This window comes from Manis javanica, chromosome 6 (assembly GCF_040802235.1).
Source record: "Manis javanica isolate MJ-LG chromosome 6, MJ_LKY, whole genome shotgun sequence".
Taxonomy (NCBI): domain Eukaryota; kingdom Metazoa; phylum Chordata; class Mammalia; order Pholidota; family Manidae; genus Manis; species Manis javanica.
The window spans coordinates 97639664-97782473 of record NC_133161.1 but is presented as its reverse complement, the minus strand read 5'-3'; the positions used below and the strand labels follow the sequence as shown (position 1 = coordinate 97782473).

The following is a 142810-nucleotide window of genomic DNA, read 5'->3' as shown; positions in this document are numbered from 1 at the left end:
TATATAAAGAATTCACATGCCTCAACACCCAAAAAGCAAAATAACCCAACTAAAAAATGGGCAGAAGATATGAAGAGACAAATCTCCAAAGAAGAAGTTCAGATGGCCAATAGACACATGAAAAGATGCTCCACATCACTAACTACCAGAAAAATGCAAATAAAAAGCACAATGAGATAATCACCTCACACCAGTTAGGATGGCCATCATAGAAAAGCCTAGGAGCAACAAATGCTGGTGAGGATGTGGAGAAAGGGGAACCCTCCTACACTGCTGGAGGGAATGTAAAATAGTTCAACCGTTGTGGAAAGCAGTATGGAGGTTCATCAGAATGCTCAAAATAGAAATACCATTTGACCCAGGAATTCCACTTCTAGGAATTTACCCCAAGAATGCAGCACTCCAGTTTGAAAAAGACATATGCACCCCTATGTTTATCGCAGCACTATTTACAATAGCCAAGAAATGGAAGCAACCTAAGTCTCCATCAGTAGATGAATGGATAAAGAAGATGTGGTACATATACACAATGGAATATTATTCAACCATAAGAAGAAAACAAATCCTACCTTTTGCAACAACATGAATGGAGCTAGAGGGTATTATGCTCAGTGAAATAAGCCAGGTGGAGAAAGACAAGTACCAAATGATTTCACTAATCTGTGGAGTATAACAACAAAGCAAAAACTGAAAGAGCAAAACAGCAGTGGGCTCACAGAACCCATGAATGGACTAACAGTTACCAAAGGGAAAGGGACTGGGGAGGATGGGTGGGAAGGGAGGGATAGGGGATTAAGCATACATAATATAGGAGGGGCACGGGGAAGGCAGTATATCAGAGAGAAGACAAGTAGTGACTCTGCAACATCTTACTATGCTGATGGACAGTGACTGTAATGGTGTATGTGGTGGGGACTTGATAATAGGGGGAATGTAGTAACCACAGTGTTGTTCATGTGAAACCTGAGCATAAGATTGTATATCAATGATACCTTAATTTTTTAAAAAAGGAAAAAAAAAATCAAATCATCTGAAATAAAAACATACTTTAAAAAAGAAGTATAGATGAGATAAACCTATATCCAAAGTGAAGCAATGAATGATGAATTTTCAATATATATTATTGCCAGAATTCTAGTTTTCAGGTTGGATGGTGAGGCCCTAGATCCTTATTTCATTTTTACACATATAAAAAATAATAAGAGAGTGCCAACGTAGCCCAACAAACCAGGCATTGTGATGAATTCTTGAAACTAATTGGAGCTGGTTCCGAAGAGAACAGAGACAGAGGAGCAGTTGGGGGCAGTGAGCACAGGCTACTCCTTCCAGGTAACCCTCTGTCCTTGCATTCCCAAGTCTGCTCCCCTGACCGCAGCTTCTGCAGCCTCCGTGTTCAAGCCAACTCCTACAGAGCCTCTCTTTCTTCCCCTTGAACCCTGCATCTCCACAACCCTTCATCCTACAGCTGGACTCTGACAATGTGTTGCCCACCAGAGCACTGCTTAAACAGCTTTATCAAGATATGATTCTATGCCACAGGATTTATGTGTTGTACATGCACCATCCAGTGGCTTTTAGTGTGATCACCGATCATGTGTAACCATGGTCAGTATGGAGCATGTTCGTCACTTTAGTAAGAAGCCCTGACCCCTTTAGCTCCCATCCATCAACCCCTCCCCTACCCTAAGCAACCCCATCTACCCCATCTTTCTGCCTCTATCACCCTCCCTATTTCAAACTTTAATATGAATGGAGTCATACAATGTGTGGTCATTTATGACCAGCTTCTTTCCCTGAGCATCCTGTTTTCAAGGTTTATCCATGTTCTAGCATGTATCAGTACTTCATTCCTTTTTATGGCCAAATAGCATTTCATTGCATGGCTATGCCCTACTCTGTTTATCCATTCATCCATTGATGAGCATTTGGATTATGTCTACCTTTTAGCTATTATACACAATGCTTCTATGAACATTTGTGTACAACTGTGTGGACATGTATTTTCATTTTTCTTAGGTACATACCTAGAAGTGGAATTCCTGGGTCATATGGTAAATCTATGTTTACTCATTTGAGGAACTGCTGGACTGTTTTCCAAAGTGGCTGCACCAGTTTACTTCCCCACCAGCATCATGTGGGCGGTTCTGATTTCCCTACATCCTCACCAGCATTTGTTACCTGATGTGATTATAGCCGTCCTCTTGGGTGCCAAGTGGAGTCTCACTGGGGTCTTGATTGCATTTCCCTTACGGCTAATGGTGTCAAGCATCTCTTCATGTGCTTACTGATCATTGTGTATCTTCTTTTTAACTGAGTTGTTTATCTTTATATTATTGAGTTGTAAGAGTTTCATATATTCTAGATACCAGCTCATTATCAGAATGTAACTTGCAAATATTTTCTCCCACTCTGTGGGTTGTCTTTTCACTTACTTAACAGTGACTTTTGAGGCATGTAAGTTTTTAATTCTGATAAAGTCTGATTTATCTTTTTTAGTTTTGTTGCTTGTGTTTTTGCTGTGATAACTAAGAATCCTTTGTCAAATCTGAGGTCATAAAGATTTACCCCTATATTATATATGAGTTACATATTTTTAGCTCTTACATTTAGGTCTTTGTTTGAATGTGAATTAATTTTTGTATATACCGTGAGGTAGGCGGTCCAACTTGATTCTTTTGCGTGTGACTATCCAGTTGTCCCAGCTATGTGTGTTGAGAAAACAGACCTACATTATCCCCATTAAGTGGTCTTCCCACTTTCACTGAAAATCAGTTGACGCTCAATGTATGGGTTTATTAATGCTTTCTGAGTTCTACTCCATTGATCGATACATTTGCCCTTATTCCAATAACAGGCTATTTGATCACAACAGCTTTGTAGTAAGTTTTTGAAGGGTCCCCACCAGTAAGATGGCAAACTTCCGGCTTCTTTTCGGGGTCCTCGGTTCCCGCCAGTGCCACCTGAAGCCCAATCACCTCTCACCCCCCTCCCAATCCCAGCACCTAGCCAACAGCCAACAGCCCCGTAGAAGTAACACCACAATCACCCTATGCCCCTTCCTATATAACCCAGCACCTTTCCCTAATAAAGCGGAACTCTCCGGTGAATTGCTGCTGTGTGTCGCTCCTTTCCTTTCATTGGTGCCAAAACCCGGGAGACGGGACACCCCAACTGGGCCCCGTCTTCCCCCCAACACCAGCAGCAGCTTGCCCTCGTCCTCTTTTTCCGGCGCTGGCTCCTCACACTCACCACTCCTCTCTGGCCTTTAGGTAAGTTTTCCCCCCGGGGTGGGCCACTCTTCCCCAAGCTATCACAGTGCCATTGACCGTGATTGTCCGGCAAGGCCCTGACGCTCGGGGACGAGGAGGGAACGCTCCCCACCTCAGGCCTTCACGGCTGCGGTGGACCCTCAGGCCCCTCCTCCAAAAGCCATAAACCCCCGCCTCAGCTGAAACTTTTTAAGCAAAATTTCCCCGGGGTGGGCCACTCTTCTCCGAGCTGTCGCAGTGCCATTGACCGTGATCGTCCGGCAAGGCCCTGATGCTCGGGGACGAGGAGGGAACTCTCCCCGCCTCAGGCCTTCATGGCTGCGGCAGACCCTCAGGCCCCTCCCCCCGACAGCCATAAATCCCCGCCTCAGGCATTCACAGCTGCAGCGGACCCTCAGGCCCCTCCTCTGACAGCCATAAATCCCCACCTCAGGCCTTCACAGCTGCAGCAGACTCGCAGGCCCCCCCCCCAACAGCCATAAACGAGGTGACTCCTTTGCGGATGAGAACGCTCCCTTTCCCGCCCCCTCCTCCTTCTGTTCTGTCGGCCGAAACCTGTTTGGTCTGCCGAAAACACCTAGCGCTAGGTACCTCGTGACTCCGGCACTCTGCCTTCTTAGGGAAGTCTGGGTGACGACCCACACTTCCCAAGAAATTCCGACTCGTATACGAGTTTCTGCAGACCACCAAGGATCATCGGGGATGCCCTTTGTCTCCTTGTGGTCTGCCTCCAGTCCAAGGATCTCCGTTTTCTCTTCGCCTGTTTGTTTCCTTCTCTGTCCTTTAGCCATGGGAGCCTCCTCATCCCTCCCTGAAAGTTCACCTCTTGAATGCCTACTTAAGCATCTGGCTACCCTCTCCCTGACGCCTGATATAAAACCAAAACTTCTCTATAAATATTGCTCCCAAGATTGGCCGACATACCCCCTAGACAATAACAACCAATGGCCTGCAGGGGGAACTCTTGATCCTAACATCACTCGCAATCTCTTTAACTACTGCCAGCGCCTGAAAAAATGGAAGGAGATACCCTATATCGAAGCTTTTCGCCTCCTAGCTCAAAATCCCAGCCTCTGCACCACCTGCTCCCCGCCCCAAGTTCTCCTAGCCTGCAAGCCGTCTCCCTCCCCTCCACACACTCCCAGTCCCTCTTCAATTACCTTTGACCCGGCCAACGAGCCTCCGCCATACAGACTTCCCCCTTTGGCCCCTCCCCCTCCTACAACCCCTCCACCCTCCGCCACCGCTGCCGCTTCTTTCCCCGCGGCAGAAGCCTCCCGTCCTCTCCCTTCCCCTTCTTCTCCTACAACAGCCCCTCCCCCTTCCTCTACCACCGCCACCGCTGCCGCTTTCCCCGCGGCAAAAGCTTCCCATCCTCTCCCTTCCCCTTCTTCTCCTACAACAGCCCCTCCCCCTTCCTCTACCGCCGCCACCGCTGCCGCTTTCCCCACGGCAGAAGCCTCCCGTCCTCTCCCTTCCCCTTCTTCTCCTACAACAGCCCCTCCCCCTTCCTCTACCGCCGCCACCGCTGCCGCTTTCCCCACGGCAGAAGCCTCCCATCCTCTCCCTTCCCCCTCCTCCACCATCTCCTCCTGCACCTCACCACCTCCTCCTCCGTCCCCCTCACCTTCCCCCCTCCCACAAATCAAGCCTGAGCCTTTCGGCCCCCCTCTAACTAAGTTCCAAGAGCCTCGTCCGTCTTTGCCCCCGCAGATTTGGTCCCGAGGGCCTCCCAAAATTATCGCCCCGCTCCGGGAAGTAGCAGGATCCGAAGGCATCGTGCGTGTTCATGTCCCTTTCTCCTTAGGAGATTTAGCCCAACTAGAGAAACGCCTAGGTTCCTTTTCCACTGATCCCACGACATACATCAGGGAGTTTCAATGGACCCTCCAGTCTTACAGCCTCACGCATCATGACATTTTCATGCTCCTGGCCAATACTCTCCTCCCTGAAGAGCGTAGACGAGCTTGGGACTTCGCCCAAACGCATGCTACCGAAACCCACAGGACTGACCCCACCTGTCCCCCTGGCCCCATTGCTGTCCCCGAACAAGACCCACACTGGGATTATAACACTGCCCTGGGTCTCCACTCTCGAGATATTTTTGCCTCCTGCTTAATAGCAGGTCTAAAAAAGGCAGCTGGTAAAGTAGTCAATTTTCAAAAGCTCCAAGACATAATTCAAAAGAGAGATGAAACCCCCTCCGAGTTCTTAGATAGACTCACTCAAGCCCTATTACAGTATACCAGCCTGGACCCAGAAACACCTGAAGGAAGACAGGTCCTTATGACATACTTCCTAGCTCAAAGCTACCCCGACATTAAAGCTAAACTCAAAAAGTTAGAACAGGGCCCCGCTACCCCACAGACTGAGATCCTAACAGTGGCCTTTAAAGTCTTCCATAACTGGGAGGAAGAGAAAGAACGCCATAAACAAAAAGCTGATCAGGCCAATTTCCAGATGTTGGCCCAGCTGATAAAACCACAACCTGGGCGCCCCTCTACAGACAAGCCCCCCCCAGGAGCTTGTTTCAAGTGTGGAAAAGAGGGACAATGGTCAAGGGCGTGCCCCTCCCCCAGATCGCCTACCACCCCATGCCCCAGATGCCACAAAAAGGGCCACTAGGGGTCTGATTGCCCAACCACCCGAAGGGGAGGCTGGATGAACAACCCCTATCCTAAGCCCACCATAGTGGGGCTGGCAGAAGAAGATTGATGGGGCCCAGGGGCTTCTCGCCCGACCATTTCCATCACCAAACAGGAGCCCAGGGTTACTTTAACAGTAGACGGTCACCCCATCTCCTTCCTCCTAGATACAGGAGCCACCTTCTCAGTCTTGCGAGAATACCGGGACCCTACCACGCCAGCCATTACTTCTATAGTCGGGGTAGGAGGTAAACAGATTTTCCCATTAAACCTTTACTAGGATGGGACATCCTTTCCCTCCTCCACATTTCCATAACTATATCCACTCCCACAGCCCCCAGTACTCCCTTTCTGATGGCCCTCATAGCCGACAACGCCCCTCTACCCAATGAAAGCTCCGGTTCCGCCCTTATACACCCTGTAAATCCCAAAGTTTGGGACATTACAAGCCCCTCCATGGCCCTATGTCCCCCTGCCTCTATCAAATTACGTGACCCCTCTCAGTATATCTGTCAGGCCCAATACCCCTTAACCACTTCAGCCCTCATAGGCCTCCAACCCATCATTCAAGATCTCTTAAACAAAAACTACCTCAGACCCACTCACTCCCCATTTAATACCCCCATATTAGCTGTTAAAAAAAACAACGGATCTTTCCGCCTTGTCCAAGACCTTCGCCTCATCAACATAGCCTTTGTCCCTATCCATCCCTTAGTTCCAAATCCATACACCCTTTTATCGCAGATCCCTGCTTCCGCATCCCACTTCTCAGTCCTAGATCTCAAGGACGCATTTTTTTCTATCCCTCTAGACCCCTCCTCCCAAGATTTTTTTGCCTTCACCTGGACGGACCCATACACCAGACATTCTGTACAACTTACTTGGACAGTTTTACCACAAGGCTTCCGAGATAGTCCCCACATTTTTGGACAAGTCCTAGCTCAAGACCTCAAACAGTTTCACTATGATCACCCCGAGTCCACTTTATTACAATACGTAGATGATCTTCTGCTCTGCAGTCCCTCGTGGGAACAGTCTCAACTTGACACTGTGTCTCTACTTAACCTTCTAGCTTCCAGAGGTTACCGAGTATCCCCCGTCAAAGCTCAAATCTCTTCCCCTTCTGTCACTTACCTTGGATTCCTTCTGTCTCAACAAAGAAAGTCCATTACCTTAGACAGAAAACGACTCCTCTCTGACCTGCCCATTCCTAAAACTAAGACAGAAATCCTTTCCTTTCTAGGCCTGGCTGGGCATTTTAGAGCGTGGATCCCTAACTTCTCCCTGTTGGCAAGACCCCTATATGACCTCAGCAAGGGCCCCCCTGAAGAACCATTATTATCCTCACCCCAACACTCCTTCATTAAGCTCCGCCAAGCCCTTGTAGAAGCTCCAGCTCTCCATCTCCCTGATCTGTCAAAACCCTTCTCATTATACATTCATGAGAGGTCCAGTCAAGCTCTAGGAGTCCTAGGCCAATATTATGGCCCATCCTTTGCCCCAGTAGCTTATCTCTCCAAGCAATTAGACCCCACAGTTCGGGGATGGGCCCCCTGCCTACGGGCATTAGCCGCTGGACAGCTCTTGCAGAAAGAAGCTCATAAACTAACATTCGGAGCGCCCCTTACCATTCTGTCCCCACATCACCTAAAAGATCTCTTAACCTACAAAAGTTTACAGACTCTCCCTCCCTCCAGACTCCTGACCTTACTGTCCTCTTTCCTCCAAAATCCAAACATTTCTTTCCTCCCCTGCCCGCCCCTGAATCCAGCCACTCTTCTTCCTCTGCCCTACTCTCCTCATACTCCCTCGCATGATTGCCTGGAAGCCCTTCACAACTTCCTTCCGTGCCACTCCACGATCTCCGAAGGAGCCCTCTCACACTCCGACCTCATCTGGTTTACTGATGGGTCCTCCTTTAAACATGAGGGCACCCACTACTCAGGATATGCAGTAGTCTCCCTCGAAGATGTCATTGAGGCACGAGCCCTACCCCCTGGTACAACCAATCAGCAGGCTGAACTCATTGCAGCCACCAGAGCTTGCACTCTGGCCTGGGACATGTCTCTCACATTGTACACTGACTCCAAGTACGTATTCCACATTCTCTTGTCCCACACAGCAGTATGGAAAGAACGAGGCCTCCTCACCACAAAAGGGAATTCCATAACTAATTCAGCCTTAATTACTAAACTTCTAGAGGCTTCACAACTCCCACACCGACTAGGTATAGTCCACTGCAAATCACATCAAAAAGATGACTCCCCCATTGCAAGAGGTAACAACAAAGCCGACAGAGTAGCCCGGTCAGTTGCCCTATCAGAAAACACACCAGACAACAATCCGTCTGCCCTTTCGGTTTTAGCCTTATCACAAGACGCTCTCTGCTCTCAGGACAAAGAGTCTCTCTTCCGCCTCTTACATGACCTGTTCCATCCCAGCCCCCAATCCTTGATCCATTTTTTACAATCTTTTTTTCCTCTCTCTCCTGAAGACAAAACCCTACTTAACCAAATCACCTGCAAGTGCACCATCTGCCAACGCACTAACCCTAATACCCCCCTCAAAGCCCGACCCTTCCCGGCTCATCAAGCAAGGAGTAATGTCCCCGCTGCAGATTGGCAAATAGACTTCACTAACATGTCCCCTGTATGACGTACCAGATACCTACTCATGCTAGTAGATACATTTTCAGGATGGGTCGAAGCTTTCCCCACTACTAACAAACGAGCGTCCGTAGTTGCCTCTATCCTCCTCACCCAGATCTTTCCTAGGTTCGGGATGCCCACTTCCCTCCAATCAGATAACGGCCCTGAGTTCACTGCCCAAATTATCCAGAACCTCTCCAAGTCGCTCTCGCTCGCCTGGCATTTAGATTGTCCTTATCGACCACAAGCTTAAGGAAAAGTAGAAAGAGCCAATAGGACTCTAAAAGACATCCTGACCAAACTATCTCTAGAACTACACCTTGACTGGGTTCGCTTACTTCCCTTAGCTCTACTCCGCATTCAAGCCCTCCCAAAGAAACCTTCCTTCTTGTCGCCCTTTGAGATCATGTACGGCCGCCCGATTCTACCCCCGGGGCTCCCTTCCCACAAAGGACCAATTCCTCCCAATATAGCCCTTCCACTACTCTCTCTCCTCCGCACTGAATTGTGGAAATATCAGGATTGGCTCCTTCCTGATCCATCTGCCTCCCAAAATCTTCCTGTCTTACAGCCCGGCCAACTAGTGTTTTATAAGCCACCAGAGGACCGGCCCTCTCTCACCCCGAAATGGGAAGGTCCACACCCAGTTATTCTCTGCACCCCCTCGGCTGCCAAGCTCTCACTGCCTGATAACTCTGTCACCCCTTGGATTCATATCTCCAGGTTGAAACCAAATACCCAAGACCCACCTTCTCTGGACACCCACAACCCATCAGTCACAATCCAGAGTCCTTCGGATACAGCCCAAGACGCTGTCTACTCTACCATGCCTCATCCCTCTGATCCCTTGAAGCTCCGCATCTCCCATGCACCCCCTTTGCCATCCATACCCGAATCATGACTTTTTCCTCCTTTACTGCTCTCTTGCTTTTTTCCCTCATTCCTATTGTCTTCCCTGCTGCCCCACCCTCCTTTGTATGGTGATTCAAAGTCAGGCAGACTTACACACAGCATCAAACAAAAGTTACTGCCCTCATTGCCACATCAGACTGCCCTCTGAAAGGCTGCTCTGAGCCTTTGTACCTCCACTTTCCTCCCTCCACCGAAGTATTCATTTACAGCTACCTTTATTCTCCCTACCTCTGCTTCCTCTATGACCAAAGACAAGCCTATTGTAGGCGATGGCAAGACATCTACGGGGGATGCCCCTACTGGTCTTGCACCATTCACTACATGGGTGACTTCCAGTACCCACAGTAGTACTCCTCCAACCATTTCATGAAATATCCCAATGGCTCATTCTCCTTATCAATCCCAGATCCCTGGGACTCTCGATGGGCTGCTGGAGTAACAGCCTCAGTTTACTACAAGGGGTCCTCGACCCCCCACGGTACCCTTCATATCTCTCGAAAGTATGTTCCCTCTAGCTCCCAGATCTCTCAAGTTGCATCAGATATCAGACATTCCGAAAAAGTCATTATCCAAACTCTTGATGGCACCTCTTCATCTTCTTATTCCTCCTACTCTTGGTTACAACTCATTCAAGACACCACCATCTTTCTCAACCACACCCTCAACACTGCCAGTTGTTTCTTGTGCGCATCACTACAGCGCCCACTGCTGGCCACTGTGCCCCTCAATATTTCCAACTACTCCTTCCATGCAGAAGGACAACCCCTCCGTCCCCTGGCAGACATACCCCTATGGGAACCAGAATACGCAGATAATCTCACCATCCACCACTGTGTAGGCCCAACTCCACCCCCCTCCAGTGCACTTCACTGCCTCTCTATCTACACCCCTACCTCCGGCTCTAAGACTTTTACACAACCGGGACACTTCTTTTGGTGTAATGGCAGTCTTTTCAACTCACTACCTGTCAACTCCGATACACCCTGCATTCTCGTCACCCTAATCCCACAGCTTACACTTTACAGCATGGCAGAATTCCTTGAGCTCCAACCTCCCTTGCACTCGCACACAAAAAGGGCTGCTTTCCTTCCCATCATGGTCGGTATCTCTTTAATCACCTCAGCCATTGGGGTGGGGTTTTCGGGAGGAGCCTTGGGTCACTCTCTATGGGCAGTTAGAGATCTCGACGCCAAACTTGAGGGAGCCCTGACATCCACTGCCGATTCCCTAGCCTCTCTCTAAAGACAGGTCACTTCGCTAGCTAAAGTCACCCTTCAAAACCGGCAGGCCCTAGATCTGCTTACAGCCGAGAAGGGCGGCACCTGTGTCTTCCTCTGGGAAGAGTGCTGCTATTACATCAACGAATCCGGCATTGTAGAAACTGACATCACCAAACTCACTGACCTTGCCTCCAGTCTCCACTCTGCTTCCAATTCCAACCCATTCTCTTCAATACTAACAAACCCCCTCCTCACCTGGCTCTGGCCCATTGCAGGCCCCATAATAGTCATTCTTCTCGTCTGTCTCTTCTTACCCTGTATAATAAAGTTCATCAAATCCCAAGTCAGAAAAATCTCTAATCAAGCTTTCAACCAGCTTTTACTCAGGAACTACCAGCTTCTGGCCACAGAAGATCCCTCACCCTCACATGACCTCCTCCCCACATGCTGAGATGGACCCCTCTCTCCGCTGGAAACTGTTACTGGAAACAATGGCTGCAGACGCCTGGCTCCTGACACCCATATCCTCTTGGCACCATTGGAATCAACAGGTCCTCAACCTATGGTTACAGGGAACCTTCATTGATTTCCAACCTGAAGAAGTCCACATCTACTCATCCTTACTGTGGGGAGTCCTATCAACCCTTTCCTCCCAATCCTCAAACCCTCACTCCCTTCTCCGCCCCTGTTCAGCAGGAAGCAGTCAGAGAGAAAGCAATGTCCACAAACCCATAGAGGAGAAAGGGGGGAATGAAGGGTCCCCACCAGTAAGATGGCAAACTTCCGGCTTCTTTTCGGGGTCCTCGGTTCCCGCCAGCGCCACCTGAAGCCCAATCACCTCTCGCCCCCCTCCCAATCCCAGCACCTAGCCAACAGCCACCAGACCCGTAGAAGTAACACCACAATCACCCTATGCCCCTTCCTGTATAACCCAGCACCTTTCCCTAATAAAGCGGAACTCTCCGGTGAATTGCTGCTGTGTGTCGCTCCTTTCCTTTCAGTTTTGAAATCAGGAACTGTGAGTCCTTCTACTTTGTTCTTTTTCAGGATTGGATTGGCTATTCCTGGCCCCTTGCAATTCCATATGAATTTACAATCAGCTTGTCTGTTTCTACAAACAAGTCAGCTGAGAGTCTGTAAAAGACTGTGTCTAATCTGTGGGCCAGTTTAGGAAGTACTGCCGTGCTGACCGTGTAAGTCTTCTGATCCATGAACATAATGTTGTCTGATTTTAGATCTCCTTTAATTTCTCTCAGCAATGTTTTGTAGTTTTCAGAGTATTAATTTTGTACTTATTTTGTTGAATGTGTTACTAAGTATTTTAGTGCTGTTACTGTGAGTGAAACTGTTTTCTTGATTTCACTCTTGGATTGTTCATTGCAAGCATAGAGAAATACAACTGATTTCTACATATCAATCTTGTATCCTGTATTATTGATGCACTAATTTGTTACTTGAATGGTCTCATAGTGGATTGACTAGGATTTTCTATATATAAGGTCATGCCATCTACTGCCTTTATCTGAAAGCCTTGTATTGGTTTTCTTGCCTATTTGATAGGTCCTTCAGCACATGCTGAGTAGCAGTAACAGTAGTGGAGCACGCGTGCTTGTCTTGTTTCTGATCTTTGGGGAAAAACATCCACTTACGTATGATGTTAGCCGTGGGGCTTCCTAGATGCTGTTTGTCAACTTGAGGAAATTTCCTTCAATTCTTAGTCTGTTGAGTTTGGGTTTGATTTTTTTTTTTATCTTGAAAGAGTGTTGGATATTACCAAATGTTTTTTTCTGAGTCTGTTGAGACTATCATGTGACTTGGTTTTTTTAGTCTATTTATATGATTTATTATATTCATTGACTTTCAGATGTTAGAACAACCTTGCATGCCTGAGATAAATCCCACTTGATCATGGTGTGTGATTATTTTAATGTGTTGATGGATTCCATTTGCTAGTATTTTGTTGAGGCTTTTGTGTCCGTATTGTTAAGATACTACGATATTGAATGCTGAGCTCACAGGAGGTTTCTGGGAGCTTGGCAGCAGGAAAATAGCAGCCATGGGGCTGGAGGGTGAAGCAGGGAGGCTCAAGACAGTGAACTGGAGCCCCGACTGGGGAGAGGGTGTGGGGCCCCAGCACACTTGGCTAGCAGTGTGAGGCTGGGCTTTTTCCCAGGGCCCAGGTTAGGGGTGTCCAGCAGAGGGAGCTGGAGGCAGTAATAAGCCAGGTGGGGTCCACTGGGATGAGATGCCCACCCAGTGAGAGATGTGGAGGAGCAGTCCACAGAGCAGGCGAGAGTTGGGCAGCACCAGGAAATGGTAGCAGGAAATAGTTTAAGGAAGAAAAGATCCCAGGTGCAGAGAGGGCCCATGTGCTCAGGGTTCAGCCACCCAAATGGAAGGCACCAGCAGCGTGCAGACCTTGAGGAAGGTCTAGCCTGCAGGGGATGGGCCAGGGGAGGCAGGGAGGAGAGGTGGGTGGGTCAAGAGGTATAGCCCCAGGAGGAGGGAGTGGGCTCAGCCTGGGCAAGGGAACCTGCTTTTGCAGGGCAGAGCTGAGGCAGGTGAGGACACAGAGCCTGCAGAGCTGAAGTACCAAAGCTGCACAGGGGAGAGGAAGGGAGGGATGAGGGGCAGGGAGGAGAGAAGGGGGGAGGAGGGAGGAGAGAGGAAGGGAAGGGCAAGATTTCAGAAACAAAAATGTCCACAGGAGTTGCACTGTTTCCACCTGGAATATTTATTCCAATATGTTTACATCGTGCTCTGTGTGTTTGACAATATATCCAATGACTATTTGAACATGTAGCAACACCACAACATTTAGCCCTGATTGCATAATCACCATTTAACTTTCCCTGCAAATTTACACCAAACTCAGGTCTTATGGATGCAGAATGAGTCACCCTTAAGCTCAGTTTAACTGTCCTCCGTTAAGTCACTTGAACACATTCACTGCTACACATTTGATGTTGCATTTTGTAGGTAGGATTTTCCCATATTCTTTAAAAACAGAAGCCAGAACCTTTGATGAGCTAAAATACAAGTATTTACATACAACATGATGAGAAGCATTCCATGATATATAAATTAATATAGCACAAGTTACTGTGTAGAAAAAAAATAAACTTAGAGTGAATAAATAAACTACAGATTTATATGTCAAGTAATATGTGGACTATAAAAAGTAGTTCCTATATATATACATACACATATATATATAAGTGTGTGCTTGTTCTAGAGTATAAATATACTATATACTTAAATAGTTCACTTGAAGGGAGACATCGTAATGCAGCTATTCTCAGTTTTGCAAGTTAAAGTACTGATGACAGTTGGGGTCCCCTCTGATCTCCAAGGATCCTGGAATCTTCTTCCCATTCCAAGGGTAGACGCACCAGCAGAGCCCTGCCTCTCCCTCCAGGGATGTCTCGCACTGCAAAGACAAGATGCAGGTCAAACCAGCCCACTTGAAGCTGGGGGAAGGCAGAGCTCCGTGCAGCCTAGCACCATGCAGAATGCACTGAGAGCCCAGGACAAGGTGCCACCAGCTAGCCATGCCTGTGACCATGAGCAAATCCAGCACCCTCCTGGTTGTCCTCATACAATGGAATCCAAGATAAAGTGTCCAGTACAATAAGGCTGTCATGCAAGTGTTAACAGGTAGCATGTGCACAGCTGTCCATATCATGGCCTGACAGCAAAGTGCAGAGCCCAGAGGGAGCATGTCTGGAGGTGGCCTACACTGCTTGGTACCCTCAGCAAATTCCTCATCTGTTATATAGCACTGCCTAGCCCTCAGTTTCCATCAGTCTTATCCACAGAACCTGTGCTTCACTGAGTCCCAAAAGACTCCTCAAAATTAAGCCTTGGTTTGCTTGATCTCATTTACTAACTACCAAGCCCAAAAGACAGTATGGGGTTTAATTGTAGAGTTTGTTTCCATTTTCAGGGAGAAAAAACATTAAGAGATAGTCAAGTGGATTCTTTCTTTCCTGAGCAGACCTGTCCCTTCATCTTGAGCTATAGATGAGAAACAAGACCCAGAACATGAGGAGCCCGTCCCCTACCTACCCAGGCTTCCTACATGACGGGGTAACACTTGGTCCAAGGCGCCTGGCCAAGCACGGGCATCCAGAGGGGTGGACTGTACTTAATATGATTGGTTATGGGGATGTGTGGTACATATTTGGAACTGGACACCCCATCAAGGGAAGCACAGCTTTGTGGGAACTGGGTTGTGGGCCACAGCAGCTGTCGCCAAGAGGATGCACCTCGAAACACACCTGTTTGCTGTGATAGAATCCATTCTTGTTGCAGTTTGGCAGATAAAATTTATAAAGCTCATCTCCTGCCTTCTGCTGCTCCTTGGCTAATCTGTCCAGCACTTTGTAGAGTTCACGTTGGCAGGGTTCCTGAAAGAGTAAATTTGACATTAGGATACATGACAAGGAAGGTGGATTATCAGCCTAGATGGGCTGACGGAAGAGGCTTTGTGCAGGCTCTGGGGGCCAGCCAGACCTGCCTTCTCTGAGTCCATCCTCCCACCTACAAAAGGAGGGTGGTTAGTCTCTGTCTTGAGTTGTTAAGATAAAGGGTGGCAACTCCATGTCTCCCACTTGGAATTTTCTCTAAACACCTACAGGGAGATGACAGCATCACCAAGGCCATGACTTCTCTCTGACTCCTCCTGCCCCGGCCCGGATAACATTGGCCCCAGCCAGCTGGTTGGAAGGTGAATGGCACAGCTCTCTGAACAGAGAATTTAGCAGCAGAGGTTTCTAGATTTTGCACAGCTTTCCTCTGTCATCTACCAGGTTATTTCACGTGTGCCAAATCCAGTGAGGATTAAGGCATTCATCGTCAGAGTTGAGAGGAGGATGAGTCCGTTTGTCAGCATTTCCAGGTGAAGTTCTCAAAGTGTCTAGAAAATGTCAGACCTGCACTTTGTGTGGGTGCCTATTTGTGGAAGTGAGTTTTTTTCCTACAAACAAGCCCCAGTCACCCAACTTTGATTCTTTGTCGCCCTCAAGTGGCAGAATTACAATCAGAACTGAATTAAGAGATGTCAGGGAGTTAGTGTTCAATGGGGACAGTTTGAGAAGGTAACAGAGTTCTCCAGGTGTACAGTGGGGCTGGTTACAAAGTAACATGAAAGTTCTTCATGCCACCCACCTTCATACTTTAAAATGGTTAAGGAGATCAATTTGATATTATATACATTTTGCCACAATTTGTGAAAGGGGGACATGAGGTCCTTTTGCTCAGCTTTAGATAGAATAACTCAGTGCTCTCAAGATGCTGTCTGGTCTGACCCCCTTAATTTAGAGCAGAGATCAGAGATGTGAAGTAATGTAACTGAAGCTGCACAGCAGGAATTGAGTTCTTTCCATCCAGCGGGTCCTCTGCTCAAAGACTGTTAAAAGTTCCAAAAAGCTACACTGGGAAATCTCTGTTAGGTTCCAGGAAGGAAAGTACTTATTCCCAGGGCTCCAGGGCCAGAGAGAAACCCCCCATGCCCGTGCGGCACTGCAGGTTCCCACCCGTGGCTCCCCGGCCGCCGCAGGGTCTCACCTTCCGCTTCTTGATGCCGGTGATCTCCTGAGCCCTCATGCTCTCGTAGTTACTGACGGCGTTCCAGAGAATGGGCAGGTCCTCTCCTGTCGGGAACATGAGATGGAAGCTGTCCAGGAGCTGTTCCTGGGTTATCTCTGTGCTCTCTGGGGACATGTTCTCCGGGGCCAAGGGACCCTTTGAGTCTGAAAAAAATAGCCACACACCCATGAGCCCTCTCAAAGGTCTGTACTTGCCCCCCAGTCTGCTTCCCTCCCCAGAAATCCTTGCTGGGGCATAACAATGACGTGGCAACCCCGAGTTCTGCTGACTCCCTCTTTAAAGGAGCTTCTGAGAGTTCCCCAGGAAGGATGATAGCCCCAGCAGCAACACAATTCTGTTCTGGAAAAGTAGGAACTTGGGGTCTGGGTGCCCTGGGTTTCTGTTTCTAAAGTAGCAGGACGGTGGCTATATGCACCATCCTGAGGCCTGAGAAGAGCCTGAAAAAGCCATAGCTGCCATTCAATCCCTGACCCCATCCTCAGCTTCCCATCCAAGAAATGGGCATTGTAGTAACTCCCCATGACCAGGTGGCAGGGTCATTTAGAATCAGATCTGCTGTGGCTCTCCCGGCTCTCATGTCCACCCCTTTCTGCTCCAGCCAGCAACTCTGCCTTCCCACAGACTAAATGACTTCTTGGCAAGCCCCAGAAGAGGAGCAGGGGGTGTCACCAGGTATCCTGCAGATAGTCCTAGGGTTTGGACTTGGTGCAGGGGCAGAACAGAGGACTGGCTCTCAGAGGGCCTCGTGAGGGAAACCCATCCCCTTTGAGGACCTCGACCTGACCCCATTTCTCTGAAATGGATCTCCGAAGGCAGAGAACCAGCAGGAAAATCCCGTTCCCTCCTTGGAAGGGCCACACACAGACTCCAGGAGATTCCTATCAGGGCAGAGAATCATGGGATGGCTCCAAGGATCACATTGCACATGCAGACACCCCGATGGGGAAGTACAGGGTGGAGGTAGAGGAGGAGGCTTTCCTCTGCTTCTTACTACAAATGAATCTCTGCTAGACCCAGGAAAGTTCTGGATGCCAAGTTCTTAAGAGGCAGCATACACAGCAAACACTGTTTTTCTAAGGCAATGAATGCATGTGAAGTTTTCAGCCTAAACTCTCGCATTATGTTCTATAAACATCTGAGAAGCACAGAACTGTCTCCACAGGGTGTGTATTACAAAGGGCAATCCAAACACTACCCAGGAAGCCAGCAGCAGGGACTCCCACCCTAGGCCTTCCAGGAAGCTCCAGCACCAGGGCTGCCCACTTCCCAGCAGAAAGAGGGGTTGGGGCCCATCCCCACTAAGGGGTACCTCCATGGCCGCCCTCCTATCTCACTGTCTCGGTGTCTATAGATGGATGGGCTGAGGCTGGGTCTGGGCTCTCTCCCAGATTCTCCCATCAAGGTGCAGATGCCTGTGACCTCTCCTCCCTTGTCCCTCACCTCTCCTGCAGGACAGTGCCCAGATGGGGCACATGGTGGTGTCCTAACACCCTTTTCCTTACAGACTGGCTAGAAGTTCTGTACCTGGGCGGGTTTCCTCCCCACTGGCTGTTGGCTTTGGTCCAGTCCTGCCCTTGTCCACCCCAGCTCCATACATCTGTCCCAGGGGAGGGAGCCTGGAGGGAGCGCAGTGGTACCTGTGTCCTCAGCGCTGGGCGCTGCGTCGGCGTCGGGCGTGCAGGCACCCTGGCCGCGGGTAAGGGCATGCAAGGGCCGCGGCTCGCCGGGTAGCGCGCGGCAGCTGAGCCCGCGAGAGCAGCGCGCAGTGGCCACACCGCATGCGGCACCCAGTGGCAGGGCGCACATCAGGCAGCAGCCGCAGCCGGCGGGCCGGGCAAACTCCGGGCACGAGGAGGGCACCGGCGGGCAGAGTGCAAGCCTCTCGGCGGAGCAGGGCGCACAGTGCCATGGCCGGGGAGCGCCAGCAGCCGCGCCGAGCTGGACGGCCAGCAGGAGCAGGAGCCAGCCGCGGGCAGCGGGGAACTCGGGCATCGTGGAGCCGGGGTGGCAGCAGCGGACTGGGGCTGGTGCTCTCAGAGAGGAGGCGGTGGCGCGGTGGCCTGTGTTCGCAGAGAGTGGCGGTGGCCGGTGCTTTCAGAGCGGAGGCGATGGTGTGGTGGCCGGTGCTCGCTGGCTGCCGGTAGCGCCTTAAGAAGGGCCCTCGCGCACCACTTGAACCAGGGTTAATGATTGGCAGCGCTACGCGCTCACGGCCGCGTGTTCAAAATAAGTTTGTTTTGCTTGTGCGCCCACGGCCCTGCGCAAACCGTGGGTGGAGGGTGGGTAAACGGTCCCTGTTTCCGACTGTGTTTGTCCTGCTGTTATGATTCCGACTTGGAGCCAAAGTGCAATTCGAACCACGAGCGCCCAGCCAGGTGGAGCGTGATGCTCGCTGTTTTATTCAAGGGGCAACCGGGGATAGGAGAGATCAGCTGGGCACGGCCAGTGCAGTGCCAGTTTTCAAATGGGGAAACCAAGGCCCAGGGACAGCAAGGGAGGTCCCAATTAGAAGCCAGGTCTCCTGCCAGCCCTGGTGGATGCCCCAGACTCCCGCAGCCCACCTAACTGTGGGGATCCCAACATTACCTGGAAAGACAAAAGGAAAAGGACAGACCCCCATGGCTGATGCCAGGCTCCCTAATCTCACCGAGACCAGGGACCCACCTTGTTAAGGGAGCTTTGGAAGAGGAGAGGGCCTCAGAGCCCATTAAGAGAGGGGCAGGGGCTGCAGAATTCAGCCCAGACCCCAGGCTTCCTCTGATTTTCTGGCTCAGATCAAATTTTTATCAGGAGTTGATTACCAAGTGTCCTCTTTAATGAAAATTCCTTTCTTGGATATTCTCTTGGGTTGCAGAAAAAAAAGTCACTGTACCTTCAAAGAGTGAGAAATGGGCCCACCAGTCCCCAGGACCTGCACAGAATCTCTCTGGCCCCTAGTCCCTAAAAACTAGGCAGCTGTACACAAGAATGAGGTAGTTCTGTATTTCCTGATAGAGAAAAATCTCCAAGATGAGTAAAGTTATGCAAGATTTCCAAGGGAAGTAAAAATGAGACGGTACAGAATATGCTGTTGGCGTAAAAAAAGAAATATGAATATGTGTCATTGTGACTTTAGGTTTAAAGGGTCTATGGATCAGAGAGATTCTGTGCAGGTCCTGGGGACTAATGGGCCCATTTCTCACTCTTTGAAGGTACAGTGACTGTTTTTTTTTTTTTTTACAATCCAAGATAAGAATGCATCAGAAGGGTATACCCATGCTGTTGGGGTGGGGATGAAATTAGGTTACTAAGTGGGGGTGGTTTTCCCTTCACAATTTTTGCTGGATTTACATGATCCAGTAAATACTACATTATTTAGTATAATCAGGTACTTTCATTATCTATCTCAAGAAAACTGAATTACAATTTTATTAGCACCTCTCTCAGCCATTTCCCTGTGGCCTGGGGCAAGTTCCCTGGCTTCCTCCTACCTGAACTAACAACTCAGCAACAATCAAAACAAGATCAGTGAAAATAATTGCAGTTGGAAGTTCATGGTCCTGTTTGTCATTATTTTTACAGAGCAAAGTTCAGTGTCTAGTTAAGGTGACCAATGTCTTTGACCTGTTGAAACTGTTATTTTGGATGTAGGTTCCTAAGTGATGTCATTGCCAAAAGAAGAATTTGTGCTCTGGATTTTCTCTCTGACTTCAACTTAGAATCAGTGTGGCTGCTTGATGTGTTTTCTTCACGGCACACACATGAGAGAGCCCCTGGTAACTATCTGGGGCCACCAGGTGTGTCTTGGGCAGCCTGCAGGCTCTGGACTGTTCACCCCTTCCTGCACTTGCCCAGCAATTCCCTCCCACTTCCTGAGGTCCTGCACGTAGTGAAAGTTCCTCTTTGTGTACATCGATTTCCCAAATGTTTCCATCGTTTGCCTCATAGCAGCAGCAAAACAGCCATCACATGGGGGAGAAAGCTCCCCCTTCTGCGGCGCCAGCAACACAGACAGAGGGGACCTCCCCTCCAGGAGGACTATGTGTGTGTCCTGGGGTGAGCGGCCCTCCCCCTGGAGGCCGAGACCTGAAAGGTGGCTGCTCTGGTGGTCATTCTGGGTGCCCTGCTGAATCCCAGCCCCTGCTAAGGTGAGCATCGCTCTCTGGGGACACTGAGGTGCATGGTGGGCTAAGGAGCCCCTCCTCATGGGTTGTGCCCCAGAGCCTCACCTACATCCCTAACCCCAGCTCTGTGGATCCTGCTTATGGTACAGCCTTCATGTCCCCTTCCTACTGCAGAAAACAGTCACTGTTACCTCTCTGGTCTCTTTTTACTGTTCTCCATGTTCTAGTTTCCATCACCTGTTACCCATGTCTCTCTTCCATCACCCTCCATCCTCCTCATAAGCTCGTTCTTCTGGGGCTCCATCCTGACGCCCTTCTGCCACAGCCACCCAGACTGAAGGTCCTTTCTCCAGCCTGGTGCTGTGTGCAGCTCAGTTTCTCCTCCAGCATGGCCCACATGCCCTGGCAGTCGTCTTCCCCTGCTCCTGCAGGCACAGAGCTAGGTGTGCAGAGAGGGTGCCCCAAGCTGCTGAGGCACAGAGTTAGCCCGAGGCATGCTCTGCCAGGGCTAATTCTCCTGGTAAGTGGGTCAGTGGAGCATTGCTTCGTGGTGATGAATGACAAGAGAAAGGGCACCGAGCCACCCGGGTGCTTCCCAGGCACGGGAGCCAAGGCAGGTTTCGGAGGAAAAGCAGGGCTTCCCCAAGCGGCAGAGAGAGGGGTTGCAGTGCCGAGACTAGGGAACTGGGAAGAGGGTGGTGTGTTCAGGGAAGAGCTGGGATACCCCAGCAGGTGGAGCAGGGGGCAAAGGCCCAGCAGTTGGGGCAGCACCGCACTGTGGGGTTTAGGCAGGGCTGAGAGTGCAGTGTCACAGGGAGGCCTGGAAAGATGGATGCTACTGCAGACCCATCCTGAGACCCTCCTTAGTGTCCCTTCAGGCCAGGCCCTGACCACCAGCTAGACACCTGGACAGAGCCAACAGTCAGCCAGACTCAAAATGTAGCCCTGCTCTTAAAGATAAGGAGGAAGAGAAGCAATCAACAAACAGTTTCATAAAGGCAGTCTGTTTTGTGATAACATCCATGGGAAAGGGAAGGACAGCCAGTTCAGGTGTGTGGGAGATGCCCAAGGTCTGGGGTGCCATGGTAGGGGGATGCCACACTGGGGTGGTCCCGTGTGGTCAGAACCATCACAGCATGAGTGGGAGAATCCGAAACAGCTGGTGTGGAGACAGGCCGGAGCATGTGAGATGAGGTCCATGGGCGGGCTCTGGAGGCACCTCCACAACCATGCCCATGAGTGTCCTCGGGAAGCCATGCAGTGTTATGTCAGCATTCCTAAGTGACCCTTCTGAGGCTCTGCTATATCTTCTTGGTGTTGATCCTGTCATCCAGGTATCCAGACCTCCCTTCTGCTTCTTTCCATCCCTTGGAACCCACTGAATGTCCCTTCCTCTGGGAGCCTTCCCAGCGGCTCCCAAGTGGGCTCAGGTGCCCCCTCTGTGTTTCCAAAGCATGGGGCACACTGGATCAGAGTCCCAAGTCATGCACTGCACATCAACAGGCCCCCTGCCCACCTGGCCAATGATGATTGCCAGGGTTTCCTAAACACGTGCCATATGTACCTTATGCCAAGCTGTGCCGGCCAGAGCTGCCAGGGAATCAGCCCTGGGGTCTCAGGGGGCAGAGCTTGTCACCACCAAAGCAGAGCATGCGGGCAGCGGTGTTGGAGCCCAAAAATGTGTGCAAGCTTAGGGGTACTTGGGTGTGTATTTTGGGGTCAGGGCTGAGAGGTATTTTGGGGTCTATATGGGAAATGTTCAGTGCCAAATGGACTCGGTGTTTTATCAACTAGGCAAGAAAGAGCATCACACTTTGGAGTCCCAGGGGCCCGGAAGAGGCCTACTGCTGAGGCCTCTCTGCCTGCCGAGGAGGAGCAGAGTGAGGGGCATGCAATCCATCCCGACCCGCCAGCTGGGCCACCCCAGAGGCAGATGTGGCCAGGGCAGTTGTGCGGTGACACTTCATCACACATCTGCCTTCAGGGGCAGGACCTGAAGTGCCTGTGAGGGAAGTGGCTGGGCTGCCTCCGCAGGTCATCATTCAGCCACCAGATCCCCAGTGGGGCTGCCGTTCTGGCACCTGGGGTTTCCACGTCCTGGCATGTGGGTAACCTCCCTGGGTCTCACTTTCTTGCCTGCAACATGGGGACAGTGCAGTGACTGGCGTGAGTCAGCCCTGAGTAAGGTGCCCCAAGGCTGCTCTCAGTTGCACAGGCCGCAGGCCCAGGCCCGGGTGATGAAACAGCACGGGGCATTCCGTCAGCCAGTGTTCCCAATTCTGCCTTCACGCAGCAGGCTGCTTACTCACCAGCTGCCGGAAAATTGAGCAATCCGGGCTCTGGAAAACAATGCCAGGGTCAAGGGCAAAGTTGAACCTTCAAAGGGAAAGAAGGTTGCAATCCAGGAGACCCTCAAAGCAAAGTTGTTTTTAACCCAAGGGATAAAACAAAAAGATGTTCTGCTGTGTTCCCTAATCAAAACAGGGATGATGCAAATTTTGCAGAGGCTGGCCATGGCCCCAGGCACTCTGAGCATGAGGGCACTGCTCTCCTGCCAATCAGAGTGCAGAGGCAGGCTCACTCTCAGTCCTCCCAAACAGCCAAATCCTGAACATGGGAGTGGAAAGATGAGCCCACCAGGCCCCTCATCTGCCTTCTACTTGGGGTGCTGTTGACCAAGGTACTAAATGCCAGGCACATGGATGGTGCTCAGATGTGTTTGTTCCCCATCTTTCTGCACCAAAGACCACGTGAGCCATGGGTCACATGTGCCATGGGTTGGACCAGCTCCACATCCCAGGGGGACATAGGTAAAGATGTATATTCTTGGGCCCCCAGACTCTCACTGGGAACCTCTGGGCAGCCCAGGCCTCTGCTTACCCAAACTTCTGGGGGATGCTGGTGCTTGCTGACTGGTTTAGAAAACCCCCTGGATCCTGCTCTTTCTGGAAAGTGGGTGGGCTTTGTGGGTACTCTGGCCAGAGGGGACTCCAGAGCAGCAGGAGACCTGATGAGCTCAGCTTGTCCCCAGAAGAACTCTGGCTATATCCACTGAGGTTTCCCTTCCCCTGCACAAGAGAAGAAGATGCATCCAGGAGAGGGTGCCCTGGTCCCTGCATGGGCCATGTTAGGCACCATGCTGTTTGGTTAGGCACTACAGTAACTCCCTGGAGGTTAGGTCTGTGGTTTCATTAGATGGTCAGTGTCCACAACTCTGATGAGGAGAAGATTGGCCCAGGATTTCTGGAGGTCTCTGCCCAGCACCGATTTCTGCTCTGCGCACCCTTTGCACCTGGAGATCTGCATGCATCTCTGGGCCCACCAGTCAATTCCAAATGTCCAGAACCCCCTCAACAAGGCCCTTCAAAACCATGTGGGGCAGTGGGATCTCTCCCACCAACCCTCCTAGTGCATAGGACCACAGGGGTGCAGTCACCAGGAATTCATGACAGTCCCTGCTGCATCACACACTCTCATTTGCTGTTGTCAGTGTCTTCTTGTGGGCAATTCTAATAGTTACTTATTTACCTATATCTCCTTGTTTTAATCAGCATTTTCCAGATGCCATATGATGTGGAGCATTTTTTTTCATGTACTTATTTGCCATCTGTTTATCTTCTTTGGGGATGTGTCTGTTAAGGTCTTTGGCCATTTATTAATCAGGGTGTTTATTTTCTTTGAGTTTTGAAAGGGTTTTGTTAACCTTTCAGATGTCTTTTATCAGACTTCTGTTTTTCAAATATTTTCCCTGAGTCTGTGTCCTTTCTTCTCAGTCTCTTCACATTTTCTTTCACAGGTGAGAACTTGATTTTACTGAAGTGTATTCAATTTTGATTTAGGGACTATGCATTTGGTGTCTAAAAATCATCACCATACCCAAGGTCATCTAGGTTTTCTGTATGTTATCTTCTAAGAATTTATAGGTTTACATTTTACATTTAGATTTGTGATTCATTTTGAGTTAATGTTTGTGAATTGTGAAGGCTGTAAGGTCTATGCCTAAGTTCACCTTTTACACATGGATGTCCAGCTGTTCCAGCACCATTTACTGAACAGACTATCTTTTGTCCATGGTGTTGCCTGCCTCTGCTCCTTTGTCAAAGAGCAGGCTTCGTTTATGTGTGTCTGTATCTGGGCTCTCTATTCTGTTCATTGACCTACTTGTCTACTCTTCTGCCAAAACCACAACATCTTGATCATTGTAGCTTTATACTAAGTATTAAAGTCAGGTACTGTCAGTCCTCCAACTTTGTTCTTCAATATTGTGTTGGCTTTCCTGGGTCTTGTAAACAGTTTATCAATATCTATAAAATACCTTAATGCAATTTTGATTAGGATTGTATTCAATCTATAGATCAAGTTGGGAAGAACTGTCTTCTTGGCTCTATTGAGTCTTCCTAACCTATTCTTTTGAGCATGGAATGTCTCTCCATTTATTTAGTTCTTATTTGATATCTTTCATCAGAGTTTTGCACATATAGATCTTGTGCATATTTTGTTAGATTTATACACAAGTGTTTCATTTTTGGGTATGCTAATAAAAGTGGTGTTATGTTTTTCATTTCAAATCCTATTTATATACTGCTGGTATATTCAAAAGGGATTGACTTTTGTATACACACCTTGTATCCTATAACCTTGCCTTTATTAGTTGCAGAAGGTTTCTTTGTTGATTCTTCCGGATTTTTTTACATAGATGATTCCGTCATCTACAGACAAAGACAGTCTTATTACTACCTTCCCATTTGGTATACCTTTATTTCTTTTTCTTGTCTTATTGCAGTAGCTAGTACAATGTTGAAAAGCAGTGATAAGAGGTGACATCCTTGTTGTTCTCCTATTCTAGTGGGAAAACTTCAAATTTCTCATTAAATATGATGTTAGCTGCAGGTTTTTGTATATATTCTTTATCAAGTTGAGGAGGTTTCCCTCTATTCTGAGCTTACTGAGATTTTGTAATAAATGGGTATTAGATGTCAAATGCTTTTTCTGCATCTATCAATATGAATCCTGTGATATGTCTTTAACCTATTGATGTGATGGATTACTTGATTGGTTTTCAAATGATGAACCAACTTTGCATACCACTTGGTCATGGCACATAATTATTTTATATATTGTTGGATTCATTTACTAATATTTTGTTGGAGATATTTGCATCTATATTCATGAGGAATGTTGGCCTGTGCTTTTCTTCTCTTGTGATGTCTATTTTTGGTATCATGGTAATTTTGGCCTCAGTGAATGGGTTATAAATTTTCCCTGCACTCCTAGCTTCTGGAAGAGATTGTAGAAAATTGGCACAACTTCTTCCTTAAATGTTCTATAGGATTCACCAGTGAACCTATGTGGACCTGGTACTTTGTTTTGGAAGGTATTTTGAAAGTTCATCCTTACAGATTTTAGCTATTTTAAAGAAGTACTTGTGCTGTGATATTTTGCACTTGATTATTAATGAACTTAACAGGTTTTTTCCTACTCTGTGGTGTTTCACAACAATCCCAACCATTTGCCTCTTATTTACAACCTGAGGTCAAAGGCAACTTTGAGCTTACTGGTTGTGTAGAAACTGCTTTAGGAATATCCATGTTGGATATGGGATTGTAAGATCAGTGGGTCACGGAGGAGATGACAATAAGGTTTAGAAGGAAAAAGGTTATCACAATCCCAGGTCCTAGAGACAGAAGACATGGCTACCACAAAAGGCCACAGGGAATCACCAGGGTGGTGAGGGGGTTGAGGACAGTAGTGAGGGGACAACTGAGGCCACAGCGTTTATTAGGGTTTCCATGGAAGAGGTAAAGCAGCTGGGTGAACAATTTAGGATTGGCAACTTTGAACAATTCCAGCATGCTCTAAGCTATAGGGGTGGTTCCTAGTTGCCTGGGCCCTGGCCTGGCAGTGGGCAAGGGGGTTGGGGGGGAAGGCAGAGACACATTGCCTCCTGGGAACAGGACAGATGCAGGGGACGGGTAAGTCTGGACATCACAGGTGCTGCCCTGGCCCTCTGCTGTCTCCAAGAATTGGCTAGCCTGGGAGGGGCAGTCTCTCTCCAGCCAGAAAGGGCTTAAGATGTCCAAACATCAAATATACCAAAAATAAAAACACATGTGCAAAACAGAAACAAATAATTCATTGTGCTGGAGTTCAAAAAACACACTGGTGTGAGATGGAAATAGGAACGCTGTCAGGGCATGAATTCTGCAAGCATGTGGCCTGGAGGCATAGTGATGCAGATGCTGACAGTTGCTGAGTATGGAGCATATGCCAAGTGTCATACTGAGGATTTCCTACACATGCTCATAAAGCCCATGATGTGGCTTGCATTGTCCTGAGCTGTCCAAGGCCCAAACTTTCAAGGGCCAGCCTCTCAGCCAGCCATCCCTATACCAAGAGCATTAATGGGTGCTATAATGCAGGTGTTGGTGTGGCAGACTGGTGGGCACATGGGAGCCTGCAGCTTGGATTGGAGATTGTGCTTCAGTGTGGGCTCAGCTGCACAATGAGGGCATCTGGGTTTCATGGTGGGAGCCTCTGTGACAATCATGGCTGAACGTGAACATGCTGGGCTCTCAGCAGGGACCAGGAGCCTGGGGTAAGTGGGGCAGCTTCTGTGTCCAGCCTGGAGCCCCTGCAGGGCCCCTGTATACCTCCCCAGAGCACTGCCCACCATGCTGGGGAAGGGGCTGATGACTGGTGATGCTGTGTGCCAGAATGATGTGCTCCATGAAGATTTTGAAATTGTTTTTATTCACAAACACAAACAAAAGAGCCTTATGTTGTGCTCAAAGCAGCATGCCTAAGGGCCAGGAGGTCAGGAGCTCAGAGGACCCTGGGGGTGGCCTGGTGTGGTGAGAAAACATCTGGATGCTGGGATAGCATCCAGGCAGCCCCCAGCTGACTTGCTCCAGGACTGTGGACACCTCTGCTCCAGGGCCTTCAATGTCTCATTGGAAAATAATGAGCTGCATGTCTTGCCAATGGGTTTCAGCCTTGGGCAAGATCGCTATGGATTCACTGTGATCAAAGAAATCGACAGCAAAACGTTCTTGGGGTGAAAGGGTTTATTACCCGGCTTGTTCTCCCACGGTAGGTCGAGCACTAGCATCTCTGCCTCTGCCCAGAGCACTGGGCCAGCTCTCTATATAGTGCAATAATAGCTTATTGACTATAGGTGCAGAAGCCGCAGCCCAGCAACAGGCCAGTTACATCATCAGGTGGTTTAAGTTCAGTGAGGATCCTGGCCATAGGAACCCCAACTTCCCCACACTCCACCCCTCCAGGATTCTTGCCTTACAAACTACATGCTTTCAATCTTCTGCAATGGTCCCTGTGCAAGAAAGCTGGAGCACTGTAAGCAGATTTCACAATAGCAACAGAAGATAACAATTTAGAGATAATAAAAATTAAGGCACAGCAAGATTTTGATACAAAAATTATAATAATCCTCAAGCCAGAGGAAGTTTCCAATCCACAAAGACTTTAGGGGCAATAGGACACATGTTTTAATGCCACCAACAGAGGCAAATCTTGTCCACCAGGTAGGATGCATGCAAAAGAGTGGTCCTGTGATAGGACTGTAGCAGGAAGGGGGTGCCTTCCAGGCCTAGTATACCATACTTTTACTCCTTTCCCCGTGAGAATTACTGAAGGGTCTATATATAGTGCTACTGGAGGTGCATGCACTGGCCATAATGATAAAACAAAACTCCCCAGTAAGATGCTCTTACCTTCTGGCAATTCAGGATGTACTACTGTGACCTTTGGCGGCCACTCTGCTATTATTCCAGGAATACACAGGAGGTCAGCTTCCAGGCCTTGTCCCCAAGGTGCCAGGAGAGCCAGCCATCATTGGTCCATGTGGAAGGTCCAAGGCCACGTCCACTCAATGGAGTCTCCGGGGTTCAGTGCAGTTGGTGCTGGCAGCAAGATGTTATTCTGGTGGCCAAACCTAGGCTTCAGTGATCCCTCCTTGGTTTGTACTTGCAGATGCATGAGGGAGGCAGCCATATGTGTTAACATGTCTACGGGGCTCAGAGCTCCCTTTCGGGGTCTCTCATTCAAATACCATAGTACGGTCCATAAGCAGACTGACCATCCCCACAGACTATTGTTAAAATCCGGACTAAAGTCAGATACCAAGCCATTGTGCTTCTCTATCATACATGCTGCAGTAGGATTGTGTGGCACATGAAACTTCCACTTGATTCCCAGCTGTCGTACCCATTCTTGCAGTGTATGTCCAGTAAAATGGGTGCCCTGATCACTTTCAATCACCTGTGGTTAGCCATAGGCAGCAAAGAGATGCTCCAGGCCTCTTTTGGTTGCTGCTGGTCTGCACAACGGGTAGGAAAAGCAACCAGAAGTCCAGTAGCTGTGTCCACACAAGTCATCGTGTCCTGATATCCTTCTGACACAGGTAGAGGCCCAATATAGTCTATCTGCCACCTGACGAGGGGTATAGGCCCCTTAGCTATAGGCCCCCATGTTGCTGTGGAACTTGGTGTAAGTCCCTTTTGGAGTACATGACACACTCCTGCCGGGCTCTACTAATTTCTTCGAAGGTCAAAGGCAAACCCCACCAATGGGTTACAACCTACATTGTCTTTTGCCCTGCATGCAACAAACGCTAATGTAGCCATTGGGCTACATCAGAGGCAGGCTTTCCTTCTAACCAACATATCTGGGCCAATTTATCTGCCTCATCATTTCCTGGGGATGCCAGTGGCTGATGACCTGTCACATGGTATACTGTAATTATTTTGGTCTTACCACAGGCCCATAAGTCTTGCCATAATTCTTGCCCCCAAAGGGGTCAGTGACCAACCAGCCAGGTGGCATGGTACCATGTTGGTAGCCACAGGGTCAAGCCCCGATAGACAGCCCAGCTGTCAGTGCAGACAACTAAAGGGGAGGGCTCCTGGCTGATCACAAGCCACACAGCCTGCAACTCTGCCCATTGGTTGCTCTTCCCCTCACCATCTTCCATCCATATTGTCTCAGTCTTAGGATGGAAAGCTATGGTCCTCCATTTTGGGGGCTGCCCATGGCTGGAACCATCTGTATACCATGCATCTTCGGGTATAGAGGCTCTTCCCTCCCAATAAGGACTCTCTGCTACTAATGGTTCAAAAGCAAGTTCTTTCTGCTTTTCACTAGTATATGTCACCAGCCCCAACAAGCATTGGAGTTCTTCACTCAAGGGGCTACTAGAGAGGGCACTACACTGCTGTAGCTAAGCACCCCACTTGGCTAGTGTTGGGTATTTGTGGCACACCACTCCTTGGCTTTTGGGTCCAGTCTCATACCCACCCCAAGATAGGACAGGTGGTTATTACCTTTATCGGGGCCATTCCAGTGATGGGTTCTCTAGCCAGCAAGGCTGATACACAGCAGCCAGTTGTTTTTCTGTCAAAATGTATCATACATCTGCCCTCTTCCAAAGTTGTGACCAGAATCCAATGGGTTGGCGAGTTCATTCAAGCCGCTGCCAGAGACCCCAGCCATAACCATCTTCAGTGACATGAACATCCAGCTCACAGGGCCTTGATGGGTCTATCACACTCAAGGCCTGTATGGCCTTGACTGCCCATTTTGCTTTAGTAAAGGCAGAGGCACATGTCTCATCCCAGTCCCACCTGACACCCTTTTGTACCAACTGGTATAAGGGCTTCAGAATTTGCACCAAATGCGGTATAAACACTCTCCAGTAGCCTAGAAGACCCAGAAATTCCTGTAGTAATGTTACAGTTGTGGGGGTAGGAAAGTCCTGGACTTTGTCTATAACTGCTTCTGGAATAACTTTGGTCTTACCTGACCAGATGACCCCCAAGAATTTAACAGACAAACCAGATCCCTGAACCTTGGTGTTGTTCACAGCCCATCCTTTCTCTTGTAAATGTTGCAGCAGTCTAGGTGCTGCACCTTCTAGATCTGAAAGAGAATCGGACGTGAGCATGACATCAATATAATGGTACAGCTGCATCATTGGCTCCTATGTAGCCAAGTCCTGGGCTACAAGTCCATGACAGATGGTGGGGCTGTGGAGGTTTCCCTGTGGAAGGACGGTGAAAGTCCATTGCCATCCTTCCCACGTGAAGGCAAACTGTTCCTGACTTTCCTGTTCAATGTCAATGGAAAAGAAGGCATTAGCAAGATCTACCACATAATGGTATGTTTTCAGTTCATGGCTGAGGGTATCCATCAGGCCTGTAATAGAGGGGACAGCAGCATGCATAGGGGGCATGACTTTATTCAGTTCTCTGTAATCCAGTCATCCACCAGGAGCCATCTGGCTTTTTTACAGGCCATACTGGGGAATTGAAAGGACTATGGGTGGGCTTTATAATACCCACCTTTTCCAGCTCCTGGAGAGTTTCTCCAATCTCTTTATGCAGTTTGTGTTGTTTGATATTAGTCACCCGCCAAGGCACAGGCAAAGCTATGGGTGGGTGCCTAGCATGTCCCCTCAGAACTGCCTTCACCACATGTACTCTCAGTCTGAACTCACCTGCAGTGGTCTGCAACCATAGACCCTGCAAGATATCAATCCCCAAAATATACTCAGGAATAAGAGATATATACACAGTATAATCCTTTGGAGGTAGACATCCTATTCCCAAAGGGATCTGGGCTTTTTTCACCCTGATAGCCTTCTCCCTGTAACCATTTATGATAGTGGGGGTCCTGGGGAACCACTCAGGGTTACCATGAATCAATGAACATTCATCCCGTGTCCACCAGAGCCAGGACATGTTGTATGTTCATGGGGGACCAATGGCTAGCTATTTTAACATGTCGCCTTCGGTTCCCCCTGGTCCCTCAGGGCAGATACCTTGACCTTTCCCTCAGTCAAACCGTGTTCCCCAATCACCTTCCTGTGTGGGCTCAAGTGAGGTTGGCTTGTTCTCCAGCAGGAAGTCTTACAAACACACAGGCCAGACTCATGGCTCTGTCTCTGACCTCTGCCTCTTTGGTCTTAATGGCAGGAACTGCTGCTCTGGTTTCAGTTGTTGCCATAGCTCTGGTAAGATCCAATTGGACTTCCTCTCTAATTTCCTTCCATCTGCTCCTGCCCATATTAAGTCAACCCACATCTGGGTCCTTGTAACCTTCATAGGGCCCTGTAAATTCTTCTTATGGATAACAGGTCTTACTTCATTCCGGATTCTCATTGCTTCAGCCTCTCCTAAGTCTGCTACTGTACATGTCACCTCACTTATGGGATGCCCTAAGTGAGGGGAAAGAATGGCCACTAGAGACCCAAAGAAGGATGTGGGAGCCATTTGAAGTACAGTATTTCTCATCCCAGTAGTGAAAATCTCTTCATCTGGGTTATATTTCTCTAGACTATAGATGGCATTTCTTATGCCTAGCTCTCATAGAACCTGTTGGAGCTCAGCATGTCTGCCATCTAACAGGAGAGGATGGCAGATCACCCGGATTGGGCCACACAGCATTAAGTACAGCCATAAGCCAATCAAGGAGGGGGTGACTCTCTGGGTACTGATGTGCATTTTGTAATCACTGCCTCAAGGTGGGTTGCACTGTCAGGGAAGCCAGCTTTCCCATCTCTGATCCCGACAGAACAATTCCATCCACCCCTAAGTCCCACAGACACAGGAGCCAAGCTGATATTGACTCCGAAGGCTTCTGCCTAAAAGGGGAGTCCAAATACACTGGCTCAGCCTGAGTATAGGGGCGGAGCATAGAGTGCCCCATGACCTGGGGAGGGGGCTGCTCCGCTCCTGGGGGACTTCCAGCTGCTGGATCTTTATTTTCTTTACAACCACTGGGTGTGCTTTCAATACAGGAGGCACCAGTGCCTCCGGCACCAGCCCTTCATCCTTCTCCTGCTCCTCCATTTCTGGGACTGATGGCACCTTTCTCTCCCTTCCCCCAAATGCCTCCTCTGCTACAACCTTTACCTTTTCTTCTGTGCCTCGCAGCAATGCCACCTCAGTCTACAGGTCTCTTACCTTCAGCTCAATGCTTCACAGCTGATGTTCCCTGTACCACCTCCTCCTGTGCTTCCCTCAGGAGTTCGTCCTTTTCCTTGATGACCTCTTCCTCCTTCAGAGCACCTGGCAGTGCTGCTGTCTCATCTCCAATGGCACCTTGCTGCCAGCGCTCTCGTGCCGCCTCCTCCCATATCAATGCCATTTCCCTCCTCAGGGCATCCACAGAAGTCTGCAGCTTGCGTTCTCATGCCGCCTCTTGCAACAATGCCACTTCCCTCCTCAGAGAATCTACTGAAGTTTGCAGTTGGCGTTCTCACGCCGCCATTTCTTGGGTCCTCTCTGTACACCTTTTTAAGACTGTGAGAAGCAGCCAACCCACAGTCCCCGCTGCCTCCGGGCACTCTGCTTCTCAAAGGATCTGCTTACTATACCAAGAGCCACCCCTACTGCCTCAGGTGTCACCTCCACTTGCCTCCAGTCCTGGGGTGGGGCCCAGCCCTCTAGGAGGCAAGCCACCTCAGACCACACACCCATTGGGGGACGATCCACTGTCTCCCCTTTCACGGGGGCAGCCCGCTGAAGTACCCCTCCCATAAGGGCAGCCTGTCTTTTCCCTTGGTCAACAGTGAACTCTGCCAACTTTCGCCAATTGTCTTACCAATGGGTTTCAGCTCTGGGCAAGTTTCCTATCTGTGACCAAAGAAATCGACAACAAAATGTTCTTGGGGTGAAAGGGTTTATTACCCGGCTTGTTCTCCCGGCAGTAGGTCAAGCACTAGCATCTCTGCCTCCACCCAGAGCACTGGGCCAGCTCTCTATATAGCACAATAACAGCTTATTACCTACAGGTGTGGAAGCGGCAGCCCAGCAACAGGCCAGTTACATCAACAGGTGGTTTAAGTTCAGTGAGGATCCTGGCCATAGGAACCCCAACTTCCCCACACTGTACCATCTGAGATTTATGTTTTTAATTATTATTTACTAAGTACAAGTTCTTTTTGGAAAAAGTGAAATGGATTTAAGTTACATTAATACTTACCTGTCACCCTGCCACCTAGGTATTACCAGCGTCACTATTTCCTGGTCCTCCCGCGGCTGAGGCTGTGGCTGAGAGCATGCCTGTCACACTGCATGCCCCGGCAGCTCTCCCCAGCTCCACCCTGGAGGACCGGTACTCTTTGCTGCTCCCACTCATTAAGGAAGTCTCCTGCGATTCCTCAGAAATGCCAGCCACAGACCCCCCACCCAGAGCACCACTACATGGAGGCGGCAAATTCCCCACAGCAGGACTTGGAGTGCGACAGGTGCAGGCCGCTCTCCTCTTCCCTACCTTTTGACTCTGCTGTAGCTAACATGGGCACATAAATGTTGCCCAGTACTCTGTTGGGGTATGGTGTCCACCCCTTTTGGTTGTGATGATAACAGTAAAACACTTGGTGAGTGTGGATAAAATTGTAATATTTCCAGAATATCTGGCCTGGCTTCAGTTCATTTGCATATCCTCAGGGGTGGAGAGAAGTTCATCTCCATATCAGTGGGCAATTACCTGGGCAGCAGACCACTTGTTTGAACCTGAGAAGTAAGGGGGCGGTCCTTGTTCACTTCTGCCTGAGCACGAGAGAGAGAAGGCCCCAGACTGCAGTTTGTGAGCAATAAACGGGTTTTAAACTTTATTTATCCCTTTAATTTCAGTTTTAGAGGTATTTTGCCCAGGGATTTCCTCTTCCAGGACTTCAAGAGTGCGCGGAGAGCGCACCGCGGGCCGCTCACTCCTTGGGAGTCAGTTGGCGCCTGGCCCTGACTACCTGGTGCCGGGCACTCTCAGGTGCAGGAGGAACGGGCCAGGTGGAGACCCTCAAGGCTCGCCCCCGCCCCCCCCGCCGGCACCCCTCTCCCCACTCCGCCCTGCGCCTGCGCCGCCATGGGGTCGTCCCGTGGAGGCTGTGCGCACGTGGGCTCCAGCTCACCTGCCCGGAGCCGGGGTGCGTGCCGCGGGCACAGGAGGGCTCGGGGCTTGCCAGAGCTGCAGAAGAGTCCCTACGGAAAGGCGAGATGGAGACTGGGGCGCAGGTAGGCCTGCAGGGCGGGGCAGGTCTGGGCCAGCGGGGAGGCGCGCTCGGGTGGGCAGGGACCCGTCTTCCCTGGTCCGGAGCCCCCTGGACCTTTCCCCACCCGTGAGCAAGGCTGGGGCCCGGCCCGCGCGGATGGAGGGGGCCTGCGACGCGGCTCCATGTGCGCGAAGAAAAGCGGGATAGAGATCAGGTAAGCGGCCTCCAGGGAAGGTTCCTCTCACCTTCAGATCCGGGCGGCCTGGGCGGGACCCTGAGCCCCCGGCCTGCACCTCCTGAAGGACAACGGGGAGCCCTTGGTTTCTTCTCTCCTTGGTACAAGGGATCCCTCGGCGGGTTCAAAGGGGAAGAGCATGGCCAGGGTACAGTATCCCGCCGGCCCCACCCTAAGTAATGCTAGGTTTAGCTCCTTCCCAGATGCCTTTAGATTCGTATTTCTCTCCGTTTGCCCAGAAATACCTAAAGCAGAGATCACTCCTCACCAACAGTTTGGAAGATCATTTGTATAAAAACTTTTAAGGATTGCTGCATGTTTATCCATTAGGGTGTTGGTATTTGCCTAGATTTTAGGATGATTAGCCCCTTGTTTATCTTTTATAGGAATTGTGGTTTGTCCTTTTATCCCCTTAGACTATTATTATTGTTTTGCTTGCAGAAGTTTAAAAAAAAATTGTATTCAGTTTAACCTATCTTTTACAGCATCTGTGTTGTGGGTTATTTGAAAGCCTTACCTCTGATGAGTTTGCAGAGAAATCTATCAGTATTTCTTTCCAATACTTTAATAGCTTTGTTTTTTTACATAGAAATCTTTTATTTTTTATGTTTTTGGAATTTATCTTGGTGAATGATTTGATATTAAACTCCAGTTTTGTTCTAGATTTTTAAAAATTATTCCATTGTTTCCTCATAACATGAATTTTTGAAGAGTGTAATACTCAATCCGTTGTAGTTTATTTTAGTGTAGGGTGTTCCGAGGGGCATGGCTTTACTTTGTTTTTTTCCTAAAAGGCCAACGAGTCAGAACAACAGCATGCAATGAGAGACAGACTTCTTTTATGGTCATTTGAAATCCTGTGTCTTCCCAGTGATACTCCTTCTACCTCAGCTGTTCTGAGTATTTGTAAGGCAAATCTAAATGGTTTCCTCTGTAAGTTTTCACTGTTACAATTTATCAAAAAACGTATCAACATGTGATTGTTTATTGGTTGGTAATTCTCAGGAGTAGCTCCTTTTAATGAGAACATAGTCAGGTCTGTATATATTCTGTTAGATAAGCTTAACAGAAGAAACACAAGAAAGCTTAACACAAAAGCTTAACACAAGAAATTTATTGCTCTTGTTCTTCTCCAAGATAGTGGTTACCCTCAAGGAGTAGAAATTTATCATTTAGGACCGCTTGCCCTACCTTAAGATAGGGTCAGTAATTGTCTGATTATCATAAAATATGTTAGGAATCATACCTCCTAACTCCTTGGTTTTTAAAATGAAATCTTAACCTTAAGATGGAGTCCCTCCTGTTCTTCTTATACTATTTATATCTCAGCATTTTTTATCATAGGTATGAAAAATTAATTATGTTGCTTGTCCCATGTCCCTGCTCTACCTCAATATGAGTTCCTTATATGTTTTGAATGTTAGCCCTTATTGGATTTGTGGTTTGCAAATATTTTCCCCCATTCCATAAGGGGGATTCAACATAAAATTAAAAATCCATCCATACTTTGAAGCTTGCCTCAGTTGGGAGTAAATCGGCTAGATGCACTGCAGTGTTCATTAGCAGCACAAATTAACATGTTTAAAAGATGCATTAGAGCTTCTTACAAAAAACAGTTGTTCAGCTAAATTTGTCAAGCCACCTTGACATGAAAGGTTTTCAAGGAGCACTGCAGAGATCAACATGTTATGATAACATAAAAATATTTGCCAAGTACAATTTATCAGTACTGAGAAAAGACTATGAACGTAGGAGTATGAATGGTTCAGTTAAAGCTTTGTTTTGGAAGAAAAAAGCTGGCCATGATGGAGTTGCTACAGTTGAGTCTGGGATTGATACATTGAGTTTTCCAAAACATCACACCCTGTCAGCATGCATGCCTGCCCCATATGCTTTCGCTGTGCACAAAACTGCAGCGTCCATTGGTTTTTTTTAGTTGAGCTTAAACGTTAGGATGATTACATTGACAATGTTTTAAACATTTTTTCCTGGAGGAAAAGAACACATTTTTACCTGAAAGTCATCTGTTTTTCAGTTCTATCCCTAAAACTCACATTTTTCACTGATGGCTTAAAGTGTTGACCAAAAAATATTTTTATTAGACAAAACTAGTGAACGAATGGGTGGACACAGTGTGAGTGTGACTGCAGCCTGCCCCCTCCCCAGGGCATAACCAGAGGACACCCCACTCCCAGGCCAGGCTAGATGCTCCCTTCCAGAAGCCGACCTGTGCAGTTTGTTTCAACAGATCTCTGGACTGAGTGCCTCTGAGGACGAAGGCCCCCTTTCAGAGACGAGTCCACTGCCCTTGAGAAGGGTCCTGCAGCACAGCACCCTGGAGGAAGCCGCGCTTAGTGAGCACAGGCAGTCTCTGGGCTGTGTCCCCTCCCCATTGCCTGCATGCGCTTCCTGGGACCTCCCATCCCAGCAGCCAGGGCTCAGCCCCAAAGCTGCCCTCCAAGAGGGGCAGCCTTCTAATATCTGGGCCTCTGGGGCATCCAGTGGGTTGGTAGGGCCGGACCGGGACCCCTGGGCTCCTGAGGAGGACATGCCCACACCAGCCTCGGGCGCCTGGCCGCAGCAACAGGGAAAGTCCGCCCGGGCAGGAAGGTGGCCACGAAACCTGGGACTGCCTGGGATCCCCAGTGTGGCTGGCAGGAGGAGACGGGACCTGAAGAAGCTGGCGGCTGCGGTAAGCCCTGACCCAGACCCCTAGGCCCTGCTGACCCGGGCTACATTTGGGTCCCCCAGGAGCACTGGGTCCCTGACAAGGCCCTGCCCCTGGGAGGCAGCATGATGACAGCTGGGACAGACAGCGTCACCTTCCCTCACTAGTGGGCCCACTTCCTGAGCATTGCGAGGTCACCGGGACTGGGAAAGGCCATGTGACTGGGGCTTCTCTGATGTCTGGGCCCTGCCCATGCCCACTTGGAGGGTCCCTGGGACTCTGCGTGGCTTCTTACATACTGCCTAAACTTGGGGTCCCAAGCAGTCAGTGGAGGGCCCCCTGGCCCCTTCCTGCTGTGAACACTGCCTCCAAGTGCTCTGCTGGCTCATCTCCTAAGGACTACATGTTCTAGAAGTTTCCCCAGAAGAGCATTGCTGGGGAGACTTCCACCTTGCCCCCACAGGGGTCAGTGGCTGAGACACCCTGGCCCCCAGGTTCTGATGCCCAGAGGGTGGGCTGCGTCCTGGGGGCACCTCATGACCCCATCAGCTCTAGGTAGCCTTGCTCTCTCCTTGGCAGCCTTTGAAGCCCCTTCTGCTGAAGTGCCTGGACTCCTTGGAAGCCGGGTGTGGGAGCGCTGGACTGCTGCTTCCACCTTTTGTTATTTAGCCCCTCCAGGCCCTATTGAAGGGGCATGGGTCCAGCTTCCAGGCTACAGCAGATGGTGCAGCTCTCCAGAAGTCCCTTTCCCTCCAAGCGTTCCTGTTGGCCTTGCAGCCCCCTCTGCATGGCTTCGCTCTCCTGTCTGGTGGGGGTGTCAGTCATTCAGAGCTTCTCTTGATGCTGGCCCACACACACCTCTGTACTGTGCCTGAGCTAGTGAGGAGCAGCCTTGTACAACTGACCAGAAGTCCTGTGTGTGGACCTGACCACCAGGACTGCCTCTCTTTTGCAGTGCATCTGTGTCCTATCCCTAATGTCCTCCCTGTGGGCTGATGCTCCGCCCTGCCGCCAGGAGGGATAGAATGAGCCTGGCTGGAATATTCCAGAGCTGAAGAAGAGAAGGGGCCTGTGGGTGTCACTGTGGGATGGTGATTGTCACAAAACCTCACCTCCCCCAGCTCATCCTGGGTCTCCAGAGACAGCACAGCCCCTGGGCCCAGGCGGCCCTTCTGTGTAGGCTGCAGGTGCTCTGCTGGGGCAGCCAACTCCCAGCTGTGTGCATTGCTTCAGGGGCAGTTCCTTTGCTTCCAGGGGCTTGCTGCCTGGTCGCGGGCTCCCACTCCAGCCATTGTCCATGCCCCCACTGGCACTCCTCAACACCAGCATTTCCTGTACCTCATTTTGCCCTTCTGGGTTTGCTTCTATTTTTTCACTTTCAGGGTCAGGACCCTGATGCGTGGTAACCTGACATCAGTGGCAGCAGACACCATCCAACATTGTACTTTGTGATCCAGCACCAACACACACCCTGTGCCATCGTGCTCAGCCACCTGTACCCCAGGCTCCAGTTTCTATGAGCCTGAGCCTGTCTTGTTCAGAAGCAGGTTTCCTCCTGCTCCTTTCCTAGTTCTGGCCTGAGGCCGCTTCCTCCTCTCCTTTCCTAGTTCTGGCCTGAGGCCGCTTCCTCCTCGCTGCAGCTCCTGAAGAGGGGGCTCCTCAGGCCTGTGGGAAATTGTCTAGACTGCCCCACACAGACGCTCTGCCCTCAGATGCTGCCCAGGCTGGCCCCCTTGTCCCTGTCCCATCCCCACTGGCCCCTTCATGCTCTTGCCAGACCAGGTCCCCTGGTCCTTACCTTATCTTCCTGCCCCACCTGGAGACTCGGCCCTCTGGGTGGTGGCTGGCACCTGCAGGCTGGCCAGGTTAGCTCTGAGCTGAGAAGCCCAGATGGTGCCCAAGAGCTGACCGTGTGGGTTCTGCAGCCCAGCATGGATATCTGCTTTCCCTACATAGCCTCTCCTGCTGAGCAAACCATCTGAGACACCTTTCCTCTGACAGATGGAGCGAGTGAGGCAGTGGGAAGCCTGGCTGCTGCAGAGCATCGAGGAGGCCACCCAACATGAGCTCACCATCCAGGACTGCTAGAACAGAATAAGGCACCCCTAAAGCAGGGCACCCTGAAACAGAATCCCAGGCTGGATTGGAACAATAGGACAGGTAGACTCTAAGGTCAGGCAAGGTCAGGTGTTCTGTTTTGACTGAACCAGTGAGAGTTTTGCTGTCTAGCCGTGGGGCAGTCAGAAAGCATTAAAGAGTGAGAACGTGGTTTTCCTGCACTTGTGTGGGGTTTCCAGTAAAGCAGGAGGGATGAAATTTCCCAGGAGAGCGGACATGGCCGGGCTACAAGTCCTGGGGTGGTTGCACCCACTCCCCTCTGCTGACGCTCCTGGCTGGTGGATGGACACACTTGTGAGTTCAACAGCTGGTTCCTCCATTATAAGCTGACAGATCAACTTGTTCACTTTTTCTTTTGTTACAACAATTTATCAGCCTATAAAAACTAACGCTTATGAAGTCTTCAAATGAAATTATAAAGCATGAAAATTGCCTACAATTGCACATGGAGATAAATCAGTGTAGTTCCTTCTCATTCTTACTGCTAAAAATAAACAGTTTTCATGAGAGCTATTTCTAAAATCTGGCTGATGCAGAGTAATTCAGATATGTAATCAGGTTACCTCTCTCTGTCTTGTTTCCATCTTTTGAAAAATTCACCTTCAGAATGAAACCAGGGAGAAGGAAGAATAATGTAAGGACTCTGGGGAAACTTGCTGGAAGCTGGGGAATTACAGGCATGCAGGAGGCAGTTTTATGAGAAAGATAATTTCCTAGATATTTATGTTGCCTTTCTCCTGTGTGTGTTAATTAAAGGGGTTCCTGTGTTTGCACAGAGGAATTTATGCAGGTCTCCATAGGCCCTCCAGTTACATGTTTGAAATGCACTTATCTCAGAAATGTCAAAAAACAGCATAGACTGAGAATGTTCTGTCCATGGGAAGACGCTGGTAGGACATGAAAGAGGGAACAATTCCCATGCCAGTGTCTCCACAGCCCGAACCTGCACACAAGGACGGGAGTCCCACTAGCTTGCCGCCACCGTCTGAGCCCGCAGGAGTGTGGCTGGCCCTAAGGGGCATTCTCAGACTGTGACAGTCAGACAACAGTGCTGGCAGCTCAGGGTGGGCAGTCGGTGAGAAACTGCAGGATTTCTAGATGAACATTGTCTTAGGGGAAATGACAGACCATAAACAGTAACCCTTGGGGGGAATGAAGCCATCCATGCTCATTCAGAGATGGGGGCAGGGGTGACTTGTATCACCATTTTGAATGAAAAGCATCTCCTTAACTCTCGTTGTGTATGCAAACCACATAATTTGCAAAAAACACAGTTTAGAACATGGGGAAAGGAAATGCATACTCTTCCTGATACAGTTTCTCTTAAGTTGAAATGAGTTTTCCTCTCCACTCTACTTAATGTTTTACCCTAGGGTAATGATCACGTTTACACACAGTGTCTGTCCTCAGAGCCTAAGCACTCCCCTTTGTCACTAAGTGTGGCTCTGAGACTGGACCAGACGGACCTGCCCAAGTTCTACTGCAGGATGCCCTGTGCTCTGTGTTGAGATTTCCACACTGCCAGACATTTGGTCTCTGTATTAGTTTCTGTTAGCTGAGTGTCTTGGTTTCTACTGTGTTTAATTTCTGACTGCTGCATAATAAGCGACCACAAGCTGAGAGGCTCAAAACAAAATCCATTTATTATCTCAGTTCTGGCAGCTCTGCCAGGCCTCTGCCTGGGACCCTCCAGGTGAGGTCAAGGTGGGTTCTCACCTGCAGAATCATAGCAGAAATGGAATCCAGTTCCTTGCGGTTGTAGATCTCAGGGCCCTGTTTCTTTCTGGCTGCCAGCTGGGGGCTGTTCTCAGATCCCAAAGGCCTCCTGTGTTTACGTGTCCTCCACAATTTTCAACCTCTGGGGTACAACAGAAGCTGTTTGGGCTCCACATCCACCAGCCCGCCTCTTCTGCCACCAGTGGGAGGAATTACTCTGTTTTTAAGGGCTGGTGTGAGACCTGGTGTGCCAGGTAATGTGACCAAGTGCGCATTCAGGGATCTCATCCCACTCACCGGTTTGGAGGTGAGGGGCATGAAATCCTGGGGCAGCTTTAAAATTCAGCCCACTGCACTTTGTTCCCAGTTTTTCATCATTATAAATAATACTGTGATAACCTGGCACAAAGCATTCTAGAAGTTAGTTCATGGAGTTAAAGTATATTAGCATTTTATGATCTCTGCTGGGTACTACCAAGGGAGGGCAGAGCCCCATGAGCAGCATCCAAGCTTTGCTGGTGGTATGACATCTGTACAAACACTGACCAAATGGACAGGGGAAGCAGTGTGTCATTGTTCTGAATTTGCATTTCTTTCATGGACAATTCTGTTGAACATGTGTCTGTGTTCTTTATTTAGTTGTATTTATTTCTCTGAGGATTCTGTAAATACTTTTTCTCTTGGGATAGTGTGTTTTCCATAATGACTTTTTAATCCCCTTATTAGGATTGATTTTACTTGAAATTAAACTCACAATCAGAGAAAACTATACATGATGTAATTTTATGTGTCGGCTAGCTTGGCTGGCCACCATGTCCAGATAGTTGGTCAAACCCCAGTTTAGATGTCACTGTGCAGGTATTTTCTAGATGAGATTAATATTTAAATCAGTAAACTTGAGGAAAGCAGATCACCCTCCACAGCATGGGTGGGCCTCGTCCAGTTAGTTGAAGGACTTAAGGAAAAAGACTGAGGTTCCCCAGGTGGAAGGGAATTCAGCCTCCAGATGCCTTTTGTCTCAAGGTACAGCATCCACTCTTCCCTGGGTCTCCAGCCTGCTGCCTGCCTTGCAGATTTTGGACTTGCCTGACTCCACAACTGTAAGTCTCCACAAGAGACAACTCCTTGAAATAAATGTCCCTTGCTTGCTCTCTGTCTCTCTCACACACCCTATTGGTCTGCTTCTCTGGAGAGCCCACAACACACAAAGGACAATCAGACTGCTCCATGGGAACCCTGGAAAGTCAGTCCCATCCCTTACACTCAACTAGACTTGGATGGGATAATATTCTCCAACTCTGGAGAGAAACTAAGTGTCAAACAATAATTATGTGCTCAGGGTTTATATTTTAAGAAGGGAGATGAAATAGAGACTTACAGAAGAGCATAAAATGGATTTCTGGATGAGACCTGAGCTAAAGGAACTTTGAAAACATGTAACAAGAAGTATTATTCCAGCAGGACCCTATGAGATGCAAGAAGGGCTGGTGAAAAGTAAGATGGTGAGAATATGTTATTTAAGAAGTCATCTGAATAAAATAACAGTATCCTATTTGTGAGACTGTAAAAAGCATAGGAATAAAATAATGGGTATGAAGGGCATGTAATTAGGCTGAGTGATGACAGCTCAAGTGGTGTTTATTCTGAGGGGTGCGGTGTCTTGCCAATAGGTTTCAGCCCTGGACAAGTCCACTACGGATTCAGTGAGACCAAAAAAATGACAGTGGATCATTCTTAGAGTGAAAGGCTTTATACCCAACTTTATTCCCAAAGTGCCAGGTCAGTCACTAGACTCCCGTCCACTCAGAGTGGGTCTGCATGCAGCAAGCCGGTCTCTGCCTCAGCCTCTCTGCCCCTGAAGCTGTCTCAGTCTCTGTCCTCGGTGCTGCCACCACTCCAGCCTCTGCTCTGCTGCAGACTTGGAGCCCTGCAGCTGTGCAGTAGCCCACAGTACTCGGTGGAGCTCTTTATTAAGAGTCAGTAACAACATATTGCTCACACATGTGGAGTGAGCAAACCAAAGAGGGCCAGGCGGAAATCCTGGTTTTAGGAGTCTTCACTTTCTCCACAGGGTAATATAGCATTTAGCTTAATGCTTAAAAAAATAAAATGTTCTTTTCCCTCTGGCTGTCCTGATGCATTCTAAATAGGTGTAGTAAAATATTCAAGGGCTATTTACACTAGAGTGGAAGCAGAGAATATAAGTCATGTGTAGAGAGAAATATAGGATAAGATTTGAAAATCAATAAAAGGAGAAAGCACAGAAAAATGACAACAAAATTAAAAAGCAAGATGGTAAAAAGTTTAAATTTAGCAATAATCATAATTTTTAAAAATGGGTTAAATTCTCTGGTTAAAAGACACTTGCACTGTAGACTTTTAACCCAGTTATATGGTATTTTTAAGACAGTGGTTACCCTTGAGAGCTGGATGCTAATGGGGAGTCAAGCAAGGGAGTTTGGGGGGCCAGGTGATCAATGTGCATGTGTGTACAGGATACTGAGGGTGTAGAGGGACCCACTGCAGCTCCCAGATAAGGTGGCCAGGCTGCAGGTGACAGGGGCTGTCTCGGGGAGTGTGGCCTGTCCCTGTGGAGAGACATGACACATAGTGTCCTAGCACCATGAACAGCTCCACTGGCCCACCCAGAAGACAGGGGGGTGAGCCTACCCACAAAGATCAAGCCTGAAATACATATACAGTGTGGGGAGCAGTTTATAGAAACCCCAGCAAACAGCTCATGTCTTCTTGAAACAGGGTGGAATAATAGGATTCCACAGAGAGAGATACCCAGCAAATGAGATATGTCTTAGAAATTAAAAATAGGATAACAGCAATGACTGATGCCATAGCATCACTGGTATACAAAAATTGAGAAATCTCCCATAAAGAGTGAAAAACACACTCAGAGGGAAAAAATCCAAAGAGAGGACCAATGTCAGCTGTCCAACGTCCAAAACAGGAGGTCAGAGAAGTGAGGTCAGAGAAACAGAGGCGTTCCTCACAGATGAAAGTGTCGGACAGAACGACAGAGATGAGCAGGATGAGAGGCCCCTCCACCCCAAAATGACTCAGGGAGATGATCAGATAGAGCCAGAGAGTCAGAAATGACTCAGAGAGTTCATCCGATGAAGCCTCAGGGTCCAAGAGTGACTCAGGAAATGTCCAGGGTCTCCCCAGATGAGAAACATCAGAAGCACAGGCACAGCACAGTCCATGTCTTCATTGTACTAATCAGAAGAAGCCTAGAGAGCTAAGAGCTGTCAATCAAGGACTTCTCGGCCCTGTCAAAACCACATAAAAGAAGCCACAGAATGAGCAGCCAGGCCTGTCTCACCTTAGGCAGGCCTGCTCTGTTGCTCTATGCAGAGTGCATTAAACTTTGCTTTCTTGACTTTGGTTTCTCATCTTACTATATCTCACTTCCCTGTGACACTGAGCTGAGTCCTTTTCTTCCTAACAGAAGCACTCAAAAATGGTCCCCAGATGGCATTCTTGGCATGTGGGTGAGCCTGACCCATCAGGACACAGCACGGGAGACCAAGGCATGTGGGACCCAGGATGCAGATGAGTCACATCCTGAGAAAATTTCTTCCTATGGAGTTTCCTGCAGAGGATCGGGAATCCTCATGGGCCCCTCTGCTTGGCAGCATGCTGCACACCTGGGGGGAGACCATTGTCTTCATTATTCTCAGGGACACAATTCCAGCCAAAACTCTTGCCCCCAGATCCACAAGGGAGGGTGGGCTCCTCCACAAGCACTCAGATCCCCACCCACACCTGTGATCTTGACCCCAGAGGAGTGGCAGTGGGGGATGTGGGGTCTGGTTTCAGGGGCTCTGACTCCTCTCTCTGGTGATCTTTCTGCTAGGTTGCTCCTTTTCTGCCCCATCTGTACCTGCTCTTTCTATGCTCTGTGTACTTCTGGGCTCCTGGTTGTCTGAGCTTTAGGAGCAGTATCAACACTCAGGGAGGCAAATCTCGTTCCTCTTCAAACTGGTCTTGGCTCTTGTTGGAATTCTCATTTCCACAGTTCAGAATTTAACAATCAGTCTCCCAAGTGTTAGGGCAAATCCTAATTCTGTGTGTATGTGTGATTTCTCCACTTCCATGAATGCTGACGTGAAGACACTTGGCCACCTTATTGCATGGGAGCCATGGATAGCTCTTTGGCAGAGGGGAGGGGTGTCTGGAAGGATGGAGGCCTTCATAGGTTTGGGGGTCTTATTGTCACAGGAAGACGTAGGTTCATGGGAGGACCAGGCTGCATGCAGGGTCATGTGACCCCAAGAAGTGGGTAGAGTCCAGCAGCTGTAGCCATTGAGGATAGACCCTCTCCATTGGCACAGGGCTGGCTAGGTAGGGAGGAATATTGGGCAATTTATCAGGGTGTCTCCCACCTAGTGGCCAAGGAAGGTGAGCTGATGCATGCAGGTGGTATCATGGCCGCTGGTGGGCTGACTTGGTTCTGCAAGGGCTGTCCAGCCACGAGGTTCAGTCTCTGCTTCCTGTATACAACACTGTCTTGCAGCCTGAGGGATGAGTGATTGGTGAAAGCTACAGGGGCCTAGAGGGGACACCAGGTAAACAGTGTTTGCTTTTCAAAGTCCAAGGTGCATATGGAAAGTGATGCTATCGGCTGTTTGGGGGTAGCTGTCAGGTCTGGGTCAGCCAGGCCATAATGTCTGCACAGCTCTTGTCTGTGTCTAGGTCTTGGGGGTCATCTAGAGTGAGAGGGAGAGAGCGTGTCAGACTGCAGAACAAGGGCAAACGCACCCTAGGGGAAAGCTTCCATCTGCGGAGTGCGGGTGGTTGGAGAGGATGGAGGGGACGTGGGGCTGAGCAGGTCGATGGCTTGGGACTCCCAGCAGGGGCTGCAGTGTCCTGGGACGTAGCCTGGGGAGGGGTGCTGCTGCTCTTTCCCAAAGTTTTGAAGGGACAGAGAATGGAACTACAGCTTAAGAGACAGTGAGATTTAGGAAAATTCATTAATTTAGTATTGAAAAAGAAACAGTGGAAAAGGCCGAGAGTGAGGATGTCGGGTTAGCCCCAACACCAAGGAACCTGGGCCCCTCCCTCTGTGACCAGGACACTCAGTCCAAGGGAGGCTGGCTGTGGGAAACTGCAAACTATCAGGTCATCTTCCCTGGGCTCCTGTTGACCAGCGAGAGCTGCAAGCTGCAGTGCATCCAGGCACCGCTCCACCTGTCACGCCGTGGGGCTTCTCAGGAGCAGAGCAGCAGAGCCCACGGCAGTCTGGGATGATGGGGGACGGGATCCCAGGAAATGGCTAGAAGCCTCCCCCTGCCAGGTAAGTCAGAGGGGCTGACATCTTTAAAACATTCCCACAACCATTTTTCAATTCAAACAGCTACACAGTATAGTCAAGCAATGTTTTCCTTTATTTTTGTTAAATAAGATCCCAGAAAGTATAGTGCAAACACAGTAGAAAAGTTGCAATTAAGAAATGTACATTCACAGTTAGCATTTCAGTCCATTCACTTTTTTTAATAAAAATAGGACAAATTAGTCAATTAATTGTCTCAATTTAACAATCTTGGAAAAGACTGGAAGGTTCTCTACAGTGTTCAGTTGACATAAAAATAGACCCGTATTGATGATACAAATCTATCATGAGAAGTTACCAGTGACACGGGGCTGTCATTCTGACAGCCACCTCATGTCCACAACCAGGGACGCAGCCTAAAGGGAGAACACATCCCCCCTGGCACCCACTCTGTGCTCCAAGGAGGGTCACAGCCACATCCAGCCAAACACAGAGGGTTAGGAGTTTACATGATCTTTCTTGTGAGTAAAGAAATCCAGGTGCAGGCTCTGGGTTTATCCCAAAAGGGAATGGAAGCTACCGTTAGGAGATGGTCATACAGGGTACATTATCTCTGCGTGTGCAAGGTAGTGTACACTAACGGGTGGGGGTGCTCTGGGCTCAGGGGGTCACTGCATAATTAGTGCCAGAGTGACACAAGCTCAGATGCCAGGATCCGCTGTGTCATAGGGGTGCTCTGCAGCCTGCTGGCAAGTGGCCCAGGGTGAGCCTGTCATTTGGCACAAGCTGTGGGTTCAACTAAGTTTCACACAGGAATTTCACGGTGTGCAAGCCCAAGTACAAATGGCTGTGTGTCCAGCTTTTACAGGGACGAAGGCAGAACTGCACGCCTCCCCAGGACAGCTGCTCAGGGTGTGTTGGCACCTCCCATGTATGCGAGAGGTGGTGGTGGGCTTCCTTGGGATTCCCGGAATGTGGGAATGGTCCCCTGAGACATGTGCTCCATGCTGGGGCCCAGGGCTGGGGCAGGGGGTTTGCTGGTGGGAGGTAGGAAGCAAGTTCTGGCTGCTGGTGGGCTGACTTCCCCCTGCCTGCTGAGGGGAATGAGACCCTCGGGAGTGTGCTGAGCAGCTCTGCTTACAGGCCATCCCACACATCAGCAGTGAGCCCAAGAGGTGGACAGGTCTTTTGGGGGTAGTCCAGATCCTCCCTGTTTAAACATAAATTCTCAGTGACCGCAAGCTGGTTTGGAAACCAACCCATCTGAGGTCTGAGCCACAGGTGTTGTGGGAGCCAGGACCTGGGGAGGGTACAGACATGGACACTGTGGTTACCAATTTCTCACTACCCATCTGAGCCCCATCAGGGAAGTCTGCTGTTGGACATTCTCTAAGCCCCAGGAAGAAACCCTGACTGTCCACACCAGGTCAGCAAGGTGACAGTGCCCCTGGGTGGCGCTACATGAAGGAAGATGGCGCAGAGACAGCAAACTCAACCGACTGCCTCCCACAGCGATTCATGGGCAGGAGGTGTGGGGTGTCTGGGGGCCCCAGTTCTCCATTTGATGTCAGAGAGGCCTTACGAAAAGAGAAAGAAAAGGACAGAAAGGCAGCTCTCCTCCCTGCTGAAGGAGAGTGGTCCCTAGACATGGAGACAAAATGGGTTTCTCAGCCCAAACAGTTTGTGTCCCTGTGGGATCAGCTGTTGAAGGAGGGACAAGGTTTAGCCAAAAGGACGTGCCATTCTCACAGAGAGATGAGGTCTCAGTGAGGCCTGGCCATGCAAGGCACATCCAGGACCTGACTATGGGTCAGACCAGCCCTCCAGGGACCCCCACACACTCGTGGGCTCCATCAAACTGACACAATGCTGTGATTTCACTCAGCACAGGGCCATGGACATGGTGGGAACCAGGGATGGGACAGATGGGTGAATCCTGCCTGCGGCTCAGTGCTGTGCAGCTTCCCCCTCTGTGCTCATGGGGGAAGCCTCGCAGAGGTGTGTCCTAGACAGGACAGCAGCCCCACCCTCCCTATGGTTAGGAGGGCAGCAGGTGCCATGGCAAGTGAGGTGCAGGGAGCCCACATGATTGCACCCAGGAACGAGGGCCCTACTGGAGACAATGGTCAATGCCAGGTGGCTTCCACTGGATCGCATTCTGAAGGCCCAAGTGTTTTCTAGCCCACACCCCAAAAAAGCCACTCACCTACTCTTGTTTTCTTGCCTGACTGAGGCCTCCACATTTTCCAAAAGCCAAATAAATGCTAAAATAAAATGACTACACAAACAAGAGCAGACAAGGCCATCTGTGTGCCTGGGCTTCAGCACTGATGTGCAATCAGTCCAGAAAAGAGACTTTCTTACACTCAGCAGTTGCTGGACACAGAAGCACCACGTGGGGGAAATGACAGCCTCTGTCCACCCCTTCCAGTCCTCCCATGGTCAGGATTTCGAAGGGAAATCAAGTCTGAGCATTCAGGGGCAGATTCACCAAATGCCAGTCATCTGACTGTATTCCAAGTTTATTTTGTTCCCTGTATGAATCCATCTCAATCTCAGGAACATATAACTGGTTTCTATTTTGTTTATGCTATGCTACGTATGCACACACACACGTGCACACACACACACACACACACACACACACACACACAGACTTGAATTAAGTGTGGCCTTATCTTAGTGAACACATTCCATGTGGAGCAGATGGGTTCTATTTTCAGGGAAATTAGGAAATACAAATGTAAGTCATCACCATGAAGTTAAGTTGTTTAGGGAGGTCTGGCCCCAAAATGTGGCTCCTGAAATCAGATGTATTTTCATGAACTGGACATTGAAGTAGCAAATTTCCCCAAGGCCTCCCAGGACTTGCCTCCAGCATGTGTGCACACAAGAAGACAAAGGAAAACTGGACACCTTCTCCAGGAGGCCTGGACCCTGAGTGCACAACTGTCTGCCGGGTACAGGACTGGACTTCTTGGGAGGGGTTTTAGCCACTAGCTGGGCCCAAAGCAACTAGCTGAGAGGCCCTACATGGTTTTATGCGTGCGGCCCTCATCCCATCTGCTCCTGGAGGCTCTCTAGGCCCTTACATTCCCACACTTGGCTCCAGGTGCCCCCCGCCCCCCACCTACACAATCTCCAGGCACAGGGCCTGCCTTCCACTTCTGTACCATCAATGTAGGTGGAATCATGGATGCCCACCTCACTCTGGGGGACTGCCTATCAGTGCTCCCAGGGGCCGGGTGCCAGCAAAGGCCTGGGACCAAACCTGTGCTCTGAGTTCATCCTCAGGCCTCTGCCCTGTTCCCCACCCTCCAGGAGGGGGTCCTCAGGTTCTGGCCTCACCCACCCCAGCAGTTCCTGAATGTGATTTAAATCCACCCTCAGCCTATGACTAATGAAGCCAAATGTAAACCTCAAGATACTGTGTGAGGAAAGGCCACATGTTTCCCAACCTACTTGCTGCAGAAGCCAGGGCTTCAAATGAAAGCTGCCAGTGGGAACCTTCAAAGCAAATCTCAGTTGGGGAGGCAGGCTGTCTGGGCCCAGCTAGCTGTGGCTTGCCCCTTAGTTATGTCACCAAACCAAACATTTTGAAACCAATTGCCTCTAAGGAGGCTACTTTTTTGCTTTTTTTTAGTTTTGCTGTTTTTTAAATTGAGCCACTGAGGATTACTTTATATATACTCACAGGTCTGCACACTTCAGAATTATCCACCCTCATCAGAGAGCTCACAAGCACAAGCCCTTCCCTGTAACCACACCTGCCCGCAGGTGCACTGACAGGGCACCTGCCGTGCACACATGTCATGGGCAGGCCTGCCACACAGGTGGAGACTAGCAAGGTTCCATACTCAGGAAATCATAGGAACACATGTGCAGGGCGGGCATGCCCTGGAACTGAGATGGGTCCCCCCACCTGGGGAAAAGCCCAGGCATGGAGCTGACAGGTCAAGCAATGCTTCCCTCTTGAGGGGCAGCATAAAGCAGGGATTTAATACTATTCCCAGGCCTCTGTGGGGACAATGCCATGGTGTTCTTATCAGAGGGAAACAGCCTGGTGTCTCTGAGGCTGGCTGGCTCCCGTCCATGCCAGAGCCCACACATCAACCATGGAAGACAGGCGTCCTGGCCAGAGGGCTGAGCTCCCCACAGACAGCACCCTACACATGCACCAAGATGCAAGAGCCAGAGTCTGGGATCTGTGTGGACCTGGAGTGCCCTCCCTGAGGACATCTAATCTGGGACAAAGCTGGCAATCTGCTCCCCACACTAAGGGTATGACAGCAAGGCCCCAGAGTGAGGTACCCAAGCTGGGTCTGCAGGAAGGGCTGGAGGCTCTGGGGTTGTCAGCCCCCATGGCACTGCTCAGCTTGTGAGCATGGCTTATGTCTGAATTCCCCACATGCTTTGGAACAGACTTGTCTCTACAGTTTGGAATTATTGCTTCAGTGACAGAAGGTGTCTGGAAGCCCTGGTGGCTTTGGAGGCTGATAAAGAAGACAGGCTCCAGCTGCTGGGTCTGTGGGGACTGCCATCCTACAGGACACAGACCCCGGTGGAGTGGACCAGCCCAGAGCTGACAGTCCATGGAAGCATTTGGAACTGAGGCTGTGTTCTAGACTACAAGAGGCATGCAAGGGTCAACAAGGGAACATGGGATTATTCCAAAGTGCCAAAGTTTCACCAAGCAGGGATGCAGGGCATTAGTAACATTACACATCTGGCTAAGGTGTGCCATTCACAAGGGGCAGTGGGCTCTTCTCATTTTGGTAGAGTGGACAAGTGGCACCTGCAACAGGTGTGTTATTTACAGGGCATCTTAAAGTAAATAACTTGGGGACAATCCTACTCGAATGGCTCTAACATCTGCACATGAGTATTGTACAAGACTGAAATAAATAAGGCAGTATCACACATTTTATCACGAATTAAAAGGAAGTCATTGTGCATCAGACCCCAAGGTACGTATGGCTAAACGCCTCCTGTGCCCATGGGAAGCGAGAGGTCCTGGAGTTGCTGATGAAGGAGCATCGCCATCAGTGCCAACAGCCCTCACGGCCGCCATCTGGCCACCCCCTTGCAGTCGGGGCCCAGATGGCCTCCTGTCATTCTGTAACAGCTGGCCTTGTCAAGGTAGGCAGTGGGGCTCACAGTTCACTGGACCTGAGCCAGACTAACTTCTGAGAGTCTCGCAGGTGTCTGGTGTGGCCGGCAAGCTCTCACCCAGAGGCCAACATTGAATTTGTGCCTTGGCTGTGGGAATGACAGCATCCTCCTTGCAGGCAGAGGCCATGGCCCCTTCCACGACCTCATGCTTGGCATCGTCCTGACCACCCTGCCTCACACACTCCTAAGGAGTCCCTGATCACCCTGAGCCCTCCTGGATAGCTCAGAACCCTCTCCCCAACTTAAGGCCTGTGCCCCTGATTCCACCTGCAGAGTCCCCCTTTGCTGTGTGACAGTGCAGAGTCACAGGGTCAGACCATTGTGCTGTCCCCTCCCCCTGCACTGTCCTTGTGGCGGCTTGGCTATGACCAGCAGGCTGGTGGCAGGGTTCACACAGCCAGCACAAGCCACATGCTGATGGCACTCCTGTGGTGACTCGGTCCCTAAATGCAGAGGGGCATGGAATTAGGTCACTGAGTCCTTCTGTGCAGGGTGATGGCCACTGTTGGCCCTGCATGGAGCTGGTTCTCAGGAGGAGGCTTCTCAACTGCAGGAGGAGAGGTCACCCAACCTGCCCACCTCTGTCCCGAGTCCTGCATTGCTAGCCCAGCCATATGGGACCTGGCAGCCGATCATGCTGCCTGCCATGAGGAGTCCCTCCCTCGGCTACAGCAGAGCCCTGCTCGGTGATATGGCTGGGGGTGGAGGGGTGGAACCTGCCTGCATAGGAAGCCACATGTCACATGCTCACAGTGGGGGCAGTGCAGGACACCACCACCTGTGCCCACAGGCTCAGTCCTGAGTGATCTCCGGCTCCTCTCCTTAGTGGGGTCCTCCAGAGAGGGGTGGAACTCTGAGAATCAGTGAGTAGGGCCTCTCAGGCCTACTGGCTTTGAGTGAGGCTGGGTCATTTGCAGTTCCCAGAACCCTCCTGGCTGGGTGTCACAGACTTGGGTCTCTGGACATCCATCCCCCTCTGGACTTGCCTTTCCAGAACCTTCCTGCTAGTTTCAAGCTGCCTCATCCCTCGGTGGAAATCTGAGGCCTCCATGTGCCCCCAGCATGTCCTGGCTCTCCAGCGGTGAAGTAACTGTGGAGAAGCCCATGAGGGTGACTCCTGGATGGCCACAGAGTTGCCTGAAGTCACTTCCTGCAGACAGAAGCAGGGACACTGGCTGGATGGCCATAAACAAACTAGAAACACCACGTAGGGGCTGGTGCTGGCAGAGAAGCAACGTGTGCTGCTCAGGAAGCTTTCTCATGGTCTGATTCACTGGTTTCAAAACCAATGCAGCCTTGTGCTGTTGCTCCACACACAGGCCCCCAGTTGCTGTGGCACTGGTAAGAGATGGTGCCTACACCTCTTTTCCCTCCAGCAACCCACTGCGGGCAGAGAAGGGGAAGGTCCAGGGCTCATGGAAACCCATGCTCACAGGCAGGGTGGGGGCGACACTCTGGCAGAAGGGGAATAATGCTGGTTGTGAGAGAGATGAGGCTGCAGGGCCCCCAAGAAGCCAGGCCAGCCTCTGGCTATCTGCAAAACGCCACTCTTGAAGAAAGCCAGCATCACTGCCATCTGTGTGGTGAGATGGGGCTGCACTGCATGCTGTCCAGTCCTCCTGCCTCAGACCCAGCCAGGATAGGGTGTGGTCCCAGCCCCCGAGGCCCTGCCTGGCCAGGCCTGACTCCCACTTGGGGCTCCTGCAGGAGCTGCCTGTGCAGGACCCAGCACCATGGGGCTGATGCAGCTCCAACTCAGGGCACGATCTGTGGGCCAGACCTGCATGGTTCTCCTGCAGCCCTAGAGGATGTTTTGAAGCTCCTTTTCTTAGGCCTATCCAGCCAGTCCCAGGCAGCTGCCCCTCTGCTGCCAAGGAAAGGTGAGAGCAGCCACAGCTCCTAGGAGAGCCGCAGCATCCTGTTGGCAGGTTCTCCCTCACCTGGGTCACTGCTCAGTTGCTTCAGGTCACGGTTGCACAGCCCCTTCCCCATCCTGGCTCCCGGGCCCTGGCTCCGCTCTGCTGGCTCTGCTCTGCTGGCTGGGCTGGTCCCTGCCTGAGCCCCAAGGCCCTGAGCATTCTGCCCTGTGCCCCCAGTGGCTAGCATGGGCTCCGCTAAGCCTCCTTTCCAGCTGCTCCAGGGGGTAGGTGCTGGCTGGGGGTTGGGGGAGCAAGCCCTGAGCCCTGCAGAGCCCCCAGGCCAGCTCTGACTGGAAGGCCAGCTGCAGGGGACACTGGGGGCCGGCCCATGGCCACTTGGGACTGGAGGCTGCCTCTTCCGTAAGGACACAGTTTCCGCTTGGCGTCAATGGCCCTGGTTTGGGAGTTGTTCCCGTCGATCCTGCCCTCCAGGAAGTAGGTCAGCATCTCGCCCTTGCCCTTGACACTGACTTTCCCCCGGCACACGAAGTGGTATGCCCCTCTGCACAGCAGCCGGTGGACGTCCTCAGTCACCTGAGAGGAGGGGTGGTCACCACTTTCAGTCAGCAGGGGATCCTTGGGGCAGGACCCCAAGGAAGACTCCCTCCTTCACCCACCATGCCTGTCCCCAAAGTTTATGAACCCATAAAGAGAGTCAGGGCACATAGAAGGCCCCTAATGGGGCCAGCCTGGGATCCACCTCCTGTTGGCCCCAGATAAGCAGAAGAAGGCAGAGTTCACCATACGGAGTGCCCAAACTGCCCAGAGCTGGGCATGGGTGCCCTGGACACCAGCCAGATGCCTGCATATAACCAGCTCCAGCTGCAGACATAGGCAAGCGGGATGGGATCTCTGGGCCAGAGGTCTCCGTACTCACAGTCAACCCAGACGCTCAGCTGGAGGGGGATCTGCTGCCTGCAGTCAGAACAACACAGGCTTCTACCCCCTCCATGTGGGTGGGGTTTAAACCAACCAGCCAGGGCCCCTGGTGCCTCTGTGGGCCCAGATGTGGGGGCTACCAGCATGGGGCAGGGGATAGTGTGACAAGGTGAACTATACCCCAGTGCCTTTCTTAAAACCTGGGAAGGCACATATCTGGAAGGTCTGCAGAGGACAAGCCCCTTCGTGGTGCTGGGGGAGGACCAGCACTTAACAGCATCTCGCCCTTGATACTAACTTTCCCCTGGCACATGAAGCAGTGTGTGCTAATAGGGTGGCATGGTGCTGGGCACATGGAGGCCTCAGACAAGCCACTACTCATGGCCAGGCCACAGCAGGAGGGACCAGCCACGCTCAGAGATCACTCTGCATTCACCTTGTCCCTATAGGTCCCCAGAGGCCAGCCATAGCCACACCGGGATAGACACCTTCCCCTGAGGCCCCCAGAGGCTGGCAGTGCTCAGGCAGGGTGGCCAGTGGGCTCAAGCTGCACGTTTGTTCTAAGGAAGACTCTGGCAACTTCTGCACCCCAGACCATGAACCCAGAAGCCAGTCTTCTAAGCCTTAGGAGGGCTTCTGAAGGGTTTTACAGCCATCCAGCTGTCATCCTCTGAGAGCTGCCCACAGGTTCCTGATCAGGAGGCCCCACAGCACCCGAGGAAGTCCCTAAGGAAGCCCCTTCCCTTCTAAGGCAGCAGGCATGTGGGCAGGGTCCTGGGGATGCTGGAGGAGCCTGGAGCAGCAAGGCCAACTGGGACCGTCACACTGTGCCCCCAGCTCTGCACGTGGTCACATAAGGGCCCCAGGGCAAACCAAATGGCAATCCAGCCCTAGGCCTGCCTGCAGACTACAGACACTGCCCTATGGCTGTGGAAGAGGCAGGCATGGAGGAAGGGTGTGGGATGTGGGCTGTCCAGCCTGGTCCTGCCCGCTCACCCCTGCTTCTGCTGCCTTCCGGAGCTCCCACACCCTGGGGACTATGAGTGACTGACCTGGATTCTGCCCTGGACTCCAGTGCTGTCCATCCGACTGGCGACGTTGACTGTGTTTCCCCAGATGTCATACTGTGGCCTGCGAGCCCCGATCACCCCAGCCACCACGGGTCCAACATTGATGCCTGGAAAAGCCACAGTGTGACATGGTTATTGGTCATCGGGAAAGCTTCTGAGGAACCGCTGCCCCTTTTGGGCTATGGATGCCTGAGGGCACCAGCAAACCCCTTCCTAAATCAGGGACTCACTGCACCGTGGAGAGGCGGCTGCAGGCCTGGGCCTGCACACCACCCTGCAGGCAGCCTGTCCTGGTCCTGACAGGGGACGTCTCCTAGGACAGCAGCCCCATACTAAGTCCTGCTGCCCAGAAGGCAGTCTCAGTCTCCAGGACTCTCAGTCTGTGGGACTGCAGTGTCCCCACCGAGGCTCTTTTTCCAGAAGGTAGCTCCTGTTTCCCTGGGTATCACTTCAGGTGTATTAGGGTGTGGGGCCCAGAAATATTCACAGTATCTTGGGGCACTCTGAGGTGAGGAATAGAGGCCCTTTCCCTTTCTGTGGCTCAGGGTCGACTGGCACGGGGAATGCCACAAGGCCTGGGTGCCCCTGCTCACCCCTACACTGTGTCCCAGCTGACACCACATCATGTCTTCCCATTTTGAATTCGAGAATCCACACTTCTGAGCTTAGCCAAGGGCATTAATAATGTTTCAGCCACAGCCTCATCAACCCCAACCTGGCCTCAGGTGCCGGGGTGGAATGGGAAGTGGGGAGGTATGACTGGAGGTGTGAGCCAGGGGAGCTCTGTCCAGAGGAACCACTTCCTGGGTGGCTGGGGGTACTTAGAGAGCCCCCAACCTGCCAGACCGAACACCCACCTATGTGACCAGCCATGTGGCACAGAGGCCAGCTCACCTGCCAGGTCCCCGTGGGACAGTGAGGACAGCATTCCCCAGAAGGACCCACAGATCCTGTCATCACCTCATCTACTGATGGGAGCCTGTGGCCCAAAGGGGGAGGCCTGGATGCAGGTGTGGGGCACAGCAGGCACTGTGCCCACCAGCAGGCACCTCAGGCCAGGCCCAGGCCAAATGGAGCATGCAACTGAGCACATCTGGGCTCCAGCTCCTGGGGACAGGGCTCACCCCCAAGCTCAAGCCCAGCACCCAAGTTTCATTAAGGCCACTAGATGATGGAACCCTAAAGTAGCCCCCAAGCAGGAATAGGAACAGTGCATGGACGGAGAACAACAGCTGGGCTACTTACCCACACGGAGCACAAAGTCGTTGTAGGACTGGTAGTTGATCTCATCCAGGACGTCAAACATCTCAATAGCAAAGTCCGCCAGCGTGCTGAGGTGGGAGGAGATGCACTTCTTAGCCTGGAGGTGAGCACACGTGGGTTACATTTGGAGGTTGACAGAGTGATGGGTGAGGGGCCCAGCCTTCACTCTGAGGCACCAGGGGCCAGACCCCACCCCAACAGCACAGCAGCCCCCTGATGTAAGCAAGGGCTGGCATGGTGCTTCTTTGGCCCATTCCACAGGCAGTGGGTGATGCAGAGACACAGAGGCTCCTGGGGGCAGAGCCTGGATGCACCCAGGGCCATCTGAGCCCAGGCCAAGCCCTCTGCAGGTGTGGGGGCAGCCCTGGAGTGGGAGACCAGACATCCCAACTCCTACTCAGACAATGGTCTCAGCCCATCATACACAACAAAACAAGGTCCCCCAGAGGGAGCCATCCAACTGCCTCACAGGAGAACCTCTCCTCAAATTGTGGTGCTAAAAGAGCCTCTCTTTTGTGTAACAATGACAACAGTATTTTTTTTATTTTAAAAATGGTATCAAGGTTTCTCTTTTTTGTTTTGGGGGATATTTCACTACTCCTCAATGTTGGGGAACTCTTTTGTTTTTAAAATTAACTGACGATTCTTTTAGCACAGTTTTAATTTTACAGGAACACTGAGCAGATAGTACAGAGAGTTCCAATATATGCATTCTCCCCACCCCTCAGGGGAGCTTCCCCTATTATTACCATCTTGTTTTAGGGCCTGGTACTTTTGTTACTATTGATGAACCTACACTAACTCATTATGATTAACTGAAGCCCACAGTTTGCGTTAGTGTGCACTCTATGTACGTGTTGTACATTCTACGGGTTTTGACAAACACAGCTTTCTTTCATGGGTCATGTCTTGGTGTTGTATCTAAAAGCTCATCACCAAATCCAAGGTCACCTAGGTTTCTCTAGTTATCTTCTAGGTGTTTTATAGTTTTGTGTTGTACATTTAGGTCCATGATCCATGTTGAATTAATTTTTGTGAAGAGTGTAAGGTTTGTATTTAGATTCATTAAAAAAAACATATATAGATGTTTAGTTGTTTTGGCCTCATTTGTCGAAGATGGTCTTTGTTCCATTATGTTGTCTTTGCTCTTTTGTCAAAGATCAGTTGACTATATTATGGGGGCTTATGTCTGGGCTCTCTATTCTGTTCCACTGATCTACTGTCTGCTCTTTCCCCAGTACCACACTGTCTTGATTACTGTAGCTTAATAGGAAGCTGTGAAGTCAGATACTGTCAGTTCTACTTCTTTGTTCTTACCCTCCAATATTGTGTAACTACTCTGGGTCTTTTGCCTCTCCATGCAAACTTAGGATTGGTGGGTCAATAACATAAAATAACCTGTTGGACTTTTGCTTGCGACTGCATTAAATCTGCAGATCAAGCTGGAAATGACTGACATCCTAACAATATTGAGTCTTCCCATGCAGGAACATTGAGTATCACTCCACTTATTCATATCCTCTTTGATTTCTTTCATCAACTTTATAGTTTTCCTCATGGAGATATATATATTTTGCTAAATTTGCACCTACTATGTAATTTTTAAGGAGGGCTAATGTAAATAGTATTGTGTTATCAATTTCAAATTCCACTTTGTTCATTGCTAGTATATAGGAAAGCAGTTGACTTTTGTGTATCAATCTTGTATCCTGCGAACTTGTAATTACTTATTATAATTATTTTGTCAATTATTTTTATTTTCTACATAGACAATAATGTTATCTGTGAATAAAGACAGTTTTATTTCTTCCTTCCGAGTCTGTATACCTTTTATTTCCTTGTCTTGTCTTATTGCATTAGCTAGCACTTTCAGTATGGATGTTGAATACGACTGGTGAGAAAGGGCATTCTTGCCTTATTTCTGATCTTTGGGGGAAGGCATTTGTTTCTCATTAAATATGATGTTAAGATGTTAAGCTACAGGTTTTTTGTAGATGTTCTTTATCAAGTTGAGGAAGCATCCCTTTATTTCTAGAGTTTGCTGACTTTTCATTTTAAATAAGGAATCGGCATGGGATGTTGTCAATGACTTTTCTGCATCAATTGATATAATCATTTCTTTTCTTTATTCTTTTGATATGGTGCATTTCATCAGTTTATTTTGATATGTTGAACCAGCCTTGTATATCTTGAGTAAATCCAAGTGTATAATTCTTCTCATACATTGTTGGACTCAACTGGATAATATTTGTTGAAGGCTTATGTATTTGTATTCATGAGTAATTGCCTGTAATTTTCCTTCCTTTTAATTTCTTTATCTGGTTTGGTATTATTGTAATGTTGGACTCAGAGAATGAGTCAGGAATTATTTCCTGTATTTCTATACATTGGAAGAGATTTTAAATAATTGACATAATTTATTCTTTAAATGTTTAGTAGAATTCACCAGTGAACCCATCTCTGTCCAGTGCTTTCTGCTTTGGAAAGTTATTAATTATTGATTATATTTATTTAATAGATATAATACTATTAAGATTATTTACTTCCTCTTGTTTGAGTTTTAGTAGATTGTGTCTTTCAAAGAATTGTTCCATCTCATCTAAGTTATGAAATTTGTGGGCCTAGAGTTGTGCATAATATTCTTTTATTATCTTTTTAGTGTCCATTAGTTCATTACAGTGGCCCTTTTTATTTCTAACATTAGTAACTTGTGTTTTCTTTTTTCTTGGTGAGCCTGGCAGGAGGTTATACATTTTATTGATTTTTCAAAAGCTAGCTTTTGACTTTGTTCATTTTCTTTATTACTGTTTTGTTTCATTAGTTTGTACTCTGATTTTTTTTTTTCTCTGCTTTAGGTTTCTGTTGCTTTACTTTCTCCAGTTTCTGGAGACAGATTATTGATTCTCCATTATTCTTCTTTTCTAATATATGAATTCAATGATATAAATTTCCCTTTACATGCTGCTTTTGCTACATCCCATATATTTTGCTAAATATTTTTTCATTCTTTTTACTTAAAAATATTTTTTACAATTTCTCTTGAAGTTTTTTTCTTTGACTCAGAAAAGATGTGTGCTGTTTAATTTCCAAATATTTTTGTTGTTTCCCAATGATCTCCTAGCAACAGATTTCTAGTTTAATTCCATTCTGTTCTGAGAATATACTTTATATGAATTTCCAGCCTGTTGAATCCACCAGTTACTGGTGAAAGGCACTGGTCTCCACCTGTGATAGTGGATTCATCTACTTCTCTTTGCAGTTGTTAGGTTTTACCTGATATTTTGACACTCTGTTACTAAGTGCATATACGTTAAAGATTGTATGTCTTCTTGGAGAATTGACTCCATCATTATGTCATGCTTCTCTTTATTTCTGTCTGGTAATTCTCCTTGATCCGAAGTTTGCTTTGTCTGAAGTTAAATACCTACCTGAATATTTTTTTATTAGTGCTAACATGGTATCTCTGTACATTCTTTGTTTTTAGTGCATCTGTGTCTTTATATTTAAACTGCATTTCTTGAGAAAAATCTAATTGGGCATTGATTTCTTAACCACTCTGTCAGTCCCTGTATTTTAATTGGTGTATTCACTATTCACATTTAAAGGATTATTGATACAGTTGGATTAGTATCTCCCATATTTATAACTGTTTTCCATTCATTGCTTTTATTTTTAACATTTTCCTCTCTCTTTCTGACTTTTTTAGGGGTAATGTGGGGACATAATTCTGTGTTGGGAAAGGGAAATGAATATTCTGTGGCACCTGGCTGGCAGGATAGGGGTGGAGCCAGCAGGGAGGGGCCATTGGAAAGAGGGGGGCCAGTGGGGAGAAGGAGGACTGATAGGGAGGGGGCCAGAGGACAGGGCTAGAGGAAGGCCCTGTGAGTGGCCTGTGTTGACTCCTAGGAAACTGTGTCTGCAGAAAGCTGGTCACTACCCTAATCCAATGCAGAGGTCAGATGGAGGCTCAGAGCAGGGAGCCTGTCCAGGTGCTAGGGCAGTTTGGGGTAGAGCGGGAACCCAGTCCCTGAGCAGGCAGTGCTCACCTTGGTTCCGGCTGTGGGCACCAGCCCCACAGCAGCCATGTAGGTGCTCCCAATGGTCTTGATCTTCTCCAGGTCCTTGTAAAAGTCTTTGTCCATGAGCTTTGTTTAAAACATGAAACTGCTAAATGTTACACAACACTTAAGACAATTCACCACCACCAGGAGCAAGTGCAGAATGGACAAACACATTCTGGAAAGCAATGTGTCTCCTCTGTTGTGGGCACAAGGCAAAGTCTGGGGCCAAACTGAGTAAGCCTAGACCCAAGGGGATTCTGCAGAGGCTTTTTCAAAGAGGATCCAGGGAGGAACCTGTGGAATGCATCCCAGTCCCCCCACAGATGATCAGTGTCAACAGGCAGAGGAGAATGGGCCCAGTGGAGGGAAGCAGGACTGGCAGATGAATGATGCCTGTCCACCCATCCTGGAGGGGACAAGGTAAGGGACAGGTGACAGGTGCCCATGCCCCTCCAGAGTCTGGTGCCCACCTCATCCCATGGCAAAGACCCTTCCTCATTGTCCCAGTCAGTTTGGATTCCCACAGAGACAAAAGCATGTGCATCTCCCATCCATGCATAGGGAGAGTGCTCGTTGCTGGGTACAACTCAGGTTTGGGGAAAGAATGCATGCCAGCCAGGCATGGGGAGACCCTACCTCATCAAAGTCAGCAATGATCTCATTGAGGAGGCGCAGACACTCGACACCCATGTTGTTGCCATCCAGCTCGATGTAGAAGTCATCAAAGTTAGGGATGGAGGCGAACATGACCCCCACCTGTGAGTATGACTGGTAGTACAGGTCCTGGGGGCCAAAGACTGGGTTAGTGGGGGGACAGGCTCAGGCCTCCACACTGAGGAGGAGGGGCTCTGAGGGCACCAGGACCCTCATGGAGGCCCAGGTTCTGCATGGGCTGGGCGGCACATAGGGAGCACAGTGCGCCCTGCACAGCTGGAGGCCCAGCCAGAGAAGGTGAGCACTGGATGCTCTCAGGAAAGCTGGCCAGGCCAAGCCTCAGGGTCTGGGCCTCAAGCACAGACCTGCCATTTTGTGTTTGGTTGGGTGTCTAGGAACCCTGATCTGCGGTCCCTGAGCTGCTTCCAGCAGGGATGGCAATTAGGAAGCTTTGGCCAACCCAGATCTCTGAGCATGGCTTCCTGCAGCATCTCTCCCACATGGGGCAACAGGTGCCATGCTCTCTCCCAGAGCACAGGGCACCAGGCCCTGACCTGTCTGCCTCTAGGTGGGTACCAGGGTCCACTCAACCTCAGTGCAGCCACACTGTGACAGGTTAGCAGAGAAGTCATGGCATGGGGTCACTCTGGTAGGGCCTCAGGCCCCAGACCTCTTCCCATCACAGCAGCCTGGTGGTGCACCCAGCTGGGCCAGGTCAAGGTGGTGCCATAGTTGCACTCACCATGTTCCGGGGGTTGGACATGAGGAAGTGCTGGGCAACATGGGCTGGCAGCAGGTTGAACAGGATCCTCTTGTTGTCCAGTTTCACCTTCTCCATGTCCTCTCGCTCCTCCTCTGCCTGGTGGGGGTGCCCGTGTTAGTCACTGCCTGCGTCTCTGCTGCCACGCTCCATAGGACCAGGCTCACCTGATGGGTCCACCTGCTCCCAAGCCTCCCACCCTGCCCTGACCCAGGACCCTCTGCCCCTCAGTGTCATCCAGTCTCAGCAAGAACCTGCTAAGTCAGTTACAAGACCAATCCTCACCTCTCACACCTGGACATCACATCACCGAGACACCCAATTACCTGGACATCTATCTGGACTGTATCACCTGGACATCACATCACCAGGACATCTTCCCCCCCTCCCCCCCATGCATCTGATCACCTTGACATCCAATCACCTGAAGATCTGATGACCTGGACATCTCACCACCTGGACATTGCATCACCTAAACATCTCACCACTTGGATATCTTATCACATGGACTGTTAATCACCCAGACATATCACCACCTGGACACCTTATCACCTGGATATCTAGTGACCTTGACATCTGATCAACTTGACATCAAAATAACTTATACAATCCCATCACCCTGATATCTAATTAGCTAGACATCTAATCACCCAGATATGTGATAACCCAGACATCTGATCACCTGAACATCCAAACAACCTATATATCTCATCACCTGGACATCCAGTCACCTGGACATGTGATTACCTGGACATCTGATTATCTGGACATCTCACCACCTGGACATTGTATCACACTGACATTTCACCACATGGATGTCTGACCAGCTGGACAACCAAATAACCTACACATCTGATCTTCTGAACACCTGATAAGCTATATATCTCATCACCTGGACATATAATCACCCAGACATGCAATAATATGGATATCTGATCACTTGGACTTCTCACCAACTAGACATCTCATCACCTGAATATTTCACCAGCTACACTGTTCATTACCTGGACATTTCACCACCTGGACATCTTATCACCTGGATATTTCATCACTAGACATCCAATCAACTTGACATCCAAATAACCTATACATCTGATTACCTGGACATCTAGTCAACCAGACATGTGATAACCCAGACATCAATCACCTGGACATTGGTCACCTGAACCTCTAACCACCTGGACATCTCATCACCTGGATACCTCCTCATCTGGGCATCTCATCACCAGGGCATCCAATCAGCTGAATATCTGACCAACTGGGCATATGATGGGTTCCTCACTCCCTCCACCCCCAGGTAATGTCTGACTGCACTGGCTTACCTTCAGCATGAGTCCTGTTAGGTCAATTTAGCCAGGACCCCTCACCCCTGATGTTTCCTCAGTAATTTTCCATTTTCTGACCCTATCTACTCCATGACTGTAAACCTCATCTGCCCCTGCTGGATTCAGCACTCTCCCCCACCATGTCCTGACTGTCTTGAATAGTTTCTGCTTCACCACCTTTAACCAGCCTCATGAATCATTTCTTTGGAACATGCCTCTGTCTAATCATCCAAATTGAACTTCAGCTGTGCTGAAGGACTACACTGGGCTCTTCTCCAGCTCTACCTGACAGTGACTAAATCACTATTACAGGAACTGAAAAGGTCCACCAATTTCTGGGTAAGTCACCACGCCAACAGCTGGAACTTTCAAAGGACAGACAATTGGGGGCTTCACCCCTACTTCCAGGGTCTTCCCTGGCCACCTTCTGGGGACCTAATGCCTATATCAGGTCTTTCTGAGACATGTGCCCACTCCCAGGTCACACTAGCCCCAGGCAGCCCCTGATATGCCCCCAAGCACTCTCACTAGCAATGCCCACACAGGTGACTCACACCTCCCCAGGTTCCTACTGACCCTAGAATCTTTCCACCTCCAGTAGGGGACAAGGAGGAAGCATTGGGGACCTGGGGGTGGGACAGACCAGCACCAAGGAGCCAGGCTGAGCACCAATGCTCTGGAGCAGGGGACGAGGCTAGGGGACCCTGCCAGGGGGACACGGCTCAGCAGGTGTCAGGTATGGCCCAAGTCCCTGGTCAAGGGACCTGCAGAGACCAAAGAAACCAACAGTGATGCCTGCCCCCTGGCCACCCTGAGGGCTTAAGAGGTGATGCCAGCAAAATCCCTCTAGCAGTCTGTGTCTGTGTGCCAGCTTCAGAAACAGAAGCCATGGATGAGTTGGTCACTCACCCCAGCTTGGGCACCTGGCTCAAAGCCCCACCTATGAAGGACAGCTTGGGGAGTATCTCTAGGTGGGCATCAGCATTCAGGAGAGCCAGACCCCCAAGGGGAATAACAACAGTACAGAGATGCATCGCTGATGCCCGTGGTTGTCAGGGGCCGGGCTTGGAGGCAGGGCACCCTGGGTCATGTCCACATCATAGCTTGGGGACAGGCTCTTCTTTCCCTGATGTTATATGAGTGTAAAATATCCAATTTGAGAGGCATCACCCCTCTGGGTCAAAGAGTTAGGAGAGCAAGTGGAGCCGAGTAAGCCTGGGAAAGTGTCATTTATTTGTGGCATCCTTGTGACAGCATCAGGCAAACTGGTCAGCTACATGCTCCTGGATTTCACTACGAATTCTATGAGTTAAGGCAAGAAGGGGCAATTCCCAAAGGTATTTTGCAGAGGTCTCAGGCCACAGGAGCCACGAAGATGCTCCTGAGCAGAGGGGATGCCAGGCCGGGCTGGCGGCCTCCTCTGGGGCACGTTCTAGGAATAGGCATTCAAGTGCATAGTGCTGCCAGCTATGGGCTTCACTCTGCCTGAAAGCAATGGTCAGGCAGCAGGGAGGGCAGGAGGAGCCAGAAGCTGCAGGCCACCTGGGAGCAGCGCAGGCCCACAAGCAGGCGGTGCAGCCGTGGGCAACATTCAGAGGGGCTCAGCAGCTGGGCTGAGGGAGGAAAAGCATCAGGTGGAAATCAGGCCCCTCGCGGAGAACATGCACCTGCGCATAGCTGACACGTGTGAATGAGTGACACAAAAGGAAGTTTTTTGAAGGAAGAGATAAAGAGGAAGTACATAATACTTTTAAAACAACAGTTTTATTTACGGACGGCACAAAGATGTTTGCTCTGTCCAAAACAGTGTTGATGTTAATATTTTAAATGAAAGCCATGCCTCTGAGTATGCTGCGGCTTTTAAAAAGAACCTTGCTTTGTCACTCTGTGATGAAAGCTCTGGTTCTCAGTTCAGCTTATTTCCATCTACTCAGAATTCACTTAGATTTAGGGCCTGTCAGGGTAGCTTCTGTCCTAAATTCTTGTTTAGTTTTGAATCCACCCACAGATGAAAAGGTTTCTGTTGAAAATTGACTAATAAATGTCCATCTTATGAACAAAGCAGAAGTTATACTGTCATATTTTTCACAGTGCGTAAGATGAAAACACACTAAAGTATTCTTTCTGTAGGATTTTCCAGAAAACTAAGTATTGGTTGTCCTAGAGACACACATTATTCCAGTCAAGTGACAAAGCACAACCAACATCCAACTTAAAAATGTTCTCTCTTCTGCATAGGTTCCTTCAGGAGACATTTCCCTTCTTATGTGTCAAAAATCTGACTACTGCCTTAAAGGGACAAAATAAGGAAGCTGACGTCTCAGAGACTGTGTACCTAGTGCACCTGTGGGCTACGTGGCATATCAGAAGGGCTCCCAGGAGTGCTGTCCTTTGGTAAACAGAGCAGAACCCAAGATAACTCTCTTACCACTGATGGTGAAGGACCGGGGACTCTGATGGTGACCCCCAAAGTGAGGCCTGGTTTCAGCCTAACCAAGCAAACCGGCAGAGGCCACTTGGTGCCTGGAATCAAAGATGTGCTCACTCAAAACGAACAACCACATGATGTTGGCACTGGCCTCATGCTGCCCAGGAAGTGACACCCCTGCCTCCATCCTGGAAGTGGCATCTTCCAATTTTAGGGAAGTGTGTTTCTTAAATTTCAGAATGCTCCCTGATGCGGTGTTAGGGTTCTCCAGAGCAAAGATGGCAGGACAGTACAGACATGCAGGAAGGGCATTATTAAGAGGAATCGCCTCATGTGGTTGTGGAGGCTGAGAAGTCCCCTGCCTATTCTCTGCAAGCTGGGAGTTCAGATATCTGGGGTGTAACGCAGCTCAAGCCCAAAGGCCTGAGAAACAGGGCAGACAAGGGCAGAACATAGATGTCCCAGCTCACCAGCCAGGCAGGTGGGTAGGGGCTGGACCCCTCCTATTCAGGCCCTCGACAGTCATGAGGCCGTCCACACTGGGGAGGCCATCTGCTTCACTCAGCCCACCGACTCAAATGCTGTCTCATTCACAGACACACCTGGAATCACGTTTGGGCAAACATGTGGGCACCCAGGGCCAGTCAGCTGCCACATAAGCTATCATAGATGTCTCCTTCCAAAACCCCAGTGAACTGACTTGCATGCCTTCTAGGATGCATGCACCCCTCTCTGGGGGCACCCTGGCTCTAAGAACCACCTCCTTCTGGGCAATCACTGAGAGCACCTGAGACAGGGACAGCAGCCCCCAGGTGGGCAGAAGAACTCAGTCTCTAACCTGGGGTTGAATCACCCCACATTGCATTCCTTCGATAATTCACTGTCACCTGGGCATCGAGCACTCTGCATGACAGCATCAGCCGAGCATGAGGATCGCCGAGCGGGCACTCTCCATGCAGAGCTTCCTGTCCAGAAACAGCTCATGGGCAGGGTCTGTGCTGACCCACCTTTGAGAGGCAGTGGAGCCTGGGGCGGGAGCACAGCCCCAGACAGGCGGGGAGGACATAGGCACACACTCCCACTGTGGGGTGACCGGACACGGAGGGGAGGGTCTCTCTGGAGGCTGGGGTCTGGCCCAAGCAGGCATATGGCAAATAGGAACTGCCATGTTGCTACACCACTGCCTGGCAAAGGTGGCTGCATCATGCCACACAGCCACTAACTGCTCAAACTCACATGTTGGTGTGATTGTAAATGCAATCAAAGCTGTTGCAAAAATCAGGAATTTTCACTACACATAGACATAGCAAAATGGAAAGCATGCATGCCCCTCAATAGGGAAATCCAGTGACACTGGGGCCAGAGGGGTCTGCAGTCACAGATACCTTGAAGCAAAAGGCCCCATTTTCCTGGGTCTAGCAATGTTTTGCTCTATTTTTGAACAAGGAAGGAAATGAGGTGGCAATTTCTATACTTGGGAGGAAGACGCAGGTGCCTCACTGGTAGGATGGAAGCTCTTTAGCCTGCAAGTGAGCCAAGGGCCTGCAAGTGAACGGTGTGCTCAGGGTCGGGAGGACATCCTCCTCCTTGGGTACCACTCAGTGGTGTGGTGCTCGTCATGCTGCACAGGGTCTGTGCTGCAGGCAGATGGCAGCTCCCAGACCACTGGTGCTTTTCTACACAGAAGATATTCTGAGCCCTCCTACCCTAGGTCTATCAGAAAAGCCCCACTCATAGGTTCATGGGAAATCCTGGCAGCTGCGGAATGAGTTAGACTTGTGGCTGTGTTCCCAGCACCCAGCATGGATTCAGCACCCATCCTATGCCACTTCCCTCCTGACCTCCCCTGATCTGACAAGAGCAGGTTTCCAAGGGGTGGTGTGTGTGACATCAGTAAGACTCAGCATGTACGAGTTCTCCAGCCAGTTCCAATCTCTGGCACTTAGTCCAGCCCTCGCCCTGCCTATTATGTGGAAATAGTGCCCACCAGCCAGGTTGAAGAGTTAAACAACCCTGTGAAGATCTGTTTCTGGACAAAGGTGTCATAGAAATTACATATAGAAGCAATGGAAAAACCAGACAAGACACAGAAAACAGCAACTTTACAAACACTGGACACAGGGCAGTGAAAGACCATGTCCATGAGAGATGCAGGTGAGAGAGGGCCTAGCATACAAGAGGGGCTGGGGGTACCAGCAGTATCCTGGGGATGCAAACAAAGTTGAGGGAGAAGCTGCGGCAGCCACAGCTCACAGGTGCTGGAGATTAGAGGCCCCTGGAGCCTGGAGAGGTACCAGATATTAAATATTGATCAGCCCAGGCGAGGGAGATGGGGAAGCCCACAGCCCACTCAAAGCTAAGAACAGTTCCTCTTCAAGAATACAGCAAGAATAGAAAACCTTATGATTCCCAGGGCATCGATAATGGGCAAAATTAGTCCTGGAATAAATGCTCCTCTGGTTCTTCCTAACACAGGTTAAAGGCAAGATGCTGAAGGCTCAAAGTGCTACCAAGTAACTTATCTGGGTTGCAAAAAAAGGATACAAATATTTGACATTCTGAAAGGAAAAAAGATCATCAACCTAGAATCCTATGCCCAGCAAAAATCTCTCAACCATGAAGGCAAAATAAAGACTTTTTCAGACATGCAAGAATGGAAAGAATTAGTCACCCACAGACACAGAAGATCACCAGAATACATGAGCAAAAACTGGCAGACCTGCCCAAAGTTTGGTACAGTGATGGCTGCAGACTCCAACATCATTCCCTCAAAAACTGACAGTGTCTGGCAGGAAGTCAGTTCCGGTGGCCTGAAGAGCACTGTCTATCAGCCGACTGGACTTCACTGACACCCACAAAACACCCTCCCACTCCACAAGATGTATGTTCTTTTCAAGGGCGTGCAGAACAGATGGTACTGCAATTCTCAAGAAATTTAAAAGCATTCAAGTCATATGAGGCATCTCCTCTGCCCCAGATACAGCTAATCAGAAGTCAACAACAGAAAGATCTCGGGGGATTCCTCAACGAAAGAATGTAATTCTTCATGTCTTTGAGTCTAAAGGAGGAATCAAAGGGAAAATTAGAAAGTTCTTCAAACTAAATGAAAATGAAACCGTGAATCATCAAAATGTGTAGGACTCAGCTAAAACAGCACTTAGGGAGACACTTAAATGCTATGCTAGGGGAGAGGAAAGATCTCTCTCAATTTACCTTAACAAGCTAGAAAATAAGAGTAAACTAAGCCCAAAGTAATCAGAAGAAAATACATAATCAAAATCAGAGTGAATTCCATGAAACAGAAACTCAAAAGTCATAGAGAAAAATCAGCAAAACCAAAAGCTATTTCTTGAGGTCAGCACAATGGCTAACCCTCCGGTCAGACTGATCAGACTGCAGATTCCCACACCAGGAAGGGAAGAGGGGGGGCACCATGACAAATTCTATAAATATTAATGGGTTAGCAAAGGAAGGTTTGAATAATTGTGTGTCAGTAAAATCAATAATTCTCAGAGGAAAACAAAAACTTCCAAAACTACCTCAAAAAAAAAAAAAAAAAAGAGAGAGAGAGAGACAACCTGAATAGTACTTCATCTATTGGAGAAATTGAGTTTTAGTTAAACCCAGTCCCACAGGGTTTCACATCACCAAACATTTGAGGGAGAAAAATACCAATCCTATAAGAATTCCTCCAGAAACTTGAGAGGGGCAGGCTGCTTCCCCACTCATTTTGTGTGGGCTGCCTTCCCCCAGGAGCAATACCTCGTCTGGGCTAGATGTTGTAAGAAAAGAAAACTACAGAACAGTATCATTCTGAATAGAGGTGCAAATATTCCCACCACATCAGCAAATGCAGTCCTACGATATATAAAGTTGGCGCTGTGTCACAACCAAGGGCAGGTGTGCCCTAGGAGAATGAGCTACTGATTTGGTTTCTGAACTCCCCGCACTGCATAAGCAGACCTCCTAAAGAACCATCTTGGAGAGGTGCATGCTTGCCCCCAGCCAGTTTTCTCTACCTCCCCAAGGCCAGACCCTCAACCTCCAAGACTCAGTTGGGTATTGTCCCTAGAGGCTGGTGTCACCATCCCAGGGACTGTCTCACTGCAACTCTACTGTCACTGTGCTGGGACCATTTGAGGCTGACACACTGGCTTCTTTTAGCAGCCTCCAGGTGCCAAGGACAGACACCTTGCAAGGCCTGGAGGCCGGACACCCCGGAAGCCCCACATCCAGGCCTCCTTCCCAAAAGTGCTCATCTTATTAAAATCAAAATTAACATTGCCATCATGATTAACTACTGAGTCCAAAGAGAACAGCTGCACTGGAGCAAAAGCACTCCCGTGGCTACAGGTAAGGAGGTTGAGATCATCGTCACAAGGGAAGAGCCTATCTATCTACTTATGTAGGTTTATATGACCAGCTGGCATCAGTAAATAATTAACCCACCAAATCTTTGGCAATTTTGCAACAGTTTGATGCCCTCTGATGTCTGTGTGACCTACTTAAATATCCAAAGAGCAAAGTCTAGGAATTTCCTGTATTGTTGGGTTTATGGGAAAGTGAGATGGCTTTTTTTGCATCCTTGGAAAAACATGTCACTGTGCTCCGTTTGGAAAACACTCTGCGTGATGCCTGGAGGTTCTCTCCTGGGCTGCCTGGTGGGTGTGGCCAGGGGTGTCATCAGCAGAGCATTCCAGGGCAGGGTGAGTCACCGTGTTAAACACCAAAGGGACACCACGGCCAGGAAGAGCCCTTGCCAGCCCAGAGGCGAGAACATGCCTCCCGGGGTCCCAGCTGAAGAGCCAGCAGCCAGGGCCTGGCCTGCTCCGTGAATGAGAGGCAGGGCCAGTGCCCGGTCAGCAAGCTGGAAACTGGGTCTGCACATGCCCCGCGGAGGGCTCCTCCTGGCTTACCCTGAGGCCACTCTTCGCAAGCTCTGAGTAGTGATTCAGAACTGAAAGGCCTTAAACCAGAGGGGCTTACTGATGGCGGGGGGGCCACATCTCAGGGACTGGCCAGCCTGGTCACCCCAGCTAGCCAGCCAGAGTCAGACAGGACAAGTTCCTCAGCACAACCCACCAAGCCATCAAGTGGCTGCTGCCCTCACCTGGCAGGGCTTCGGCAAACTGAGCCACCAGCATCTCTCTGGGAACCACCTGTGCGGGCCTCTCCCTGGCATCTGCCCTGCCATGGGCCCCCCAGGAGACTCTGCCAACAGGCCCCACACCACCTGCCCTGGGTGGCTCAGGCAGAGGGAAGTGCCAGCAGGAGCTTGGGTATGTGGCTGGGTCCCCCAGCATGGCCACTGCAGGCTGGCCGTGTCCCTCGGCCCAAGGGAATCCTGGCTCTAGCCCTCTCTGTCTCATGTTCTGGGGACTGCTCCCCCAGCCCTGAGCTGGCATGGGGACACTGCACCGTGATGCCCTATGCCCACCCACATTTCAGATGTCCACACATCAAGAGCTGTTGGGACCTCACCCAACTGGAGCGTGCCCTCTGCCCTCTGCTCAGACCGTGACATGTGCTGGGAACACTCCCACCTCTGTCTCAGCCTCCTTGCCGATAGCCAGGGGGATTAGGGCTCCTCTGGGCCACTTCCATGGTGTGTTTCTGGTGGCCCGTGACCATGTGGGCGCTCCCCCATGGGTCCTCCCAGCTGCCCCTCAGCTCCATCACCTCGACTGCCAGCCACCTTTCTGACACTGGGGTGGGATCCTTCCATGCTTGCTTGGGGCCACGGGTCAGCCGTACCCACAGAGAGGCCTGGCCTCTGCCTTTAGGGCTCTGACCCCTGACTGCCTCCCACCACACCTCTGCTGATGGTGCCCTTCCCCATGCACCTTGTTCCCTTCCATCAACACCAGCACCTCATACTCCACAGTTGTCTTGAGCATTGTGGATGCTCAGAGGAGACCCCTGGCTGGGCACTTGCAATGAGCTCATAGTTCGGTGGCCAGGCTCTCGTGATAGTGGCAGCCCTGGTCCCTCCAGGGGACCAGCTGGCATCAAGTTCCCACATGCATGTCTGCACCTGAGCCCCACATCTGCCATGGGGATCTGGGTCTGAGTGGTCCAGACAGCCCACCCTGCCCATAGAGAGGGGACCAAGGGCTCAGATCTCAGCAGCCCCTGCCCACCCACCCAGAATCCATAGCCCAGGTGTGGAGTGAAGACCGGTCAGGCCTGGCTTGGGGCTCCCCTGGCTCGCACGGCAAGTTGGAAGATGAAAACAGAGGCAAATCCACAGGACAGAAGGTAGACCAGCAGCTGCTTAGGGTCAAGGGTGGGAGAATTGGGGTGGCTATTAATGGGCACAGGGCTCTTCAGGCCATGTAAATGCTCTAAAGTGATGGTAAAAGTCGCATTAACTCTGAACAGTGAGAACTGCTGGACTGCAGGGCTTCCCCCAGTGAATCACAGCTCAGGAGGTTTACATAAAAAAGAATAAGCAAATGGTGCTTTTCTGCTGGCACATCCATGTGTGTGCATGCATAGCATACAGACACACAAACCCCACTCACTGAACGATTCTCATGGCTCCAAGGTACACCCTGCCCAGGTGTGCTGTCGGGAGCCCACCCAGCCGGCATCTCTTTTCTGGGTTCATTCAATTAAAGGAAACAACAGTTGCACCTGAGTGGCCTTTGCCTTTTGCCTCTTGCTGTGCAGATGGAGCACCTGGAGGGAGCCAGGGCCGGCCTACTGTGTGCCAGGCCTGCAGTGACTGGGTCAGAAGGGACTGCACTTTATCCTGTGATGGAAAATCTCATGTGTCAGTCTGACTGTCCACAGGGCACCTGGATGGCTGGCCAGTGTGGTTTCTGGGTGTGCCTCTGCACAGTCCTGACCCCAGGACTGGGTTGCCAGCTGCAAGCAAGTGCTCCTGGCATGGGGATGCATCCACCTGCCTCAAACACTGTTCTGACCCCAGGTATCCCTGCTCAGCCACCCAATGGCTGCCTGGCCTCAAGCAGTACACCTCCGTGTCCTGTCCCAGCTGCCCTGCTCCTGGGCTGGCAGTCATTGGCCACCATCTACTGCCAGCCTCCACCCACCTGCAGATGAGGAAACCAAGGGGAAGCCACTTCCCCAGGGTCAAAAAGTTTGCAAGTTGTGCAGATGGAGTTTGAACCTGGCATCCTTCGAATCCATCAGAAAGTCAAAGGCCTTGTGGCCCAAAGGCTGGGGACATGGAGCAGAGACACCAACACTGAGGCCTGTGCTGGGCCCAAAGAGGGTCCCGTCACCATGTGACCATACGGTAGGTGCACTGCACAAACCTCTAGGGGCCCCACCTCTCCCTGAGGCCAGGGCTGAGACCAGCACCATGTTCCATGCCCATCAGGCCTCTGTCAGAACTCCCCAGCACACAAGTTAAAAACACCTGCCTTACCTGCAGGCCGACAGGTGGGCTGTGCAAGATTTGGCATTTTCCGTGACCCTGAAGAGACCCTTTGTCACACCCACCCAGTGAAGGCTAAGTCCCTCTGCACCAATGCCCTTGTCTCTGCTGGGATGCCCTTGTCAATGGGCAAAATCACCAACTGACCCTCAGACAGCTTGTCAGACTCCCCAGACCCCAGGCACTGCCTTCCCACGGGCCCCTTCATCCTCTTCTCTGGCACAGGCCTCTTCCACCTGGGCAGTGCCACCTGGACACCCACTCCCAGGGGCTTCATTGCCACACCCCCCCCAGGCAGAGAGGGCCCATCTCACCTGTGCTGCCCAGAGGTAGTCCAGCCGCAGCTTGACATCCACCTGCCGGGCGTGCAGGGCCAGCGTGCATGAGAACAGCAGGATGGCCATGATTGGCTCGAAGCTGCGCCTGGACATGGCACCACCCCTGGGATGATGAAGGAGAAACCCCATCAGTGGCAAGAACATGACACCTGCCCAGAGTGCCTCCTGAACAGCTGGCCCAGGCCACGGCCACATCTGACCAGGAAACCTGAGGCCGGGCTGGAATTCAGGCCCAAATGCGGAAATGGAGAAGCCACCAGAGTGACGAGCTTCTGAACAACACACCAGCACACAGGGTGCCAGGCACGGGCCTCCCACCTCCACCGCTCCATTGGGGGAATGTATACCTACCCCATAGCCTGGGTGTACCCGCTGAGCTCCAAGACCAGGATGTAGGATGTGGTGAGCATGCACAGCAGAATCATCTTTGGCAAGGAGGAGACCCGCAAGAATATGGCTAGCGGGAGGGTGCCCACGAGTCCACAGAGCAGGGCATGGGGTGCAGACTCGCAGGGCATGGTGGGTAGTGCCGGACTCCAGCCCCGGGATGTCAGGACCACCAGGGACCCATTGGGACTGGAGCCCCAGGCCCAGGGCAGGCAGCCCACCTGGAGCGGGTAGAAGGTTCCGCTAAGAAAACGTAGCTGGCCCTGTTCCCAGCCCCCTGCAGCCTCCCCTCAGACCCATCCAGCAAGAGCGTAGCAGGCCTCCACCCTCAACCTGCTCACACCCTCAAGGATCCTCCATGGAGAGCCCGGAGCAGGAGCCCAGGATGGGGGCAGGGGCCACAAGCCCCACCATCTTGCTCAAGGCACTCACCCCAGGCTGTTGCTCCCTCCACACCACCCTGTTCCTCCCCTTCCACTCTGCTGCTCCTAACTACCTCCTTCCTAGTCTCCTAGTCCTCCCTCCCATCTTCCGCTGATGCTGCCGCTCATCTCCAGTCTGTTCCTCCCTCCTCTATCCTGTTTCTTGTGTCCCCTGTACACTGTGAAGAGGCCGAGTCTCCCTTTACCAGGAGGGGATAGCAGGTCCTCCGCTGGGTGCAGGCCCCCTCCCAGGCCATCTCTGAGCTCCTGTCCCCCCACACCTCACTGCTTTTGCCATGCATAACCCTTCTGCCAGGCAGAGATGCTCACCACATATCCTTGGGCCACAGAGTAGATTAAGACCACAATGAAAATACACAAGACGGTGCGGATCTGAATGGTCAGGCACCCTGGAAAACACTGAACAATGATACAGCATTTTGAAAATAGCCACTTATTATGAAGTGATTCATGTCCACAGTAAATAATCTGGGTGCAGAAAGTGCACAGCAACTGGAATACGCTAGATTCTTGGCCACTATTCATTCTGCACACAGATTTCCTGGCTGTTTTCTTATATTTAAACTCCCGGGTGAAAAAGTTGACAAAATAAAAGAAAAAAACCTGATGCCTTTTATGAAAAAGAGCACACCTTTCACCATCCCCCCACCACATCGTGACTTTGGCACCGAAATTAACTGAAAGGATTAACTGGACATTTTTATAATATCAAAACCTCCTGTCTCAGAAATGGTAAAAACTTCCATTTACTTGTGTCTTCTTTTATATAAATATTAAATAACATTTAAATAAATGCCATCATTTTCTAAACACAGGTTTTTTATGATTTTTTTAAGTTGCTAGAAATTTTATCTTAAGTCTATTTATTCTGAATACAATTTGTGATATTCAGCAAGTGATTTAGTGAATAAAAGTGAGTTCTTTTTAGACTCATACTCCTGAAATTAGCAAGGAAAGCTAAATTAGAGGTTGCAGGAACCTTGCAGACAACACGGAGACTATGCTGGGCCACCCACATGGCTGTGCCTCTTGCCCTCCCACCTGTCAGTCACGATGGCCACTGCCCTGCCCTGCAGGGGACAGCAGCAGCCAGCCTCACTCAGTCCACGCACCAGGACACAGAGGGTGTCCAGCTCAGGTAGCGGGAGTTGGGGATCTGCTTGACGCTCCTGACCACATACTGCTGCATTCCTCTGCTGCATTGCTGGGGAGCACTGGGCACCCAGTGTCCTCTTAGAGAGAAGAGAAGAGCTCTCCGATGGTGCAACAGGCCCTGCTGTTTCATCGTCTTATGCCACTTTCCTCCCTACCTTGACTCATTATAGCCCCTGGACGAGACCATGGATATGGCCATGGGATTCTCACCCCCAGTCACATGAGGGCACAAGGCTCCCTAACTCAGCAAACATGGAGTTAGTGCTCCTGGCCAGGTGGCCTTCAGGAGCCCCAGGCACTGCTGGAATGGGACCCAGCCCCTGGTGCTGCAGCAGAGGTGAGAACGGGACAAAAGGCCCTCCAGCAGGTGGTGACCGGAGGGCTGCTGGCCAAGGCTGGGCAAGGCCAGCCCTGGGTGGGTGGAGGCTGCAGAGGGAGGCTGTCCAGAGCCAAGGCCTGGAATGCTGGCGGGGGCTGCCTGGAAGGGCCAGCAGCGGAGCGAAGCTCAGAGGCACAGAATCACATGCAGCCTACCAGGTTAGACCCACCATTCTCATTTTTGTTGCAAACAGGCAAACAGCAGTGGGTTCCTCAGGAAAATCTGCATCCAGGGACACAACCCACACTCGTGAGTTCTCTCAGTCAATCTCCTCTCTCGACACCAAACACGGTGAGACAGAGACCGTGGGTGTAGTCAGAGTAGGGTGAAGGCCTCTAGAAGAAGACCCCTACCAAAACTCCATATTAAACAATTAAGCAAAGACAGAGTCACATTAATTCTCTAAAATAAAATATCAAACTAGGCATATAAGCATTCTTCAGTAAAGATTAGTTAAAACTAAAAAGTCAGAAATAACCTGGCCTGGAATGTTTGAACATCCCCCAGATAAGAAAGTACCTCAGCATGGCCCATGTCTTGTTTGTATCAATTAAATAAAGCTATTATAAAATTTACTTTAGCCTGCAAAAAGCCCAGTTTATCTTTAACTTTACCCAGATGCTGCTTTTCCTCCTCCAGCCCTAATCAAGTCAATAACTCAGCTCACCTTGAAAGCAAAACAAGTAGCCTTGATTGATTTGCTCCCAAACCAAAAAACTGTTACTCTGAGAAAGGATCAAAGCAGTAAATTTCTTATGTTAACTCTGCAAAATAGTCTGGAAACCTGATAAGAAACTTAGTGTCTCCTTAAAAATAAACATTTAGAGACCATTTGGTGGGTCTGCATCCCTAGCTGTTTGTCTCTCAACCACCTATAAATCCCCTAGACAGTGCACCACCGCAGGCTCTCTTGTCCCCTCCTGGCGTGAGCCAGGAGCTCTGTCTGTCCTCTCACTGTATCTGTCAATAAAAGACTCCCTGGCTCTCCTACCTTGACTGTTTGCTAAGTTCAGTCTTCGACTCCGCGAACAAGAACCCGGGCATCAATGGCAAGCTGCAACTGCTCACACAGTACTCTCTGTAGGTGGCCCCTACTGAGTCACAGATTCATTTGTTCAGTACCATGGGTTGGTTTCCTGCCAGCTGTGTGCCAGCCAGTGCAGTGTCACAGCCCCTGGAGGTGAGAGTGCCGGTGGGAGCTTGCTGCTGGGGCGCAGTGTTTGTGGTTCTCTTGGACATCCCCTCATTTCCTGTAACACCTGCCCCTGGAGGCAGCCAGGAAGTGCACTGCAGTCTCTCTCAGCAGAGGGGGCACATGGCTGTCCCCAGGCACCGATCCCTCCCGTCCTGCCGACAGCACAAAGAATGTCACCCGAGTACCTGATCTCACAAAACCCTGGCTTCAGGGCTACTGACCCCACTGGCCTCCAAGGGCCCGTCTGTGTGACCATCAGCAGGCTGCCTCACCGGGCTGGGCACGCACGGTCAGGGGTGTGGTGTGGGCCAGTGGGATGAAGGGATGCTGTGGCTCTTTGCAACTCAGGACCCTGTCCTGAGCCCTGCTTTAGGGTTCCTAACCCCCTTCCAGCTGTGTGCTAGCCTCAGGGCCCCACCAGGTGAGCAGGAGTTGTGGGTCCTGGCTTGTACCTGCACCTCCACTCAACATGCCACCTGCCCTGGGATTTGGAGCTGCAACATCAAAGGCAAAGATCACAGCCTTCCTCAGGCTGTGCCACCCACTCCCACTACAGGGGCTTGGAGGTGGGCAGGAGCCCCCAGAGCCTCCAGTGTCCTGATCCGTGAACTGCAGCTCAGGCAGTGCAGAAGGGTTCGGACAAGACCCTGTCATTCTCTGAGAAAACTACTCATCTGCAGAGAAATGACTCTGGTCCTGCAATTGGCCCCTGGAGAGACAAGCACCTGGTCATGGACCAAATGAGTTGCCACCATGGGCTGGGTGTCTCCTGGCCAAGGAGCCACAGGTGTGGATGCAGCAGCTACAAGATCAGGCCAAGCAGGCCCTGGAGGCACAGGAAGTTACATGAGGAGGCCCAGAGGCCATGGCCCGACACTCCATGCTGCCCCTCTCTCCCAGTCACACCTGAGGCCTCGCGGGGGGCTGCCCTAGCATCCGTTGATCTGAGGAAGGGGAGGCACAGGCAGGTTTACAGAAGGCTATGCACTATGTGGAGGCACCACCCGTAGTGGACAGTGGCCCTGCTTGGCCCCTCCCAGGCCCCCTGAAGGACAGCGTGAGAGAAATCCTCCCAGGGGCAGGATTCTCGGCACTGCACTGGGCCACTCACTGTCCTGGGGGGACACAAGCCCAACATGAGACTGCAGACCAGCTTGAGGGCTTCAACAGTGGTTTGCTGGACAGTCAGGAGCCTGGAAGCAGCATGATGGGACACTGATAACAAGGAGGTCTGGGGCACGGCTACATGGAAGACCTCCAAGTGGTGGAAAACATGGCGATACCTGTGTTCTATCGGAATGCCCAGAGGAGACTGATAACCAGTGGACAGGGCAGCCTTTTCTGGGAGCTCAGTCAGCCTGTTTCCCCAGCCACCTTGTCACTGCCCAAAGGGCTCATGAACAAAGTGGTCACGGTGGCAGAGATGGAGGCGATCATAGGCTCAGCAACTTGAACTCCACTCACCATGGCCAACCTGGCTACAGGCACCCACTCAGAGACCCAAAGGCCATGGCCCCTCAGAGACCAGCACTGAACCCCTGGCATGGCACCCTTCCCAAATGGGAGACAAAGGGGACAACTTCTGGGAGATGCCGTCCATCCTGGCCAGGGTCACGGCACAGCCCCATGCAGGCAGCCAAGCCCTGCCTCTCTCACTCTTGTGGTCAGTGGCCGATTGGCCACATTGAAACACGTCCATCACAGGAAGGGCAGCACCCATGGAGAGAAGCACTGTGGACATGGATTTGCTGTGCCCACCCAGAGGCATCTGAAAGATCCCACCACAGACACGCAGAGTGCCTGTCCTCCCCAATTCAGCGAGTGAACGTGGCAGTGGGTGCATGCTGATGTAATTCACTGGCTGTACCCCAGCCCGGCCATCCTGAACCAGATGGCATCACAGAACACAGAAAAGGCTTATGAAGACAGTCATGGTGCTAAATGAATGGCAGTGTCTGGCGGGGCTGGGGTAGTGTCCTCCAAGACTCACTTATGTACTAAACCAGCGTGCAACACAGGCGGTCCTGGCTTTGCATGGTCCTGCAAAGGACTGTGCAAACTGAAATCCAGGATCCTTAAAACCTTTTGTCAAAACATAAAAACCTCTCTCACTGTTGGTTATAAATGTATAGAAAAATAAAAAGCAATGAAACTAGTGTGTACCTGGCATACTTGTGATGGGCGTTAGAGAGTCCCTAGGACTTCTCCTAGTTCCTGAGCCAATGACCATGATGAGGCACTGCCTCTGGGATCACACGGTGTCCCAAGTCAAAGGGGTTTGCAGATGTGACTTGTTTCCTGATCGCCTGACTGTGCGTTACTCAGAGAGGATGATGGAAGATACAGTTCATCCACTCCAGACCTGTAAAGGCCGCAGGGCAAGACCTGGGAGGACTCCACATGCTGTGGCTGGCGTGGAGCTGGAGCAGACCACGTGCAAGATGGGAGAGCAGCCACTGGGCACTGGGACTAACAGTCCTACAACCGCTCAGAACTGGATACTGCCCACAGCAGTCTGAAGGAACCTCAAAGTGGGCTCCTCTTCAGACCCCCCAACAAAGCCCACAGCACCTTTACTTTAGCCCCATGGTGCCCAGAGCCAGAAGCCAGCTAGTAGAGCCCGACCTCTGACCTCCAGAGCTGCAATCACTTGTCAGGCAAGGACAGAAAGAGAAGACAGAGGGTGGAAGCGTAGTGCTGCCATAACAAACCCAAGGTGGGGCTAGCATGGGCCCAGCAGTGGGGCAGGCGGGAGACAGTGTGCCCAAATGGCCATGGCTGCTGCATCACACCCATCCCCTCCTCTCCTGCCCCACAGAGTTCCAACCATCAGAGACGGAAGTCGGCCCTGCAACAGTGGAAGGCCAGTCCCTGCAAGGATCTTGTCCACATGGGAGGGAGGCCACGGAGAAGGAAGCATCCTGGTCCTTTTGTGGGAGATGCCAGAGAGGCATCCTCCCACCCTGGACATGCTGGTGGACATGCGGGGACCTGCTGACGTCTCTGGGCCACCCCACAGAAGGCCGGCCTGGGGCTGAGGATGCCCACACAGTTGGGAGGACCAGGGAGAGGCAGGCCAGTGGAGAATGCCGTTGCTGGGTACAACCAACCGTGGTCCCTTCCTGCCTCTGGGGTTCCAAGAAATGTGGACCAACAAATTCCTTTCCCTTAGGACCTTCTGAGCCAGCTATTCTTTTACTCACAAAATAAGAGGTCGCCAACGGTACCCCAGTGCAGGGGCCCTGCCTGCCAGCCCCCAGGTGTTACGATCCTCTTCACTTGGTGATAAATATCTAACCCTACAAATATATTTGAGCAAATCCATAGGAGTTCAAATGTCTTGCTGAAGGTGAAGTAATGGTGATCATGAGGCCTAGCATGGGGCTGGAGCTCGCCACTGAGTTCCTAGAGGAGGAGGGATGCACGACTTACAGGCAGTGGTCCTGTTTTTAAGACTGTGGCCTACTTCTTTGCAGTTAATTTGGGTAATGCTTATCAGTTCTTTATCACGGAGATATACACACACACACACACACACATATACACACATATATAATACGTAATAATATGTATTACATATATATTATATACATATGTATATGTATATAACACATATATATCTCCATAGACAAAAAAAAGGGTATGAAAAACAGTTTCTCATAATACAGAAAAATGATAGCTGATCTGACACAAATAGGGAGAAATTCCCCTGGAATGTGACCCGCAGTCAGTCACACGTGGCCTGGCTGCAAACGGCAGGGACGCTGTTTGACAAAGCCCCACGGCATGGCCAGGAAGCTCAAAACACAGCTGGGGATGCAGGGCCAGGAGACACCTGTGCCCCGCAGAGAAGAGAAGCTGGCAGCAGAGCACATGGTGGCCAGGACACAGCACGGGCAGGAACTGTGGTAGGCACAGCGGGCTGGCCGCCCAGGTCTGGTGTGGGTGCTGTTGTTCAGACAACCCTATGGTCACCTCTGCCTGCCACCACACTCCTGGATGTGTGCTGGACCTGGTGAGGTTGGGGGCCACAGGAGCTGGGCGAGGGGCCGGTGCTTGGAGGCTTGTCCAGCATCCAAGTGAGAAGTGTACCCTGTGGCCCACAGATACACAAGACCGACTTCCTGGAGACCCTACCTACAGCTGACGTGGGCTGGTACTCCCATTAGTCCCTCTTCCTTTCTTCTCACAAAAATGATTTCACTGCCCCAAGTGAGCTGCAGCTTGAAGTTTAATGCTTACTCCTTACTATGCCAAATAATCAACTTCAGGGAGCGACGGGGCTGACGCAAGGGCTGGAGCAGTGGGAGGGGCAGCAGGAGCCTGGATTTGTCCCCAGGTGGCTGTCCTCTGAGCTGCTGAGGCTCCAGCCCCAAGGTTTTCTAACTTCGCAGTCACTGTTGTTCCAAGCTGTCTAGTTTAAACCCAAGTCAAAAAGCTCCTGCAAACCTCTCCAACTCTGCCACCACCTGCAGGTGGCTCTGGGGTCTTGGGGCCCCTCTTCTATCCCTGGCCTGGGCAGCAGCAGAGAGGAAGCCCAAGGTGAGACCTGCACGCCCTCTTCCCTCTGCCTTCACTCAGAGGACCACAGTGTGTGATGGGGACAGTGGGTTCTAGCTCCAGGGAGGCAGGTGGAAAATGAGGCTGAAATGCTCCATTAGCACCAGACCTGAGTGGGAAGAACAAGGGGCTTATCTAGGCCCACTGGCACCATCAGGCCACACACACTCACATCCCCCGGAAACAGCAAGCCCTGGGGAGCATGGAGCCCCAAAGAATGAAGTGCACCCCAAACCTGCAGATTTCCAGGGACAGTCCAGCACCCACACCCCTGGCACCCCTCACTGCGCCTCCTCTGGCCCACCTGGGTCAGCCAGCCACCATGCACCTGTCCAGGGCCCCATCCCAGAAATGCCCTGGGTTTGGGTATGGCCTCTGCAGAGTCCCCATGTCCAGCTGACCCTGCTCTGCCCCCTTCAGCCCCACATTGCCCAGCTCCTGGCCTCTAGGATCCTGGGATTTGCCCCGCCCCTCTGCTTATCCAGCTTCTCTGGTTCTCAGACACTTCAATGGAGCCTCTGCGTACTGCATGCCACCAGCCTCAACCCTCATCCCCACATCACAGAGGGGACAGAGCAGCCAGCAGGTCCCAGCAATGGGGGAACCAGTTAAGATGGTGAAGGTTCTGGGTGGCCACAGAGCTGCCACAGCTGCCCAATGCCTTGGCGGTGGTGCCTTCTGCCATCAGGACAGTGCCCTACACAGGTGACATCAGGGACACCTCGAGGACCCAACCCATACACGTGCGCAGCTGAGCCCACTCACGTCTGCCTTCCTCCTGGGGCTTGTGCCCTGACCCTGCCATCCACTCCCTAGTCTCCTGTACACACACCAGGTGGACGCTCAGTGAGAGCAGGGCTGCTGATGACATGACAGCCACACGTTAGACTCAGAACTGCTGTGTGTGGCCCATGAACCAGGATCCAGGTGCCCCTCCCACTCTGCGTCCGGAGGCCTCTGCCAGGAGAAGGGTGTCCCCTGGCACTGAGTCCCAGCACTGTGGGTGAGAGTGGAAGGCTTCAGAAATTAGTATCCACTTGTCATACTTTCCACTGAAGTTATGTGAATAAAGCAACCTTTTTTGAAATGGGAAATCTCAGCTTGCCAAACCAAATGTGACTCTGGCACATCGGAGGCTGGAAATATGGTTTGAATAAATAGCACTTTTTTTTAATTTAAAAAATCAAGAAGCAACCCATGAATAGCAAAGTTAATAAAACTAGATTTAACTTTTCAAGATTTAGAACAGCAGTGGAACAGCCGGTGCTCATTTTTTTTGTCCCTATTAATCACCTAACCCTGTGTCCATGGGGCACTCTCCCAAAACTCTGAACAGCACCCTGCACACAATGGGCTTTATGAACTCCTGCTATATAGGAACTTTTTCTACCTGCCAGGAGGGCAAGGGCATGAACTTCCTCCACTGCCCACCTGTCCTGCCCAGAGGGCAGGCAGAGGCCACACACACACGTACCTGTCCAGGTGATGTGCAGGTATAGGACATACCATGTATGTACCTGTCCAGGTGATGTGCAGGTACAGGACACACCACACATGTACCTGAAGCAGGTGATATGCAGGTGCAGGACATACCACAAATGTACCTATCCAAGTGATGTGCAAGTACAGGATGCATCACGCATGTACCTGTCCAGGCGATAGGCAGGTGCAGGGCACACCACAAATGTACCTGTCCAGGGATGTGCAGATACAAGACATACCACACATGTACATGGAGCAGGTGATGTGCCAGCACAGGACACACTGCATACATACCTGGATCCGAGTGATGTGCAGATACAGGACACAGGACACCAGGAAGCAGATGCAGAACACCAGCAGGAGCAGGACAGCCACACTCCTAGGACAGAAGTTGTGCTGTCACTGTGGGTGGGTGAAGTGTGCCTGAAAGGTACCTAGGAATCACCCAGTCCTACCCCACCAGGTCCCCTACCCACTTCAAGGGTGGGGCCCTTCTCATGTCCACCCCAAACTCCACCTGCCTGCTCTCTGCAGTCCTGTGAACTTTCAGGAAACCTTCTGTCCTTCAGGAAGGGCTGCAGCCTGGCTGCTGACACTGCCCTCTTCCTAGGTTCCTCTAGAAAAGCTTCCTTCCCACACCAGGCCTTTGGGTGGTCACCCTGTTCACCATGTCTGGGGAGTGGGGCAGCTTCCTTAGGTTTCTGGAGACTCAAGGGAGGCGTACGCCACTGCAGCAGCTAATTAAGAAAGTGGAATGTCTGGAGATATTCTGGGGTCTTCCCAGAATAACAAAACAAAACACAAAAAAACCTGCCAAACTCACTTTGAATTATTTTAAATTATTATAATTTTCTTCATTTCCAGAGGCCATTTTTTCTCATTCTAATGTTTCTGAGAATGACATGCATGTAGAAACCAATGTGCATTTTCTCCCTCAAAAGTTGTCCTGCAGTCAGTGGTCATGTTGTGTAGATGGGGACACTGAAGTTACATGGTGTCTTAGAACTGCGCAAATTAAAAGTTAAAAACTGAGAGTAAGCCATCCCCCACATGCCATCGCTTGCTAACCTAGTGACCTGGGTAAGTGGGTGTAAGGCTCTCATCTGCCCAGCTGCTAGGCACCAAGAAAAGATGGCCCTGAGAGGGAGAGGAAATCCCAGTGACCTTCTGGTCTGACTGATGGACATGGAGCGACACTTACTGTGGGATTATCAGCAGGTAGACAAGGCCAAATGAGGCTGCCAGGATGAGGGCAAGCACGACAGCGCTGGTAAAGTACTCATCCTGAAGCTGGTGGTACTGGGAACAAAGAGGGCTGTCAGGGGCTGCTGGCCATGTCTCACAGTCTCCCCAGGCCACTGGGCTGCCAAGGGCCTCTGCAGCACGTGGCCACATCTACAGTGCCTCCAGGATCCTGGCTGTGCCTAACGCCCAGTCAATTACCTTTCGCTCTCGCTCAGCCTGCTTGTACTTCAGTGTGAAGAAGTTCAGGTCTGCCATCTCCAGCTCTGTCTGGCGAGCTTCTAGGAGGCGGCCGATGTACCTGTTCACGCGAGTGCCCGGGGTGGTGTAGACGACATTTGTAGAGAAAGACAAGCGGTTTCTGAGTTTTTCTGAGGCTGTTCTCAATGCTCTCCGCTGCAGGCATCACGGAAAGAAAGGTACATTGTCAAATTTCCACTTTGGAACAGAAGACCTTGCACACTTCTTCTGGTCTGTCTCTTTATCCACTGCAGCGTCTGGAGGCCCAGCGTGGGAATCTGAGATGTAATCATGTCTCCACTGGCTGCTGGCAGTGACATCTCAGGAGTTAGCTCATCATCAGTGCAGGGGTTCCATCACACAACATGGATGTGCCGGCACCGTGGAGAGTTTCAGGACCCCATTTGCATGCAGTGAGGGGATGGTGCTCAGCACAGAACAATGAAACAAAAATGGATTCTTTGAAAATATCATTAAAATTGACAAAGTGAGTGTGGCAAAGGAAAAGAGAGAAAGATACTAATGAATTCAAGAATGAAATGTTATTTCACTACCAGCCCTGCAGACATCAAAAGGATGATAAGGAAATACTATGAAAAACAGTACACACATAAATTTGACAACCTTGATCAATGATTGCTCCTCAAAATACATAAACTACCATAACTCACACAGCATGGAAGAATTAGAATAGTCCCATGATTACTGAAGAATTTGAATTCATAACTGTAAATTCCTGAAAAAGTAATCTCCAGACCCAGGTGGTTTCACTGGAGAATTCTACCTGACAGAAATAATAATTAATTTCTACCAATCTCTTCCAGAAAATAGAAGAGGAGACAACATTTCACAACTCAATTTATATAGTCAATATTATCCAGATACTAAAATCATACCAAGACAGGACAAAAAGGGAAACTACAAGTCACATGTCTCATGAATATTGACACAAAAATCCTTAACAAAATATTAGCAAATATAAGTGTACATTATGACTGTTTCTAGAGATGCAAGGCTATCTAAATACTTAAACACCAATTCAGTCTACCATATTAATGCCATACTAACCTCCATACAGACAATCCCATGGTTTTATCAATTGATACAGAAAAAGTATTTGACAAAAGTCAATACCCATTCATGATAAAATGATCAGAACCTAGGAATGGAGAACTTCCCCAACTTGATGAAGAACATCTACAGAACTTCTACAGAACATCTACAGCTAACCTCATAGCTACTCATAAAAGACTGAATGCTCTCCCTCTATGATCTGGAGTAAAGCAAGTATGTTTGCCTCACCCTCCTATGCAACATAGTACTAGAAACCCCAGCCAGTGCAATAAGGCAGGAAAAGGAAATAAGAGGCAAACAGATTGAAAACAAATATAATGAAACTATCCTTACTTGCAAATGACATTATGGTCTACATAGAAAATTCTAAGTGTTGGCATAAATTCTAGAAGAAATATTATCACAGGATACAAAATTTTTAAAAAATCAATAGTATTTCTTTACACTAGCAATGGACATGTAAAGATGGAAATTAAAATTTAGTACATTTATAATCACTGAAAAAATAAAACACTTTGTGTAAATATAACAAAACATGTACAGAACTAGTATGCTGAAAACTATGTAATGCTGATGAAAGAAATCAAAGATCACAATAAATTGAGAGACATACCATCCTCATGGATGAGAAGACACATTATAATTAAGATGTCAATTATCCCCATATTGATGCACACAGGTTTAACATAATTACTATCAAAATCTTAGTAGGACATTCTTTATAGATAAGCTTATTCTAAATAGTAAGTGGAAAAGCAAATAGACTAGAATAGCTTGTTTTTCTTAAAAAGAATAAAGTAAGAGGAATCAATTTCCCCAGTTTTTTAATGACTTACATTACCTACATTAATCAAGACAGTATGGTGTTGCAGACGGACAGACACACAGGTCTGTGGACCAGAACAGAGGGCCCAGAAATAGCCTCATACAAGTATGGCCAACTGGTTTTTGACAGAAATGCAAAAGCAATTCAATGGAAGGAGAGCTTTTCAGCAAATGATGCTGGAACAACTGGACATCCACAAGCAAAAACATTAACTCAAAATGGATAGGTTTAACTGTAAAACATGTAACAGCATAAACTGTTAGAAGAAAAAGTGAAAATCTTTTGGATTTGGAACACAAAGAGTTCTTGGAGATGACACCAAAAATACAGTTTACAAAAAGAAAAAATCAATAAAAGGGACATCTTCAAAATTAAAAACATCTGCCCTGTGAAAGATTCTGCTCAGAGGATGAAGAAACAACTACAGACCAGGAGAAAATATTTGCAAATCACATCTCTGAAAAATCTAGAATTTGTTAAGAACTCTAAAAAATCAACAGTATGAAAACATCAAGTAATCCAATTAGAAAGCAGACAAAAGACACAAAGAGACATTTCACTGAGAAAGAAGAGAAAATATTGAAGAAATTAAGCACTCAAAAAGATGTGCAAATGATTAGCCATCTGGGAAATACAACATAAAATCACACAGTATCAACATGCACTTACTAGAACAGCTAAAAAAAATTTTTTTTTTAGATTAGTGATAGTGCTGGTGAGGATGCAGAGAAACTGGTGATCTCACACATTGCTGGTGGAACTATGAAATGGTAGTCATTCTGGAAACTATTTTGACAGTTTCTTTGAAAGACCAAACATGAGCCGAAAATGGCACACCTGCGTAGCTATCCCAGAAAATAAACATTTATGTCCACACATATCTCAGATCATGAATGTTTATAGCAATTTCATTTGTAATAGTAAAAACTAGAAACAACCAAAATGTCCCTCAACAGGTGAGTTGTTAAGCAAACGATGGTCCATCCAAACCATGGAACACCAGTCAGCAGGGTAAAGGAAGCAGGTATTGACATAGGCCACAAGTTGGAAGGACCCAAGGATTTGAGGACTCAAGAAAAAGTCAGGATCAACAGGTCACATACCACATGATTCCATTTATACAGGATCCTTAAGCCACAAAATAGTGGGGATGGAGAATAGATCAGTAGAGCCAGGGTTTAGGTTTGGTTGTGGGGAGGAGGCAGTATGGCCACAGCAGGAGGAAAGCCTTGGCAGTGACAGACATGTTCTATATTCACAGGTGCTGGTGCTTACATGAAGCTCCCATGTGATGAAATGGCACAGAACCACATACACACCATGCACCCACGTCCGTTCCCTAGCTTGACTAAGCCCACTGTAGTTCCATAAGATGCCTCTGAGGGAAACGGGTAAGAGTACCTGAACCTGTCTGCACAGGCTGCTTGATGACCTAGTGTTACATGTGTGTGACTGGAGGTATGTAACTCTACCTCCAGAAAGCTGTACAAATGTTCAATAAATAGAGAAAAAAAACTAAGCATCTACAAGCTCTCCTTGGAGATCAATCACTGATATTTTGCAGGACATCCCTGCAAACTTTTCCCTATGCCAACAGCAGCTGTGAAGGTGTATTTTCCAGGTTACAGGATCCCATTTCCTGCCTCCCTGGGCCTGAAAGTCAGCACCAGAGGACCTGCAACCAGGAGCAAGAGGGGCCTGTGAGCCGGAAGCCCCCTGTAGTTAACATGATCGCCTGTGTGCCTGTGCATTCTTTCTCCCAGGGCCTGGCACATCTGTAAACATTAAAACAGCAGCACTTGACATCACAGCTCTGAGACTGAGCTGGCACTCGTGCAGGTCAGCCAGAGGCAAGTGCAGACACATGCCACCACTCCTGGGTCATGGAAGTCCAGGCTGAGTGACTGAGGTGCAGCCTCTGCCTGCCAGCCCAGGGTCTGAAGAGGCCAGCACAGGGCTTTCTCCCCTCATAGTCACAAGGAAGCCAGTGTTTGAACCTTTGGCAGAGGGTTTCTCCCCCGAGGTCATGGGCAGCAAGACCCAAGGGTGTCCTTGTTGGGCCTGGCCCATGGCCGAGGTGGTCCAGGGGCATTATTCCTCCTTCAGGGAATGGCACCCAGGTCAGCGCCATGCGGCTGGGAGCTCCCTTTGTGGGAAGCATTTTAAGAACAGTTTCAAGCTCCTAATAGACAAAGGGGTGCTCAGATTCCCATTTCTCCCTGGATCATTTTGCTGTTTTGAGTTTTACTTAGAATTCGTCCATTTCTTCAAAATTGTGACGTGTGTGGGACAGTGCCATCTTACCTTTCACAGTGAACAGCTCAGGATTGACCAATGCCCCCTGATTCCTGGGACTCTGGTAATTTGGTGCATTGGTTGAATTGTCATAGCTGATGTCTCTGGGTTTAATCTACTTCAAGGACAAGGGCTGTCAGGTAGCAAGGAGCAGGAGCCCCTACAGGAACTTTCCAGAATCTGGCCAGTGAAGGTCAGCATAAGGCTGAGCCAAAGATGTACAAGAGGAAGGGATGGATTGCTGAGGACACCAATCTCTTCAGCTGGGCCACAGGGCACGGCATTGTGGGGATGGCCCAGGCTCATGTTGGACACTGTTCAAAGGCCACAAGTCTTTCTTGGGCCTGAGAAGTGAGTTCTCCAAGCTCGGACCCAGTCTGGTGAGTATTCATGCCTACAGAAGTGGGGGACCTGGTGCTCAGGAGATGGAGCCCCAGGTGTGGAGGGCCTGGCTGGGCAGCCAGGTGGCTAGCATTCAGCAGTCTGTCACAGGAGCGAGCTGGGCAAACATTGAGGGGACAATTTGGCAACAGGCATCGAGAACTGCGATACATTATTTAGTCCAGTAATTTCACTACCAAAACGTTACCCTTAGCTATCCTTGGAAAGTTCACCAAGATATACATAAAAACAATGTTCTCAGCATCAGAACCAGGACTGCCAAAACTCCATTACATAAAGGCCCTGGGCACCAACGTGGCACTGGACACTGAGGCAGCTGGGCCATGCTGAATGGCTGGGCTGTGCTCCACCTCCAGGTCTCCCAGGTCTGTCAGTGAGGGGACACAGGTGTGAGCTCCTATCTGCACTGACCTTCTGGCACATGGCAGATTTTCTGGAAGGAAATACAAAATGGTAAACAGTGTGGAGGATATGATTTTTGTATTGTGTGTATGTGTTACTTCTATTTCTAAAAATACGTATGCTCAAATATTTTTAAATATGATGAGAAGGACAAAAGCAGCATTTACAGAAAGGGTAGCAGAGAACTGGGACATTCTAGGAGGGGTGAATCTGCTGTCAGCATGGTTGCCTAGGGGAGAGCATGTCCCCACACCGGCCAGGCAGGGAAGCAGGCCCACCTGCTGTTACAGGTGAGGCTGGCACCCCTGACTCTCAGCGGCAACACAGCAGCTTGTGCAGATATTTGACCCACAGAATTTCACTTCACAAAATGATTAGAGTTGTAAACACACTTTCATTAGCAAAAATTCTGTGAATTATTTACTTTGACAAAAAACAAAAAACAAAAAGGAAAAATGGTATTTACCAACAGAGGCTGAGTAAGTACATGGTTTCTCCTCAGGCTGGAAATTTTTACAAGGATTCAGGAATTATGTTTTCAAGAGATATTTAATAACATAAGGACATGTTTATGAGGCCTTCCCTTCTGTGGGGCATTTCCAGAAAACCCAGGGCCTGACAAGGTGGGCAGTGAGACCAAAGCCCCATGCCCCAAGAGAGCCCATCCGCAAACACCCCCCAGGGCAGACCCTGCTCCAGGGATGCTGAAGAGGGAACACCTGTGCACACACCTGGCCTCCCAGGCCAGTTCCTGCTACCTGGGACACAGACACCACAAGCTGGGCACGCAGCTGAACGCCTGGCAGCGGGAAGGCCCATTTGATGGAATTCACCACCCCCGGGGCCCTTACGGAGTTTCTAGACAAAGTTCTCACATTTATGAGCTCACAATCAAAACTGCAAAAAATATGGCGGCAATAAGCCCCACAAGCAAGAGTTAGCAGAATTTTGCTTCTTCCTGGAAAGACTCTAAAACTGCAGTGATGAAATTCCTTTTAAAGGCACAAAACCCACAGAGGAAGAGAAAACAGGAGTGATGGAGGCAGCTGCGCAGTTCGGAGACGGGAGTCGGTCACCAACAGAACAGATGCAAAGCGAGGCATCAGGAAACAGCCTCTAGGTCCCAGAGGCCAAGAACAGGATGGCACGGCTCAAAGCTCCTGCGGGTCTTGTGGCACCTGGCTTCACCCTGGCTCCAGGACATGGCCCTCCTGCCACAGATGCAGAGATCTTCCCCTACAGGATGGGGTCTCTGGCCCAGGGTTAAAGACACAAGGCCCAAGCAGTTGAAGTGGGTACTGCAGACCACCCCCCCACTGACTCCTCCCACCTCCAGACACACACCAGACCCTCCCACCCAACCCCAGGAGAAGCCTAGGATCTCTGATGGCAACTCTGACCAAACCAAGAAGATGGCCAATCCTGGCACCTGGGCCACCTGCAAAACTCCCAGGGGAGGCCTGGCAGGTACTGGAGCCATGTGCCATCAGCTGGAGGGACTTCAAGGAAGAGTGGCTGCTGATGCAGAGGCAGGAGCCCAACCAGGGGACCCCCCCATGGAGGTGGGGTGTGAGCCCGCCGGGTGGCAGGACCCAGACAGAGGCTCACAGACCCCTGAGGTGCATGCACTTCCTAAGACAGACTTAGACAAGGTTGGGGGCTCTTGGAGTGTGTGGCTGTACCCATGAAGGCAGGGGTACTGGGGTGCAGAAACGATACCAGATAGTAAAGAGGGCTTTGTGGGAAAGCAACAGCAGCCTGGCTCTGAGCTGCTCCCCAAGCCCCAGGCCGGTCTGGCCCCAGAGCGAGGGGCGGTGGACGGCGAAGCCTACCTTGTCGTCATCCTCGCAGGTCATGACGTTGGAGAAGGGGATCTCCGCCTTGAACATCTTGCGGCAGTGCATGAGCTGCACGAGCAGGTAGCACACGGTCTTGAACTTCATCCTCTTGGCTGGTTTTATGTCTGAGAGAATCAGTCCTGGGAAAATCTGCATCAACGTGGCAGAAACTGTGAGCGCCCTGTCTAGGCAGGAGCAGGTGGGGCGCAGGGAGGTGGAGGCCATTTGCTCAGGGCCAGATAGAAGGGAACAGAACCAGCAGCCCAGCACCAATGCTCCAGCTCTCAGCTGTGCCTGCCTCTGAACAACCAGGGTCAGGTGCGAATCCCGAGGCAGAGTGGAGGCAGGTTTGGGCCTGGGGTGGGGACAGACCTGGAAGCTTAGCCATGACCCAGCTGGGTCAGCCCCTGGCTGATGATGCCACTGACCCCCTCTGCCCTCCTGCCCACTCCACCCCCCCACTTTCAGGGCTCCCACAAAGACCCTAAATTCTTTCCTCCTTAAACCCCAAGACATCCCTTCTGCCTTTCACTGTTCTCTCTCCTCTCACCCCATACTTCTCCAGAAGAGTTGTTCGTGCACCCACCTTACCCCACTCACCCTCAACCTCCACCCTGGACTCTGTGAGTCAGGAGAAGGCCTGGCTCCCAGGCTCCCTCTACAGCCCACCCTGCTCCCACAGCCCAGGGAGACCCACTCTCCTGGGGTCCAGGCCTAAGCCGTCACCCACCCTGCTCCAGGCACACTCCTGGCTGCACCTCTGCCCCGGTCATCTCTTCAGGAGCGAGCAGGCTGTGCCTAGCCTGTGCTGCCCTGGGCCACTCCCACCAGGGTCTCCAAGCCACATGGGCCCCTGCATCCCAGGGCCTGAAAGTGCCGGACCACGGACGCACCAGGACAGCAAACCAGGAGCTCTCCCTTGTATCCAACCTGCATGCATTCTGAAGAAGTACTGAGGCCATCCATGCCCCAATCCTTCACCTGATCCCTGACCCCTGACTTGAGCCTGTGACCCTCACCTGAGCACGGATCCCCTCACCTGAGCTCTGCACCCCTTGCCTGAGCCCCACGCCCCTTGACTAAGCCCCGGAAGCAGCTAGGTCACCCTCCATTGTGTTCAGATTACTTTCCCTGGGCAGAGGGACCTCGAGTGCCCCACACAGGATGGTCACAGTGCCTCACAGTCCACCATGCACCACATCCCTGACCCCTGCAGCAGGTTCAAGCCTGTTTGTCAGGAGAGGCGGTGGTGCCCAGGGAGGGGTGGCGGTGAGGGTGCACCCCCACCCAAGGAGTGTCGGCCCCTCCCCCCAGTACTCTGCCTCCCACATCTGCAAGGTGAGGCCCAGGACACAAGTCAGAGGGACACCCCCATCTGTGCAGAGCCCACACTAGGGTGAAACAGGGTCTGCACAGGGTCCAGGCTCACCTTCCGCCGGTGTGATGGCACGATGAAGAAGGTCTCAATGCTGTGGGCCCTCAGAAAGCTGTTCCTCTCATGCCCACAACCTGGCTCCACCTCGTAGTCACCATTCAAGCATGCCAGGGTTGTCTTGGTGATGTGGACCTTCCTGCAAAAGGCAGGCAGATCTGGAACAGAGGCATGGTCACTGGATCAAGGCAAACCCACATCTGCTCCGCGTCCAAGGCTGAGGCCCTGCAGGTAGTGGCAGAGGCACCCTGCCTATGGGTCAGTCATGGAAGAGCCATCGGGTTCCCTTGTCACACATGCATGGGTCACCTGGGAAGAAGGGAGAAGGAGAGCCAGGGTGGGGAGGGACCTTGCTGAGGAGGACACTGCACAGGAGTGCTGCGAGCCATGGGCAGGGGATCAGAGAGGTGTGTGGTGCATGGGCTGTGACACTCAGTGTGAGCACAGGGACCACGTGCAGTCTGCATCACCCCGCACCCATCTGCTTGGAGGTGTGTGCACTTTGGGCCCCTTTCTGCATTCATGTCCCTGCTGCCCCTGCTGAGCAGAGGTCAGAGTTCTTGTTGGTTCTTGCATTGATTTTTATAGAATACCACACCTTGACTTCACAGACCAGCTTAAACAAAAACAAGACTGGCCAGGGGCACTAACCATGTTGGAGGTCACGCACCAAGAGTACCAGAGAAGTGCGCCTGCCCTCATGGGTTCTAAAGCCACAGCAGGCCCCTCCCATGTGGCTGGGGCAAGTCTGGGCTTCCCACTTGGATGGTCAAATTAGAACTAGGTGCCCCTGAGGTCACAGCAGGCTGCTTCACCCCACTTACCCTGGCAGGCCAGCGGCCTCCATGACATTGGCCAGGGTCACATCGTTAGACCATACATCATATTGCCACTTGCGCAGGCCCAGGACCCCACAGAGAACCCTGCCGGTGTGCAGCCCCACACGCATGTTCAGGTCCACCTCAGTGGCCTCGGCCACCGACCTGGAACAAACACAAGCATAGGCATGGAGCAGGGCCAGGCTGTGCTGTGCCACTGCAGGGCCAGGCACAGGCCTCCCAACGGGCGGGAGGCCCTGACCTGCTCAGCCCATCCCAGGGCTGTGGCCTGGGGACAGAGGGCGGCTCCAGGTCAGGCCCCTAATCCCAGCCACTGTGCATCTCATGAGGAGTCTCCATTTCCCTTCGTTCCCTCGCCAAAGGCAAATGAACCCTGGCCCCCAATCCCAGGACCCTTATCCTGCTCTGTGTCCTGCTGACCCCATCAAGGGGTTTGTGCCTGCTTGCTGGCCAGAGGCCGGCTGAAAACCCACCAGGAACTGACATTCTCCACAGCCCAGGAGCCTGGGAAGGGCCAGGTGACCCTACTCTATGGGACCGAGAGGGTGGGCTCCAGACATACCTGTGGGCAGGCTCGCAGCTCCAAAAACCTGACCTGCACAATAGGCAGATTTTATGGGATGTAAACTGGTGGATAAACAAGACAAAGTGTGGACTGGGAAACCAGACTGCAGAGCCAGGGCCCCGGCAAACCCGTAGCCGGGATGATGTGGGCAGGCCACTGCAGGCTCTAGGCCCCAGCCAGGCTGAGGACCTTGGAACAGCATGAATCCCCAAGGCCTCCGCAGAGAGACTGCCAGGGCGGGTGGCTCAGTACAGGGGGTGTGCTGAGGGGGCGCTGTGCAAGGGCACAGTGCAGTGCAATCCAGCACCGGCATAAGCTCCTCAGAAGACAATGGGCCATGTGGTGGTGTGGGAGGCGGGGCACCATGCACGGTTCTCCAACTCTGACCCTCTGCTGAAGTGGCTGGCAGGAGGCACACGAAGCACTGCCAAGCAGGGGGTGGCACAGTGGCAATGCAACCCCTTTGATGCTATTTTTCTGTATTTCCTACTTTTCCTCAAAGGGCAGGTGCTATTTTATTTTTAAAAGGTCTAAAACACATCCTGAGGAAGCAATAGAGGCCAGAGAGGTGTGCCTCAGGGGACAGAAGTGCCAGGAGGCATGCAGGAGTAGGGCAGCGAGGGCTCAGCCACAGCGGCTCCCCAGACAGTCTCAGCTGGCCCGATGGCTGGCATGTCACTGGGTCAGCAGCAAAGCCCTGTGCCAAGATGGGGTAGGAGGCTGGGCAGGGGCTGGGGACATGGTGGCTTCATGGAGGAGGGAAGGGGAATTGCATGGCTGCCATCCTTGGGCCAGCCCCTCTGGGTCCCTCCTGAGAGCCAGTCCCCTTGCCCACCACACCTACCCCATGTAGCAGCCACATGGAGGCTGTGAGCTCACAGCAAAATTTCCCTCTGCTTTAAAACTGGGGGGTACCCACGTTCCCACCTTGTTCCAAGTGCAACAAGGGCCTAGCCCAGAAGTTGTGCCCTGGAAGCCCTCCCAGATCCTCAAACAGTAAACTCACACCAATCCCTTCTAGGCCCTGGTCACTCTGATCCTCGGACAACAGCTGTGTCAGCGTACGTCAGAAGACACTGCTGGGTTCCACACCCTGACTGCCACACAGCCACGTGGCCCAGCAAAGACACAGTGGTGCCCAGAGCCCATAAAATATCTTGATTAAAAAAGATTAAAAGAAGATGAGAGGCTTCAAATCACAAAGAATAGAGATTTGTGGTCTTCATCAGGGAAGACATAGATAGGACGGGGACAAGACATCAGGCAGTGACTTCTCAGGGGCTGGAGAGGAGAATAGGGGAGAAGGGCTGTCTGTGGCTGGCTAGGCTGTGGGCAAAGACCGTCCGGCTCAGTGAAAGAAGTGGCACTGCCAGGATGCCACCAGGAAGAGCCCAAACAGGCTGAGCAAGGGTGGGGGCCCTACAGGTCTGTCAAGATGTTGCCTGCCTGCCGGCCAGGCTGAACCCCAGCCTCTCTGGCCTCCATGCAGAGACCAGACCCTTGTCAAATAAGCCAGGTGTCCTAGTGCACAGTCAGCTCTGACAGCCTTGGAAGTATGCATGCCACAGATTCATCATAAAAGTTAGCTGGGGTTTGGCTGTTTCTAATGCCTATTTAGTTTTCTACAGTATGAATGTGCTTTTTTTCAATTTTAACTTTTTTTCAGTCATTTGCCAATCTTCAGTTAAAAGCACTGGAATAAAAAAGTAAGTTAAAAAAAAACGTTTTTTTCCTGAAATTCACAAAAGGAAATGAGTTTTGGGAATGTCAATAAGCAAACAGTATCTGTCTGCATGTTTTGCAATGTTGACTTCCACAGCCCTGGAAGGACAAAGGTCCCAGGCAGGTCTGGGGCCCACATGAGCTCACGCAGGTAGTCTGGCTCCTGACGTGCAGCACGGCTGCCAGCCTCCCACGGGAACCACAGCCTGGACATTCTCCATCTGGCACGTCCTCCAGCAGGTTCAAATCTCTCAGTCTGGTGCCAGGATGTGCACTTAACTGGACAGTCATGTCTAAAGGAATTGAGAATAGCCTCACCCGAATGCATTTGCCAAGAACAGAGATGTGAGAGGGGGCCAGGCCTCCAGAATGGTCAGAAATGGTTTCTCCCAATTGGCCACCCCTTCCAATTGCACCCCCAGGCTTGGGTTGCTCCAGTCTGGGAACATCGATGGCCCAGCACACACCAGCTGGCCTCACCAGGTCAAAGCTGGGTCCGGGAAGGAAGGCTTTGTGCCATCTGCTCCTTCAGTCAGTGCAGCAAACCTAAAATGCCTAGACCATGAGCAAAGTCACATGTGATTAAGTCTCTGGCAAAACGGCGCCTCACCTGGTGGTCAATTTCATGATTTGCTAAGTCCTGTGACAGACAAGGCTTTCCTGTGTGAGGTGGACCCCTGTTCTGCAAGCATTAGAAATCACGATGCTTTGGACACCATGTAGGGGAGCCGCTGGCTCTCTCACCGCTGAATGACTTCCATTTCCGGGCAGTTGATGAATTGATGCTCCCCGTAGCTGGGGACCCAGGGACCTCTGTGCCAGACCACTAAAACTTAGATCCACTTAATCTTTACAACAGCTGAGTGTTCACTTTAGAGCAGAGAAACTCAAGAACTTGACGAAACAGAGGCACCTTGAAGGATGAGGAGTCAGGAATCCAGGGGTTTGTCTGCCTGCTTGGCATCAGAGCCCCCAGCCCATTAGAGAGCAGTTAAATCTGGGGCCTGATGGATCCACAAGGATCCTGGATCACAGCCCAGACCTGTAGGCTCTCGGCCTAGCAGTCCCCTGGCTTCTGTTCTCTCAGCAAGGCTGTTGTGCATGCTGGAGAACCCCATCTGCCTTGCTGGCATCTCCCTGACAAGTGGGGACCAGGCTGGGTACACTGGCCCACTGCTGCCTCTTTCCTGAATGCTCAGCCTTCACACAGCCTTCAGGGGTGCAGTTGGCAAGGACTGTCCTGCTCCCACTGTTACGGGCACCTCCAGAGCCTTCTGGTTACTTTATGCCATCTCCATCATGTCTTCCTCATACAATTCTTGTGCTCTTGCCTCTCTGCTCTGAGTGTGGAGCAGCCCCTCCAGACCCCACCTCGCAGCATCATACCATTGGTCCCTGCTATTGCAATTGCTCCACCCATTGGCTGAGCCTCCAGCACCATGCCTGCGTACCAGGTGGAAGGCCCCTTAGCTCCCCAGGGCCCTGACAAAGACTGTGACTAGGTGAGGCCAGCTGAGAAGTGGGCAGGTCAGGCCCGCAGCCCCCCAGGGACATGCACCTGCTCTCTCTAACCCTCTCCACTCAAGCGCCTGAGGCCTGGTTACCTTCCTGCATGAAGACAAGCACCTGTGGCTCCTTTCCTGGGGACCCAGCTAGGTTTGAACCGCCCTCTTCCCCTGAAGGTGCCCTGAAGTCCCATATAGGTGAGCTATCATGGTCATTGCTTTCTGTGTGACTGACACTCACCTGGCAAGACCTGAGATTAGCACTAAGTGAGGTGAGCCCGGCCTGCAGGAGGGGTTACAGAGGCACAGCTCACAGAGCAGCAGGGCTTCCCCACCAGGTCCCTGGGCGGCCTTGGTTCCCTGCGGCCTGGCACCAGTGCCCCCCTCGGGTGGAAGGGCTGGGCACCCACGACCGGCACTCACGTGATGGTGTCAATCATGTCCAGGCCCATCTCCACACAGCAGTGGGCATGGTCGGCCTTGGGCTGCGTCAGGCCCGACACACAGTAGTAGCAATCGCCCAGGATCTTTATGCGACGGCAGTGGTTCTCCTGGGTGACAAGGAGGATGGCACGTTAGTGATATGCCTGGCTGCACACCTGCCTCTTCACCACCCCAGACACTGGTGACACCAGAGCAGGTGGCACAACTCACACTGGGACCCCATGCCCAACCTGGGGCCCAGCGGTGAGAGCATTTGCGAGGGTGTGGGCCCAGTGGCTGTGACAGGGTGGCCTTGGGGTCCCCACACCTCCCACATACCTGTATCAGTCCTGTCCCCAGGCAGGGCCCCCCTCCCCCGCCACCCATTCCTCAGTTCACCCAGCCCACTTGACCCTCCCAGGCCAGGAACCTGCCCAGACAGGGGGCTAGTTCTCTCCCGAGGGGTCTCTCTCCCAAAAGGGCAGTACAGTGCCATCCTGGCCACTACCACACATCACCATGTGACGATCCTTCTGGAACATGCTGGACACCCCCACACAAGCCCTGGGAAGGGCAGGCCACACTCTCCTGGTGTGCCTGCAGCCTTTGGCTTGATGCAGGTCCAGGGGACAGGGGAGCTGCTCTCCCCAAGGCATTCCCTACCAAGAGACACCTCAGAAGGCATCCAACACCATGAATGGCCACTCGCACATTTAGTCAATGAAGGAATGTCAGCGCCAGCTCCCTGTCACACTGGGGATGGAGTGAGAACACCAAGCTCGCTGCTGCCCGCACATGCTAGTCCATGATCTCAGTTGTGATCACGGCTGCAACTGCGTGTGTTCCAAGGACAGCATTAAGTCAGTAGCTCTAGGACCCTTGGTAAAGCACCCCTTTGCCCTCTTAAAATAGTTGAAGGACCTCATAAAACTCTCCCCTGTATGTGGGTAAGAGCTATGGATATTACCACCTGAAAAGCTACAGCTGAGCAACTTGAAAATGTATTAACACATTTAAAGATAACCACAGCAAATCTATTAACGTTTCCACAGGTAATGTATTTACAGAAAGTTATGTTTCCCAAAATAAAAACCATTATCGAGAGGCATGTCATGGTTTCCCTTTTGCGCATCTCCAACGTCTTGTCTTCTCAGGTGACAAGGATTCGTTGCTCTACTATGTGCCCCTCCCTGCACCTGGCCCCCAGGACACCTGGAAGGAGGTCGGTCTCAGGAGCCAGGCTTGGATGGTTGTCATCCTTAGACGGTGATGGCCTCACGAACCCCCGAGATGGGCTCACAAAGCCCGGAGCCCACAGGCCCCATTCAGAGAACACATTCTACAGCTTACATTCGGTTTTGATCTTTAGCTTCTTACAAGCGAGCTGATGCTACAGGCTTTCTGCTATTAACACAAGTGCATGGGGCTGAGAACCCTCAGCTCTCACTGTCCACATGCCCCCCACTGCTGCAATGACCCCACCACTCTCCCGGGATATGGTCCAGGCTGCTGCCCCAAATCAGAAGGTATGGAGCCCCCATACAGAAATCTGTCGGGCTCCTCCCACCCTGGGGCTCCCTCCGCGTGCAGAGCCAAGTCATGCAGTTGAAGGCAGGAGGCAAGCAGATGTTTCTGCCCATCAGGAAGACCCTCAGAAAGCCTAGCATACCAGTCTGCTCTGTCCAGAGCCCTACAGGCCCCTCATGGACAGGGAGCTAGGTGCAGGGCCCAGGGAGGAGACGAGGGGCCATGCGGGGCCCTCCTGGGGACAGACCCTCTGCAGGGAGCTCCTGACCTGTGGTCCATCAGGATCTCCTCCTAGGGGCCCATCTGCTCATCTCTGTGAGGCCCCAGCAAGTCTGTCGCTACACAGGCAGGTATGTGTGAGCGAGCACACAGCTTCAGACCTCACACAGCCAGGTAGGTGACAGCCCGGGGCAAGTCGGGAGGGAAGATGCTAACACTCTTATTTTCTTAAATCTCAGATGTCCTGGCTTTTGTTAGCAAGCTTGAGACCAAAAGAGTTGATTTTCATCAACTGTGGTTTCAGATTGTCAAGACTTTCCCTGAAAGCCAGTGCCAGAGCTGCTGAGTGTCCAGGAGGCCTTACCAGCTGCTTCTGGGACAAGAGGAAGGAAGGAAAGACAGACGGAATGGAGGCAGTGGGACGCAGTCTCGGAGCACTCAAACGGCCCTCTGCCCTGGCTGAGAAGGGACAGGAGTGGCAGGTGGCAGCAGGGGAGATGCGGGAGGATCCATGCAGGAGGGCTTCACGCCTGGCATCCCACATTGGTGTGCATCCCCACAGATAAGCTCTGGACACCCCTAGCACTGCCTGAGCAGGCAGCCGTGGGAAGGGCCTCAGATGGCAGGGAGCCTCGTGGCCCCTGCCTGCCCAGCCCCTCCCCAAGCCTCACAGAAGCAGAGAACTCAGTGAGATCAGGAAGACCCACTGCTATTCCAGAACCCAAAGGGCCCACGTCCCCACCAAGGCCAGCTCCAAATTGGCAGAGTCCACAAGGCCAGAGGCCGACACATGGATCCTGGTTCTGGAGAGGCAGGTAAGCTCCCGGGACACTTGGCACCCAGGGGCAGGGCAGGGGCAGAAGGAGGGCTTGAATCAATCCACTTTATGCCCTGGTGACTACATCCAAAACCCAAACTCAGAATTTATCAGAGAAACCTTGTAAGATTGGGTGTCTTCCTATCAGTGGGAAAACAGAAGAACTTTAATGAAATTATATTTCTGCACAGCCATCTCCACATCATGACTGCAAGTGTACAACCTGCTGTTTTCACATAAAGCTGAAAATAAATGCACCAAAATACAAGTTGTGGTTTTGCTAAAAGGTAGGAGGAACAGCCACTTGTTCCACCTTATTCTCCACCAGCCCTTCTCCTATGGCACCCACACGCACCAACCCCTGCAATAAGGGCTGTGGAGGTGCCAGCCAACAGGAGAGACCAGGGCCCATTCTCCTGGAGTTCCTGCCCTTGGGTAGGGGCCACAGAGCTGGACCCGAGGGAACGGCAGACCTGCGTCCTGCAGTGGGGACTGGCTGGACAAGCTCAGACAGGCGCAGAGACGTCTCTGTGCCCCTTCAGGAAATGCTCACCAGCAACAGTCACGGGAGCACTTGCTCCTGGTAGCCTTCTAAAGCAACAATGGAGGGGACAACCTCAAACTGCGAGAAAGTGCCAACAGCTCAAGGGAGGCAGCAGGCCGGGCAGCCCTCTTCAGGTATCTCACCTCGAGGTCTGCACCACACACAACAGGTGAACAGATCATGTTCTTAAAAAGAAAATTAAATTGAAAACAGTGATGCCTATAAATCAAACCCAAGTTGCAATAAACCTCACCATAACCACCCTAGTGGCAGGAACAGAATTTCTCCAAAGAGGTGAAAACACATCATTCAACTAGTATATCCAGTGGAATGCAATCCAAGGGCAAAATAACTGAAGAAACGACTGGAAAAATCTTGAACTGCATTCAGTGGTCATCTTATGCATGATAATGTTGGCAATGTTATTCTGAACAGGCAAAAGGATGAAGCAAGTAAACTGTGTGAGTGTCTTTAGGATTTCCGGTATCGAGGAAAAGAAAAGCAAATACACAAATCAAAGGGGTAAAGTTAACTGAATTGAAAATATCAGCATGAACTCAGAATTTACCTTCTTCTTTAAGAAATACCTTCTGTCTCCATCTTCTGTAAAGGCCCAGAACTGTGACATCCCAGACTATGGGCTGGAAAAACCTCTTCCCACTGAAATAAACTAGGGCTTCAGAAAACACTGCGCCTGTCTCGAGACAGGAGCATATCGCTGTCCCTAAAGATGTGCTCAGAGGTGACAGCCACGTCAAACACAGCAGGAAACAACCTGGTCAGCTCCCAAGATGGGAAGTTTGATCATCAAAAAGAAGGAAAAATGGGAATACACCAAAACTTGTCACATTTTTTAAAATCTGTGAGGTCATAATAACATCCAAAAAAGAAACAGGCAGGAGGACTGTCCAGCATCACCCCCCTGGACAGCTCGGGGGCACTGATTCCTTACTTTGAAAAGTGGTAAACGAATGAAAAGAATCAAGCATTATCACTTTTGAGGATAACTGATTAGCTGGTGAGTAACAGTCTTTTTTAAAGATCCACCCACCAATAAATGCTGAGGAAACAGCGGGATTAGAAAAGCACCACCCAGCAAACCCAAGGGAAATGCCAGCCGGCCTCGCTCTCCAGGCGACTGCTGCTACATCCTTGGCATGTCCCTCATGGGAAGCAGGCACCAGACACATTATGTAGACACTGTGGGACACCCGGTCCCCGAGCTGGGGAAGGAGGCCAGCCTGGGTGCACTGGGAGCAGCAGGGGGACACCGGGAATTCGGGGCCTGAGAGGCTGGGCTCAGGAGCCTGCCCCCGGGGCAAGGGGATGTGATCACCTGGCACACCCACACTGATTGTGCATCATCTGGTCAAAGAGGAAAAACAAAACAAAACCACCTCTCACACCCCTGGATGATGTGTGCCCTGCTGTTTCCATTTGCTGTGTTCTGGGATGGTTTGAACCCCTCCCAGGGCTGCTGATTCCTGGAGACAGGCAATAGCCCATTCTGTTCCTCCCCAGAGCCCCTGCCTACCTCATCTGGGAGCTCTCAGCAGGCCACCACCCCACCCAAACCGAGACCCCACCCAGGCAACCCAGAAGCTCCAAAACCCGGCCACATTATCCCCCACCCAGCCCCTGCCACCTCCTCACAGTCTGGTGTGCCCCTCCTCTCGGGGTCTGAGTGATGAAGCTCCTGCAGTGGCCTCAGTCTGCGTGAATAACCCCCTGCGGGCACGACCCAGCAACCAGGTCACTATCACTAATGTTCTGACAGCTGTGCAGCGGCCGAGGCACAGACAGCAGCCCAGAGTGGGAGTCATCAGCGCTGAGCCTGTGGCCACCTTGGTGCGTGCCGTGCAGGTGCCACCATGCCCGAAGTGTGACAACAGGAGAGCTGCTCACAGAGGACATAAGGACGCGGAGCCCTGATCTAGGGCCCGGGGAGGAGAGGACAGTGACCAAACCTGACTGGCCATCACGCTGAGGTGGCTGTGGTTGAGACGGCTTATGCGTGCCTGGGGGTTACTCACTCTCAACCTTTGTGCATGTGTCAAGTTTCCAGAGAACAGACTGTAAAGCCCTCTGTCTGATGTGTTCATGCTGCATCCGTCACTAGGACACAGCAGGGGCACGTCGCTGCTTCTGGGGGATGAAGCATCCACAAACACGTGCCTGCTCCGCAGTGCTGCAAGGGGCCACCGGCACCTCCTCTGCCCACAGGTGAGGCCCTGCCCCTGCCCCCTGGAGCCATGCCTGGAGCACATGGGCCGAGAAGGAGCCCGGCTACTGCTGCTGAGTAACTGCTCCTCCTGGACAAGGAAGCAGCCTGGAGGGTCAGGGCGATGGCTTGCACTGCACACTGCATTCCCCCCTCAGGCAGAAGCCCCTCATCAGACTCAGTGCACCTCACAGGAATGCTTGTCCACACTCCCTAATGGCCCAGAGACATGTGTGTGAATGAGCCACCTTGCCCAGCCTACCACCTGCACTGTCTGGCATCTCCATCATGTGCCAGGGAAAGGCCACGCTGGAGCTGAGAACTTACAGCAATGCAACAAGCTCTTGCTAGGTGGATTTTCTGGGTCTAGGACTGTGCTCTCATCTCCCTGTCACCTGAGGACTGCAAGGCCAGGACCTGCCCAGGGGGCCTGACTGGGATAGGCTCATCTCCACAGCTGGCCCACCAGGAACTCTTCCCAGCCCACAGCCTCCTGGAACCAGCTAGAGGGATGTCTGCTTTATCCAGCCAGTCCACTGTCTGGCTAAGAAACCTGAACCCCAACAGAAGGGCCTTGTCCCCTGTGGGAGGTGGTGAGCAAGACAGAGCAGAGGACACTGTTTCTCCATCAATTCAAAGGGATGCAGCCAGTTTCCCAAATACACATGGACATCAGAGCAAATGCAAGTCTAAAATGGGTCCAATAAGTGGGGGAAAGGTCAAAACTATCACACACACCTGGCCACACATGTGGGTAAGGGGTAAATAAGCTGGCAGCTGCTATGGAGACAGGCAAACATGCCGTGCCCTGTGTTTGTCTAGCTGCCTGGCAGGGACCTGTGTGCGTTTGGACTGCAGCTGTGTGATCTTCAGCCTGCACCCATGGGGTCACCAAATGCTGCATATGGCACTCAGACACGAGACAAGCACATATGAGGAAAATGTCCACATGCTCCTCAGATCAGGACTCAAGCTGTATTTACAAACTACACAGCAGCAGTGCATAAAAGCAACAAAGACAAAGCGATCAAAGAAAGAATTTAGTTTTGAGCTGCTGAGCAGTTCCCTCAAGGGACAAGGCCTAGGCTGCGCTTGCGGAGGTGAGAACACACCATCTGAGACAGAAGCCTTGCTGGGGGACAGGCAGCAGGCTGTACAGAAGGAGCAGGGGTCCCGGGGCAGCAGGCAGCTGGGCTGGTGCACCCCTTACACATGTCACTGACCAAATGTGGCCCCAAACCCTCAGACCATGATGCTGGCCCCATGGAAGAGGGACTCGGTGATGGGCAAAGGGCACAGCCCATGCTCAGACAGAAGGCCCTGGTGACCCAGTGGGACCCTCATCCAGAAGCTTCCGCCTGATGAGGTGGGAGGAAGGAGCAGGTATAGGAAAGCTCCAAGCCGCCCCATGAGAGCCCTCAGCTGCCAGGCACCCGGGCACTGGACAGAACACACATTCTGGCCCCAATGCAAAAGGCACTGGAGCCCCACCGTGAGAGCAAGCCACATGCGGGCATGACCCACATGCCCTTTTGCCTTCCTTGTGGTTCCCCCAAACCAGGGCTGTCTGTCTGATGGGGAGGGAGACCTGGGAGGCCTCTCCCAGGAAGGTGAGGGGAACCAAGCTAGTGACCATCTGCTCAAAGGCCGCCAGGGCATTGGGGCAGGAGCCCCATCCCACATGGACAGCCAGCCTCCCATCCTCCTACTCAGGGAAAGTGAAGCAGCCTTTCCCAAATGCGGTCCTGCCACAGGCTGGCCCAGGTCATCAGTGCGGAGCTACAGAGGAAAGGGTTCCATTCAGGAGCAAGGAGCAACCCCCCAACTGGACATGTGAGAACCCCCCAATACCCTACAAGCAATCTTCTGGCAAGCAGCGTACACAGTCCCGCACGCTACCCTCCCATCCTGCCTTGGTCTCCCTTTACTGATCCAGGGGTCTGCAGTAGGCTGCCAAGTGACCCCCTAGCTATCGATCCCCTAAACTACTGCCAGGTGCATCCAACCTGGCCAGCCTCAGCCCATCATGGCCCTACCCACTCTATGGGCAGGCCCCAGGCCAGTGCAGGGGCCGGGTGCTCTGTGCCCTGCCCAGGGGCTGGCCCTAGTCTGTAGCCTGCATGTGCTCCCCACCCAGCCCTGCACACACCTGGGACATCCTCACCACTCTGGGCCTCTGCATAAGCCAGGCCTGACCAGGGGCCTCTCCTCAACCTCCCTCACTGAAGAGACATCCACCCTATCTTCCAAGCCCTTTAACTGACACCTTCTCTGAAAAAGGTCCCCACTCTGGGCAGTGTGCCACCCCCTCCCATCCCTGACAACCACCCACTCAGGGCCCCTCTACATCCACCTTGGGGTAGGCTGGACAGGTACATGACCTTGGCTGTAGGCTCACATTTCCCCCCATGTCCTCATAGGGCAGGGAAGGTGGGTGTCGGAGGCCAAGGGAACCCAGGCAATCAGTGGCCCATGTGCTACCAGCTGATGCCTTTGGAACCACCTAGGCTTGACGTCTGCAGGGCTTAGAAGTGACCCATTTGTCCAAGGAAGGCTTAAAACCCCAGGTCTCAGCCCACCTTATGCAAGGTGGCCTGGCACCATGAGATATCATCCATGCCCCAATTGGCAAGTTTCAAGTCCAGGTGACAGAGCCCAGAGTGAGGGCCAGCTCAGGACAGCTACACAGAGCCCTCCACTGAGGTCGGCCATGGAGGCAGAAGGTGACAGAGGGCAGCAGGGAGGCCTCAGGCAGATCCGTCCATGTGGCCAGGAATGTTATCAGGTGCATGGTTGTGCTGGGTAAGCCGTTTCTCATCTGGCAAAGATACCTCTGGCCCCAGGGTGCAAACCAGGAAATGGGGCCAAGTGATGGGTAACACGGCCACACAGGGCAGCCTCTAGGCACCCCATCTGGTCACATCTTTACACGGCTGCACCAGGCACGCAGCTACTCCAAAAGCTGCCCAAACAGCAAAATGGGCCTACACTTACCGTGGCCAATTCATCAAACTTGCCGAAGAGCTCGTTGAGGAGTTTCACCAGCTCCTGGGCCGTGCACTGCGAAGCCAGGCCTGTGAAGCCCACGATGTCAGCAAACAGGATGCTGCAAGAGCAAGGGCTGGGCTGCCTTTCTGCACAGGTGGACAGGGCCCCAGCCCCAGGCAAACCACCGCCCTAGGGCATTCACCTTACCAGCCACCTTAAAATAAGGGCTGCTCATCCCTAAAAGCAGGCTGCAAATGAAGGTCTTGTTGCCATTTTACAGGTGACCTGACTGAGGCTGGGAGGAGCCACAGGACTCCCACGTGGTCACAGAGGAGTCACACCGGGCTCCTGCGACCTCTCCAGCACATGAGGGGCAGCTCAATGTCCCCTAGACCTGCCCTCCCTTCCCAGGATGGCCCCAAGATAGGGCTGTGGCTGATGGCACATGAGCAGAAGTGGAGTGTTTTTTGGAAGTGAGCGGCCCTCTGCACCATCTCTGCCCCTCCTGCCAGCAGGTGCCCCAGTGCCTGGGCATTGTCAGATCCTCCTAGTGGATGATCAGGCTGTGCAGAGGGGCTGCCTGGGTTTTCCACTCCTGGGTTGAAGCCTCTGTATGCGGGCATCTGTTTAAAGAATGTGGCCAGTCTAAACAACATTGTCTCTACCCACCAAGGGCAGCCATGTTCCAGGACTCAGATGCTACAGGTCTTAAACATGGAACACAGAAGGACAGAGGCAAGTTGTGGAGAAGCGCAAAGAGCCCCAGGCCGTGCATTTGGGAGAGAACAGGGACCTCTCCAGACAAGTTTAACACAATTGCATTGACTTGAGTCCTGATGCCATGTCATAAGCAGATCTGCATTTTCAATAATACCTGGGGTCAGAAGAATGGAATTGGCATTATATGCAGAAAGTGGGGATCACTCTTGCAGGCAGAAAGTGGGGACCCCCAAAGAAGCTCCTCTGACAAGGCCCTCACCCCACCACATCAACCATGACCTGCACATGAGCAGAAAACACTCGCCAAGAGTTTCAGGACTTCTTATAATCCCCTAACTGCTGGACAGCATTCCCCACAAAGCTGGGAGTAGCTTGAGGATGCAGATCCCAACATGTCCACCTCACAGCATCTAACAGAGCAGGGGAATGGGCGATATGAATGAATGGGTGAAAACCGGGTGTCTGGGGTATCAGAAGTGTCACTGACTGATAGTAGAATTTGAGAAAAAGAACTGCAAGAGTGAGTTTTTTTCTTCTGTTTTGGTATGAAATTCAAACATATTTCCACCTCTGAGAAGCCACCATTTTTTTTTCTCCCATCTCTGCTCTATAATAAATTTCTCATTCATGTACCTTTCTCTATCCATTGGCTTCTCAGTGTCTGGTCATCACTGAGCTCCATAAACACTAACTGGGTACTGTCAGCCCAGTCTAGGAATTCCCTGAGCTCTGCCAGCCTGTCCTCCTTGACGACCTGTGGGGAGGGTCCTCCCCCGAACACCTCAGGCCCTCCGTCTCAGAAGCAAGATGCTTGGAGAGTCTCTTATATGCCAGGTGCCCCTCCTCAGAGCTCACATGCAGGAGAAGAAAGCTGGCAACAGGGAGGGACAGACACATCAACAGAGTGGTTTCAGTGAGCATGGTGAAGCAATGGTATGGGAAACCCAGAATTCTGCAGAAAGGCTGGGCACCAAGGTTGCTGATGCAGCCAAGATGGAGTGGGGTCTGGAGCCCACCCAAGAATTATTCAGACAAGAAAAGAAGGAATGAGGGAGAGAAGCAGGAGAGGGAGGAGGGAAAGAGGACAGGAAGGGAGGATTCAGAAGAACACATAGCACATGTATGCCTAAGGTGGGTGAGAAGCAACATAATGTGATGACAGTCAAAAGCCAAGATATGTAGACAGGCTGGAACATGGGTGCACACAGTGGGCACCAGAGCACAAGTCTGCAGGGCCAGAAGCTCTCGGGAGCCAGCAGAGAAAGAACAGGAGGGGAGCCGGGTTTGGGGTGTGAACTCCAGTGGGACTGTCTGGCTCTACCACACATGGCAGCAGGAGCCCAGCGAACTTATCTAACACTTCCTCATGCCAGTCCTTTCTTTTATACAATGAGAACAAGACTTGAGCCCACTCTCTGGGTCAGGAGGGTAAATGGGGCCAACAACCATGAAGCACTTAAACTAGTATCTTGCACCTAGTAAGAGCTCAAATCTGCTCAAAATGATTTATAATAATCTCTAAGTGTTACAGTGCCTTCAGCACTCAGCCAGGCAGATTATGACTCTGCCTTAGCTTGTACATCCTACTTGCACAGAGCCTTAAGGTCAGCAGAGATGAGTGATTAGGGCCTTCTCAGGTCTTTCCTGAGCATGTACACAGACCTACACTTGTGCATGATCTTCTGATTCCCAGAAATATTCCCAGAGCCTTTCAAAGCACCAGATAGACATCTCATTCCTCAAGTGTTCCTTTATGTTTTTTTATTACATTGCTGTTTGCCTCAACAGTTGTCACAGCCCAAGGCACCTATGATGTTAAACAATTGCCACTGATTGTTTTCAACAAACATCCCAGAGCACAAGCTGTTTGCACCAACCACTGAGTCAGGTCACATAAAGACAAGCCTGTGAGTGGGATTTTCCAGGAAATTTCCAGTCAAATGATGGTTCTTTGATAACAGGGCTCTGAAAGAGCACCAACCCTGTTCTGTCCCCTCCAGTAGCTGCCAGGCTGCAGGTTTTCACTGTGATTGCAGCTGTGGGTTTTCAAAACTATTATGGAGCTGAGGAAATAGAAGGATATAATAAGGCAAGTCAGAAATCCACAAAGCTCACTGTGATTACCAAGATTTTAGCTGCTTTTCTTAAATAAACATTTCCAGATTCCTGTAAGACTATGGTTAATTTCCTGTGTTCTGAAAATGTTGACTGTGGTAATTTTTGCAATTGTTATCATTGCTTTTACGGAGGAGAGAATTTTCAGATGGCCTTACCCCACCATTCCTGATGGCATCAGCCTGCTGAGTTGTGAATGGTGTACTGGGTTTGAACATTAATCCTGGAGAGATGGGGAACCACTGAAGGATTCTAACAAGGATTGCAAGGAGGACAATGAGATGTTCATACCTGGGCTGTAGAAAGACAACTGTTGGAGGGCATCCCAAGGGGCCAGGGTGGAGCTGGCACTATTGGTGAGAGGAAGCCACAGCTCCCTATCTTACCTCAGAGCTGTCACCTCTGCAGCCAGATACTGACCCACCAGATTCTGAGAATAAGGTGCCCACCAGAGGACATGTAGGGAGACTTTTCAACAGCAAAAGTAGTGACTCTCACATCTGTTCTTGTTGTCCAGGTTGGAGGAGAGGGAGGGAAAGGTACTTGGGTACACATGCCCTGCACTCACCTCTTCCTGCTACCCCAGGTGGCCCATGATGTCTGATACCTTGCAAGTTATGTATGTGCAGATACTCTGTCTCCCTCCCCACAAGGCACTTACTGGATTGTTCTGCTGGTCTTCTTTGCAAAGGGTTGGGTTGCTGTGTCATGTACCTACCCACTAAGGAAAGGCAGGGGGTGAATAGAAAAAGTCTAGGCAGATGTCAGCATTGACTGATGCCACTGCCTCAGCCCCACAACCCACTGTCCAGGGAGTCCTGCACATGCTTTGCTTTGCTAACTCAATTTCCTCTCCTATAGGGGGTGACAGTGCCCATAGATCATAGGAGTGTGATGATACTAAACAGAACCAAGTGTCCAGTGGAGAGGTTCAACCTGCCTGGGCTCAAATGCTGGCCTCACACACTGGGCCTTCACCCCACTCAGCTTCAACATCCTCAGTAGGACAACACTGGTCCCTACTGAAGGCATGACAGTGGGAATAAGTGCGATCACCTGACAGTGGCTAGCCAGGTCGGCTCACATACAGACGTGTTTCCCTGCCCAGCAGGTGCTCACCTGGGCTTCCCAACCCACACCTGTTCCTACTACCCTTCACCAACTGGGGCCCTTCACCAACATCTGCCCATGATCTATCTGCCACTTCCACCATCACCTCCTACCTCCACCCATTAACCCTGACCTCCTCCATCACCTCCACATTTTCCATCACATCTCACCTTGCCCATTCCTCCCACCTCCTCCATTGCTTCCCTCCTCCTCCATTAGCTCCATCTCCTCCAACACCTCCACCTCTATCACCTTCACCTCTCCCATCACCTCCATCTCTATTACTTCTACCTTCTCCATCACCTCCCACCTCCTCCATCAGTTACATCTCCATTACCTCTACCTTCATCTCCATTATTCCCACATCCTCCATCACCTTCCAGCTCCTCCATCACTTCCATCTCTGCTATCACCTCCACCTCCATCACCTCTCACTACTATCTGGGGCCCACCACTGCCAAGCCAACACCAGCCTTACCTTACGTTGTCATGCCGCTGGATGTAAATCTTGTGAAAAATTCTCTCAGGGGGCTTCAGGAAGTCCTCCTTCATCTCCATAGCAACGTTCCGGGGCAGGAGGCTCATGAGCAGCCTCTCCTGGACAGGAGAAACAGGCCCTGTGATAGGGCAGTGCCCTCCCTGCGTGTCCTCGGTACACCCCAGTGAAGCTGGCATGAGAGGCTTCAGACTCTTCTTATACGTGTCCAACATGGGGTCCTATTCTACAGACTGTGCCCATTCCAAGGCTCTGGGGGGTTATACCTACACCTGGACTGTCATTGCACAGGTAAGTTACTCCCAGACCTCTGGGCATCTCCTCTGGAGCACCCAGACAGATACAGCACCCCTTGCCCATTCCTTGTCCTACCACTCATGCACCCCAGCTCCACTGAGCAGTGAGGCCATGGGGAGGGGATGCTCCTGTCTTCAACCAGGCCAGTCAGGCCTCAGTCTTCACAACACAGCCCCAAGAGGGGCCTCAAGGGGGGCTGTGAAAGCTCTGACCCTGGAACAGAGGGTGCCCTTGTTCCCTCAGAGATAAGCAGATCAGAGGACACGGCATTTGTTCATGGCCTTGCCTTCTGATTTCTCTCTAATCTTCAGGAGTCAGAGGTTTCTTTCTGCCAGAGGTTGGAATAAATATCTGGGCTTTTCTAGAGAAGTCTGCCACCCTTGGGAGTCCATTGTCCTTCCTGGGCCTTGGTTTCCTCCTCTGAATTCTGCTTCTACTCCTCCCAGGATCCTGCACTGACCTCATCCCACTGGCCCCTGCCCAGCTGGACATGCCCATGTCTGAGGCCCACCCTCCCTCAGTGACCCTCACACTGCCTCCCACCCTGCTCTGGAAAGAAAACAGAAGAACAGAGTTTAATTCTCGCATGTAGTCAGGTAAGACATCCTACTATGAGGGAAAACACAGGGTGGGAGAGCAAAAGCCTCTCCCTTACTCTGTTCCCTCCAGCAGCCCCGAGCCCTTTAGCCATGGCCTGTCCTGCTCAGTGGAGGAGCTTAGCAAGAGTCACATGGCACCTGGCATCTCCCAGGCCAGAGCAGGATTTCCTGGGGCACAGAGACCATCCAAAGCATGGGTCCTCTCGGAAGAGAATAAGGCCAGATCCCTGACCAGGAGCAGCCACAATCCCGTGTGACATCTTCAGGAGGACAATGGGAGCAACAGCTTGCTCAGATCCCTGACAAGAGCTGCTCAGATCCTAAAAGCTAACAGACTTTTGGAAAGGGCCACAGAAGCCTGGGGTGAGGTGTAGGTGCTTTACCCCTTTCCTCTAGATTATAAGTGGCATTTCATGTGGCTAAATTTAGGATGGAAGAATATATTAAATGCACTTGGGAAGTCTTCCCATATATTTTCCATATAAACCTATGAGAGGGAGGCCAGGACCAGCTCTGCCTGATGCCAGATGGCGCCGAGTATGTGAGTTCAGATGAGAGTTGCCACGGTCCTGGCTCTGGAGCCTGTGGTCTGGGCCATGTGCCCTGAGCTAGGCCTGGGTCTACCCTGAGGGCCGCCCATGCAAATCCCAGTTCAATGGACTCTGACACAGAGGAGGGACACCTCAAGAGTGCAATGGCCCATGACAGCTCTCAGCATTAACTCCCATGGGGAGAGGAGGACATTCTAAGACCTGTCCAGACACAGAAGTATCCAGGCTGAATGTGTGAGGGCAGACCCAGGAACAGAAATGCCCCATTGCCCAGGGTGTGGAAGCCAGAGTGCGAGGATGTTGGTCCCTTCTTTACAAGAGGGACTTGGAGGACCAGGCCAAAGCCCTGGCTCAGGGAAAGGGGTCATCTGCAGGTATCCAGCTGTACCAGAAATGGAAGGAACTCAGGCCACCATACTGATGAACCAAGAGCATCGTCAGTAACATGAAGCTTCCAGAGCCTGAGATACAGATGGGAAAAGAGAAGCAGCTAAGCAGCATAGAAGAAAGGTCCCAAGAACACACTGGGCAGCTTCATGCTCCATCCTAGACAGTCCCAGAGGCATGGGTCATCTACATCCCTGAGCCCCATCGGCCATTAAGCCAGGTCTAGGAGCTTGGCAGGTGACATTTTCACCCTGAGTGTCTTACATGGAGGGTCTCTGGGAAAAAGGAGAGCTGCGGTGTCTTCAGGATGGCTGTCTGGCCTCACGTACTATCTCTGCTGCTTTGGGGCAGTCAGTTAAGCTCTGTCTCATTTCTGTCCCATCCAACAGAGCAATCATCACAAGAGCTCCTTAGGAGGGTGTTCTAGAAGGACAAACACTCAGGCCCTCGCTGCACCACAAAGGCCCCTCTCTTTTCACACCTTCCAGCACCTCATCCCTGTTTCTCAAGGCACAGCATTCCTGTGTCCCACATCTTTCAAATCTCTCACCTACACCAACAAAGCACTAAGTCAAATCACAGAAGAGACTGTGCTTCCCCCAAAGTCCATCTCACACCTTACCCCCACCACCAATATTCTCCAAATGCCCCAGAATAGCTCTCCCTGAGCAAGCTGTGGCCTCCACCTGGGGACCCTGGGCTGCAGCCTCTACCCAAGGACCCTGGATGACAGACAACCCCAAGAAAACAGAATAATTAGAATAACTAATCATATTTTAAAGCATCCATCATAAGAATGATTCAATGAACAACCATAAACACACTTGAGAAAAACTGGAAAAATAGAAACTCCAAAAATAAAATGTAAAATATAAGGAGAATCAGATGGAAATTAAAACTGAAAAAATATATATATATATAATAACAAGCAAAACAGGTGAGCTCAACAGCAGAATGAAAAGCATAAAGGAAAGCATAGTAAATTGAAGGCAGAAGAATAGAAATTGCCCAAACTGAAGAACAGACAAAAAAGACTAGAAAAAAGTAATAGCCACAGGGATCTGTGGGACTATCACAAATGATTTAACATTCATGTCTATGGAGTCACAGAAGAGGAAAAAGACAGTGGCTGAAAAATATTCTGAAAAAATTATGGGTGATAGCCCCCAAATTTGATGAAAGATATAAACCTACTCATTCAGGAAACTGAGAAATCCCCAAAGAGGACAAACCAAATAAATGTACACTAAGATACAACATAGTCAAACTTTAGAGAAATAAAGAAAAAAAAACAATCCTTGACAGTAGTGAGAGAGTAACAATACCTCGCCTATACAGAGGAAAGATCATCTGAATCACAGGAGATTTCACATCAGTAACCATGAGGGCCTTGAAAAAGTGGCACAATATTTTCAAATGCTAAGAGAAAAGAACTGTCAACCCAGAACCCTTCAAGAATGAAGGAAATCAAGACATTCTCAGATGAAGAAAAACTATCAGCAGACCTGCCCTAAAAGAATGGCTAAAGAAGTCTTCTAAACAGAAATAAAAGGAGAAAAGAAAGAATCTTTAAATATCAAGAAACAAGAAAATGCATGCTAAGAGTGAAAATGTGCATATATACAGATTTTCTTTCTCCATCATTTAATGGTTGAATCAAAAATTACAACACTGCCTGATGTGGCTCTAAATATATTGGGAAGAAATATTTAAGACAATTTTGTCATAAATGAAGTTGGGTGACATAGATAAAGGTTGGATTTCTACACTTCATTCCATCTGGTAAAATGTTCACAACAATACAACTGAACACTAAAAAAACAAACAATCCAGTTTATAAAGGGGCAGAGGATAAACAACTTTTTTTTTATGTGCACATGGGCATTTATTTCTTAATATGGCAGTTTGCCCTCAGACATTTCACCAGTGCATTTTTCCCTTTGAGAGGGCATCTCTCATATTTATTGATCATATGGTTAACAACAATAAAATTCTGTATAGGGGACTCAATGCACAATCATTAATCAACCCCATGCCTAATTCTCAACAGTCTCCAATCTTCTGAAGCATAACGAACAAGTTTTTACATGGTGAACAAGTTCTTACATAGTGAATAAGTTCTTACATGGTGAACAGTGCAAGGGCAGTCATCACAGAAACTTTCGATTTTGATCACGCATCATGAACTATAAACAATCAGGTCAAATATGATTATTTCTTTGATTTTTATACTTGATTTATATGTGAATCCCACATTTCCCCCTTATTATTATTGTTTTTAATAAAATGCTGAAGTGGTAGGTAGATGCAAGATAAAGGTAGAAAACATAGTTTAGTGCTGTAAGAGGGCAAATGTAGATGATCAGGTGTGTGCCTATAGACTAAGTATTAATCCAAGCTAGACAAGGGCAACAAAACATCCATGGATGCAGAAGATTTCTCTCAAAACAGGGGGGGGGGGTGAGGTTCTAAGCCTCACCTCTGTTGATCCCCAATTTCTCACCTGATGGCCCCCCTGCGACTGTGCTTGTCTTAGGTTGTTCCTCCCTTGAGGAATCTTACCCGTCACTGGCTAACCAGTCAAAGAGGATAAACAACTTTTTAAAGAAGACATACAGATGGCCAATAGACACATGAAAAGATGCTCCACATCACTAATCATGCAAATCAAAACCACATGGAGATGTCATGTCATTTCAATCAGGGTGGCTATTATCAACAAGAAAAGAAATAGCAAGTGTTGGCATGGATGTGGAGAAAAAGGAACTCTCATACACTGCTGGTGGGATTGCAAATTGGTGTGGCCACCATGGAAAATATTATGAAGGTTTCTCAAAAAAAACTAAAAATAGAAATACTATGCAACCCAGCAATTCCACTTCTGGGAATGTACCAAAAGAAAACAAAATCACTAGTGTGAAAAGATAAATGCACCGCCTTATGTTTTTTTTCTTTTTTTAAATTTATTTTGGTATCATTAATCTACAATTACATGAAGGACATTATGTTTACTAGGCTCCTCCCTTCACCAAGTCCTCCCCACATCCCCATTCAGTCACTGTCCATCAACATAGTAAGATGCTGTAAAATCACTACTTGTCTTCTCTGTGTTGCACAGCCCTCCCTGTGCCCCCCCAACACTATACATGCTAATCATAATGCCCCCTTTCTTTTCTTCCTGCCCTTATACCTCCTTCCCCACCCGTCCTCCCCAGTCCCTTTCCCTTTGGTAACTATTAGTCCATTCTTGGGTTCTGTGCTTCTGCTGCTGTTTTGTTCCTTCAGTTTTCTTTTGTTCTTATACTCTACATATGAGTGAAATCATTTGTTATTTGTCTTTCCCCGCCTGGCTTATTTCACTGAGCATAATACCCTCTAGCTCCATCCATGTTGTTGTGAATGGTAGGATTTTTTTTTTCTTATGGTTGTATAATATTCCATTGTGTATATGTACCACATCTTCTTTATCCATTCATCTACTGATGGACATTTAGGTTGCTTCCATATCTTGGCTATTGTAAATAGTGCAGTGATAAACATAGGGTGCACCCCCTTATGTTTATCACAGCATGATTTACAACTGCCAAGTTCTGGAAGCAACCTAAGTGCCCACTGATAGATGAATGGGTAAAAAAGATGTGATACATATATCCAATGGAATGTTAGCCATAAAAAAATGAGCTCTTGCCATTTGTGACAACATGGATGCACTTAGAGGACATTATGCTAAATGAAGTAAGTCAAAGACAAAAATACCCTATGATTTCACCTACATGTGAAATCAAAACACAAAACAGAAATAAACACAGAACAGACTGGTGGTTGCCATAATGAAGGAGGGTGGGGGATGGATGAAACAGGTGAAAGGGAAAAAATTAGCAAAAATGTTTGGTATCATGTAACTAACGGTTAGCATATACACATGTCAAAATCATCAAGCTCTACACTAAGATCTATGCATTTTATTTTATGTACCTCAATGCAAAAATTTTTTAATCTTAAGAAAAATGTCAACCACAATAGAATGTGATGTTTTCTATATATAATGTAAATATAGAGCAACCACTAAAAAAGCTATACAAAAAAATGCAGTAAAGGGTACAGTAATAAATCAAAATTGAATTCTAAAATGTTCAACTAACACACAGGAAAACAGAAAAAAAACTAAGAACAAACAGAAAACAAAAATTAAAATGACAGGTCTATGCTCTAACAACAATTACATAAAATATAAATATTCTAAATACACAAATTAAAAGACAGAGATTAGGAGAGTAGATAAAAATGAATGACCCAACTATGTGGTGTTACCAGGAAACTGCTTTAAAATATAATATCAGAGGTTGAAAAGCAAAGGATGGAAAAAATATCATGCAAACATTAATCCAAAGAGAACAGGTGTGCCTATATCATTAGAAAACAAACTGGACTTCAAAGGGAAAAGAATATAAGAAAGGGACATTACATAAGGATAAAAGAGCCCATCCACCAAGAAGACATAGAAATATGCAATGCATGTGTACCCAACAAAATTGCTGCAAACTGTGTGTATCAAAACTGATAAGACCAAAAGAAGAAATAGACAAATCGACAATTATAGTTGAAAACTTAAATATCCTATCAGTAAGTGATAAAAAAAAACAGACAAAAATTAGCAAAGATATACAATAACTCAAGAACACCATCAACCAAGAGTATCTAATCAACATTTATGGAATACCCTATTGAAGAAATACAGAAGATTCTTTTCAAGTACCCATAGAACATATACCAAGATAGGCCATATCTAGGATCATAAAACAAACTTCAACATATTTAAAAGAATTCAAATAATAAGACTAGAGTTTCTGACAATAATGTACTCAAGCTAGAAATCAATAGCAGAAAACAATAGGAAATGTTTCCAAATATCAGGATATTAAGCAAAATACTTCTAAATAATCCATGAGTAAAAAGGTTATCACAGATAAATTTTTTAAATACATAAAAATGAATGAAATTGAAAATACAACATATCAAAATTTGCAGCATCCAGTTCTGAAAGGGAAATTTGTAAGATTACATGCTTATATTAAAAAAGAGAAAAGTCTAAATAATCTAAGCTTCCATCTAAAGAAACTAGTAAAAGAAGAACAGAATAAAACAAAATCAGAGCAAGGAATAAAATAATTAAATATGAAAAGAAATCAATGAAACTGGAAACAGAAAAAAAGAAGAAATCAATGAAACAAAAACATGGTACTTTACATATATATCAATAAAATTTACAAACCTCCAGTAAAACCACAAAATACAGAGAGAGGTGACACAAATGAACAAAATCAGGATGAAATGAAATATCACTACAGACCTTGCAGCATCAAAAGGATAAAGAGTAACAACCCTTCACAGATAAATTTGATGATTGAGAAGAAACTGACCAATTTCTCAAAATGCACAAACTACAATTCACCCTGTATGAAAGAAATACTATGAATAAAATATTTGAATAGCTGTATATCTATTAAAGAAATTGAATCCTTGATTTAAAAACTCATATGAAAAAAAAATCTCTAGATCCCAATATGTCTACCAACCACTTAGGGAAGAAGTAACACCAATTCTACATAAAATCTTCCAGAGAATAGAAGACAGAGAACACATTCTAATTCCTTATATAAAGTAAATAGTATGGGACACTAAAGTCAAAAACAAAGAGAAAAACTACAGACTAATGTCCCTGAGGAATATAGATGTAAAAACCCATAACACAATATTGGCATATCAGCAATACATAACAATGCCTAACCCAAATTTAATTAGGGGAATGTAATGCTAGTTCAGTACTGAAACATTAATCATGTATACACTTATTAACAGGATAAAGAATAAAAATCACATAGCAATTGATACAGAAAAAGAATTGGCAGAAGTTTAAATTCATCATTCATTCATGATGAAAACTCTCACAGAAATAAGAAGACAAGGTAACATCATCATCTTGATAAAGAGCACCCAGAAAAAGCCTACAGCTAACATTTACACTTAATGGTGTAACGCTGAACACTTTTTACCAGCAGCAAGATGAGGATATCTGCTCTCATCACTCTGATGCAACATGGCACTAGAAGGTCCAATCAGTGTAATAAGGTAAGAAAAGGAAATAAAAAGCACACAGATTGGAAAGAAAGAAATAATACTGTACTTATTTGCAGATAACATCATAGTCCACATAAGAAATACAAAGGACTCTACAAAACCAAGCCAAAGCAAAACAATACCAAATAAAAACAAAACAAAACACTACCATTCTCCTAAAAACACCTTCTAGCACAAATAGTTGAGTATAGAAGATTGCAGGATACAAGATTAAAATACAAAAATTATCTGAATTTCTATATACTAGCAATGAACACAAGGACAATAGTATTGAAAATATAGTATCATTTGCAATCACTCAAGAAATGGAATACATAGGTGTAAACCTACCAAACAAGTATAAGACTTATTAACATGTTGAGAAATACAAAATACCGACTAAAGAGTTCAAAGACCTAAATAAATGGGGAGACAACATGTTCATCGACTGGAAGACTCAGTACAGTAAAGATGTCAATTCTCCCCCAAATTACAGGCAGGTAACACAAATGCTATCAAAATCTTTGCAAATTCTTCAGTAGATATAGGCCATATATATTATTCTAAAACTTCCATAGATAGGCAAAGAAACAATGATAACAAAAATCTTTTTGTAAAAGAATAACAAAGTGGGAAGAATCCCTCTACCTGATTTCAAGATTTGTTATACAGCCATAATAATCAAGATAGTGTTATACTGCAAATGACAAAAAAATCATATATTTAAATGGAAATAATAAAACTATAAAACTTTTAGAAAAAAATTAAGAAAAATTTTTGGGATCTAGCGCCAGGCAAAGTTCTCAGACTTAACAACAAAAGCACAATGAAGGGGCAAGCTGACAAACTGAACTGCATCAAAATTAAGAACATTTGCTCTGCAAAAGACCTTGTTAAAAGGATAAAAAGACAAGCCACAGACTGGGAAGAAATGTTTGCAAACTACATACCTGCCAAAGAACTAGTATCTAGAATATATAAACAACTCTCAAAACTCAACAGTAAAAGATATTTGATAGATGAATGATAGATAGTAGGTAGGTAGGTATGTAGACAGATCCAGTTAGATAGATAGATAGATAGATAGATAGATAGATAGATAGATAGATAGATAGATAGATAGATAGGTAGAAAATGAGCAAAAAACATCAAAAGACATTTCTCCAAAGAGGACACATAGATGGCAAATAATCACATGAAAGATGTTCAATATCATAGCCATGAGGGAAATGCATGTTAAAACTACATTGATAAAATACAGACTACACACCTATCAGAACTGTCACCACCACATGCTGGTGTGGATTCAGAGAAATGGGATCCCTCACATTTTGCTGTTTGGAATGAAAAATAATATGACTACTCTGGAAAGCAGTTTCACAATTTCTCAATAAACTAAACATACAAACTACCATGTGACCCAGCAACTGCACCCCGAGACACTCCTGAGAGGCGCTGAGACTCATGTGCACACACGAACCTGCAGATGAGCGTGACTCGATTATAATAGCCCAAAATGGAAGCCATCAAGGTGTCCCTTCGGCAGATGGGTGGTTAAGCAAACAGTGGTCCATCCACACCAAGGAACAGAGCTCAGCTATAAAAGGGAATGAGTTCCTGATACAGCAGCAACTTGGATCAACCTCCAGAGGATTACAAAAAATGCCAGTCCCTAAACTCTACCCACTGTATGATTCTACTTGTAGGACATTCCAGAAATGACATGCTTAAAGAAATGGAGACTAGATTAGTGACCACTAGGCTTAAGGTGTAGTTGGGGGTATGGAAGCGGGTGTGGACACATAAGGATGTGAGGGGCCCTGTTGGGATGGAATCGGCCTCACAGTGTCAGTGTCAGACACAACAGCCCTACAGGACCAGGGTGAAGGATGCCAGGATCCCTCTGTATCATTTCTCACAACTCCATGTGAATTTACAGTAAGCTCAACATAAAAGGTTTAGTGAAGAAAACCACAGATTCTAGATGTGGAGAAAACCTTCATCCAATGCTGTGGGAATATAAAAGGATGAGCCACTTCTGAAACAGCCTGGTGTCTCCTCAAAATGCTAACTGTAGAGCTACCATGTGACCCAGAGATACCCCTCCTCACTACCCACTCAAGAGAAATGGAAACATCTGTCCACACAATATTCATGCATGAAATGTCCCAGCAGCATTATTCACAGCAGGTAAAGAGTGGAAGAAACCCAGGTGCCCACTGACTACTGACTGGGTAAACAGAAGGTGGTCTGTCCAGAGAGGCTACTGCTCAGCTGTGACGAGGAATGGGGCACTGGCTCACACACAGTGTGACTGCACCTTGGAACATATGACATGTCAAAGCCAGACACAAAAGGCCACACACTGTATGATTCCATTTCTATGACATGTCTGGGAAGGCAAATCCATGGAGACAGAACATAGACGGATGAGTGTCCAGATCTGGAGAGGAGGGGGCAGGGACTGACCACTAGTGGGTACAGGTTTCTTTAGGGGTGATGAAAATGTTCTAAAATTAGACTGCTGTGATGGTTACACAATACCAAATATGGGAAAAGTGTTTAGTTGTCTTAGACTTCTAGTGGAATTTTATGTATGTAAACTACAGATCACTAGGCTTTTTAAAATAAAAATAAAAATAAGCAACTGTAGTGATTCTGAAGGGCACTGTGCATGGGCCAGACCTCTTGAAAAATCCACTCTATATCATTTAACAGAAGTTTGCTTTCTCTTGATAATTTCCTCATGTGATGGGAAATCAAAATTGTCCCATTTACCTTGCTACAATGACAAACTGAATATGTGCTTTATAGACAGCTATATGTTACTTCATAATGGCATACAGGACCAGCAGGGCCCTGAATCAGCAGCCTCTGCTCTTAGGTGAGAAAGCTGATATCAGGGGTAGGATTCTGCAGCTTCAGGCTCCCTGGCCAGGCTGTGAGGCATCCTCACCAGAAGAGACAGAGACCTCTCTCCAGGCACACATATGATGGAAAGGCCAGATGAGACATCAACACCGGGCAGGATGCAAGTGGACAGAAATGGGGCATCCAGCAGGTGGGATGCCCCTCTGTATGGTGCTGACCACCCACCCGAAGGCATCCCACATTCAAGCCTGGAAAGAAGGCAGTGCAGGGCCTGCTTTCAGAGCTGGCTCTGCATGGACTGGTCGGCAGTCGCTGTGTGCTGCCAAGCCAACACCACTACGCACGTCAGAATATCCGATTCCTGAGCCAGGGGGTTGTCGGGGCCTGGGGCTGAGTGCCAAGGCCTTGGCTCTGCTTCCATGTGTCATGGCACCTGTGGGCAACACAACAGGGAGGTACTCCCCCTGACCGCCCTGGAGCATGCATTACCACCGCACTGCTGAGCTACCAACAGGTCACTGGGTGCCCCAATCCACTCGGCAGCCAGAAGCAAAGGGCCTGGGGCAGCTGCTTCAGGAACACAGGACAGAGGCAGGCCTGTGGTTGACTTGCATTTCTGAGCTCTATAAGGTTCTCCTGTGCGTGCCTGCACCCAGGAGGAGTTTCGATCATGTGGACAAGCAGATGGGACTCAGCCTTCCGGGGACTTGTGTGCCTCGTGGGCACAACCTCCAGCCACGATCTCTTCTTGGTCAGCCTTTCGTTGCTGAGTCAGCATTTTAACGGTCATGAGATTTTCCAGGTTTTCTTTTTCTCCTTGAATTAGTTTCAGTAGCTGACACTTTTCTAGGCACCTGTGCATTTTGTCTGGGTTTTCAAATATTCTGGTATAAAATCGTTCTTAGAACATCCCTCTGATCCGCTTCACCGGCTCCCGGCTCCAGTGCTCCTCATTCGTGCTGCTGTTTCTCTTGATCAGTCTCTCCAAGGCTTTTCTGTTTCAAAGAACCAACTCGTGACATTTTTGTTCTGAAACTGAAAGAGCCTGTTAGAAGACTGTCCACAGCCCTTCACAGTATTGGGATCCATGAACCCAAAACTTCTGCATGAGCCTTTTTATGGCTGAGGACACGAAAGACGCAGAGGGAGGACGTGGGCCTTGCTCGTCTGGGTGGGGGGTCTGGGCTTCGGCCTCCACTGTCCCTGCTCAGCCTCCACTACTTTGTCACTTACTTCATTATCCCTTCCAAGTCACTTAAATCCTCCAAGCCGGCCCTGGGGTATAAAATGTATAAAATGCTGTAAAGTTCTTACATGCTTAACTTCAGAGGCCTGAAAGTAGTTTTGAGGATCTAAGGACTCAGACAAAAAATGACTTTGGGTCCAGCACTTCCGTTCTGCCCAACTCTGTGGGATGAACAGGGTCAGGTCAGCCCTGTGCAGGCCATTGTTTGTCCTGAGCTGGCAGGAGGAGGGGCAGCTTCAGCACATCCAAGCCCCACTCAAAGGGGTCAGCCTCGGGGACATTGACAGCTCAGGTAGCTTCTGCAAAGTATAGCAGAAAACCGTCCAGAAGCCCAGAAAGTGTGGACAGCCTACTGCCCATCCTTTCCCAGACCCACTAGTTCTGAGGATGGACAATTAGTCCAATGTTCCCACTTGTGAAAACAAACCTGGGAGGAGGAGGTGTTGCTCTTTAAGGCTGGACAGCAGTGGGTAGTCAGGAGGCAATAATGACTCAGACATTGCAGCCAAAGCAGCTGTACTTCCTTTTAAAGGTACCCCGGGCACTGGCAGGCCCTCAATTCTGCAGTTTAGGAGGGAAGGGAGTCTGCGGATTCCTGGAGTAGGTGTCCCATCTCCACAGGCAGCCTCCACGATTATAGGCCCAGCTCCCAGCATGCCCTGCTGCTGACGGGCAAGTGGCTCCTTGTCATCCCCATCTGAGGCGGGCAGTCTCGGGATGGCCCCTGAGGTTTGAGGTGACATACACCCTGCATCAAACAGTAACTGATGGACCTGAGCCAAACAGTTTTGGTACGGGGTTTGTGAACATGGAGAAGGCCTGGAGTGTCCACCCACGCCAGTGCCTGGATCCCGGGGCAGGCTCCACCTGTTGACTCCTGTCCGGAACGAAATGGTGCACCAGCTGGGCTGGAAAAAGGTCCTAGCATTGAGCACTTGCCTCTCAGAGCCCTCCTGCCCACAGACCCTGGCCGGCCAGTGGTGGCCACACCACCAGCCTGACTGTAGGCACATCCCTGGGAGAAGATGTTTCCTGGTCTCTCAAGCAAAACACCTGCTTTGTGCAAACACTTGCCACTGTATACAAATCCCTTTCCCTGCTTCCCTCCTTCAAGCTGAGGTCACACAATCAAACGGTGCCCTTCCACCACTAAGCATTCCCTGACTGGCTTCTCTGCTCCCACTCTTCCCCTCTCAGCCTCCCTCAAAGACCCCACTCCCGGCCCCTCTAGGCTCAGCCTGGCCAGCAACCCCTCCCAGAAGTGGGATATATGCAATACCCTTCTCAGAACTGGGGTGCATGTCCTGGCACCCCTTTCTAGAAGCAGGGTGCATCTTTCACTATCCCCTCACACACCTTCCTGGGTTAGGGCCTGGAGAAGACTCTGGAAGCAGCTATTGAACTGGATTCTTTGTTGAGGTGAGTTGAAACACTAAAACGCAGACAGATCAGAAGGCATATGGTTGGCTGTCCCTTACCTACACTCAGGGGCTGCAGTGTTAATGCTGACCCAGAGGTGCTGGGCACAGCTACCTGCTGGGTGGTCCAGGGCAGCCTGGATGGACCAAGAGGCCCCCAGTGCTGGGGAGCCCATGTGGGCCCCAAAGGCTCTCTGTCACCCCAGAGAGAGGTGTTGCGAACAGAGAGTGCAGGTCATAAGGTGCTCAGGGCAGCTGTCAGCCACAGGCTCCAACAGAAAATGCAGCAGGTCGGAGAGACCTGCCCACTCGCACTACCGGGCAAACTCACGGAAATGTCCCATCCCCGAACTTCTCATGTTCCAGAACACCTGCTCAGCTTTGAAGCCACAGTGAAGCCACCAAGGAAAATGATGGATACATTTGGAAAGATGAAAGATTGAATAGTTACATAAAGGAAAGGAAAGCAAAGCTAGGGGAACAGTATGGGGGACATGGGATCCCTTCTGAGGAGGGTCAGCCTTTCCGGTGAACTGCTCAAACCCTCAGGGAAGTCAGCTCATGAACGTGCAAGGTCAGAACACGCCGCTCCACAGAGACACGCAACGGGCCTTCTGCCTTAGTCACTGGAAAGGGGCATCTGAAAGCAGGAGGGACCAGTTCCTCAAGGATAGGAAGAGGGAGGAGGGGGAAAGGGAGAGGAGAGGAGGGAGGGGGGAGGGGCAAGGGATGTGGGAGGGGAGAAGGGAAGGAGAGGGGGGAGGGGAGAAGAGAAGGAGAGAGAGGAAAAGGAGGGGGAGGGGGAGGGGGAGGGAAGGGACGAGGAGGGGGGAGGGGAGATGGGGAGGAGGGGAGTGAGGGGGAGGGGAGGGGAGAGGAGGCACGGAGGAAGCCAATCAGATGTGAGACTGGGGGTGTGCACCAGAACCCCAACAGCACGGCCCACTCTAACCTTCCCACCAAGGGGCTGGCCAGGCCAGAGAATCTGCATTCTGAACAGCCCTCCATTATGCAACGCCCCAGGACCCGCTGGGAGAACCAAGTGAAGCAGGTTATTACTTATAAAGATACAACGGAGCACGGCTTGGTTTGGAAAACTTCCCCACACCCAGGAGAGCAGCAAGATGTCTGCACTCCTGAGAAGACAGCTGAGGCAGACTGCAGCAACACAGCTGCTCAGCCTGTGGGGAGCAAATGCTTCTCTGTGTCCCCCTTCCTGCTCTGAGCTCCCCCCAGCCATCCCGTGCTCCCTGCTCCCACGTCAGTGTCCTGCCACCTTGCCCCATGCTCCCTGCTCCCCCTTTGGTGACCCCTCCCTGTCTTTGCTGCTGCCTCCCTGCTCCGTGCCCCCTGCTCCATGCCTCCCAGCCCTGCAGTGAAATCCCTCCCATGTCGACCTGCTTCTCGTTCTCATCCTCCAGCCTCAGCCGGTCCTCAATGCAGCTCCGGGCCTGCAGGAAGGCCTTCCTCTGGGAGCGCTCGGCCAGGATCCTCACGAAGACCCCGTACATGTTCACGCTGAGGAAGAGCAGGGCGTTGGCACAGAGCTGGAAGGGAAAGAACAGTGCACAGTGCAGTGTGCACGGGCCCTGGCTGGTCGGGCTCCCAGCACCCTCCACACCCAGCTTATGAAGTGACCTCCATCCAGGGCCGCCACACCTGCTGGCCAGACCCACGGGGCAGAGCAGCCTCATGAGGCCATGAGCCAGGGCGACGGGCACGCCGCTCACCCTGTGGGGGCTGCTGGTGCTGTAAGCATACACGCAATGGAGCAGTACGCAACTATGCTGGTGTGTCCCCCGGAGCTCAGGCAGAAGCCCTAACCCCCAACACCTCACAGTGACCGTGCTTGGAGATGGGCCTTTAAAGAGGGGATTAAGGTACAATGAGGTCATAGGGTGGCCTGGGTCCCATGTGATCCGCAACCTCGTAAGAAGTGATCAGGAAAGAGGGTCGACCACGTGAGGACTCAGGAGGATGGCGTCTACAAGCCCAGGAGAGGCCGCAGGGGGACCCACCCTGCCACACCGTGACCTCGGACGTCCAGGTCCAGGATGGGGAGGAATCAGTGTCTGTGGTTCAAGCCGCCCTGTCTGGGTGCTTTGTTACAGCAGCCCTGGGACCTCATCACACCTAGAAAACTAGAACAAGACAGTCACTCCCACTAGGCTATGGTGCAATGCTCCGGACAGCAACAGTAAAGGAGGGCTGATTGAAACAGAGGAGGGAGGAAGGGCGGTGCTGGGCATGAGGTGGGCACGGGGCACGTGTGTGTGACGGCGAAGAACTATGCCAGGGCCACACACGCTGCCCACTCACCTGCCTTTGCTCTGCTGCTACGGATGAGGGGGGATCACCCGGGGTGCCCGCAGAGGCCGCATGGGAGGCTTGGACCCACCGGACAGGGAGTTAAAAGAGGGGGTCTGAGGAAGGCAGCCTTCATGGCCTCCCGCCCTCACTGTCCTGAACTCAGGCCCCGCCAACCCCCGCGGACTCGCATGTGACACTGCGTCGTGGCAAACCCGGGAGTCAGACCCCAAGCCCACTGGGCCCCCACAGCCACCCTGCGCCTTCCTTCAATGGCCATAAGACCCAGAGCTGGATAGGGGTGCTTCTCTTGGGCTGGTAGGCCTGTGGTGGGTCCTCCAGTGCCCCAGGCTCCCCACCAGCCTCCCTGTGGGGCTGCTGTGTTCATAAGGGTTACAAAGTGGCTGCAGAAATGGAGGATTTCTGTCTAACTAAACATCTCCTGCAGATCCCTCAGTCACTGCCCCTCCTAGATCCACCAGAAACACTCGCCACCCAGGAATGCTATGCTCACATTACACAGGACAAACCAACACAGAAGCAGGTGGGCAGCGGCCCAGGCAGGTGCTGGCACAGTGCTGCCCAAACAAGACAAGGACAGGGCACACCAAGAGGGCATGCAGCCGCAGCCAGTGGCACCTGCACACGGACTAGAGGGCAGGCTGCAAAGCAGAGACCCAGCAGGGGCCACAGCCTTAAGGAGTGGAGGCCTGGAGGGGACAGATTAAGGCTGGTGGAGAGGATGTGGCGCTCTGTCTGCCAGCTCCAGGGGGGTGTGACTGCCTCAGACACACGTCCCTCAGGAGGACAGACACATCTGAAACAGTACTTTGCCAGCCAGAGAGAGGGACAGGCCAAAAGTCCTACATAAATGGTGGCCACCGTGACCCTAATCATTTCCATGTGACCCTGGTCAGCTCCATGTGGTCCTGGTCATCTCTGTGTGACACAGGCCATCTCAGTTCCTCTACATCTGGGTGATCTCCCCCGAGCTGGTGCACTCTACACCTGAACCAGGCGCAGAGCTGGAGTGCTGTGCTCTGTACTGGCCTCAGGGGCCATGGTGGCCAGCACTGGCCATGCCCAGGGATCTTTGCTGTCCTGGTGGTCAGGTGGTGTTTCTGTCCTTTCACAGGCCATCTGCTATTTGGGGATCAGCTCATGCCAATCTTTGCAAAGGCACTTGCCTGATGGCAGGAGGAAGACGGGCATATATGAACCACCACCCTGCAGTTCTGTACAGTCAATATTTAAACATCCACTGAGCATGTTTAAAATGCCCAAAGGCACAGTGGTGGGCATGTTTTTAGTTCAAACAACTGGGAGCTAAAGCTTGTGTTTTCCCAGCAGACATATAACCAATTTGGCCTCTACCTGCCTACTCCCAGCCTCTACTTAATGTTTTGTACACACAGAACTGGTAACAGAGGCCCCCTCTGGAGATGCCCTCCCCACCAGCAACCCTGAGGCCTCTGTCGGCCCTGTGGTGGGGATCTGTGCAGTCACTGTCCTCAGTGGGGTGGACAACAAGGGCCCAAGTGTGGGGCCAGGATGCTGCGAGTACCACTCATGGGCCGCAGACATGGCTTTACCAGAAAGTAAGGCCTCAGGCAGCCCAGAGCAGAATGGGGAAAAGCAGGTGTCCACCAGAAGGCTGAGGCAGGGGTGGGGGTGGGGGTCATGGGCTGAGGGGTGGGATGCACAAGGGACATACTGGGGAAGCTGGACAGTTTGTCAAGGGAGACATCAAAAGCAGATGGGGGCAGACCAGGCTACCCCACACCCACCTTCCCTTTACTCTGGCCATCATAAGACCCCAGGGAAACCGAGGCCCACCTGGGTGGCCATCTCCACACACAGGCCTAGGCCTGGCCTGCTGAGCCCTCTCCCAAGTGCACAACCCTGCACTGTGAGCACAGTGCCATGAGGTCATCACCCATGGTTCCTGCCCCTCAGGAAACTACCCCACCGCCCACAGAAGGGCCCCTTCTCCTACTAGTTCCAACCAACCATCCATCCACCCATCCATCTACCAACTCACCCACTCATCCACCCAACCATCTACCCATCCACCATCCATCCAACAACCCAGCCAGCCAGCCAGTCACCCATCCATGCACTCATCCATCCACTCAAACACAAAACCTGCATTATGGACCTGTGTCCATCCCTGGCTGGGCTGCTAGAGGCTCCTGGCCTTGGAGAGGTCAGATGGATCCAGGAGTCCTAGGGACCTTGAAGTTGACAATCGAATACCAATGTCATAGAGCTTCTGGGAGGCGCACATGTGGGCAAGAGCTCTAGCTAAGTGCCCTGTTTCCCATCAGCCCAGTCTTGCATGTCTGCCTCAGATAAGACCATTTCACAGGTGGAAACTGAGGCCAGGGTGGGTGGAGTGATTTGTCAAAGGTTACACATAAATTACTGCAGAGTGGGAATGGCACAGAGCTCTCTGTCCTTCCTGTGTTAGGACCACACCAACACTTCTTGAACTCTCCAGGGCACATGTGAAGCAGTAATGATCATGGAATGTGGTGAAGGACCAGCAGTCTCTGGTGAGGAAGTCAGCCTCACTGTGATGGACCAAACCTCTGGGAGTCATCACACCAAAGAGCATCCCTGCCACAGAAAAGCAGCCCACAGAATTTTCAATCTTCATCCAACCCAATTTGGAAGAATGGAAATCATAGGACAGGAAATGTGTAGTCTCTGCAAGGCACACTGAGCCAGCCGAAAGTCCGAGTGCCAGTCCCGCTCCAGCTCCATGAGAGCTGGCTCAGAGGTGCAGACCTCAAGCTGTGAGCAGGGCAGCACCCATGCCCAAGACAGTGGGGAAAGGTTCTCAGGTCTCCTGTGCTGCCAGGAGGGGTGATGATGGTTCAAACCCTGCCCTGCAGACCTCAGCAGACAGCCCTCGGGAGGTGATTCAAGGAAGGGGATGAATTTACCTGGGGATAGGTGCTCATGGGCAGGCTAGCTAATCAGCCTTCTGTCTGCTGAGCAGGCTGCCAACCTCTACCCCATAGTGGATACCTGCATTCCTTGGCTCCTCAGGAGGATGGATGCAGAGAGCAGTGATGCCCAGGGCCCTGGTCATCGGCCATCCAGGTGTCCGCTGTGGCAGGCAGGTCCCACCTATCCCGGTTACTCACTCTGCCTTTGCTGCTAGGGTCTCCTCACTCCATCCTGCTGCCCCAATCCTGAGGCACTCAAGATCGCCTGTTTTCACTCTCATTTTCATCCTGCTACCCAGACGGCCCCCAGCCCAGGGCCTCTCAGTGGGGAATAGCAGGGACAGGAGCATAGGACAGGAGCGTGGGACAGGAGTGTGGGACAGGAGCATGGCTCTGCAGGTCCTCCTGGGGCTTCAGGCCCTTATTTAGAGTGAGGCTGTCTTCTCCAATCAATGCAATTGCCTGTTAGCTCTCTGTTATCAAATTAATAGAAGTGTTTTAGGATTGGCATCATGTGAAACAAGGGCCAAGGGTCAATCATGGTGCTGGGACTGGAATCACCACACTCAGCTCTCCTCCAGTGTATGTTGGGGTTTCCATAATGATAATAACATAAAAACAAGTTATATATTTAAGAATAGATTCTGATGGGCTCTTGTGGCCTCCTGTTTCAGTCTCAATCATCCTGAGGAGCAGGGCCACCTGGGCTGCAGTCACCACACTCAGGGGAAGATTCTCAGGGCACTCCAGGCAGTCACCCATGGTGTTTCCAATTTCCCCAGGTATCATCATTCTAGGCATGTGCTGGGCTGAGGGTCACCCTGACCTGGCCCTGGGTCATCCTGCCTGCTCATGCATGGCCGCCTGCAAGCAAGCCAGGCCCAGGACCCCCTCATCCATCCCCAGCACTAGCAATGTGTCAACACCTCCATCCACCTGTAGACACCTGGATGCTGACTCTAGCCACCAAGAGGCCCTCACATCACCACCCATTTCAACAAAACTGTACTTTGAAATGGGTCCAACCCCACAGGGTCCCCCTAGGGACATGGTCAGTACCTTTCTGCAGGTGAAGATTTGCTTTAGAGTAATTATCCAAGGTTATCCCAAAATCCTAAACCAAGAAGATCACTCATGCAGCAGAGTGTGTGGTGTTTGAGCAAACAGCCATTTCGGATCCAAGAAACACACATCACTGATTTCAGAGGCCACAAGTGTGGCCCAGGTCAAGGCTCCTGGTGACCACCCAGAATGCTTGTGACCACGTGTTTCCAGCTGTGACAGAATGTCACAGAGCAGATGTCCTCACTCAGATGTAGCAGGAGGTTGCCAGTGCAGATGTGGCTGGCACCCCCAGAAGAGCACAGATTCTCACAAGCAAAGGGCAGTGGGTGGGGGGGTAGCTGCATGTACTGGGGGACAAGAGGTTAAGCAGGAGGGCTGACCTGAGGATACAGTCAGGGTCAGGCAGGAGGGCCAGGTCCCAGGCACAGCTCAGGATAGGGCTACTTCAGCAAAGGAAGCCAGGCCCTGTGTGCACTGCTCTGTATGTTAGCTTCAAAATAGAAAGCTGCCTTCAGACTAGGAATGTACCCATGGGCTTGGGCTTCCTCCTTTGCAGGGCATGGACTCATGCAGACACCTATACAAACACACACACTCACTGGCATGCACACACACACAATGCACGTGCCCACGTTCATGCACACGTGCGTACACTCAGAGGCCCCATGCAAACAGCTGTGTCCATGCTCTGCACAGTCCCCCAGGAGCAATGGGAAGATTGAGGACGTTTTCCTCCCAGCACAGAGCTGGAGGCAGCGTGAACACCTGCAGCTCAGGTTCAGGCAGATGCTGTCACCCTCTAGCCCAGGAAGACAGGGTTCAATGTCCAAGGGGACAGAGGAAGATGCAGGGAGTGCAAGGCCCAGAGGAATGGGGATAAGGCAGTGAGGTGTGTTCTGCTGCGGAGGGAGGAGGCGGTGCCAGATCCACACGTTGCGAGGCTGAGGAAGCATGGCTGGCCCCACCTGGACTGCACACACAGAGCAGCAGAAGGCAGGGTGCTGGCACTTGCCACTCGGCCCCAGGGCTCACAGTCTTACCTGCCGGGCCTCCCCTCAGGCCTCTCCATCCAGGTGAAGCCTGGGGTCCAGCCTCACATAGTGGGCCAGCCCCTGCAGTGGCCCACAGTGACAGAGCTGTAGCTCTGGGCCCCAGTGTCCCCAGGGGAGACCCTGGCAATACTGCTTCAGGGAGCGTATATGAGTGTAGGCACTTGTAGTCAGTGGGAACAGCCGGCTGGACTGCCACACTGCTCTTCCTGCCCACACCCAGCATATGGGCAAGTGAAGTCCTGGTCCAGGGAAGCACGCGCGCACACACACACACACACACACACACACACACACGCACGCACGCACGCGCACACACACACACACAAACACACACACCTCTCTGTCTGGCTGCCACTGGCTGGGCCTTGCTGCAGGGAGGGCTCCAACAGCACAGCTAGCAGGAGGTGACAGAACACCTCCAGAGAACACTCAGTCAGACAGATAGTCTGCCACAGGCATCCGGGTATCTCTCCCAATGTTTGGTGGAGGCCAGACACAAGTTCACAGAGTCAGAGAAAACCACAGGTCCCAGGCTACAAGCACCTAGTGGCAGCAGCTGGTGACACTCATTTGTCTGAGCGCTGGCCTGTGCTGAGGGGGCAGGAATGGCACCCAAGGACACAGCTGCTTCTACAAAAGCATGAAGTGACCCCAGAGGAAACTGAGTCATGGGGCAGTCCCCAGCTCAAGGTCCCACAGCCAGGCAGAAACCTGAAGCACAAGAGCCTACCACCCCCATCAGAGTCAGGAGGTGCTCCAGGATGGTTCTGGGCTCCAAGACTCCACGGCTCCAGAAACACAGTGCAGGTTACCCATCAACCCTGGAGCTGAGCCTGGCCCTGGGGACCTGCGAGATGTGGGCCACCAGGATCCACCAGGAACCATCACCCAAGAGCCACCGAGAGCCACCAGGGGCATGCAAAGGGCAGGCCACCAGCTCTGAGTGGGGGGGACAGGGGCAAGCAGACATCTCCCTGCAGGGCCCAGCTGGAGGGAGGCCTTTTCTCAGGGTAGCTCTCCACTGCCCCATGGACCCCCAAACAGGAGCATGATCAGAATCCTCCTCCACTTAAAAGTCAACAATGCTTTCAGAAGAAAGGGAAGTGCTCTAGTGGGCTGCAGCCCCAGGGCCTCTGCAGACTGCTCCCCTACACCCAAGAGCCCCTTGACCCCAGCAGTTTGGGATCTTGGCTGGAGCACGCACTGTCCTCAGGAAGCCACCCTGAGCCTTCCATCAGCCCTGCCCCCCTTACATGCCTCTGAAGATCACAGTGACTCCCCCAGGCACAGGCTGTGGTCCAAGCACTTGCCTGGGGTCTCCCCATGGGTGGGAACTTCCTGGAGGGCAGGAGTCTTGTTCCCACCATTCCCCCTAGCACCTCCACCAGGCCCACCCGGGGGCTTGCCTTCAGTGCATGGACAGTCCAGAGGTCCTGAGGCAGCAGAGGGAGGCCCACAGGACCATGGGGATGGGAGAAGCAAACACTTGCCCCATTCCAGGGCGTTTCCCCCTTACCCACCAGGGCTCATTTCTGGTCACTCTAACTCCTGTGGCCCTGATGTGGGCGACTCCAGGTGCTTCTTAAAGTCAGAGCCAGCTGGCCTGCAGGGAGGATGGAAATGGACCAGGCTGTGGGGAAGGGACCTAGGGAACCACCCAGGCAGATGAGCGGGCTGGGGTCACAGATTCCAGGAACTGGAATTGACATGGATCTGGAGGCCTGGAGGTGGCACTGGACACCCCTGGGGCCCGGGGAGCAGCCAGGCCATGGGTGCGTGAAGGAATGGGCAGCAGAGGGTGTGATAGCAGGAACGTAGGCTGGCTGAGCTCTGGCCAACAACCAGAGGCTGTGAAAGCGTGTCCAGCCAGGGAGGTGGAGGCTGCCTGTGGGTCACTGCTCCCCACCTTCACACAGCCAGACCCATCTGTCTGCCTCCCTGTTCCAGCACCCGTCAAACTGCATGGATCAGCAAGAGCAGGTGGATGCAGCAGGTGAGCAAACAGGTCAAAGGGCCCAGCCAGGCAGGGAAGGGAAGGAAGTCCAGCTGGGAGGGGCCAGCGTGGTTAAGGGGCCAGGCTTGGGGTACAGGGCAGCAGGAGCAGGGCTGAGGATGCAGCCAGAGGGGGCTGGGGCCACATGGACATCAGGAGAGGAGGCCCCTTTGATAGGGGAAGGGCAGTGTGGGGGCAGGGCTGGAGCCCAAAACATGCCAACATGGGGGCAGGGCTAGGGACAGTGCCCAGGGTGGGGGGGAGGCCCAGTTCCAAAGGTGCAGCTGGGGGAGGTCCTGGAGGGGGCAGGGCTGGGCCTAGGTCCCAGCTGGCTCTGCGGAAGCTGCCCTGGCTCAGGCTGGGTAGCAGCTTCTGGGCAGTGGGCAGTGGGGTAGCCTGAGCAGGCACAACACACAGGGCAGGGCTTCACTGTGACAACCAGGCCGCCGGCCCTGGTGACTCTGAGGTGACGACGTGGCTCCACCAGTCAGCACTCAGTTTCCACAAGGGCTCAGAGGAGTGGAGGGGTAAGGGGATCCTAGCCACGTGCTCCTCCCCTGACACTGATTTCGTCCTGCTGGGTCCAGAGCTGGCAGGCATTAGGGCATTCCCTCACGTGATGGGCCACCAAACAAACAGGAAAGCCATTCTGCATGCTGCAGGGGGCCCTCGCTGCTTCAAACACTGCAGCTCTGACCCACCCGGGCCTGGAGGCATCTGGGTCTATGAGGAGAAGCTGGTGGTGGAAGCCACACCCAAGACCCGAGGGGCAGGCACAGGGGTCTCCTGGGGAGCATCCTGAGCCAGCAGCCCTTCTCCAGAGGTTCCTCTCCTCCCCACAGTCAGCACTCCCAGGCAGTGGCCTTGGCATTCACAGTCCTGACTCCACTTCCCCACCAGAGCAGTCCCAGCATGGTTACTCCTCCCCAGGCCTCACCCCTCTAGGCTCTGCAAGTTGGTGCCTGGAGTTCTCCCTCCCCACTCCCCCTCCCCACCCCTACCCCAGGTCCCCACGGTGCTGTGCTCACCACCCCCACACTCTCCAGTCCACTCAGCCTGGCCTCCCACTGCTGCTGTCCCTGCACAGGCCTCCATGTCCGCCATGCCTTCAATTCTGACAAGTCAATAAGCTCAGTAAAAATGAATTACCACGTAGTTGAGGTACAGCCAGTGGGCTACAGTGGTGTGAGGGGAGGAGCCTAGTCTGGCCCAGTGGGAAAAGGCCATTTTCCCTAAGGGCTCTCTGCCCTGGAGGAGGCAGTGGCACATCCTTCCTCCCAGGAAGGGCCCAACTTCAACCATGCAATCCTGCACCTGGCTCTCTGCTCTCAAGCTCCCAGCCTCTGGGCAGGTGTGGTTCTACAGAAACCCAAAGCACACGGCTGCAGCCCCAGAGGCCTTGCACACCAAGGCGGCACAGGACTGATGCAGGAGACCCCAAGTCTCCCTGCGGGGAGCAGAGGCCAAGGGCGCACACTGGTCGCAGGTCTGTGTCCCCGTAGCACTTGGTCCCAGCATGCATAGGACATGCTGAGCATGAAGCAAAGCAAACACCCTGCAAGGCTGTCCCCTCAACCCAGCCCTCTCTGGGCTTCTGCCCCGCATCTTGCAGGGCTTCTGCCACCCCAGAAACTGTACTGCAGGAGGCGAGGGAAGGGAAGGCAGCAGGAAGCCAGGGGCAGGCTTGGTAAATGGGTGCCGACTTCCTCACTGCCTCAGGCCCCAAGTTGCTGAGCTCATGAAGGTCAGATTCCAGACTCCCAGAATTTTTTAGCTGGAATTTTTTAGCTGGGGGGGGGGGGGGGGGCACTGTCCAGTCCCCTACCTTGTTCCTTGCCACCACTCACATGGACTTGGTGATTTGAATACAGACATTCTAAAGAAGGCACATCTTCTGGAAGTGGCAGGAAGCTTCCATCACTGGCTTTTCCAATATGAACTCTCCAACTTCACAGTGGCCTGCAGGGGAGCTGTGATTTATATGAGTGGGGAAACTGAGGCTCAGGAGGGTGAGGTCAGCATGGCCCTGGGAGTCACAACCAGTGGCAGCAAAGCTCCAATGTCTTCTCCCTGAGAATCTGTGCCCCCAGGATGCCCTCCTCTCTGAGAATGCAGGGTCTCATCTTACTGAGGCGGCAGAGCTCTCTGTGCCTGAGACATCTCTACAGACTCCTCTCTCCCTGTTAATCCTCTAAAATGAAGGCCTGGAGGCTGTAAGGAGACAATCGTACAGAATTTCACTGAGCCAGCTGTGTCTTTGGTGCATAGGAACTCAGCCTGGCCCCTGCCCCAGCTTGGCCAGTGCTGCTGCACATGCAGAAGGGAACTGAGCTGACACAACAGGTGGGAGGTTTGTGGCTGTGGGAGAGGTACAGGTGTCCCCTGAGGAAGTCCAGTCTGCTGCCCACAGGAGGCCTGTAGGAGAACCGTCCCCAAGGAACTCCCCGTTCCTCTACTGTCCCTCCTTCTACCTCTACCCTCTCCCTTTTATCCCTTCCCCCTTCCTTCACTTGCCTCCCCCTTTTATCCTATCTGCCCCCTTCTTTTCCTCCCCTAACCCTCTCCTTCACCTCCCCTCTCCTACTGGCAAGCCCTCTGACCCCTTTCCCTTTTCTCTGCCTTTATCTGAGGCTCCATCCAGTCTCTTTCTCTCTTCAGCACCTCTACAGCCCCACCCCCACCTGCTCCCTCCTCCACCCCCAGCAGGTGCTGGCTTCTCTGAGCCCTAAAGTGAGCCTCAGAATTGTGTCCACTGTGTGTGTCCCATGCCCCTCTGACCACGTGCAGCCTGGTATCACCATGGAGCACCTCCCTCAGTCCTTGGGTATGAGCCCTTGTTCTCCCCCAGGCCCCAGATGTCTGACCCTCCACCCCCTCCCAGTTGTTCCTCCCAAAGCTGTCCCAGTCCAGCTTCCTCTCCTGACCCTGGCGTCCTCATCTTCTCCATCTGCCAAGCCCTCTCTGCCTAGATGCCCCTGCATCAGATTCCCACCACCCTCCTGCCAAAATGCAGCCAGGGGCAGAAACAAAACCCTCCTTCAGAACCAAGCGCGGATGGGCTGGGATTCACAGAGACGCTCTGAAAGCCCCACGGCGCACAGAAAGCTGCTCCATTCTCCGGACCCCGGAGGGAAGCGACAAAGCCTCCTCATCCTCCTAGCGTCCCTCCCGCCTGCCTGGCCTGAAGACAGTGACAAAGTTAGGGCCGCGACAGACTTGGGTAGCAGGAACCAGAGCCTTGGGCGACCTTGGCAAGCCCTGCACTTCTGGACCCCAAACAGGAAGAATGGAAGGGCCAAAGTGTTCTCCTCCACTCCCCGGGGCCCTCTGTGAACCGGCATGCGCTCCAGGCGCACGGGAGAGGAGCCCGGACTGTGCCCACAGCCGGCGAGGAACCCCGCCAGCCCGGGGCCGCTCCCCTCGCCTCCTTCCGTCTCTCTTGCTGGGATGCATGCGACAAGAGCTGCGACCCTCTCCCAGGCTCCGCTGGAGGCTCACCGGCTGCCTGACCTTGGGCGGATCCTCCCCTCCTCTACGCCGGTCTCCCGTCTCCACACTCCACACCCAGGGGCGCTTTGTGGACTGTAACTCGTAACAGAGTCCGGGCCCAAGGTGCCAGCCGTCACTATGTCCCCAACTCGCTGAGTGACCTTGAACGCCCCCGCCATTCCGGGCCTCAGTTTCCCCAACTGCCCACACCGTAGATATGCGCCCGGCTCCCAGCCTTCCCATACCTCCCTGGCAGTGTGTCCCGGACCTGGTGGGAGGCGCGCCACGGCACTTACCGTCCTCCAGAGACGTGAGCGCTTGGCAGGGACCAAGGTAGCCGTGACCAGCAAGTGTGAGACGGCCACCACGAACCCGAAGCCGATGGCCAGCAGGCTGCGCACGGGCAGCAGGGCATAGGACACGAAGGTGACCAGAAGGAGCTGCCAAACGCCCTGGTCGGCGGTCACCGGTCCCGCAGCTGCCCAGGCGTGGATCCCGGCGGGGCCGCCGAGCGCGAAGGGGCAGCAGAGCAGCGCGAAGGTGAAGCTGAAGAGCAGCGCCAGCTGGCCGACCTGCTGCAGCTGGGGCACCTGCAGCGAGCGGACGTTGGTGACCACGAGCAGCGCCAGGAAGAGTACGCAGTGAACGGGGTGCGAGCCTTTGGCGAGGCCGGCCGCGGGCCCCGGTGCGCCCAGGAGCTCGGCCAGTGCCAGCGCGCCCGCCAGCAGGCTGAGCACGGCCAGCGCCTTCAGCGTGGCCGCCTGCTCCAGCCGCAGCGTGTAGCCGCGGAACAGCGCCTCCAGCTCGGGGCACGCGAACTCCTCGTCGCACGCCCGCAGCCCGCGCCGGCCGCCCGGCCCCGCCGCCCGCTCGGCGCCCCCGGGCTCGCCCGCGCCGCCTCCGCCGCCGCCTCCGCCGCCGCCTCGGCCGCGCGGCGCCCCCGCCATCTCAGCGCCATGCGGCGGCGGCTGGGGCGCCGGGCGGGCGGGCGGCGAGGCGCTGGGGGCGCGGGCAGAGTTAGGGCGCCGGCTGCCCCAAGCGCGCGCCCCAAGCGCGTTCCCCCCACCCTGCGCGCCTGCGCACTGACGCCGCCTGAGCCCCGGCCGCGGTGCTCCAGCGACCGCGCTGCGACAGCCGAGCCCGAAGCCGCCGGCTGGGCGCGCACGACCCACGCGCAGGCCCACGCGCGTGCCCCGACGCCGCAGCCCGCGCTCCCGCCCATCATACCCCAGCCTTACTTTACCCGCTGACGCGCCGTGCAATGCACCGTGCGGTCTCGTGGGCCGCCTCGCGGGGCGATAAAATGCTGAAATCCTACACTATTCCGCGTGGGAGAGCAAGCTTAATCCTGCCAAAGGCGTGGCCCTCAATGAAACCAGGCCCCTCTGTTGTAAAGTAGCCCCCTTCAGGGCCCTGATGAGGCAAAGCCCGAGAACCGGGGAGGTGGGGAAGGTGGCCGCCTGCAGCGCACCTCCTCTAAATGCGGTCTCCTCCCTGTGCAGCCTTGGCCAGCGGCTGGGCCCCCACGGGCAGGAGCCCCGTAAGTCCAGCCGTGGGACCTGGAGACCACACCTCCTGGGTGCCCAGGGAGCTAGGCGAGAATCCTGGAGGTGAAGCGTCCAGGGAAATCAAGTGTGAGGCTGGTGTGGGGTTGAGGTGGGAGGCGAAATGGGCCCTGCAGGTTGCCCTCAGAGGTAACTGGAAGGGGAAGTGATGGCCACGTGCTTTCCTTTCTTCCAGCAGGACAAATACAGGGACTGACAGGGACTGTCTTGCTCATGTGTGCGGTCCCACCCAGACACTCATTCACTCCAGTGGCAGGGGCTTTGTACCTTCACCTGCATCGCCTCCTCTGGTGCTCATGATGGCCCCGAGGTCACTGCCTCTGTTCCCCTTTACACCCAAGATCCAGGATGGCAGTGGCTCCAGGACAAGTGCAGAGCAGTGAGGACTCTCAGCAGAACCCCTGACCCCTCCATGGTCCTGGCTGCTTCTCTTCTCCCCTCCACAGGGATGGACCGAGACTTAGAGGTCCCAACATTGCAGAGACCAGCAGGCTAGCTTCCCAGCAGGGCCATTCTGGCCACATCCAGACACCCGGATTCAGTGGGCATGGCCCAGGCTTCACTCTATTTCAGAGGTTCTCCAGGGATCCCAGTGGGCCTGGAGGTTATACGGTTGTACATATTAGAATATGAGGTGTGTTACAAGTTTTTCTGGAACTGTATTCGTTGAGGCATATAAAAAGGCCCAAAGTGGTCACACATCAGCTGTGATAGTTGTAGAGACAGCACCTCACAGTGTGCCTGGCCAGGAGCCCTTCTCACTCCCTGTCCCCAACAGGTCACATCAGCAAGTGCTTTGTGAAGCCTTACAGACTCCCACCCTCCTCAGTACCTAATCGCCTGATACCCACCACTCTTTCTGGTCATCTGGTCATTCGTCTCCATCCCCTCTGAGAGGATGTGACAGCAAAGTGCCATCTCCATCACCTGGTTGCCTGTCTGTCCCCAGATAGTAGCAGAGTCTATAGGACCTTCCAAATATTAAGTATCAAGATTAGATTCTCTTTTTAAATAGTGTTAATATATTCTTATGTCCTAATGACTTCATGAAAGGAAAGCATTTACTTAAATATCCAAAAATTGATCAACCTACTTGAGAATGAAGGTGTGACAAAGAGATCTAGAGGCAGAGTTCACAAATCAGGGATACCTTTCCCCTGCCCCCTAAGTTAATAATAGGCAGGACCAGGACCACCTGCTCTGCAAAGAGCTTTCAATGATTCTATCACAGTTGATGGTCAGACGTTCAGGCGCAGTCCGATGCCCTTCGCATGCTTTCACATATGCTGGCCCCCACAGCACACCAGGGCCTTCAGGGCTTAGCTCACTCGTCACCCACCATGCCCATCACCCTGTTTGCTCCCCATGGCATTATGAAAGGAGGTTCATTCGCCCTTGTTTTGTTGGCAAAGAATCAGAGGCCTGCAGACACCTGTATGTGCCAGGCCTCCCTGCTCCAACCCTGGATGGGGGTGGCTTGTCCTCCTGTGCCTCATTCTTCCTGTGGAAGGGGCCAGGCCTCAGTTTGGCAGCTTGCAGCCACAGGAGACAGGCAGTTATCTGAGAGATGGTGACAAAGGCAAACCCTGTGTTCTCTGGGGTGTCAGCAGCTGACTTGTGTTCCCCAGAATTCATATATAGAAGTCCTAACCCCCAGAAATTCAGAATGTGACCTTATCTGGGAATAAGGTAGCTGTGGATGTAATTAAGGTAAAGCTGTACTGGAGCAGGGTGGGTGCTGATCCAATATGACTGGTGTCCTAGTACATAGGACATTTGGGGACACACAGGGAGGACGCTGTGAAGATTGCAGTGACACTACCCAAAGCCAAGCCTCTGCCAGCAGCTGAGGAAAGGTTGGGCATCCTCAGCATCCTCAGAGAGAGTGTAGCCCTGTCCACCCCTGACCTCTGACTTACAGCACCAAGACTGTGGGAAATAAAAGTGTGTGGTTCAAGCCATTATCTGCGGGGCTGTGTTATGGCCATCCAGCTGACCTACGCTCCAGGCTCATGCCCTGTCCTGGGGATGATGTTCAGTGCTACAACAGCAAAGAGACGACACAGGCCACAACAGGAAACCCCGCTCCTGGCAGCACCGCCTCCCATCAGAGGTGGCCAGGTAGACGGCACCATTGTGGTGACGTCAGGTCCTGCTGGTCTGAGGGTCTGGCATTTGGTTACCTCCTTATAACCAAACAGGCACCTTCCCATCAGTAAAAAAAAAATGTGTGATAACTTTGGACCGTTTGTTTGCTGGGAGCTCACAGTCCATCCCCAGGGCCATTTCTAGGTGGTCCAGTGAGCACACAAAGGGCTGCATTAGCCGTTAAATCAGTGAACCCTGAAACTGGGACAGGAATGCTGCTCTTTCTGCTACCGTAACACCACCGGGCATCTTGCTGACTTGTCAAATCTCTCTGTCTTTGCATTTGAGCTTCACAACCCTGAAGGCTAAAAACTGAATGAACTGCCCTGGACCGTGGGTGGTAACAGTGTGGATGGGCCCATACTGGAGCCAAGTACAGGGTCCCAGCCACCACAGGGGGCTGTGTGGTGTCACGGCCAAGAGTGTGGCTAGTCGCATTGCCAGCCTGGTGTCCCAGCACCCCTCCCCGCCAACTGTGTGACTTCGGGGGTTCTCAACCTCTCTGCCTCATCCTTCCATGGATGGGGGAGGTAATAGCCGTGGTTTACAGGGGCCCAAGTGCACACAGAGCCCGCATTTCAAAAGCACAAAGTAAAGACAGTTTTGCCTCTAGTAAGTCAGTTCTGTGCATACAGGAATGGGCAACCAACACACACTTTCCAAGCTAAATGGATGGATTTCAGGCACTCTGGACAGAGACCATGACAGCCATCATAGCTGCTCCAAGCCAGCTTCTGCCAGGGAAAACTCGCTGAGGTCCTCAGCCTTCGGCCAGAGAACTGACTTCTAGACGAGTGTTTCTGCATCCAGAGAGGTTAACATGGTCAAGGCCATTTCCAGGTGGTCCAGTGAGCACACAAAGGGCTGCATTAGCCATTAAATCAGTGAACCCTGAAGCTGGTGACAGGGGCTCAGTCTGCTCCTGTCACCAGGCAGGTCAACTGGAGCAAGCCTGACACATGCCACAGACACACTTTCCAAGCTCTTCTCAGACATTTCTTGGTGAACGTGTTCAGAATGTGTAGGCCCCCAATGTGTGGAAGACAATTACAGACAGTCACAGAGACCTATTTAGGACTGCAGTCAGAAAGGGACAGAGAACTCCAGCACACAACCTTAATCCAAAAGCTAGGAGAGCACCAACCCAAAATCTGGGGCACAGCCCAGACAGCAGGAACCAAGAGCAAACTCAAGCCAGTGATGTCTCAGGTGGACACAGGCTAACCAGCACCCACCCACCACCCACCACCCACCCATGAGGTGTTGTAAATGAGGCCTTCATCCCTGATGCAAACACACCTCTTTCAAGGGGACGCCAAAGTGCATCCCCCTCCCATTTCTCTAAATTCCAATTTCTTTCTATTAAATTCGGAAGAAATTCAATTCCGGACAGGCATGCTTGGGTAATTCCTGAGAGGGATGAACCTCTGCCAGGCAGTGGCCATGGATTGCGTGCTGTGTTTGAGAATGTGGCTGTCCTTTCCAGGCTCCCAGGCCCTGCACAATGTCCCCGGGCAGGGGCATCACTCTCACACAGGACTTTGCGGTTCCGGGTTGTGCCGCACTGCAGAGGACACAGCACTCTCTCAGGGAGGGGGGCCGCTGAGCCGTTTCCCTGGATGGGGTTTCCCTTGTGCCTGGTCGTCCCAGGAAGACAAGTGACACCATAAATGGTGCTGGCCTTTGCCAGTGTGCTTGCCTGGGTGTATCTTCAAGGAACAGCCATCCTTGGCCTCTGGGAGAGGGGAGTACTGGTGCCCAAGCCCAGTACTGGTGCCAAGGGCACACTTGGGCACAGCTGTGACTCCAAGCACTTGTCGGTGAGCCTCTCAGGATACTGTGTGGTCATGTGGAGTCAGTGGACTGGGAAGCTGG

The 142810-nt window shown here is 51.1% G+C and overlaps 3 protein-coding genes across 14 annotated transcripts; 1 reads left to right on the top strand and 2 right to left on the bottom strand.

Moving 5' to 3' along the window:
• Window positions 1–13404: 13404 nt before the first annotated feature.
• On the bottom strand, window positions 13405–18458 carry IGFBP1 (insulin like growth factor binding protein 1). Of its 2 annotated transcripts, none has more exons than XM_073239116.1 (4): window positions 17942–18458; window positions 16263–16348; window positions 14975–15103; window positions 13405–14124 (listed from the first exon to the last, which is right to left on the bottom strand). In XM_073239116.1, exons 1-4 carry the CDS (start codon window positions 18294–18296, stop codon window positions 13993–13995), a joined length of 702 nt encoding a protein of 233 aa, XP_073095217.1. In that variant the 5' UTR covers window positions 18297–18458; the 3' UTR covers window positions 13405–13992. The 2 variants fall into 2 exon arrangements, with proteins under 2 accessions (XP_073095217.1, XP_073095216.1); XM_073239115.1 differs by having other exon boundaries at window positions 16263–16447; window positions 17942–18457.
• A 1777-nt stretch (window positions 18459–20235) lies between these two features.
• On the top strand, window positions 20236–39949 carry CCDC201 (coiled-coil domain containing 201). Of its 8 annotated transcripts, XR_012132412.1 has the most exons (5): window positions 20256–20431; window positions 33426–34437; window positions 36899–37342; window positions 37898–38900; window positions 38938–39949. XR_012132412.1 is itself a non-coding variant. In XM_073239118.1 (4 exons), exons 2-4 carry the CDS (start codon window positions 34420–34422, stop codon window positions 39404–39406), a joined length of 549 nt encoding a protein of 182 aa, XP_073095219.1. In that variant the 5' UTR covers window positions 20256–20431; window positions 33426–34419; the 3' UTR covers window positions 39407–39949. The 8 variants fall into 8 exon arrangements, 3 of the variants coding, with proteins under 3 accessions (XP_073095219.1, XP_073095218.1, XP_073095220.1); XR_012132416.1 differs by lacking the exons at window positions 37898–38900; window positions 38938–39949 and having other exon boundaries at window positions 20245–20431; window positions 33426–35583; window positions 36899–37004; window positions 37153–37169; XR_012132415.1 differs by lacking the exons at window positions 37898–38900; window positions 38938–39949 and having other exon boundaries at window positions 20246–20431; window positions 33426–35556; window positions 36899–37004; window positions 37153–37185.
• Window positions 39950–46531: 6582 nt separating this feature from the next.
• On the bottom strand, window positions 46532–138256 carry ADCY1 (adenylate cyclase 1). 4 transcript variants are annotated; one of them, XM_073239113.1, is made up of 20 exons: window positions 137519–138245; window positions 125760–125909; window positions 110859–110977; window positions 106442–106553; window positions 98120–98247; window positions 93890–94048; window positions 93063–93204; window positions 91628–91783; window positions 84758–84952; window positions 84516–84613; window positions 83609–83693; window positions 74853–74942; window positions 74065–74321; window positions 73690–73816; window positions 62200–62316; window positions 61440–61586; window positions 60789–60887; window positions 56725–56839; window positions 55462–55586; window positions 46532–52761 (listed from the first exon to the last, which is right to left on the bottom strand). In XM_073239113.1, exons 1-20 carry the CDS (start codon window positions 138167–138169, stop codon window positions 52519–52521), a joined length of 3315 nt encoding a protein of 1104 aa, XP_073095214.1. In that variant the 5' UTR covers window positions 138170–138245; the 3' UTR covers window positions 46532–52518. The 4 variants fall into 4 exon arrangements, 3 of the variants coding, with proteins under 3 accessions (XP_073095214.1, XP_073095213.1, XP_073095215.1); XM_073239112.1 differs by having other exon boundaries at window positions 52619–54064; window positions 137519–138240; XR_012132411.1 differs by lacking the exon at window positions 46532–52761 and having other exon boundaries at window positions 55563–55586; window positions 60789–60906; window positions 137519–138247.
• Window positions 138257–142810: the final 4554 nt, after the last annotated feature.

Bases quoted from the DNA above. Each gene is read 5' to 3' on its own strand.
- IGFBP1 (XM_073239115.1), bottom strand. From the start codon at position 18,296: ATGCCCGAGTTCCCCGCTGCCCGCGGCTGGCTCCTGCTCCTGCTGGCC. The intron at 16,448-17,941 runs GTACCACTGCGC...TATTTTTTTCAG, and splicing joins GCCCAGCGCTGAGGACACAG to ACTCAAAGGGTCCCTTGGCC. The intron at 14,125-14,974 runs GTGTGTTTCGAG...TTGTCTTTGCAG, and splicing joins GATTCTATCACAGCAAACAG to TGCGAGACATCCCTGGAGGG.
- CCDC201 (XM_073239117.1), top strand. The intron at 37,343-37,897 runs GTAAGCCCTGAC...TCTCCTTGGCAG, and splicing joins TGAAGAAGCTGGCGGCTGCG to CCTTTGAAGCCCCTTCTGCT.
- ADCY1 (XM_073239112.1), bottom strand. From the start codon at position 138,169: ATGGCGGGGGCGCCGCGCGGCCGAGGCGGCGGCGGAGGCGGCGGCGGA. The intron at 74,322-74,852 runs GTGAGCATCTCT...TACCCGCTCCAG, and splicing joins CTGTGGCCCAAGGATATGTG to GTGGGCTGCCTGCCCTGGGC. The intron at 54,065-55,461 runs GTCAGTCACTCA...CCCTCCTCTCAG, and splicing joins GAGTCCAGGGCAGAATCCAG to GTGACTGAGGACGTCCACCG.